The 128,660-nt window shown below is 40.8% G+C and overlaps 3 protein-coding genes across 3 annotated transcripts; 1 reads left to right on the top strand and 2 right to left on the bottom strand.

Annotated features, from left to right (window-relative positions):
* The first annotated feature begins 44,712 nt into the window (after positions 1–44,712).
* On the top strand, positions 44,713–92,961 carry LOC137083355 (doublecortin domain-containing protein 2-like). The gene is made up of 9 exons (XM_067449244.1): positions 44,713–45,275; positions 45,830–45,881; positions 61,564–61,640; positions 65,958–66,092; positions 66,629–66,778; positions 67,506–67,560; positions 67,640–67,814; positions 90,399–90,451; positions 92,169–92,961. Exons 1-9 carry the CDS (start codon positions 44,983–44,985, stop codon positions 92,535–92,537), a joined length of 1,359 nt encoding a protein of 452 aa, XP_067305345.1. The 5' UTR covers positions 44,713–44,982; the 3' UTR covers positions 92,538–92,961.
* LOC137083357 (uncharacterized) lies at positions 50,188–55,112 on the bottom strand. Its single transcript, XM_067449245.1, has 2 exons — positions 53,750–55,112; positions 50,188–50,438 (listed from the first exon to the last, which is right to left on the bottom strand). The coding sequence occupies exons 1-2, from the start codon at positions 54,863–54,865 to the stop codon at positions 50,436–50,438; spliced, it is 1,119 nt and encodes a 372-aa protein (XP_067305346.1). The 5' UTR covers positions 54,866–55,112; the 3' UTR covers positions 50,188–50,435.
* Positions 92,962–106,659: 13,698 nt separating the features above from the next.
* nrsn1 (neurensin 1) lies at positions 106,660–117,576 on the bottom strand. The gene is made up of 3 exons (XM_067449243.1): positions 117,435–117,576; positions 112,409–112,615; positions 106,660–108,669 (listed from the first exon to the last, which is right to left on the bottom strand). Exons 2-3 carry the CDS (start codon positions 112,604–112,606, stop codon positions 108,271–108,273), a joined length of 597 nt encoding a protein of 198 aa, XP_067305344.1. The 5' UTR covers positions 112,607–112,615; positions 117,435–117,576; the 3' UTR covers positions 106,660–108,270.
* Between the last annotated feature and the right edge of the window lie 11,084 nt (positions 117,577–128,660).

Genomic DNA, 128,660 nt, shown 5'->3' with positions numbered 1-128,660 from the left:
ATTTCTTTTATAAATATAATAAAACTAAAGACTTTTCGGAGATATGAAGAATGCAATACTACTCTATAGGTACTTAAGATTGACATGAGATTGACTAAAACTGAGTGTTTCACCCCCCCCCCCCCCCCCCTTTAACATTCACTATTCTGTCTTAAAACATCCCTTTATATAAAAACTGCTCTTCTTATTCAGAGTCATTTCTACAATGTGTTTCATCTTACTTGAATTCAGATCTTCTTGCTCTCACATGGTGACCCCTTCTGGTTAAAATTTCAACTCATCATTTTGGTCTATTTTCTAAAGGAACTGGCTGTTCCCCCATTTTGTTCTTTGGTCTTGGATATTTTTTTAATTTTCTTAAGCCCTATTAGAACGGGATTAAATTAACATGGGGACGTGGGGGTAAAGTAATTTTACCTCAGGACGTCTGTAATATTAATGGCCAATTCGCACGGGATAAGACATCTCAGTAAAACTAGCAGAAGTGGGAGGAGTTACTCGCTTTACGCACCACGCTAACCTCCTTGACGTCATGAGTATAACATTACTGTTATCACTTGAGCAAACACACAACATGAGCGCCAGTCTGAACTCTGTCTCCAAAATATATATATATATATATATATATATATATATATATATATATATATATATATATATATATATATATATATGTGTGTGTTTTAATAAACAGTTAGGTCCAGTCTAACGATTCTGATTGGATTGTGTTGGTAATAGACACTTTCCTAGAGCTAAAATAAGTGTTGTGCCTCTAAAGCACTATTCGCACGGGATTAGTATTATCTAGGGACCTCTGTGATTTAGAAATTACTCCCCCACATCTGAGTTTTGCGTGGCGCATTCGAACAGGATAAGCAAAGCCTGTGATTTTACTCAAATTTACTGACTTCTCCCGGATATGTCAAGACTTCGTTATATAGCTGTCTGAAATCATAAACAGGCGATATAATCGATATAATTTTGATTACTTTATAGTAATAAATAAACAATTTCGTTCAGTTAGCGAACAGATGCCATAAACTGAACTCAGACCAGCGGCAGGAATCAGATTTCATTTATCATGAGTAAGAAGCTGACAATATAGCCTACGGCGGAAGATTCAGTTTCAAAACTAAATGTAAAAGCACTTATTTAAACGATTTAAACAAGCTTGTCATTGTACTGTACTGTACTGTTCTGTTATGTTTTTCATTAAGAACAGTATTGATGTTAATATTAAACACACCATTTAATCAGTTTACTCCCAAATTGATACTCATTCTAAAGTAAAAGTATAATCCGTGCGGCTGCGATGGAATTCATAAAGGTGCACGTTATGAATGCAGACTTTATTCTTCGTGAAAGATAAAGATGCTCACAAGAAAAAAAACGTGCAAAAATGATAGACAATCTGCCTAATCCCTGCCAAATCACAGAGATGTCGATTCGCACGGGACTACTATTATCACAGGACCTCGGTGTGTGGCGAAATATGGTAGGTAATTTGCGGGGGAATTTTTATTTTACAAATTGCAGACATGGCCGATTCGCACGGGATTAAGATCACAGACATTCTCTGCAATAATTACAAATCACCAGAGGTCCCTAGATAATACTAGTCCCGTACGAATGGGGCTTAATAAGTGCTTTTGATCTTCTTTTTGCTTTAAATGATATGCAGAAAATACTAGACGTTTGCCACAGATTTGTCCCATCACCTACAACGCAACCGAATGCTTCAAGCACCACCAAGCTAGCAAAATGCGCTTTTTTTTAACTTTTAAACAGGAAATGGCGGAATTTTACCATACATTTTACAGCAGGTCTATTCGAAAGGGATTAGTATTACCCGAGGTCATTTTTCCGGACCTTTTTAAAGAAGGTAAAAGTCTTGGTAATCTTTACTTACATTGTCCGTAATGATTACAGAGTTGGCACATTTGGACGAGACTAAAATCACAGAGAACCTCTGGTAATAATTACTTTACCCCCACATCCCCATGGAAATCTAATCCAGTCCGAAGAAGGCTTTAGTGTGAATAACACACTGTAAACAAATGCTGTAAAGAAACGGCCACATTTTGACAGTAAAATGCTGTTTTCCATTAAAACAGTAATATACCGTAGAAAACAATGCATTCTGGGTAATATTTGTCATTTTCGAGAAAATAGCCAACAGTAATATACTGTGAATTAACAGCGCTTAAAGTCAACACTCAGAGGCTGTGTTCAAAATCACTCCCTATCCCCTTATCCTCCCTTCACTAGTTCACTGAAATAGACCACTCGACAGAGTGAGAGGAAAGAAGTGAGTGAATTCAGACACTGATGAACACCTGCTGTTATCACTGAAGGAAAGAGAAACATCAACAGAAGAAAGATGTTTTTCTGTCACTGCTTTGACAGTGTGTTTTCAATACATTTGTTATAGCAGCAAAGCTGAGAAAAAACATGAATAGGTTATGTTGACTAGTTAATAATGGTCTGATTCACTAATGAGTTATTAGGCTTATCCTTGAAAATATATTTCTGATGTGTTCTTTTTTTGTAAAAATTGAGCAACATCATTTTTTAACATTAGTGTTGCAACAACCAAATAATTTGAAGGGCATGAAAACAGCTTGTGGCCAAAATGTCTGAAACAATAAGACTCAAATAGATATCAAGAATCTGCATATGAATCTCAACCATGGTGACACTCAAAACTCCCAGCATGCATTGCGGCACAAATAAATTATGCTGCTGAATAGCCTGGTTATTTTCTTTAATTCTTACTATTTACCTTTATTTTTGGGATTGTTTTTGAGTTGAATTTAAGTAGTGTTTTGTGGTGTTTAGAGTTGATCTGTTCGGGTTATTTATTTTATTTATTGATTGTCACCTGTGTTGAGATTCATATGCTGATTCTTCATGTCTATGTGAGTCTAAATGACACTGGAGTACAAACTATTCTTGTAAATCATGAGTTTAAAAATCATTCATAACTGATTCCTAATCACTGCTTCAAGATATAATCTTAGTGAAAGTGGTAAACAGATTTGGCTTGCTGTCTGCTATAGAGGGGCATGGAGAGGAGCTCTGATTGCCCCCCTATAACAGGCAAAATTGAATGAATAAAATAATGAATGAATGAGTCATTTATATAGCGCTTTCATATGTACTACTGTACACACAAAGTGCTTTACAATCGTGTCAGGGATCTCTCCTCAACCACCACCAGTGTGGTGTACAAAATTGGACAAAAGGAGGAGCAGGGGAGGATGCTGCAGGAACTAAAAAGGGAAGAGGTAAGCTGCTGGTTTTACACCTTGGTATTAATTGAAAGATTCAATGGGTGTACTCCTCCCAATATTTCGTTTATTAACTTCACTTCACAAGCTTGTGTGCCCATATAATCTTGGGTAAACAGATTTAGCTTGCTGTCTGCTATAAAGGGGCTCGGAGAGGATATTCTACCCGAGTTCCGATTGCCCCCCAAAAACATAATGCAGAAATAGACAGCAAGCAAAAATTATGGCAATTTGAACAGCTCATGATTACGGGAGGAGTCTGCATAATTATTCCAGAAGGCCCCCCAAAACTGTAAAATAGACTGAATGGAAGATGGCACTGTAGCAGCATTGAGGTAGGTAACTGCCGTGGCGGTTTATGAAACAGGTGAGGTGTTGCAGCAGCAGTCTGGCATTGAGCGGGGCACTGCAGCAGCATTCGCAAATTGGTGGGGCACTGCAGCAGCATCAAGCAAAGCACTGCAGCATCATTCTCTAATTGCCGGGGCACTGCAGCAGCAGTCTCAAAATGGTGGGGCACTGCAGCAGCATCGAGCAAACACTGCAACAGCAGTCTCAAATTGGCGGGGCACTACAGCGGCAGTCTCAAATTGGCGGGGCACTGCAGCGGCAGTCTCAAAATGGCGTGGCACTGCAGCGGCAGTCTCAAAATGGCGGGGCACTGCAGTGGCAGCATCAAATTGGAGGAGCACTACAGTGGCAGTATCAAATTGCAGCGGCAGTCATGAATTAGCGAAGAACTGCAGTGGCAGCATCAAATATGAGAAGCACTGCAGCATTAAATTGCGGAGCACTGCAGTGGCAGTATCAAAAAGGAGGAGCATGCAGCATAAAATTGGAGGAGCACTGCAGCGGTAGAATCAAATTGTGGAGCACTGCAGCGGCAGCATCAAATTGCAGAACACTGCAGTGGCAGCATCAAATTGCAGAGCACTGCAGCATCAAATTGGTGTAGCACTGCAGCGGCAGAATTAAATTGTGGAGCACTGCAGCAGCACCATCAAATTACGGAGCACTGCAGCCGCAGCATCAAATTGCGGAGCACTGCAACGGCTGCATCAAAATGGTGGAGCACTGCAATGGCAGCATCAAAAAGGAGAAGCACTGCAGCGGCAGTGTCAAATTGGAGGAGCACTGCAGCGTTAGCATCGAAATAGGAGGAGCACTGCAGTGGAAGCATCAAATAGGAGCACTGCAGCGGCAGAAACAAATTGTGGAGCACTGCAGCAGCAGCATCAAATAGGAGAAGCACTAGAGAGGCAGCATCAAATACGAGAAGCACTGCAGTGACAACATTAAATAGGAGGACCAATGCAGTGGCAGCAGTAAATAGGAGGACCACTGCAGTGGAAGCATTAAATAGGAGGAGCACTGCAGAGGCAGCATTAAATAGGAGGAGCGGTGCAGTGGCAGCATTAAATAGGAGGAGCACTGCAGTGACAACATTAAATAGGAGGACCAATGCAGTGGCAGCAGTAAATAGGAGGACCACTGCAGTGGAAGCATTAAATAGGAGGAGCACTGTAGAGGCAGCATTAAATAGGAGGAGCACTGCATCGGCAGCATCAAATTGCGGAGCACTGCAGCGGCAGCATCAAATTGCGGAGCACTGCAGCTGCAGTGGCAATTTGGTGGACCACTGAAGGGGCAGTGTAAAATTGCGGAACACTGCAGTGGCAGCGTCAAATTGCGGAGCACTGCAGCGGCAGCATCAAATTGGTGGAGCACTGCAGTGGCAGCGGCAAATTGCGAAACACTGCAGCGGCAAATTGCGGAGCACTGCAGCAGCAGTGTCAAAATGGCGGAGCACTGCAGCGGCAGCATCAAATAGGAGGAGCACTGCAGCGGCAGCAACAAACAGGAGGAGTACTGCAGTGGCAACATCAAACAGGAGGAGTACTGCAGTGGCAGCATTAAATAGGAGGGGCACTGCAGTGGCAGCACCGTAGTGGCAGCATCAAACTGGAGGAGCACCGTAGTGGCAGCATTAAACTGGAGGAGCACCGTAGTGGCAAGCGAAGATGGCAAGCGAAGGTGGCAAGCGAAGATGGTGATGAGGCTGAGGTCCGAACGAAAGTAAAATCGAAAGGCCTCTGAGGACCACCAACCCAGTACTTTAATTGATGGTCTGGCAGTCCTTTTTGGCCTGCGGTGGTGTCTGCTCCATTGCGGAAGAAGTGAGATGAATACAAGTAAGCCTAAATACCAGAGTGAATGGGGATTTGCTGAAGCTTTTTAATGAACTTGTATGTTCTTTAAACTTTAATGTTCTCATTAGCAAACAGCGGTTCGGGATGTGAGGAGATCTGCACCTCCCTGGGACCGTTTGCGGAGGCAGCCTCACGTATAGGTCTGCACCTATAGCAGAGGAGAAATTAAAGAGAAGGGGGGTGGGGGACAGGACCATTTGCAGAGGCAGCCTCACGCTTTGGGCCTGCTCCAATAGCAGAGGAGAAATGTATTATATAGCTTTTCTGGATTTAACAGAGAATATAAGCCAGAAAGAACATAAATATTGGAAGCGTGGACAGAAGAAGCTATACTCACCTGTGGGAGGAGGAAAGGTAACAGTCACTGTCAAAGAGGCCGTGGAACTATTGCAAGGAGCCGCTGAACTAATGTCTGTGGCCGCGATAATGCCAGCCGAAATAAGCTGCGGACGTGAAAGCGTCGGCTCGGCAGCTGCGGCTGCCGGCTGAAACTGAAACAGACCGCATAGATCATGCAGTTGTTTGGGTTGATGTTTGCGTGTTGCTGCACTGTAAAAAAAATATTTTGAGAAAAAGTTACCTGGTTGCCTTAAAATTTTGAGTTAATACAATGAAATTTTTTTGAGATTCGACAACCTTTATAAAAATATTATTAAAAGATTTTGTAAGCATATTGTATAATTGTGTGTGTTTTATTTCTGATGACGCAGTGAAACATGCCAAATAGTGCTATTTTCATGATTTATCATTTTTTTTTTATGTGGTTCAAAGATACAATAATATTTTGAGTTTCTATTTATTAAACAAATTTCCTTAATTGTATCAACTCAAATTTTTAATTTCAATAAACTCCAAATTTTAAGGCAACCAGGTTACTTACTTTTTTTTAAGTTAAACCAACAAAAACCACAAAAAAAAAAAAAAAAGTACAGTGTGGGAGAACGCTGAATGCGGCATTAGAGGGAGAGTTTTGGTGAGGACACACGAGCAGATCGTGAAGTTGCGCTTTTGAATTCCTCTGGGAGAAATGGAAAACCCGCGCTGGATAACACTTGCCTGAGCGCGTTGACGGACCATTTCTCAGCAGGAGGTACGGGCTTAACGTTTCTGCTGAAGAGGATGATGTTGATGATGATGAAGGCCTCAATGCATCACGACGAGGATCGTCCCAGCCCCATTATGATTCTAGATGGAGGAAGAGCGAGGTCTTCTTGAGCGAGGTGTTTGTGCGGGCTGTGGAGGAGCAGAGAGACCGGCGATCTGCCGATCAACAGGTGAAATGTGCAGCGAAGTCAGTCAAGCAGATTTGGGTGTGCCAAATGCTGCAGGAACTAAAAAGGGGAAAAAGTAAGCTGCTGGTTTTATACCTTGGTATTAATTGAAAGATTAGATGGGCGTACTCCTCCCAAAATTACGTTTATTAACTTCACTTAAAGGAACACCACTTTTTTTGAAAATGTTTCATTTTCCAAGTCCCTTAGAGTTAAACAGTTGAGTTTTACTGTTTTTGAATCCATTCAGCTGATCTTTGTATCTGTCGGTACCACTTTTAGCTTAGCTTAGCATACATCATTGAATCGTATAGCTCCATTAGCATCGTTCTCAAAAATGACCAAAGACTTTATTTTTTCAAAGATAATATTTTTCCTAATTAAAACTTGACTAATCTGTAGTTACATTATGTACTAAGACCAACGGAAAATGAAAAGTTTCGATTTTTATACCGATATAGATTGGACTTATTTTCTCATTCCTGCGTAAGAATTATGGAACTTTGCGGTCGTACCATGGGTTCAGCAGCGCGATGATATTACGCAGTGCCTGAAAGTAGTCCTTAGATAGGTAACTTTCAATACGACCGGCACTTAGTTTGTGTCATTGCAGCCGGCAAATTATGTAGTGGATTTACTGTGTGATTAACCATATGATTCTGCGTGTCATAAAAAGCTGTGATAGTGAGTCGAAGGTGTATACTACTACCATCATGTTTCACAGAATACCAATGATAAACAAGGAACGAAAGAATCAGTGGTTGACTACTCTTAACCATAGATATTAAAACAAAGGTTGATTCAAACAAGAAACTGCGTGTTTGCTCAAAGCATTTAGAAACAGATGACTATTTGGAAAACATGGATAGTGTTACCACGGTACGGCGTCTAAAGGATATGGCCAGACAGAGCGAAGTGTATGACCCCCTTGGCTGTAAGTATAACAATATATATATATATATATATATATATATATATATATATATATATATATATATATATATATATATATATATATATATATATATATATATTGTTAGCTTGAACGACCAGATTTAATAGCACTGCTGTTGACTTTAGCTAACCTGTGAATGAAATCACTAAGCGTGGGTGTAGATCATTGTGATAAATGATCTGTTCACAAGTAAAGTGCAATTTGCTTATTATAATATGCTGTACTTTAGAAGTGTCGGGCACTTTAAGAACCACCTCCCTCCTTGGTGCGCATGCACTAAATTTGCACGCGAGTCATGTGTACATGTGATGTTTGGTGCCTGACCTGAACTCTGTTAATAAAATAGCATCGCGTTCACATGTGGTAGTTGCTGCGTCATTTAATGGGACATCCAACATGGTGTCAGAAGATGGAGCGGACTTTTCGCCCGTGAGTTAAACAAGTTTGTAGAAAACGAGACGGAACTGTTTGTGAAAGTTTTCTCAAGACCGCGTAGTGTGTAACAATGGCGGACTGTTTTCGAAGACCAGACCCGCTCACTTTTGATGGGAATATCGCCGAGAATTGGCGAATCTTCGAACAAGAGTATGACATTTTCATCGCCGCTGCGCACCATGATAAGCCAGACAAGACAAGGGCGTACATCCTCCTCAATCTCGCAGGGTCGGAAGCCATTGAACGTGAGTGTTCATTTGTCTATGCAGTTGAGGTGCGCGCACCGGGCGAGAACGGCGCGATCTTAACTCCAGCTGAATCCAAGGAAGATCTGGAGTTCCTGAAGAGGAAATTTGGGGAAATATGCAACCCACAGCAAAATAAAACAATGGAGAGACACAAGTTTCATTCTAGAAACCAAAAACAAGGTGAGACAATCGAAACATTCATCAGTGATCTCAGGATTAAAGCTAAAAGTTGTCATTTTGGAGAATTGACAGATGAGCTAATCTGTGATAGGATAGTATGTGGCATCAACAATGAAGGCCTAAGGAAATTACTGTTAAGAGACAGTGATTTAACTCTAACCAAAGCCATTTCAATTTGTCGCATACATGAAATAACAGAGGAGAATAACAAAACGTTGGCTATACCACAGACTGCAACTAATGTGGATGCAATACAGCCATTTCCCAGTAGGAGGCGCCAACACACAAGATATCAAAGAACAGAACAAAATGATTCACCAACCATAACCAACTGTAGAAATTGTGGAAATAATCATGCCGCAAAGAAAGAAAAATGCCCAGCTTTCGGACAACAGTGTCATAACTGCAAGAAAATGAATCATTACAAGAAATGTTGCAAAGCGCGTAGTCAATTCAGTCAGAAGAAATTCAGCTACAGAAAAGCGGTACACGAACTTGAAGTAGACACAACCTGACCATGACGACACATTTTACGTCGATGGCATTGAATTTGATAAGTGCGTTAACGCTGTTAACTCTCACATGACAGAGTTGGAAGAGGGATTTGTCACTTTACACATAAACAAAGCTCCAATTGAGGTGAAAGTAGACACCGGAGCAAAATGCAACGTAATGTCACAAAAGACTTTAGAACAAATTAACTACAATGAATGGCCAGTGAAGCAATCAAAGACACCCAACCTTGTAGCTTATGGTGGAAGTAAAATCAAAACGAAAGGTGTGGTCTCATTGCAGTGTGGCCTAAATGGGCAAAATCATTCGCTTTCATTCTTCTTGGTGGATCAAGATGTCCAAACGCTGTTAGGATTTCGTGCATGCCTCGACATGGGAATTGTTACAATCAGCCCAGACGTGCATCATGTCAGTATGGAGGGCAGCACTGAAGACGTTCTTAACGTGTACAAAGACTTGTTTACAGACAAGCTCGGATAACTTCCAATCACGTACTCCATGACAGTAGACCCCAGTGTACAGCCAGTAGTTCGTCCTGCACACCGTATTCCTCTGGCAATGCAAAGCCGCGTCAAAACAGAACTGGACCGCATGCAGAGCCTTGGCGTCATTGCGACAGTTTCAGAGCCAACGGATTGGGTCTCGTCCATGGTGGTAACACACAAAAAAGAAAGACAAGAAATCAGGCTGTGTATCAACCCAAAAGATCTTAACACTGCATTAAAAAGACCTCATCACCCTATGCGCAGCGTAGAGGAAGTAGCATCCCAGATGTCAGGAGCAACCGTATTTTCAGTGCTGGATGCAAAGAACTCTTTCTGCCAGATTCGCCTTGACCACAAGTCCTCCATGATGACCACATTCAGCACTCCATTTGGGTGCTACAGATTTCTTTGCATGCCCTTCGGCATAAACTCTGCAAGTGAAGTTTTCCAGCGCTCAATGGAGCAGTTGTTTTCAGGATACCCCTGTGCAATCATTGTCGATGACATCATCATCGGAGGTCGTAACGCTGTGGAACATGATGCTAATCTGAAAAGGGTGTTGAACAGAGCATGTGAGATCAAGCTCAAGCTAAATCCTGCCAAATGCAAATTTTGCATGGACTGAGCTGAGCTGCGTCATGAGCTGGCTGTGGAAAATGGAATAGTGATGAAAGGCCACAAAACAGTCATTCCTCGCTCATTGCAGAGAGAATATATCGGCATAGTCCACAGAGGCCACCCAGGGCTGGATGCTACCAAGCACAGAGCAAGAGGTATCGTTTTCTGGCCAACGATGACGGCTGATATCACAGCAGAACTCCTCTCATGCTCAGTCTGCAACAGCACAAAGCCACATCAACAGAAAGAACCACTAAAACCACACCCAGTTCCAGACCTGCCTTGGTCTACAGTAGCAACAAATATGTTTGAGTGGCATGGACAAAATTATCTAGTCCTTATGGACTCATACTCAGGTTGGTATGAGATTGACCTTCTCCGCGACATAACATACGCAGCTGTAATCACGAAACTGAAAATACATTTTGCTGTGCATGGCTCACCTCACACACTCATTACTGATAACGCTAGACAGTACACAAGTCAGCGATTTAAAGACTTCGCCAAACAGTGGGACTTCATCCATGTCACCAGTAGTCCGGACTTCCCACAGTCAAATGGACTGGCAGAAAGGGCAGTTCGCAGTGCAAAACAGCTGATGGAGAAATCGCACAGGGATGGCACGTATGTGTTTCTTAACCTCCTAAACCTGAGAAACATTTCCAGAGACCTGACTCTGGGCTCCCTGCGCAATGCCTGTTGTCACGACAGACATGGTCAGCCATTCCTGTTAACTCCAGACTGTTGGAGCCAGCCCCAAAACTTGCCCACCAAGTCACTGCACGTCTTTGTGATAAGAGGATGACCCAAAAGCGATACTACGACACATCAAGTCGCCCACTGCAGCCATTGGTAGAGGAACAAGTTGTCAGAATGCAAACCCCCAAAGGATACGAGCATCTCGGCACAGTAAAAGAAGTGAACAAGGAACCTCGCTCATACACCATCCAATTCAATGGGAGAGCATACAGGAGGAACCGACGCCACATCCTTCCTGTTGCAGAGCCCCCTCCATCACAGCTCACCCCCCAGAACATTGACTCTCAAAGAACCACTGCAAATACAGAGGACTTTGCTCCCCATACACCACACTCACCACAGACACACATTCCTCAACCAGAATCCACACCTACTGACCTTCCAAAGCACACAGTGCAGTCTCCCACTAAGATCAGTAATGCACCTTACAAAACACGTTCAGGCCGTGTTTGCAAGCCGAATCCAAGGTACGAACAGTGAGCTCCAGCAATGGGTGATCCAGTGACACTTTGGTTCATATTCTGAAGGCCTGCTAAATGTGTTTATTATGGTTATTTTCATATTGACAATATCATTCTCTGTTGACGTGTTTTCTTCATGAACACATAGATCATCTTGAGATTGGTATCTGTTATTGTTCAGTTATTTACTGTAATGTATACATGCTGATAATGCAAGCCATTCTTATTCTAGGTTGTTGATCTAGTTAATTTCATACCCCAGTCTTGATCAATAAGTATGTTTATTTTCATTGATAGGAAGCTTCAGCTAAAGGAAGGGGATGTAGATCATTGTGATAAATGATCTGTTCACAAGTAAAGTGCAATTTGCTTATTATAATATGCTGTACTTTAGAAGTGTCGGGCACTTTAAGAACCACCTCCCTCCTTGGTGCATGCACTAAATATGCACGCGAGTCATGTGTACATGTGATGTTTGGTGCCTGACCTGAACTCTGTTAATAAAGTAGCATTGCGTTCACATGTGGTAGTTGCTGCGTCATTTAAAGGGGGGGTGAAACACTCAGTTTCAGTCAGTGTCATGTCAATCTTGAGTACCTATAGAGTAGCATTGCATCCTGCATATCTCCGAAAAGTCTTTACTTTTTTTATAATTATATAAGAAAGATGCGCTGTTCCGAGTCTTTCCGAAAAAAGCCGAGCGGGTGGGGGCGTGTCGTGTGAGCGGAGCTAAATAATGACGTGTGCTCGCTGCTGCTATTGTGTTGAGTCGAGTGCGTCGTAAAGCTGTGTCATCCCTAACAGCGGGAAAAAAACTTTATTCAAAATAAAAATATGGCTTTTAATCAGATACAGCCATACATCTATGATCCGGAATCAGACCCAGAGGCTGCAGTTGAACAGGAGCAGCAGGAAAAAAGACTAGAGCAGGACGTCTCTATGTGGTACAAGTTATACACTAACTATATAATATGCTTAGTGGCTTCTGTTATTTACATATTTATACTTGAATTATATCGTCGTATTTTTGTCTTTGAAGGTGTACATGTGGGAAGTGCAGTTGTGCACGTGTGTTTGTGTGTTTACGCGTGGTTTGTGTAGACAGTAAGCGGACTGGTTTTGCACGGCAGGCTAAGTTAGTGTTTACATAGAAAGACACGGAATAGTAGCGCATTTGAATGAAGAAGCGTGCTTATTTAGTTCAACATATTTCCCCCCTCTTTGTGTATTGTTGTTTGGAGTGCTTTTACAATACACAAACATAAAGTTACACATATAGTGGCCAGCTAAACAAATGTACACGCACTACACATCGCATGCTCCATTGATCAATTAACTATACGTGATCATGTTTGGGCTACTTGATGAGCATAGGCAAAAACACAGACATTTGAAGCAGTCTTACTCACAGCCTGCGGTACTAACGTTGGGACCTTTATCGTTGGGACTGCTCCATCCTTCAGCATTAGGCGATCGGGAAAATCCGGCGTCGAGCTGGGCCTTGTTTATGAAACAGTCGGCACCGAAATGCAGCGAACAGATATAAACATTCGCGCAACTCAGTTGCTGATCCGGAAAAGCAAATTACATCCACAGTTGCCTTAACGCGGGGTTTTTGAGGAATCTGTGCAGGACTGTCTTGGTCTGGCAACCAAAAACGCACTTTTTTGGTGACATTGTTATGTGCACATCACCTGTGCAGCGCAGCCTACGAGCCAGCGCTTTGATGGGCATAGGCTGTTGCTTTCGCTCTCTCCCTCGCTCTCTCTCACGCGCTTCCGGTAGAATTGTCCGTAAGGCCCATACAAGGAAATTCCGCCCCCATTAACGTCAAAGGGGACGCATGATCTCAAAAAACTTGCCGAAACTTATGACTGACCTGAAGTAGTATTTTTGACAAAGAAATACTCCCATCAAACGTCCACCTTAACTTTTGAAACTTTGTCCATGTTTAGTATGGGATTCCAAGTCTTTAACAGTGTAAAAAGATCAGTATGCATGAAACAGCATTTCACCCCCCCTTTAATGGGACATCCAACAGTGGGAGTTTTGCATGGCCATTTGGTTTATACAGTATATAACGTTAGTAGTTTTATTTTTAGCATTCTGGTGAGGTAGTGCATAGTTTGATTAATAGAATGTTTAATTGCCGATATTGTTTATCTACAGTTTCTATGGTACAAAATACTTCGTTAGTGATGTTACGTTCTGTTCCAAGGCTTCGGAGCGTGTCTCATGCATAGAAAATTATTTGGCGGCCACCAAAAAAATGTTTGTCCCGTCAATGCCTTATTTGTTTTTTTGTGATTTATGAGTGAGATGACTGGGCGCATGTTAACGGAATGACATTGAAAAAAACAACGGAGGATGCGCACTCTCTTTGTCTTCATAATAAGTAGTCTTAGCATATTACATTCACATATTACGTTAGTCAAAATCAAAAGGTTGGCAGACCGAATCCATGTCAGCCCATTTTCCTTGAATTTTGACTCTTCTCTGACTCACCAGTTTGAATCTGCTCTCCTCGTCCCTTCTGCCCTCTTTCACATTTTAAAAGCTCGTCTTCAGTGTAACTGTTATTCTGGTTCAAATAGATATGGTTCGGGATCTGCGCCAAGTAAATATCTTCTGAATCGACTTTCACAAACGTCTCTAAAGGGCTCCAACGCACGCTCTCTGAGCAAGCAGATTGTCATGCTGGTTATGTTATTTTTTCTTAATAAACCCGTCTGTGGCGCGACGACTCCGGCCTTTCAAAATATACATATAGTGTAATCATCACGCCATCCTCAATAAACCCGTCTCTTGCGTAATACCCAGAATATTTGAATATTCCGATCTAATTATTTCTGACCTGTATGGTTGCCAGAATAATAATCATACACTGTTTGTTAATAGGCCAGAGGAGAACTGGAACCCCGACTGAGCCTGGTTTCTCCCAAGGTATATTTTTCTCCATCTTTCCCTGGTGGAGTTTTGGTTCCTTGTCACTGGCTTGCTCAGTTGGGGAGACTGAAATTATGATCAAGTTATTCAACTAAATATACAAATAAAATGTTTTTATTAGGTCTTATTTACTTTTATAATACTGATCTGCCAACATTGTCGCTATATGATAAATTAAAATAAGCTGATATCATCACAGTTATCTCCAGAACGACATCAGCCAAATCAAATTTTGTTGCAATATTGTCCTGTTTAACACTGTGATGCTGCTTTGAAACAATCATCATTGTAAAAGCGCTATATAAATAAAGTTGATTGATTGATTGATATGAGGCCGCTTCAGTGGCACACTTCGTGTGACCATACTGATCTGTCGTCAAACTTTCAGCCCTTGGTCAGACTTTGCCTTTATATGGGTGGGAGTGCCCTTATAACAAGTGTCCAGGCTCCAGAGTGGTCTGGGGTACTGTATATGCAATCAGCAGGCAGCCTCTGGAATATAGATATGCTAGCAGAGCTGCTCACCCTGAGCTGGTTTCGAGTTGCAGAGCCATTCACCTCCAAGGAGGGGATGTGAGCACCTTCTCTGCTCTCTATGAGATTCTCAGTTGATGAACCATGGATTGAATATCGTCCCGGCATCCTTTGGCAGTCAGATGCAGCAGAGGTGTCCAACAGGTCCATTACCGACTGGTCTAGCATAGCTAGTGTCCTTGCATACTGCCTCACAGTGTAGTACTCTGGCTGTTCAGTCACAAATAGGAAGGCTCTGCAAAGTTATCAAGACTGCTGGAGAGATCATTGGCTGTCCTTGCCTTGTCCTCTTTGGAGGACATCGCAAACAGCAGGTGTCTCCACTGAGCCCACAATATAATTACTGTTTAGACAAAAAGGAATTTATACCTGTATGATATTACGCTGTTAGACCAGTGGTTTGGAAAATGGATGGATTGATGATTCAGTTGCGGACGCCATCTTCTGGTGAGATGCGGGAATTCATTCTGCACAGCCGGCATAGTGTGTATTCTCTAGCCATTGAGCATGCATCTGTTGTAGACTCGTTATTGCTGTGCATTGTGGGATGGAATGAGTGCAGTCGATAATGTCCACGAAGATTTCAGACACCACTACAAATGGTTGCCCCCTCAAGCAGTACCCTATTTCAGGGTATAGCAGCGATTTTCAGACACAGCTATTGACAGAGAAAGATGTTGCTGCAAGAGGTTATTTTCATGAAAGATTAGAAGGCACATACTTTCAAAATAATAACATAATAATGATGATGTGCATGAATAAATCTTTTAGAATAAATACTGCAATATTGTCATATATTCTGCATAATGATTTTGTGGTGATTTTAAGTTCATAAGTTCATAAGAGTCTTTACTCTGTGATTGTTGATAAATACAGCCAGTTTCCAGGTTTTTTTTCTGCCTGACATATTTTCTGAGACATTTTAGCAGTCAATAAACCATCAGAAGGAAAGTTCAGAATATTACATAACAAATCATCTAGCACTTAATAAAAGTAAAAGCAGAAGCCCCGGTGACCCTATGGCTAAATAATTGTTTTGGCCTTTATCGAGATTACTTGCGTGTTCCTGAATCCTGCTTGTTGATTATGTGCGACAGCCTCAATCTGAGAAAGATTTCCCGGCTGAGGACGAGCTCTGGTGAGCCGACCGGAGACGAACGCAGACACACACCTGAGGACAGATGGGAAAATCTGATCGCCTCAGAGGTGTCAAGCAGGCAAAGCTTCATATTAGGCAAATAAATGAGCTGATTTAGACGTGCAAATGACACACTAACCGTCATTGATTGAAGCATATCAGCAGCTGCTGACACTTATGAGACAAATTGGCACAAATGTGACCATCTGGAGCACAGAGCTGGTTGTGATACACAGTACACCTGTTGAACTCTGGTACTTAAAAGTGAAAACAGTATGGCTGTGTTTCATTTAAAGAAGCATTTTATAAATGCTGCTCTACAACTATTAATTATACGTTTAATAACTTAGTTAAAACTTTAAAATGAACCGGATTTTGACTACACAGGAACAAATGAGTTACTTTATTAACACTCTAGTCATTAATATTAAAGGTTTAGGTCACCCACAAATGAAAATTCTGTCATTAATTACATTTGACACCCATGAAACCTCTGTTCATCTTCGTTCATGTTTTTGTTGAAATCTGAGGGCTCAGACAGGCCTCTATTAACACCAATGTCATTTCTCAAGAGCCAGAAAAGGCACTAAAGACGTACAAAACCCATCTCACTACAGTGGCTCTACAATAATTTTATGAAGCAATGAAAATAGTTTTTGTGCAAAAAAGCTTCTTTAAAAATCAGACATGAAATATGATTCTTTAGTGTCCAAGTGAAAACTTTGTAATATACTTGAATTAAAAATTCTCATTAGTATTGTAAAAAATACTAATTTTACCTGGTTAAAAACAGCTCTGTTTTCAGCAGGCCATTTCAGTGCATGTGTCTTTAATGCTAATGAGCTTTGCTCACCCCGCCCCTCTGTTCTCTGGGGCATTTTGACACACAGGTGAAATTGTTGCCCTTGACAAGAGGGGAAAAGAATGGCAATGGGAGTCCCTGAGGACAGATCGGTGCAACTGTATCAATTTGAAACGGAGTTGGACCTGGGACAAGATGACAGCCCCAACGAAACTCGACAATTAAGGCTCGAACAGGACGTTTCTGAATGGTTGGTTAATGCAATGCCACTTTGATCTATCTTTGCACAGGCAGGGTAATGTTAGCATAGTGAGATACAAATGCTATGTTTTTACTGATGTATACGGTAGTTAATTGACAGATTGATGTTAAACATAATGCCAATAAAACTTTTTTTTTTTTTCTGTAAATGTCGGCTTGTCAGTGATGCGTAAGTCAAGTCAAGTCAAGTAATTTTATTTGTATAGCACATTTAACCGAACAACAGTTGACCCAAAGTGCTTTCCAAGTTAAAACAGGGATGGCAGAAACATTATGCCTTGAAAATACATACAAATGAGTACAGGACTCCTTGAATCTGATTGTCCCAATAGTGTAATAATGTTACAACATGATTTTTTTTGTTGTTGTTGAAAGTAACATACATTGTTAGAAACCCTTTATAAAAGTAAGCTTAGTGTAGTGTTACCATGTCAACTTTATCACCAGTGTACACAGTTTGTAATGACACAATAACCATATTGTGTTGTTCATTATAAACGTGGGATTATAAATTATATTGAGAACGTCATACATAGAAAGCATGCCGTAATGTAACTTAGCTTACCCTGTAAACGTATGCCACATTCACCCTGAAGCGTGCAGGTGTTTCAAATTACACTCACTTCTTCTGGGAGTGCAGCAGGAACACAAATAGTTGATACCGATAATTTTTTCAGGAGCAGCTTCTCAGCCAAACCTGCTTTATACTGACCCTCGTTTATAAAGCAGTCTGGTGAGAAATGATTCTTGGTTCGTGCAAACATAAGAGCATTCACGTTGATCAGAGGGAATATTCCTTTCGAAAACTAAACTCTTTGGATTTAGGAACATCAAAATGACTGTGGTGTTCATTATTACACCCAAGAACAGAACGCCAAAATCGCTTAAATGCCATTCTGCTCCAGTGTATCAACAATGGCAGACTGTGATAACCGCTGCTCAAGGCGGATCTGTGTTGAAACGCCGCTGTCAATCAACAATCGCACGGTCGGACGGCTTGAATTAAAACAGGGGGAAATATATAAGGAGATTTAAAAAAAAAAAAAACTGGGTGGATTTTTAGCATTATATGATGGCTGTGTGAAGGCACTGCCAACACACATTTCCATTTGACCCCTTTAAGACATATATGACAGGAGGCCATAATTTAGCCTACCATTCTACTCAGAACTAAATTTACAGCAGACCTAGTTCATGTCTGCTTTCCTCATCTGTGTAGGCCACAATTATTTGTGCTTCATTTAAATCATTTGTCTTATTCACTGGTAAATCAGTTGACTGAATCATCCTAATGTCAAAAAAGGTATATTTACTCAACGTTTAGATTAAAGAGAAGAATCATAAGCCGTTTCTAAAGAGTAAATATGATTGTAGAGGTGTATTGTATGGAAAGCAGTGTGTGCTGACAGTGTCCGCTCAGATAGTGTCGTCTCAGCGCTCGTGTTGTCAAAGAGCTCCAATTATGAAGCACTTTGGGCTACACAAGGACACGGTGCAAACACAGCCATTACTACAGCAAATAAACAACAGCAATTACCTGCATTTCATGTCATGTTGCAGTGGTTGAATCTAAAAGCATATTTGCAAAGGACAAAAACAAGTGCAAAGCCCCCCACTTCAGTCTCTGTTTCTCTCAGTCATGAACACACATACTACTGTTTACATTAGCAGCACACACAACCTTTCATTGACAAACCGAGCATATACTGTATGTTTTTGTTTTTCTTTTGAAGTCTGATTTGATGTGTATTACTGTAGCATTTTCACTCGTGTTCTCTAATGGTTTCAGTAAAGACCAAGTCTAATGAAACACAAGCATGTGAAATAAATTTGCTGTAATTGAATCCCAATGTTAGAAATTAATCCCAATCTAAGATTTATTTTCAACAATATCCCTGATCATTTGAGGCCGATGTGGAGTTGCACATTTCAGAGCTAAGATCAAAACTAGATTGGAAGGAGGAGCAAAGCTGCAGCTTGTGATATTTAGCCTTTACATATACATGATTATTTATATCGAAGGGTTTAAAACATGTCATGGAAAATGCAGAACACAAAAGAAGAAATTTCAAAGGAGGTTGGTAAACCAAACAGTTTTGGTGACAACTAACTTCTATTTTACACTGACCAAAAATAAAATAAAAAATGGTGTAGGATTTACTGTGAAACAATTTTCGCTCTGAAATTGTACATTTCATAAATAATTACAATACAAACAGCAAGTGACATTAAATTATATTTGGGAATTTGATTTAGCCTGGACTAGTTTTTTTCTTGATAAAACATACTCCAATTGTCATAATTCACGAGTTGGAGTGCCCATTATCACAACCAGAGGGCACTCCAAACTGGAGTGTCACTCTATCATAGACTACATCACCTATAATCCTTTGCCAGGACTCATTAGCACCAAGGGGGTAACCTAGCCCTCGGAAAGCGTTCCACCCATAGGGGCGGCCATTGCTAACCAAGCCATCACCTGCTGTTAGCATCCCATTGACTCCCATTCATTTTTGAGTCACTTTGACAGTGAATAACTTTACATCAGAGGCGTTTAAAGACTCCATTTGTCCATTGTTTATTTAAAAAGAAACATGACAATGCATAAAAGGCTCCATTACCTTGTACCTTACACTATCGCCCCGTAGAAGCTGTTTTTGTAAAAATAGGCTAACGATTGCGTCATAACCAACGTGACTCCGTCGCACAGTTGAGAAGTTACCGTATAGACAGGAGGAGACGCTCAGAAACAATATTTTACTGTCAATGAGGCAGTCGGGGGGACGTGGAAACATAAAGTCCGATAAAGTCAAGGGAGAAGAATGGGAGAAGCTGATAGTGATCCAAAAGCAACAGGAGAAAATATTTAAACAACGTGATTCAGATTTCACTTTCCACAACTACTAGAAGACCTACAACTGTCAGACAGGTTGCTTACGTCACATCTACGTCGTCAAGCTCAGTCTGAGCCTGCGCAGTTTGCTCAGCCATCAGGAAGTGAGTGCCTCTGATTGGCCTCATTTTTCCGCGGTTGAAGTCAATGGGATAGCTCTGTCCATTTCTTTTACTGTCTATGATTAGCACTCACTGTTTACAACTGTGTATTATTCCATCTTTACCTCCTTAACTCTGCCTATATATACCATGTTCACTCTGTCATTTACTGCAAAGTCTTGTTTAGTGTCACAACTGCATTTCTGAGTTTCCCTTGTTCTGAGCGTTTCCCTTGTTCTGAGCGTTTCCCTTGGTTTCATGTTTCTTGTTCTTGGATTTTTTGCCTTCTTCGTGGATTACCCTTTTGCCTCTGTCCCTTGTTTTGTTTGCCTAATTGGACTGCCTACCTGTTATGACCTCTTGCCTGTTTATGGACTACGACTGTGGATTACCCGTCAATAAATACTGTGTTTGGATCTTCAAACTTACCTTCTGTCTCAGAGCAGTTTTGTTACAGAAGACTTCGACAGCATGGATCCAGCAGTATGTCTCATCCGTCTATGCCAGGGAAATCACTCACTCGAGGACCAAATCATAGACTTTCTGAACATTGCAAACTTCACCAACCTCCCGGCCTTTATGTTGATTTACTTTTTTTGCCATGGACTCAACAAACAGTTACAAAGCAAACTCGTCCATGATGGTCCTCGACGGTCCCTGAGTAAGTTCCTTGATTTTGCCCTTCAGGTAAGCGGCTCTGCTTTCACAGTGGGTGTCATGGAGGAGGATTTTGAAATTTCCACTGCATCTGCCAAGCCTGTGCCCTCGGGCAAGATGACCCCCGAGCCTGTGTCATCGGACAAGATGGCCGCCGAGCCAGTGTCCTATGACAAGATGGCCACTGAACCTGTGACTTTGGACAAGATGGCCGCCAGCCCAGGGCCTCGTGTCATCTTAGCAGACATTTCAGAGCTTTGTGCCATCTCAGCAGACCTTCCAGAGCCTTGTTGCATCTCAGCCGACCTTCCAGAGCCTCGTGTCGTCTAAGCAGACCTTCCAGAGCCTCGTGTTGTCTCAGCAGACCTTCCAGAGCCTTGTGCCGTCTCAGCAAACCTTCCAGAGCCTCGTACCGTCTCAGCAGACCTTCCAGAGCTTCATGCGGTCTCAGCAGACCTTCCAGAGACTCGTGTCATCTCAGCAGACCTTCCAGAGCCTCATGTCATCTCAGCAGACCTTCCAGAGCCTTGTATCGTCTCAGCAGACCTTCCAGAGCCTCGTGTCGTCTCAGGAGACCTTCCAGAGCCTCGTGTCGTCTTAGCAGACCTTCCAGATCCTCGTATCGTCCCGAGTCCAGAGAGGGCTCCGGCCTGTGTCCCGAGTCCAGAGAGGGCTCCCACCCGTCCGCCAAGTCCAGAGAGGGCTCCCACCCGTCCGTCGAGTCCAGAGAGGGCTCCTGCCCGTCAGCCGAGTCTAGAGAGGACTCTGGCTAGACCACCTACTCTGCCTGCTCCACCGTGGAGGTCTTTTAGCCCATCTAGCCAGCTGTGGGGTTCTTCAAGACAATCTGCGTTGCTGTGGTGGTCGTCTGTGCCGCCGTGGGGGTCTTCAAGACCATCTGTGTAGCTGTGGTGGTCGTCTGCGCCGCCGTAGGGGTCTTTAACCACGCCTGCGCTGCTGTGGTGGTCGTCTGCTCATGGTGGTCTTCAACAACGTCTGCGTTGCTGTGGTGGTCGTCTGCTCCGTCGTGTGGGTCTTCAACCATGCTTGTGCTTCTGAGGTGGTTTTCTACTACACCATAGGACTTCAGCGGTCTACTTCAACCGCGTCTGCAATGCCGTCACGGTTGTCTGGTGCGCTGTGGGGGTCTTCAACCACAACTGCACGGCTGTGGTGGTCGCCGGCTCCGCCCATTTCATCGGTCCGGCCGTTGCCACCCTGGTCATCTGCCCGGTCTGTGCCAGTCTGGTCATCTACCCGGCATTCTCTGCCCTGGCTACCTGCTCTGCCTGGGTCTCCAGGCCCTTTTCGGCTCCATGGGCCTGGCCCTCCATCCCGACCCCTGGTCTGCCTCCCTCCTAGACAATTTTAAGAGCGTTTGGAAGCCGCTCCTTTGAGGGGGGGGGGGGGGGGGGGGGGGGGGGCTATGCCCGGTTACAGAAGATTCCGCCGTAAATGACAGAGTGAACATGAAATAGGCAGAGTTAAGCAATTGAGATCAGTTAAGATGGAATAAGACACAGGTGTAAACAGTGAATGCTAATGAGTCCTAGCAAAGGATTATGGGTGATGTAGTCTATAAAAGAATGATAGTCCGGTATGGAGTGCCCTCTGGTGGTGATCACGGGCACTCCAACTGGTGATTGGTTTATTTACTTCAAACGTTTTTTTTTTTTTTTTTTTTTTTTTTTTTGTGGTGGAGACAACTTTCTTTTTTTTGGAGGCATCTCTCTAAATATCTTCATTATGTTCCACAGAGGAAAAAAAAGAGAAAAAAAAGTTATTCATACAGGTTTGGAACCATATAATAGAGAGTAAATTATGAGAACATTATGATTTCTGAGTGATGAACAATGCATGTATCATGTTAGGGTATGGCATTAGCATTTTAACTAGTGAAAATGTAATTGTTGATATCAAGAATTCATATCCTGAGAATAAATAAAAGTCAAAACAACTTGCCACAGTTAAGGCTTTAACTTACACTAAGCCATCATAATTGTGTGCAAATGATTTAAGCCATCTGATGTTGAGCTGATGGATAGTGCCTTTCTCAAAATGCATTGGTTGGATATGAATCAAATTAACATGTAACTTATTCAAAATTGCTAAACATGACCAAATTGACCAGTCTTTTTATTAGACTAAATTACTCCATCCTGCCATTCCATCTCTCTAGTTTGATATAGTGCACCATCTTGTGGTCAATGCTAATAATGTGGTCCTAACATTACAGGATGATCTAAATATTATATAGATGATATTATAAATATCATAAACATGTCATTAAAAATTGCTTGGCAAATACAGAAAATAAAACAATATGTGCAGACGTGGATATGAAACGTTATTGAACATTTAGAGAATCCAGTAGCAAAATCAAAGAAAGACAGCGTAGTAAGCACTAGATGGGTGTTACAGTTTGATGTTCCCCCCAAACCTGTTAGCAAGAACACTCTGAATGGTTTAGCTGTACAGATTATTAGGTCAATGATTCATTTCATGCTTATGTTATGACTTAAACATCATTTCTGAGTGTGGATTCAGATGCAAAAAGGTTCCTGACTAGAGGATGACTTCTAAGAAGCATGAACATGGTTCACATTGATTGATTGATTGATTGATAGATAGATAGATAGATTGATTGATTGATTGATTGATTGATTGATTGATTGATATTTTTACCTTTGTGCATTCTGTTTTTTTACAGTCCTTATGTTCTGCAAAAACATTAGGCTTTCAACATAATATTTTGCAAACATCCTAAAAATCCTACAATACAATGTGAGATTACAAATTATGTTTTAATGACATCAGTCTGTTGCCTGATATCAGAAAAATAAATAAAATATATAGAAATTATAAAACAACGATTTTTTAAAGAATACTTTAATACTTTAATATAAACACACACACACACACACACACACACACACACACACACACACACACACACACACACACACACACACACACACACACACACACACACACACACCGATCAGGCATAATATAATGACCACCTTCCTAATATGTTGGATCTCCTTTTGCTGCCAAACAGCTCTGAGCCGTTGACACATGGACTCCACTAGACCCCTGAAGATGTGCTGCAGGTTGTGAGGTGGGGCCTCTATTAATTTGACTTGTTTGTTCAGCAAACTGTTAGGGAACAACAGTTTAGGACCAAAGACCACTTGTGAAGAATGAAGACCAAGAAAATGTATTGAAGAATAGTTTGAAGTTTTATCAGCAGAAGCCAGCTTCAAGTCTCAAAAGGAGTTTGTAGGCCAGCACACTCCCCCTTTACCTTTTTCGTACATACAATTTCTCAACAGTTATACTCTTTTCACGGTCTAGCTACGTCATTACTGCAGGTTTATTGGTTCTGACTGGCTTAGAGAAAATAGATAGTCATAGTCAATTTCTAAACATTGTCAGTTAAAGGGATGGTTCACATAAAAAATGAAAATGAACCCATGATTTACTTACCCTCAAGTCATCCTAGGTGTATATAACATTCTTCTTTTAGACAAATTATATTTAAATGTCCTGGCTAATCCAAGCTTTATAATAGCATTTTTTGAAATCCATAAAAATTGCATCAGATCGTCAAATAACGTGCTCCACACAGCTCCAGGGCCTTCTGAATTAAGGCCTTCTGAAGCTAATCAATGTGTTTGTGTAAGGAAAATATCCATATTTAAAAAACTTTATAAAGTAAAGTTTCAGCTAATCGCTTTCCAAATTCAATTTATGGACAAAGTGTTGAAACTGCCTCTGCAGTTCAAAAGGCTTACGCTATTAAGCATCTTGAACTGCAAGAAAGCACTTTCAACACTTTTCCACGGAAGGCAATTGGCTAGTGCTTGATTGTGTTTAACCACAATTATTAAAACACTTTTTATAAGTCACTTTGGATAAGAACATCTGTTAAATGGCATAAATACAATATGAATTTTAGCATAGATTAATGGAATGGATAGGTGATATAAAAACATTGGATGAATAGTAATTTCCTGCAACTTAATTCTGATAAAACTGAATTTTTAATTATTGGACAGAAAAGCTCTGCAAGTAGTAACATAAAATTCTGTCTAACACTTGATGAATGCTCTGTCAAGCTCTCTTCGTCAGTGAGGAAGCTAGGTGTGCTCTTTGATACCAATCTTTCATTTGAAAGGGACGAGAGAAGAGGAAGAGTGAGGAAAGCTCCGTCTGTCCGCGGCGCATTTTCAGCACAGCATGGTGATGAGAGCTTTGGTTCGAGTTTGTTTATATACTTTAGTATTCTCTGTCCGCCACGTTTCTAGCATCTGTAAAACTGCCTTCTACCATCTTAAAAATATATCTAAATTAAGTCACATGCTTTCAATGCAAAATGCTGAACAGTTAATACATGTGTTCATGAGCTCAAGGCTAGATTATTGTAATGCGCTGCTGGGTGGTTGCCCTGCTCGCTTAATAAACAAACTCCAACTTGTCCAAAACGCAGCAACTCGAGTTTTTACTAGAACCAGAAAGTATGATCATATTAGCCCAGTTCTGTCAACACTACACTGGCTGGCTCCCTATTAAACATCACATACATTTTAATATCTTACTTATTACTTACAAAACACTAAATGGTTTAGCTCACCAGTACTTAAGCAAGCTCTTAACACATTATACTCCATCACGTCTATTGTGGTCTCAAAACTCTGGCCAGTTGATAATACTTAGAATATCTAAAATCAATTTAGCACCTAAACTCTGGAATAGTCTTCCTAGCATTGTTCGGGAAGCAGAGACACACTGTCAGTTTAAATCTAGACTAAAAAGGCATCTCTTTACTATGGCATATTATGAACCAGAACATTTTTTACTTACATTATTCAAATCAATTGATTGTTAGGCTGCATTAACTAGGCCAGCCGGAATTGGGAACATTTCCCATAACACCTGATGTACTCATTACATCATAAAAAGAGTGGCATCTATGCTAATGTTAGTCTCTCTGTTTATCCCAATGTTTACTGCAATCGGCCGGATCCAGGCCGTGTCTGGATTGGATGGTTGACCTGTGCCTGGACATGACCAGCGTATCTTGGAGTGTCTTCTGAGACCGTGTCAATAAGTGTCTCCTCTGAATTTGCCTCATCGGCACGTCATCCTCAATAAACCTGTGTTGGCGCGATGACTCAGATCTCTCAAATATTCATATTCTTGTGTAATCAACACACCATCCTAAATGAACCAGTCTCTTGCGTGATACCCAGACATTTTTAATATTCCAATCTAATATGATTTCTGACCTGTAAGGTTGCCAGAATAATAATCATACACTGTTTTTTAATAGGCCATAGGAGAACTGGCACCCCGACTGAGCTTGGTTTCTCCCAAGGTTTATTTTTATCCATCATGCCCTGACTTTTGGTTTGTGAATGTCACCTTTGGCTTGGCTTGCTCAGTTGGGACACTGAAATTATGATTAAGTTATTCAACTAAATATACAAATAAAATTAATTAATTAGGTATTATTCAATTCTATAATCTATAATACTAATCTGCCATTGTAGCTATATGATAAATTAAAATAAGCATAACATCACTGTTTTCTCCAAAACGGCTGTACAGCCAAATCTAATTTTGTTGCAATATTTTCCTGTTTAACAGTGAAGTTGCTTGAAACAATTGTCATTGTAAAAGAGCTATATAAATAAAGTGGATTGATTGATTGATATCTGTGTAACGGATATACACACTTGGTCTTCAAACGCTGTTCCCAAACCTGTGCAGAGAGATGCACTAATTAACCAAATTTCCAAAAGATTATTTCCCTTGGCACTAATCTTGCAAATGGTCAAGGTGTTTAAAACACAGTTGTTATGCAACACACCAAACAAACATGTTTTTTGTTCCAAGATATAACTAGGTTAGAGCAACAAAGGGGTTGTACTTGCACATGAAATCCTTGGTGTCCAATTATACTTACTGAGTGCACTATACATCCACATCCAAAAGGGGTCATACATTAACGTCTGGATGTAAAGTCTGTTTTAGTAGTAAAGGGTTAGTAAACAGGCCTACTGCAAATCCACATTTGCTTAAATTTTCAGTAAGCCACTTGTCTTAGAAAATGTGTATCATGATGATGTATTATTCTACTTGTTCAAATTGAATTATGTAGTAGGCTACATTTCAATATTTTTCTTTGCGTGAGACAGTGATATGTCAGGCCTGTAGAGAGAGCTTTATTCAGGCTATTCAAATTCTGATTTTGGCTGCCTCTGGAACCATAAATATTAGACTATCTAATAAGTTAAAGTAAATAGGATACACCACAAATCCACACTAATTTAAAACTGAAATGAAATTCACTTTAAAAAATACTTTCATTCAAAACAATTCTCAATGCCTGACCCCACTCCATGTCTCCAAACATATGCACATCTTATATATATCTTACTCGTGCTGCTTTAAAAAATAATAATCAACATATGAAATAAATAAATAAATAAAAATTATAGGCTAATATTTAAACATAGACTAATTAAATAAGACTACATTTTCTTTAGCCCATGTGTTACGTGCTCGGAGGAATATGGCTGTTTCTTTCCCCTTTCACTTTCTCCGCTATCACCTCTTAGGGCAATATTATTGGCCGGTGTGCTTGTCATTCATCATTACGACGCTGCATCAGAATGGGCGTCGTGGCGATAAAAGGGCAGACGCAAACCGGAAACGACGGGAGGAGGAGGGAGCGGGATTGATTGTTTGTTTGTCGGCCACGCTTTGTTTCTTTGCGTGTTTTGGTTTTGGTTCTTATTTTTTTTTCCTGTTTTTTTTTAGCTAGTAGGCCTATAATAATTTATTTCCCTATGAATCCTGCACACATTGGGTTTGGTCAGAATGGATAAGCATAAGAGTTTATTGCCCATATCTTCTGATGATTTTATAATAATAAATATATTACAACATGCAGTCAATAATACGACTGTAATGTTGTATATGTTGTGACTAGTGAAACACTGAACCGGGGCGGTCATGTGACAAAAGAACGAGACTCAGAATCAGACCCGAAGAATGACTTGAACGAGAAGACTCGAGAGATGAACTAATCCTGTTTCCGGTGACTGCATAGCCTTGCCTATATGGGGCTGGGACTTGATGAACGAATGACCCAAAGACTCGAGAGAACTAATCTTTTCTGTTTCCGGACGGATGTATAACATATGAGGCTGTCACGGCCCAGATCAGACATGATGACAAAACTAACGGCTCGACCCAGAAGTCACGAGTGGTGTAACGTTACTAATCTTTCTAGGGAACAGACGTGATTAAATGTGAAGTGACTAAATGAAGCAAGTGCAATTAATTGAAGGTCCCGTTCTTCGCGTGTTTTTGAAGCTTTGATTATGTGTACAGTGTGCAATATAACATGAGTTCATGTTTTGTGTGTAAAAAAACACAGTATTTTTCACACAATTTACTTATCTGTACGCCGCAGTTTCCTCTGTCCTAAAAACGGCCTGATGATTTCCTTGTTCTATGAAGTCCCTCCTTCAGAAATACGTAACGAGTTCTGATTGGGCCAGCGCTTCCTGTGTTGTGATTGGACAGCAGCTTAGCGCACTTTGCCCGGAAAGGTCCCACCTCTTACCATAATGGGGAGATGCAAGCGCTGAATGTGCGCTCTTCTCCACGTGGGAGAGCAACAACACCACGCCCCCTTTTTTTGTGTTCTTGTCGGGGGAGGGTTAGTCAACAAACGGTTCTAGTGACGTCATTACATCCCTGCACTTCCTGCTGTAGTCCAAACCGGCCGTTCGCTGTAGGCTTTGAAAGGGAACTTCTGTTAAATAAAATATCTCGCTTGGCATTGAACTTTGAGCTTTATAATTAAACGACACAGTTTCAGTCCATCTCATGTCAATCTTGAGTACCCAGTCCCTGACAAAAGTCTTGTTGCTTATCTATTTTGTAGAAATACCTGATATTAACCTGACTTTTAATTAATCATTTGGTGTTAGAAATAGCTCATATGAAAAGCTAAAACCCTCCCAAATGATGTTTAATGCACTGAAATAAATAATTTTCACAGAAGAAATATTTATCATTTAATCAAGACAGAAAGGTCAAATTTTGGCATGACAAAAGTTTTGTCGCCTATACAGAAATGTAACAAATTTACTGCAAATACAAAAATATGTTAGCAAATTAAGTTGTGGTGCTGTGAGATTCAAATTTAATATCTTGTATGACTTCCATGAGCTTGAAGGACTGCATCCATGCGGTTTGGCAAGGATTCATACAATTTATTGATGAAGTCATCAGGAATAGCTAAGAAAGCAGTCTTGCATGGCTCCCAGAGTTCATCAATATTCTTTGGTTTCGTCTTCCATGCGTCCTCTTTCATCCTACCCCACATATGCTCAATGATGTTCATGTCTGGTGACTGGGCTGGCCAATCCTGGAGCATCTTGATCTTATTCGCCTTGAGGAACTTTGATGTGGAGATGGAAGTATGCGATGGAGCACCGTCCTGCTGCAGAATTTGGCCTCTTTTATGGTTGGGAATATAAGAGGTAGCTAAGATTTCTAGGTATTTAAGAATATTGATGTTGCCTTCCACCCTGCAGATCTCTCGCACACCCCCATACTGGATGTAACCCCAGACCATGATTTTTCCGCCACCAAACTTCACTGTTTTCTGGGTAAATCTCGGATCCATTCGGGCACCAGTAGGTCTCCTGCAATATTTGCGGTGACTGTGGTGTAATTCAACAGAAGATTCATCTGAAAATCCACCTTCTGCCACTTTTCCAGCGTCCATCCTTTTAGCAGGCTGTGGGCCTTGGCAAATGCCACACGGTTTTTCAATTGTATTTTGTTTAGTGCTGGCTTCTGGGCACTGATTCGACCATGGAGGCCATTTCGAGACAGAATCCTACAAACTGTTCTGGTTGACACAGGGACTTCAGGTGACCAGGTCTCCTGGAGCTCTGCTGCAGTGGAAAATGGGCTGGGCTTGGATTTTCGAGCCAACAAACGGTCCTCTCGAGCAGTTGTCTTGCGGGGTCTGCCTGACCTGGGCTTGTCAAAAATGTCTCCAGTCTCTTCAAATCTTTTTTTTATCCACTGTACTTGACGCTGAGACACATTGAAGGTGTCTGCCACATCAGCAGTGGATCTGGTCTTCAGCCTCATGATAATCAAAACTTTAGTCTCTGGGTGAATCTTAGGCATGTTTGCAGAGGTCTAGTTGCAGTTGATGTGAAGGTCTAGCGTACTGGGGTTCTTTTTATACACACTTGAGACCTAATTGATCCATTATTAGTCACAGGGAAAGCTCATATGACAAGGTGACAACACTTATGTCTTTGCAAAAATTGACTCAATGGGCTTTACCAAGCTGTGAATATTAGAATACTTTTTGAAAGTTTAGTTTTTCATTGAAACATTATCACAAAAGCTGGTGGGATTAAAATGAGCCATTTCTTGTAAAAATATCTTGATTAGAAATATATTTCAGCGGCGCTTTAGGTCAATTTGTACACAAGCGACAAGACTTTTGTCAGGGACTATATTGTATCCTTCATATCTCCGAAAAGTCTTTAGTTTTATTATACTTTTAAAAGAAATATAGCGTCGCTGCCCGATGAAACTCACGTATGTCCAAAACGGTTACTTTTCAGGAAGTGAAAAAAACACTGTATTTCAAAAGCAGTTGAATGTAGTGTTGTCATACTTGGTACGGCATCTTTACATGTAACCATATTCTTGCCAGTGTAATGATATAATCTACATTTGACCAAAATTTAGTTTAAATGGACAGACGGGCATATTTTACCCTTACGAAACAAAAATATATTGCAATATATTTGAAAATATCATGCAATATATTCACATATATGGGATTTAATATTTATATTTTCCAATATATTGCAATATATTGAAAGCGGCAATCATTTGTATATTTTGCAATATATTGCATGAATATATAATATATTTTATAATACCATCAATATATTATTCCATATATTAAAATATATTTCAAGAAAATATATTGGTAAAGATATTTTCCTTTCGTAAGGGTACAGTATTTCATTTCATTTCATTTATTTATTTATAAAGCACAAATAAACACAACAAAAGTTGACCACTGTGCTGTACAAAGAACAGTAATAAAAATAAGAATAATAAATAATAATATAAACACAACAATAAAAGAGAAATTAAAAAAATAAAATAATAATAATTTAAAAAAATAATAATAATAATAACAATACATCACTAAATTTAAGCTTAAAAGGAAACCATGAGTTATAATGAATGGAATGCTTGATTTAAAAAGTAGGACTGTAACTTCGATTTAAATTCATATATCGACGATGCAGACCTCACAGATAATGGAAGACTGTTCCATAACCTAGGACCAGCCACTGAAAACGCACGGTCACCTCGCAACTTCAATCTTGTTCTAGGATATGCCAATGTAATACTGTCTGAGGATCGCAAACATCTAACTGACTTATTTACAATCAAAATATCTGACAGATATGCAGGTGCCAAACCATTTAACGACTTATAAACAAACAACAAAATTTTAAATTCAACTCTATAATGCACTGGCAACCAATTAAGAGACGCTAATACTGGAGTAATGTGTTCGCGTTTACGAACCTTAGTTAAAAACCTAGCCGCGGCATTTTGGACCATCTGAAGCCTTGCAATCGAAGATTGAGGTAATCCGATATACAAAGAGTTACAATAGTCCAAGCGAGATAAAACAAAGGCATGTATAACTCTTTCGAGGTCTTTTAAAGATAAAAAAGATCTGACTTTAGACAGTAGTTTAAGATGGAAAAAACATGATTTTACAACCGAATTTATATGTTTGTCAAATTTAAGGGACAGATCAAGAACAACTCCCAAATTTTTAACCGTTGGTTTGATATAAGAGTTTAGTTTACCACAGTTAAGATTTAGATTTCCTTTTTTAACTGAAGGCCCAAAGACAATTGCTTCAGTCTTGCACTCATTTAGATGCAAAAAATTCAACGACATCCAAGATTGTACATCCGCTAAGCATGCAAGCAATGTTTCTAAGCCATGCTTGTCATTATGATTTAGGGGTAAATAGATTTGGGTGTCGTCTGCATACAAATGAAAAGACACTCCATGCTTCCTAAAAATTGAACCTAGTGGAAGCATGTAAAGGGAAAATAAAATGGGAGCCAAAATAGACCCTTGAGGAACACCACAGGTAAGAGATGCTACAGATGAAGTAGCATGACCAATACCTACTGAAAAGGTTCGATTACTAAGATAAGATCTGAACCAGCTCAGGGCAGTTCCTTGGATTCCCACACACTTTTCAAGGCGTGATAAAAGAATGCTATGGTCCACTGTATCGAAAGCTGCACTCAAATCTAAGAGTACTAAAATTACTGAGTTCCCAGAATCAACTAGTAATAAAATATCATTCAGTACTCTTAGAAGTGCAGACTCAGTACTATGATTTTTCATAAAACCAGACTGGAATTTTTCTAGAATACTGTTAGTGGCCAAAAAACTATTTAATTGCAAAAACACAGCTTTCTCTAAAATTTTTGCAATAAACGGTAAGTTAGAAATTGGCCTAAAATGTGATAGGACAGTTGTGTCCAGGTTTGGCTTTTTCAACAGAGGTTTAACCAAAGCATGTTTACAAAAAGCAGGAACAGACCCAGAAAGAAGGCTCTTATTTATGATTTCTAGAATCCAGACCCCAACACTATCAAATACCTGTTTAAAAAATTGGGTAGGAACAATATCGAGAGCAGAGGTAGAAGGCTTCAGCTTAACAACTGAATCCATTAAACCCAGCATAGTAATCGGCTCAAATGAATTTATAAACTTAGTGGGAATCAAAACTTCTGCAGGGTCATCAGTACAGGGAGTAATGCACTGTCTAATTGAATCTATTTTATCCACAAAAAATCTCAAAAAGTATTCACACAAAGAAGAAGACTCCACTAAATAATTATTACTTGTTGGATTAAAAACAGAATTCAATACTTTAAATAAAGTCCTGGAATTATTTGTGTTATTTAAAATTATCTCCGAAAAATATGTAGATTTGGCAACTTTCACCGCTTTTTGATATATAATTAATGACTCCCGTAGGATTTCATAGGATATTTGGAGTTTATCCTTTTTCCACCTGCGTTCTGCTCTTCTGCAGGCTTGTCTTAAACTACGAGTTTCACTGTTTAGCCATGGTTCAACTTTGTTTTTAAGTTTTTTTAGTTTCAAAGGGGCAACACTATCTAACACACTGGTGCATACAGAATTAAACATGTTAAGAAGCTCATCCACATTTAACACAGTAGTAAGATAATCAACAGAAAGCAGATGACAAGCCTCATTGAATGCTGCGGAAAAACTTACAACAGTGGTTGGGCCAAATAAGCCAACACGTGACCATTTCGCAGGTCTAGTGATTTCAGTAGTATGACAGGAAATATCAGCAGAAAACATTATAGGCATATGATCCGAAAAACTTAAATCACCAATAAGAATGTCTGAAATAGAAAGGCCATGTGTAAGTATCAAGTCTAAAGTATGACCTTGTGCGTGTGTTGGTTCTTTCACCCATTGAGAGAAATCACAAGCATCAATAAGACTAATAAACTCTTTCGCTAATACTGTGGAGTCACAACAAACATGAATATTAAAATCACCAACGATTAGAATTTTCTCAAATTTAGGGGTAATGCCACCTAGGAATTCTGAGAACTCATTAATAAAGTTTTTGTTTGATTTTGGTGGACGATAAACCACTGCTACCACCAATGAGTTCTTGGAGTCCACTGAAAATAGTTGAACTTCAAAGCTTGTGAAAGTGTCCGTTTCTATTATTCGGCAACAAAAACTGTCTCTAAAAACAGATGCCAGGCCACCTCCCCGGCCAGACAAACGGGGAGAATTAAAAAAATTATAATTAAGAGGAGTAAGATCAGAGAAAGGACTATTATCTCCGACAGATAGCCAGGTCTCAGTCACAAATAAAAAATCTAAGTTGCCAGAGTTTATAAAGTCGTTGAGAATAAACGTCTTGTTTCCAAGCGACCTCGAATTTACTACAGCCATTTTGATTGAAGATGAGTCACCGACCTTTTGTGAGGCGATATGTGACGCCCGACACAGCGGACGAAGATGATGATAGTCCACCCCACCCCGCCGAAAACGAGGTGAGCGTCTGCGAAGAGGCTGCCGTAACGTATCCGCTGACAGAGGCACAATCCATTGATAAGGAATTTCGAGAGAACGCCGTGAGATGTAAAAGCCGCGATCCAGCTCTGGCCACGCAACATCCAGACAAGGATGACGTGTCATTTGAAAAGCCATGCAGGATCTCAGTCTAACAGCGATGCCCCCCCGCTTTCCTCTCCTCCTGCGCCGTTTCCTCCCGGAAAAAGCACACGGTACCCGGCGCAACCACCAAGTTATATCAGTCAGCAGAGGTGGAGGGGGTAAGCTGGAACTCGGGCCAGTCATATCCTTGTTGGCGTGAGGCGCAACAATAGATCTAATATTGAGCAGCATTTGGCGATCGTACTTTAACGATGTAGCCACATTTTGACTTATTATAGCCAACGAATTTGAACACTCAAACAGACCAAGAAACAAGTGGAAACAACAGAGGATCAGACGGCATGCCATTACTATCGGCGCCATCTTTTTCTCACACCAAGAGACTTGGTGTTAAGTAACGGTGGTCGAGACGCGATCATTAATTAGAATGGACAAGTCAAGTTTCATATTTCGCATTCATTTTCAGCGTTTATTGGCGCATATTCTCAGCTTTAAATGCATGACTGTTTCGCCAAACATTCTTACATATTTGGGTCGTTAGCGATCCGGATCTATATTTAACGTGGATAGACCTCTACCTGTCGCGTAAAACTCCTGATTTTAGAGTAACACTTACAGAAGAATAAAACAAAACCTATTTCGTTACCTTTTGGAGCTTGGAAGGGTTCAGTGTTAGCAGATGTTTAATACCATCATCATATGTCCTCGTCAGAGCTCGTTTACCAATGCATTCAGCATCTGACTCATATTTGCGATCTCAAGCATTTTGTCCAAACTCATTTTCAACGTCTTCAAAATCAATATTTTGATCACTGACAGCTTCTTGACCACATCCATCATCAAGAGACAGTGACACTAATATGTGATTGTGTTTACTAGCCTACTTCAAGTTTTGCAGATTATAATTATTATTGTTTCATTTTCTGTCAGAGGTATGAGTGAAACGTCACTTCATCATTGTGTTTCAGACATTGCCACCTTGTGGAATAAAGGTGAATTGCGCCCTATTTCGTCATCGTCACCATATTTTATCATTGTGCAAAAAAATATACGTAGCCTACAATCCTACACGTCATCTATACAATTTTGACAAAAACTAGTCAAAAAACAGGCATTCAATTAAAATGTTTTTCTTGTTATATTGTTTAAAATGGATTGATTGAGGAATATTAAGAAGGTTGATGTCTAACTTTAAAAAATGAATGAGGAGCAGGGTAGTGAATGACGTCTGCATTTAAGGCTCTATGTGAAATCACGCACCTGAGAGAATTTACCGCTGATTAGAGAACCAGCTTTACTGACGAGATGCGCAATAACGATCGTACGATCGTGATCGGAGCAGCCCTACATTTCAGTAATGTAGACTTAATTGTTTGGCTGACTCAATTCTATTTTCCTACAAACCTTCCTCACCATTGTTGACCCTCGCAATCGCCTCAATAACAGCCCTATCATAGTTAACATTCATCAATTCACACAGCTCCTTTACAGAGACAGACATCCTGAAGGAAGGGAGAAAAATATGTAGCGCCCCCTTAGCGTGTCTTAGCTTTTGCTTTATTAAAGTGCACTTCCCGAATTCCTACTTGGTGAAAGATCTCTCTTTGATGTTATTAATTAATGCACCAATGTAAAGTATTAATGTTTTCACTATATGTTGCCCTTTTTTTTACACCTAACTAAATGGCTATACTCTAATAAGTATATTAATTTGACTGGAAAATAATTAGGTTACTTTAACACAAATAAATATGTTCACTAAAACCAAATTATTATACGCTAAATTATCTTATTTACCTGATATATATCACCTGTATAGAGGTATTAAACCCAAAATATAAAGACAACCTTCACAGGAAATAGTTATGAACTATTTACTTAAAGAAAATATAAAATTTAGAAATATACAATTTTATTCAAATAAACAAATTCAGATAAATCACAACTCTCTTCCCATTAAATTCCCCAAATAAAACCAATACAAAGTCTAAAGCTAATGCCGGCAAATGATTACATGGCCATCAAAATGAATAAACAAAATGAATACCCTGATAGTCAAATGAATACTCGTGGGAGGCCTGTTGTGTAGCTTGAGATCGTTGAGACCTAAAACACAATGGTCGCTTCACGCCTCGGCGCAACACCAAAATAAACTCACGCAATAGAACTGATGAGTCGCCGCGTCATCCTTCACCGCTACCGAACCCGGTCTTCCCGATACTCAACGGCCTTGAAAATTCCCTCCGTTCCTTCACTGTCTCTTCCTCAACGATTAGGCTTTTCAGGCGATGCACATAACACAGCAACCGAGCAGGCTACTCGCTAGCAACGTCCCGTTTTTTTTTTCTTGTGCGTGGAAACAAGCCGTCCCCACTTTCTCCTATGGGCTCACTATAACTGCAAAGTCCACGATCTGAACGATCGCACTGTAACACAAAGTGTCTGTACCTCACTCTTCGTGCAGTATACAATATCACTTATGATAACAACTATTAAACTTGGTGTTTTACCGACTTTTTAACTGTATCTGTCACAGCACAATCTTCACGTGTCTCCATCTCATAGCACCCTTCGTTCTTTCTTTTTCTCCCCATTACCTCTCACCCCGCTTCTGATTGGACACTCTCACGGGTAAATGCATTTTCAAATAACTTTATATATTAACATATATAAAACATAATATAAACACATGTATCAACGTGAAATGTATATTACAATGAAAATAACCAAAATAAAATATTGGATTATTGCAATACTCTTTTTTTTTATAGGGCTACAAATAGATCAGAAAAAATATAGTGCTGTGCCCAATCAACATTGTTTCACTTCACTTCGAAAATCTGTGCGTTAACATCTTCACAATATGATGAAACTTCACAAGACCGGTGAGATGCTTCCACAGGGTGGGTGATACGCGCCGAGATTGAAAGCTTTGACACCAAATGAATATACGTGAAAATCAGATGACATGATTTCACAACTTTCCATTGCTCATTTAGATATGTGAAGCATACTGTATACGGAAATGAACCTGGACATTCAATCCGTCTAAAAATCTAAAAATCGGCTAAATGGACATATGTGGTTTTCATCGGACAGGGATGATAGGCTGTACCGAGTCTTTCAGAAAAAAAAAAAAAAAAAAACGAGTGGCTGGAGGCGTATCGCGTGGGCGGAGCTAGAGAATGACGCGCACGCACAAAGCGGTGACGTCCTCAAGCGTGGAGAAAAAATATGTTACTCTAATTAACCATGGCTATCAATCAGATTCAACTAATACATATATGATCCAGAATCAGATCCGGACGCTGAAATAAATTGAACAGGAGAAGCAACAACAGTAGGACGTCTTTCTCTGTGATATGTGCTGTATTTAGTGGCCTGTCAACATTTGTGTGGATTTACTCATGGTTTATGATGACACAATTTGGTTAATGGACTATTGTATGCGACTAAACATTAGCAGTAGCAAGCAAAACAGTTTTGCACGTCAGACTAGTGTAACGTTATACATAGAACAACAATGGAGCGCATTTGAATGAAGAAGCACGCGTTGTGAGAGCATCCTCTAGGTTTATGTTTGGGTGGTTTTACAATAAACAAACTGACACCTATAGTGGTCAGCTAAACTAATTTATTTAAACACACACCATATATTGCATGCTCCATTGATAAATTAACTGTAACGTTACACGATCGTGTTGTTTACTGATGTTTAATTACGCGATGATAGCCAACGACATTTGAAGCAGTTTTACTCACCGCCTGTTTCCAAAGCAGGACCGTGAACCTTAATCATTGGGGCCCCTCAGTCAAAAACACACTTCTTTGGTAACATTGTTGATTTCGTGAAGTCCCGTGACAGCACCCAGTCTGCAAATTTCCTTTGGCCGAGATCTGGCCCAGATAAACAGCTTAGATGTGGCCCACTTCCTCTTTACCACAGCTCAGTCAAAGCAGTGCCATAACTCCACCAAACGTGAGCCAAACAATACAATTGTATGTGGCCCTTATATGGAATTTTAGTATGGCTGAGTTTTATTAAAATCTAATGGCCCTCATGCAACTTTGAGCATTATTTGAGTCTTTGAGTCTTATTAACTCCAAGGTAAATACAACACTCAACAACAAAAATGTATTCAATAATTTACTTTTGACAAATATTTACAGTTAATCAGAAACCATTTATATTAATATAAATAACATTCAAAGTGTGACACCAAATTTCAAGTGTGTATTATGCTAAACCAGCAATGAGAGTTAAAGTAGAAGGGAAAGGGGAATCACAGTAACTTGCTAAAGATAACAAACAACAACTCCACAAGAGTAAAAAAAAGTCCCTAATTGTAAAGAACCGCTCTGAGACAGAATGTAGGAGATCCAAATGCACTATTTATTAAAAGGGTAATCCACAATCATAGTCAAAAGCAGGCAAAAGGTCATACACAAGCAAACAGTCCAAAAAGGCAAACAAGACAGGAGAGACAGGCAAACGGGTAATCCGGGAAACAGGCAAGAAATCCAACAAACTAAGAGACATGAAACCGAGGAAAATGCTCGGAAACGCAGTGTACACAAAACAAGACTTCACAGTGAATAACAGAGATAAGCAGGCGGAAAACAGAATAATAAGACACAGGTGTTCACAGTGAGTGCTAATGAGTCCGGGCAAAGGATAATGGGTAATGTAGTTTATGATAGAATGACAGTCTGGATTGGAGTGCCCCCTGGTGGTGAGCACAGGCACTCACACTGGTGAATTGCGACACTAATCAGTGTTGGAAGTGTGTTCCGACTGCACCTGCAATAAAAAGTTACATTTAAATAATGTTAACAGCACTACAACCTGGAAGCTAGGTCTGCATAATTATGATTAAAATAAATCTTAAACTAAAGGGATAGTTCAACCAAAAATATAATTGTCATAATTTTTGTCACTTTTTTTAATCATTCTAATTTATCATTAGCAAGGTTAAGATTTGAATTTATTTAAAAAAAATTGCGCCAAAAAAACAAAACCTAACTGACAAAACTTAACCCGGGTGCACACTTTTAGATATATTAAAGTCCTTTACGATTGTTCCATGCCAGGCTGTACAAACATAATAAGTGCTGTAAGCCATGTCACACTGTACGATCAAAACTGTCATAAATGTCAGACTGTACGATAGTTGAGGCGCGTTAAAAACGGACGCATGCAAGAAAACCAGTCCGGAGTTTCAAATCATCAATCATGACTCGTACGGTGACTGTGTGCTGCATTACACATGGGATTGAAATGGTAAATACACTCAACTGAGGATAATTCGACACCCTCCTCAAACAAATACATAATGCTGCAAAAAAAAAAAACTTAAAAAGACTTTGAAATGCCAAAACTTCACTTACCTGAAGATATGCGTGACCGAATGAGAGCAGATGACAAAATGGTGCCGTATCAGTCAGATTCATTCCACTAATGAGATGCAACTACCTGAGGTGTGAAACCTCGGATGTCAGCTGCGCTTGATTTCAGGTGTCCTGTGTTTTTCTATATATAATCCAAAGGTTTACCACAAGTCAGCCTTTCTCACTTTGTGCCATAGCTCAAACACATATGGCCCTTATGTGTACATTGTTATCTGGGCCATATACCTCAAAATGAGTTGTGAACCAAGAGAACATTTTCCGCTGATTTTAAAGTTATGGCAAAACAAATATGGTCACATTCTGGCCCATATCTGTTCAGCCATGCCATATCTGGGCCATATAAATATGCTTCATATGGTCATATGCTTTTAAATGTAAACCCCCTTTTTCTTTGACAATACTGCTTATTTATCGGCCCCCAAAAACAAATTCAGTTTTTATCTCTGAGATGCATGACTTTCTCACAACACTCTGCTCTACTTCTGCCAACATTTTAATATTAGGAGATTTTAATATTCATGTAGATACCCCCTCCTGCCACCTGGCAGCTGAGTTTCTGCAATTATTGGACTGCCTCAATCTCCAACAGCATGTGGATGGACCCACTCATTCTAGGGGGCACACTCTGGACTTGGTCATTTCCAACTCTCCTCATATTAGAAACCTCTTGGTGTATGTACACCCCTTGGGTGTGTCTGACCACCAGGCCATCTCACTGGAGCTGCCACGCCCCTCTTCCCTTACCAAAGATTCCCGTCAATTTGCTTCAGGAACCTGAAAAAGATTAACCAGGACTCTTTAACTACAGACCTTCAGCAATTCTCCTCTGTTGATCTCTCCTCAGTCTCTGAGTCGGTTGACTTCTACAACAAGTCTCTGAGCAGCCTTCTAGATCTTTACGCACCTGTCCTAACTAGAATGGTCACCTTCTCGCGCTCAGCACCCTGGTACACCAGCGAACTGCGGAAGATGAAGACGGTTAGGCGCGTACTTGAGAGGAGTCTCAAGCTCTCAGGACTCACTGTTCATAGGCAAGCCTATAGAGTTCATCAGAAGGCCTACGCAAGGTCTTTAAGAGATGCTCAGTCACAGTTCTACTCTAGCATCATCAACAATAACCCTGGAAACTCCAAGAAGCTTTTCTCCACTATAAATCACATCCTCAAACCGCAAACTCACTCTTTTTCAGAAGCCACAGAAGAGAGGTGCAATAAGTTCATGACCTTTTTTAGGAACAAAGTAGACAACATCCACTTGCTCCTATCTAGCACCTCCGCTCTGCCTGTCCCGTCTGTTGATCCACAGCCAGGGACCTTCCAACATCTCTGCTGCTTCTCCATCATCACACAGCTCGAGGTTGAGGACATCATCAGAAAAATGAAACCATCCACCTGTGCACTGGATCCTTTTCCTACAGCCTTGGTAAAATCTAACCTCAGTGTCTTAAGTCCATTCATTACCAAGATTATTAATAATTCCCTCCAGGCTGGCCATGTTCCTTCATCTATTAAAACTGCTATCATCAGACCACTTCTGAAAAAAACTACTTTAGACCCAGATGTTAATGACAACTACAGGCCCATCTCCAACCTCCCATACCTCTCTAAGGTGCTGGAAAAAGTTGTTGCTGCACAGCTTCAGGTCCATTTGGAGCATAACCATCTTTATGAGAAATTTCAGTCTGGTTTCCGCTCAGGACACAGCACAGAAACAGCTTTGATCAGGGTCACAAACGATCTTCTGATGGCGGCAGATGCTGGTTCCCCATCCCTTCTCATCCTCCTGGACTTAACTGCAGCTTTCGATACAGTTGACCATAACATCCTCCTTCACCATTTACATTCCACCATTGGTCTCTCTGACTCGGTCCACAACTGGTTTTCTTCTTATCTCACTGGGAGAACTGAATATGTTGCGTTAGGAGAAGCTACATCCCTGTCACACAATGTCACCTGCGGTGTCCCTCAAGGCTCTGTGCTCGGACCCACCCTGTTCATACTCTACATGCTCCCCCTTGGCCGTCTCATCAACCGGCATGGGATTTCTTTTCACTGCTATGCTGATGACACTCAACTTTACTTTAGGACAAGTTCATCTCCCTCTGCTGACCTCACACCATCCACTTTGATCACTTGCCTGGATGAGATAAAGGGGTGGATGAAGCAAAACTTTCTGCAGCTAAACAGCTCCAAAACTGAAGCTATCCTAGTCAGCACTCCACTTCAGGTCCAGAAGTCCGTTATCACCAGCATTGCTTTCTCTGATCAGGTCATTCCTCTTTCCACTTCAGTCACCAATCTGGGGGTCAGAATGGAATCACAGCTTACTTTTGAAGCGCACATCAAACACCTGTGTAAGACCTCCTTCTTCCACCTCAGAAACATTGCCAAACTTCGTCCCATTCTATCACTGGCTGATGGGGAGAAGCTTGTCCATGCCTTTATCTCCTCCAGGCTGGACTACTGCAATGCGCTCCTTATTGGCATCCCTAGCAAAAATCTCCAGAGGCTGCAGTGTATTCAGAACAGCGCTGCTAGGATCCTCATGAGGGTGCGCAAATACGACCATATCACCCCCATTCTAAAATCACTCCACTGGCTTCCTGTGTCGTTCAGGATCGAGTACAAGATTTCTCTCCTTACCCACCAGTGCATCCATGGTGATGCTCCCTCCTATCTCAAGGAACTCCTCACCACACTAACAGCCACTCGTATCCTCCGCTCTGTTTCGCTGTATCGCCTCAAAACTCCCACAGCCAATCTCCGTACTATGGGGGATCAGGCCTTCTGCTTTGCGGCCCCCAGTCTGTGGAATGCTCTCCCTGACCACCTGCGGACTCCACAGACTATAGATACTTTTAAGCGTGGTCTTAAAACCCACCTTTTTAGCAGAGCTTTTAATTGACTTGCTACTTGTTTAATTTATTTTATTTTATTTTTCGGTTTTATTTATTTATTGTTGTTGATTGTTTTGTTTTTTTAGATTCTGTAGCACTTTGAGATTTTGTTTAATATAAAGTGCATTATAAATAAAATTTATTATTATTATTATTATTATTATATGTGCCAGATAATACCCACATGTGGCCCAAACATGCTTGCTATCTGGGCAGTGACTGTCCACTTTTGCAACGCCAGTGAAGTGTGATGTTGTGACGCTTCCCGTCATTTCTGCTTTCAAATCGGTTCAAATGCAGCGCTGCCTTCCCTGAATGCTATGCGGGCGTGTTAAAGTCGCTTGACGTCACCCATAAGAATAAAGTGGAGCGCGGCGTGACAGAAGTGTTGCAGGGACGAGTGGATCTGCACCTTGAGAGCAGTGTTTATGGGCGTGCATTTTCTCTCTCGCTCTGGTCACTTGTGCGCGCATCCTTCCGGTAGAAGAGCCCGTACGGGCCTATACAAAGACATTCCACTCTGTCGACGTCAAGCGGACCCATACTCGAAAAAACCTCTCAGAAACTTGTGAGAAACCGGAAGGAGTATTTTTGACACAGAAATACTTCATCAAACGTCCAACTCAAAAAATTAGCATATCATGAAAAGGTTCTCTAAATGAGCTATTAACCTAGTCATCTAAATCAACTAATTAACTCTAAACACCTGGAAAAGATTCCTGAAGCTTTTAAAAACTCCCAGCCTGGTTCATTACTCAAAACCGCAATCATGTGTAAGACTGCCGACCCGACTGCTGTCCAGAAGGCCATCATTAACACCCTCAAGTGAGAGGGTAAGACACAGAAAGAAATTTCTGAACGAATAGGCTGTTCCCAGAGTGCTGTATCAAGGCACCTCAGTGGGAAGTCTGTGGGAAGGAAAAAGTGTGGCAAAAAACGCTGCACAACGAGAAGAGGTGACTGGACCCTGAGGAAGATTGTGGAGAAGGACCGATTCCAGACCTTGGGGGACCTGCGGAAGCAGTGGACTGAGTCTGGAGTAGAAACATTCAGAGCCACCGTGCACAGGCGTGTGCAGGAAATGGGCTACAGGTGCTGCATTCCCTAGGTCAAGCCACTTTGGGCTACAGAGAAGCAGCACTGGACTGTTGCTCAGTGGTCCAAAATATTTTTTTCCGATGAAAGCAAATTTTGCATGTCATTCAAAAATCAAGGTGCCAGAGTCTGGAGGAAGACTGGGGAGAAGGAAATGCCAAAATCCAGTCCAGTCCACTGAAGTCCAGTGTCAAGTACCCACAGTCAGTGATGGTCTGGGGTGCCATGTCAGCTGCTGGTGTTGATCCACTGTGTTTTATCAAGGTCAGGGTTAATTCAGCTAGCTACCAGGAGATTTTGGAGCAATTCATGCTTCCATTTGCTGAAAAGCTTTATGGAGATGAAGATTTCAGCACGACCAGGCATCTGTTCACAGTGCCAAAACCACTGGTAAATGGTTTACTGACCATGGTATTACTGTGCTCAATTGGCCTGCCAACTCTCCTGACCTGAACCCCATAGAGAATATGTGGGATACTGTGAAGAAGAAGTTGAGAGACACAAGACCCAACACTCTGGATGAGCTTAAGGCCACTATCGAAGAATCCTGGGCCTCCATAACACCTCAGCAGTGCCACAGGCTGATTGCCTCCATGTCACGCCGCATTGAAGCAGTCATTTCTGCAAAACGATTCCCGACCAAGTATTGAGTGCATAACTGAACATAATTATTTGAAGGTTGACTTTTTTTTTTGTATTAAAAACACTTTTCTTTTATTGGTCGGATGAAATATGCAATTTTTTTTAGATTTGGGAATTTTGGGTTTTCATGAGCTGTATGGCAAAATCCTCAGTATTAAAACAATAAAAGACCTGAAATTTTTAGTTGGTGTGCAATGAATCTAAAATATATGAAAGTTTAATTTGTATCATTACATTATGGAAAATAATGAACTTTTATCACATAATTTTATCACACATCATTTTTTGAGAAGGACCTGTGTGTGTGTGTGTGTGTGTGTGTGTGTGTGTGTGTGTGTGTATATATATATTTTTTTTAATTTTTTAATACTTACTATTAGCAGAATTTAGTGCAAGTAGGCTATACCGATATACAAATAGTTTTAAAATATAGCTAAATGTTAAAACGGCTTGCCATACACAATCTTGAGTCTCTTGAGTTAATGCAATGTATCAGCGGGCTTTAAGATTGTAATGTCACTATAGAAACCGCTGGAAAGAACACAAGAGTGACCATGACCATATCAGACAGGCGTTTAGTGCGCGAGAGCATCTTTCTGTTTTGTCTGCGCTTATATCTTTAACTCATCACGATATGAACATCCCGCGTGAAAGCTTTATTTGCGGAAATTCCACAATACTATTTTCCACTTTTGTTTGTTGATTAATTTGTCTGCGTAATAGAATGTTCATTTAGTAATCAAACATATGTCGCTTCGACCATGAGGATGATTGGCACTACAGCGCTGCACTGGATATAACCGTATTGCGCTAACTTTTTTCCTTCTAGCTGACTTTCATCTTTCATGGACATGAGTGCGGAGAAGCCAAACTTTCTGTCCCAACCTGAAGTAAAAAATATATATTTTTATCGGAATGGGGATCCGTATTACGAGCCCAGGCGTTTGGTGATCAATGCAAAGAGGGTTTCGACTTTCGACACGCTGCTGCGGGAGGTGACTGGTGGCGTCCGGGCTCCGTTTGGAGCTGTGAGGAACATTTACACGCCCAAAGCGGGACACCGGGTAGAGTCACTGGATCACCTGAGGAGCGGAGAACAGTATGTGGCGGCTGGGCGAGAGAAGTTCAAGAAGATAGAGTAAGCATCTATCTATCTATCTATCTATCTATCTATCTATCTATCTATCTATCTATCTATCTATCTATCTATCTATCTATCTATCTATCTATCTATCTATCTATCTATCTATCTATCTATCTATCTATCTATCTATCCATCCATCCATCCATCCATCCATCCATCCATCCATCCATCCATCCATCAAAAATATATACATTGATATGGAAGGTTTTATTTTATTTTATTTTCATGAAACCTGGACGTTCACCATTTTTTAAATGTTACTTTCAGAGAACATTCAGAAGAATATTCAAGTTTTCTTGTATGGTGGACACATGATAATAATGTTTTGCCTTCAAACTTATTTCACTGAAAAAAATTGGTGCTAGCTAATTTTACATTTAAACATGAACTTTTAGATCAAACACAAATGATTCAACGTTGGACCAGTAGTGCAGCGGGTTTTTTTTATGGCAACTAAGAACTTAGCACTTAACTGTAACACAAAATATACAAATAATTTTGTACTTTGCATTGTAAAAGGGTGTAATGTAATTCAGCTTACTTTCTAGTTATTTACAGATAGGCACCAGGAAGAAAAGAATGCTTCCGCTCAATGGATTGGTAAGGACAAATAATTGTATTTTGTACAACAGTAATCTGTGTATGTGTTTAAATAATGAAAACAATCTCAACTCCTATATAAAACACAGCTGATCATTACTTAAAGGGGTCAGTCAAATTTTCAGTCAATCTCATGTCAATCTTAAGTACCTATAGAGTAGTATTACATCCTTCATATCTCCGAAAAGCCTTTAGTTTTATTATATTTATAAAAGAAATATGGGCTGTACCGAGTCTTTCCGGAAAAAACCGAGCTCCTGGAGGCGTATCGTGTGGGCGGAGCTAAAGAATGACAAGCGCGCAAAGTGGTGACGTCCTCAAGCGTGGAGAAGCCCATGGCTATCGAGCTCAGCTAATAGATAAATGATCCAGAATCATTCTGAGGCTGAAATAAATTGAACAGAAGAAACAGCAACAGCAGGACGTCCGTCTCTGTGCTATGTACTGTATTTAGTGGCCTGTCAACATTTGTGTGTGTTTACTCGAAGTTTATGAGGACATGATTCGGTTTATGGACTATTGTATGCGACTAAACATTAGCAGTAGCAAGCAAAACGGTTTTGCACGTCAGACTAGTGTAACGTTATACATAGAACAACAATGGATTTGAATGACGAAGCACACGATCGTGTCGTTTACTGATGTTTACTCACGCGACGATAGCCAACAGCATAGACATTTGAAGCAGTTTTACTCACCGGCTGCTTCCAAAGCAGGACCGAACCTTTATCGCTGGGACCGCTCTGTCAAAAACACACTTCTTTGGTATGATTTGGTAAAGTCCTGACAGCAGTGAACGGTGGAGATCCACTTTGTGACGCGACTGAAGCGATGTTGTGAAGCTTCCCGTCATTTCTGCGTTCAAATCGGTTCAAATGCAGCGCTGCCTTCCCAGAATGCTGTGCTGAAGCGTTGAAGTCGCTTGATGTCACCCATAGGAATAAAGTGGAGCGCGGCGTGACCATAGGGCACGTCAGAAGTGTTCACGGAAGACTGGATCTGCACCTGAGAGAGTGTTTATGGGCATGCATTTCCTCTCTCGCTCTAGTCACACGCGCGCGCCCACCCTACCGGGAGAACAGCCCGTACGGCCCATACAAGGACCTTCCGCTCTATTAACGTCAAGCCGAGCCATACTCAAAAAAAACTCTCCGAAACTTGTGAGAAACCGGAAGGAGTATTTTTGACACAGAAATACTCCATCAAACGTCCAACATTAGTTTTTGAAACTTTGTCTATGTTTAGGATGGGAATCCAAGTCTTTAACAGTGTAAAAAGCTCAGTATACATGAAACAACATTTCACCTCCCCTTTAAGAACAGTGCACAAACATTCAACAAACATTCAGTTTGTAGTCAGTCACTACATGGTAATATAGTCAGCGGGGTATATTTTCATCTTTGTGTCCCAGAGGACTATGTACCTGAACTCTGAAGACCCCAGTAGATTTAGACATTGGCAAGGAAAGCTAATGATTTAAGAACGTGTTTTTCAAAACACAATCTCTTTTTCAAGTTGTATGTTTAAAGTAGCATGCAGATCCACTGACACGTATCTCGGACCATTTTCTAGTTCAGCATATTGCACCTGACTTAGCATTCAAGAAAAACTACCTAAGCGAGGTGTAATGTTTAGACACACACCGTCTGCGTTGTCGTCTGGGAAGAATCACTTTGTTGTCGGCTTATTTGGCAATTAATTATTAACCTGTGAATTATTATCCACCTCCTTGGATGCATATTTAAGTCAATGGCTCTGACCCAGTGTGCAAACAAAAAGCTCTCCGGAGACGTATCTGAAAAACACTTTATATAATCCCCATGTACCCAAGACTAGTTAAAGAAGAGGAGAATGAAAAGAAAGAAAGAAAACAAGCACAGGGACTTTACAACAGTCTTAAAATTTTATGAACTCTGTAAGGCAAAGAGAGAGAGTTTCGTCGTTACTCAGAGACCACTTTATTATTGCGGTGAATTAAATGGCTGTTGCCCTGGTAATTGTTGATAGAATGTCCTAATCATAATTAGGCAAGATTGAACAGGCCAATTTATTTATGATGAGGGCCACACTTTGTTCCTACTGGCTTCTGATTGTCTCAATTAGAGAGCCTGCTTTAGCCTGGCAGCGGCCCAAAGACTCACCGTCCCTCTGCTCTTTACACAAGCGCCTGCAGGGTTACCAGGGGATACGGCAGGGGCCTGAGAGACACTGAAACACTAGATGAGAGCAGTTGTCTGTCTCTGTTTGGGTTGAACTGAGCAAGGCACTCGCTTAAACACACTGGTTAATCGAATTCACATCTGACCCTGACAGCAAGTAAGCAGTTCTCACATTTCACAGGCAGTGTTTTCTACTCATGCAGTTTTCTATTTATTTTGTTGTATACATTTTTACATTTACAGTTTTTCTCATGTCACTATTTACATTTGCACAACAGTCAATGCAGTTCTTAAAACAATTAGTACAAACTACAAAACCTAATTGATAACCTGCAAAATTGTGGCACTTGCTCAAAATGGATAGCTCATTCCTCAAAAGCAAGTATTCATGTCAATGAAAGTGTCAGTGTCATCAAGATGAAAAGTCCTGACACCATTGTTTTTAAACAAGAAATGGCTTTTTCATCATGACAGTTTACTCTGTAAATGTTTTCCAATGCAAAAATATCAGATCTTGGTGACTCTGAAAATGCTCAGGACAGCACTATATACTATTTGCACAGCCATTTTTTAAGTACAGTTACACATTACTGTATTAAGTGAGGTAAGGTGAGGTGAAGTACAAGGCACTGAATATGTATGTTTCACATGTTTACGTGCATGAAGAGTTCAGATGGAAAAGCCTCTAAAAGCCACTTTGGTCAAAAATGAGATAATGATAGTGAATGCTGAGTAAATGCTCTCCAGAATACATTCATAAAACACTTTCACTTCAAACTCACTAAATCCCAGCCTCAGCCTATTCAGAAGTTCTGGTACTTAGGTAGAAACCTATAGACGGTTTCATTGAACGCACGCGCGTTGTTTTGGTTACGCGCCTGGCTCGAAGTTAACTTCCGGTCTGTGTCTGTTTATCGGTCTGGCTAGTGGATAGTATGGCGCACTACCCAGTAGAAATATATTTTTGACGTACTATTCTTGGTTAACATGATATAAATATTAAAAATCAAGCAGAGAGCACATGACACCAGCGCAAAAACAGTGCGTGAGACTCACCAGAAAGCCTTGTGCTTACTAAATGTCCAATATGCTGCATATGAGATTGGTGTCTAATGTAATTTAGACTGTATGTCTAATGTGGTTTACTTGTTATTTATTAGCTTGTTATCAGAACGAATCTACTGTAGAGGTAACTTATTCTGGCTGTGTTTTCACATTGCACATGTGATCGCCGTGATCCTATCATGCAGATCGGCTCTTCACGTCTATCAGGACACGTTTACATTTGTTCACGTCAAGTGGTCGCCATCTGGATAGCTGATTGAATTTATGTTTACCGTAAAATATTTAATTAGGTATGTAAAAGGCCTTTACGGAGTGTAAAACAACTTTCGCTTTATCCTCTATTAATTGCAGTGCCCAGTACGGGATTTTTGTGATGCATTCATATACAATCAATCTCAATAGGGTACTTAATCTACAAGTTTAAATTTCCCAACATTAATCTTATATTATAAAACAAAGAAACGTGTTATTCCGACGCTTTGCATAATTGAAAGGCGAGCGCGCACGCATTTATATAGGCTACTGTACAGAAAACGGCATTACATGGTCCTTAAAGGGTTAGTTCACACAAACATGTTAATTCTGTCATTGTTATTCACCCTTATGTTGTTCCAAACCCGTAAGACCTTCGTTCATTGTCGGGATGGGATCAGCGTGACGGTGAGTAATTAATGACAGGATTTTCAGTTTTGGGTGACCTACCCTTTAAGTGAGGCGTTTCCCCACTTTATATTGAAGACAGAAATGGGAGATTTTTTATAATAAACATGCTGAAACAACAAAAAAAAAAATATAAATTAAGATAATGGTTCACAATTAAAATTAAAGATGCTAACGCATAAGAAAGATAGCGCATCCTCTGGTGTCATTGATGTCTACCGGAAGTTAAGTTTGGGCCACAAAAGCGCGCATGCGCAGTAGCGTTTGTTTATGTTGCTGCCGTTGAAACCGTCTATACATAGCCTGACAAAAAATGCTTATTTTAAAGAAAAACGAAAATCAGAATATCAGATGGATTGGCTTTTGCATCTGAAATCTTCATATGCTCTTTGCAATTCTAATTTGTTAACAGCTGTAACAAGTTCGATAAGGTAAGGAAGGAAGAGGACACGGGGGTCGGCAGGACTGTTGATGCTTTTTATTCTTAACTCAAACACAAACGTGCACACTTCTTCGTGTGTCTGTTTTCTCATATATCGCTCAGTCTCTGTATCACTTCCGGGTCACGCACTTCCGGCTTCCGGTAAACTCAGTGTCTCGCACCAACAGTCCGACTCTCTCTCTTCTCGGTCTCCGGTTCCGCTGGTGTTTTATCCCGTCTCCGCGCTCATTACTAGAACAAGAGACAGGTGTTATTAATCTGCGTCCAACCCACTCACTTACCGCTCGTCCCGTGGCCCTCTCTCCCGCTGCAGACCTCGCTGAACCACGCCCCCCTTGCCACATACCCCCACCGCCCGACTCAGGCCGGGGAGCCGTCCGGCCTGCAGCCCCCCCCCCCCCATTTCTGGAGAGGAAATCGGCCACAGCCATCTGAGCACCCGGCCTGTGGACCACCTTGAACTTAAACGGCTGAAGAGCCAGATACCAACGGGTGATCCGCGCGTTGGTATCCTTCATGCGGTGGAGCCATTGGAGAGGAGCGTGGTCCGAACAGAGAGTGAACTCCCGCCCCAGGAGGTAATAGCGGAGGGTGAGAATGGCCCATCTGATGGCCAAACACTCCTTTTCTATGGTGCTGTACTTAGCTTCTCTCTTGGAGAGCTTACGGCTAATGTACAGCACCGGCCGCTCTCCCCCCTCCACCTCCTGGGCCAGGACTGCGCCCAGCCCCCTGTCCGACGCGTCAGTCTGCAACAAGAAAGGGAGAGAAAAGTCAGGGGAGTGTAACAGCGGCCCGCCACATAGGGCAGCCTTTACTTGGGTAAAAGCCTGTTGACACGGCTCCGTCCACTGGACCGTATCTGGTAGCCCCTTTCTAGTAAGATCAGTCAAAGGGCTGGTGAGGTCCGAATAATTTGGTATAAACCGTCTATAATATCCCGCCAGCCCCAAGAACTGTCTTACCTCCTTTTTGGTCTTGGGCCTCGGACAGGTTGCAATTGCGGCAGTCTTATCAATTTGGGGACGCACCTGTCCATGACCCAAGTGGAAGCCCAGATACCTTACTTCCACCCGCCCAATCGCACACTTCTTCGGATTGGCCGTGAGCCCCGCTCTCCTCAGCGACCTCAGGACCGCCCTCACATGCTGCATATGCCGCTGCCAGTCGTGACTATAAATCACTATGTCATCTAGGTACGCAGCAGCATATGCAGCATGGGGACGCAAAATCCTATCCATGAGTCGCTGGAAGGTTGCGGGCGCCCCGAACAAGCCGAAAGGAAGCGTGACAAATTGGTGTAATCCGAACGGCGTGGTGAAAGCTGTTTTTTCTTTGGACAATGGAGACAAGGGGATCTGCCAATAGCCCTTTGTTAAGTCCAGTGTCGAATAAAATCGAGCCGAGCCTAACCGATCAAGCAATTCGTCAACCCGTGGCATTGGATACGCGTCGAACTTCGACACAGCGTTCACCTTGCGGTAGTCCACACAGAACCTGACCGAGCCGTCCGTTTTGGGGACCAAAACTATCGGGCTCGCCCAGTCACTGTTGGACTCCTCGATTACTCCCATGTCGAGCATTGCGCCTAATTCGTCCTGAACCACTTTTTTCTTGTGTTCAGGCAAGCGATACGGCCGGCTGCGAACTACCACGCCCGGCTCGGTCTCGATATGGTGCTGAATCAAGTCGGTACGTCCCGGTAGGGGCGAGAACACGTCAGCGAACTCCGCTTGCAACTTCGATAAATCAGCGAGTTGTAACGGTGAGAGGTGATCTCCCCCAGGGGCCAGCGCGACTGATTGCGCTTTAATGCTCGCCTCTGGCCCGAGATCATCCTCTCCCCCGATCACCGTTGCCAACAACACCGATTCCACCTCATTCCATTTTTTCAGCAGATTGAGGTGGTATATTTGACTTGCCCCGTTCCTATCGGATCGTATCACTTCATAATCGAGCTCTCCTATCTGCCGTGCGACCTCAAACGGCCCCTGCCACTTCGACATTAATTTTGAGCTCGAGGTTGGGAGTAGAACGAGCACCTTCTCTCCCGGTGTGAATTTGCGCAGTTTAGTACCCCTGTTATATGACCGGCTCTGGCGGTCCTGGGCTTGCAACAAATTCTCCCTAGATAGCCGCCCCAATGTGTGGAGTTTTGTTCGCAAGTCCATGACGTACTGAATTTCGTTTTTGGCCAACGAAGGCCCCTCCTCCCAAGTTTCTCGTAGGACGTCCAGCACCCCCCGTGGCTGACGCCCGTAGAGAAGCTCGAAGGGGGAAAACCCCGTGGAGGCTTGCGGGACCTCGCGCACAGCAAATAAGAGGGGTTCTAACCACCGATCCCAATTTTTGGCGTCTTCTTGTACGAATTTACGGATCATGGATTTAAGAGTGCGATTAAATCGTTCGACCAAGCCGTCTGTTTGTGGGTGATAGACGCTGGTTCGAATGGATTTAATGCCCAATAATCCGTACAATTCGCTTAACGTGCGTGACATAAACGCCGTGCCTTGATCAGTGAGGATTTCTTTCGGAATCCCCACCCGGGAGATTAAACGAAACAGTGCGTCCGCAACACTCTTCGCCGAGATGTTGCGGAGAGCCACTGCTTCCGGGTATCGTGTTGCGTAGTCCACGATAACTAGCGCAAAACGATGCCCGCGTGCGGATCGTTCTAATGGCCCGATGAGGTCCATCGCAATTCTCTCGAAGGGGACCTGCATTAATGGTAGAGGGCGCAATGGTGCTTTTGGGGCGGCCAGTGGGTTCACCAACTGACATTCAGGACAAGACGCGCACCACCTGCGCACATTGTCATAAATGCCTGGCCAAAAGAATCGGGTCATTAAACGATTCAGCGTGGCCGCCTGTCCCAGGTGGCCCGCCATCGGGTTAGAATGAGCCGCCTGGAAAAGCATTTCCCGGCGGCTCTTTGGTACTAACAATTGGGTTGTATCCATTTTTGTCTGAGCGTCTTGGGTCACTCGATACAACCTATCCTTAATTATGGCAAAATAAGGATACGTGACGGGCAATGCGGGTTGGAGGGACTGACCGTCGATAGTGCGGACCTGTTGAAACGCATGTTTTAGCGTCTCGTCTTGAGACTGCTCCAGAGGGAAGTCATCGCGGTCCGAGAGAATCAGTCTCTCAACCCCGCTCGGTTCCTCTGAAGCTGTTCCCAAGGGCCCCGTGTCAGTCTCGCCAACCTGCACTCGCACCGCCCCGTTCCTAGCCTTGTTTCCCCAAGCGGCATCCGCGCACAACGACCCCAATAACGCCGAAAAGGCGGGCCAATTCGTCCCCAGAATTAGCGGATGCCGGAGGTGGGGACTAACCGCCACCTCAACACTATGCTTTTTCCCCCTAAACTGTATCGTGACTGGGACAACCGGATATTCCACCACATCCCCGTGCACACACCGCACCTTAACCACGCGGCTTGTATCCAACGCCCCAGGCTGAATCAGGCTTTGATGGATCGAGGTTTGGTTACATCCTGAATCCACCAAGGCCTGATATGTACCCCCCTTGATACTTACAGGAATTTGGTACTCTCCTGCTTGATCGGGGGTGGTCCGCTGGACGTCCGGGATCCGGATCATTGTTCCGATGTCCATCATCGGACATCGGTCCACAAAATGATCCGGATCACCGCACCGCCAGCAGGCCAGCCCAGGCCTACCCGCCGCCCCGGCGGCGGGGAGTGGGTTGGAGGCTGAGCGCGGAAAGGGGGCGGAACCGGATCCATAGTCACTACCCGTCCCCAGCGGCCCCGCCCCCCTGGGCGGGACCCGCGAACTCCCAGACGGTCCAAGGCCCATCCCACCCCGGCCTCTGGGGGGAACGCGAGGAGGGCCTGGAGGGCGGGACCTGGGGAGAGGGACAGGTCGAGAGAGAGAGAGAGAAGGGGGAGAGAGAGAGGGAGAAGTTAGTGGGGGTGCGCCGACCCCCGGGCACGCCACCAGGTGGTCCTCCGCCAAATTGATGGCCGTCTCCAGCGACGTGGGCCGGTGGCACTGGACCCACTCGGCGGTCTTCCTGGGGAGCCGAGTGATAAACTGCTCCAGCACCACCAGATCGACGACATGGTCCACGTCGCTGCCGCCGGCCAGCAGCCATCTGCGGCACTCGTCCCGGAGCTGTTGGGCCAATGCGAAGGGTCGACCGGACTCGCCCCACTCCAGGGAGCGGAAACGCTGGCGGTGTTGTTCTGGGGTCCGGCCGACCCGCTGAAGTATGGCCCGCTTCAGGTCGTCGTAGTCCAGGAGGTTCGCAACCGGTAGATGTTGCGCGGCCGCCTGGGCTTCGCCGGATAGAAGTGGGATGAGGCGCACCGGCCACTGTGCCCGGGGCCACCCGCAGGCCTCCGCGGCTTTTTGGAAGAGATCCACGAAGGCCTCGGGGTCGTCTTCCGGCCCCATCTTCTGTAGGGGCACGTGCACCGGTGCGCTGGCCCGCCCAGCGGCCTCGGCGCGAACCTCCCGGTCCATCCAGCTCCGGAACTGCTCGCGGTCCTCTTGCTGGCCTTGGACAATGGCCTCGAAGCGGCGCTCCTGTTCGGTCCGAAGGTCCAGCAATGCCTTATGATGTTCCTGGTGGAGGACCGCGAGGGAGGTGATGATCTCCGCAAATGGCGAGGCGGAGGGCGTTGTCATGGCGGCGGCTCTGTCCTGCTTCCTTCCCGGGTTTCGGCACCAGTGTAACAAGTTCGATAAGGTAAGGAAGGAAGAGGACACGGGGGTCGGCAGGACTGTTGATGCTTTTTATTCTTAACTCAAACACAAACGTGCACACTTCTTCGTGTGTCTGTTTTCTCATATATCGCTCAGTCTCTGTATCACTTCCGGGTCACGCACTTCCGGCTTCCGGTAAACTCAGTGTCTCGCACCAACAGTCCGACTCTCTCTCTTCTCGGTCTCCGGTTCCGCTGGTGTTTTATCCCATCTCCGCGCTCATTACTAGAACAAGAGACAGGTGTTATTAATCTGCGTCCAACCCACTCACTTACCGCTCGTCCCGTGGCCCTCTCTCCCGCTGCAGACCTCGCTGAACCACGCCCCCCTTGCCACAACAGCATTGTGCAAAATAAAACAATACACCCTTATTTACAACAAACATAAACTCCCTTTGGGTAGAGTTGTGCACAACTGTAAACAGTATTGCAATACATATTGCAACTGAACAACATACATAGTACTGTAATCCTCCATGCACATCCAGAAGTTCCTCTCTGTCTGGCCACATAATTTAATCTACATCACAGCGAATATCATCTCTTGCAATGAAGTGAGGAAAGTATCTAGTAAATGTGTTAAAATTAGCTTGACAGATTTTGACAACTAGTTTTTGTATGTAATGTCTCAAACTATGAAATTAGGACAATTACAGTTTTTCTCAATAGATTTGGTACATTTCTCCAAACTCGGGTAACTGCTCTCAAAACATGTAACACAGTGAACTGTACACTTTTTAATTGTCCTAAACAGAAAGTAAATTCTCCTTAATTTCATACAAATTACTAATCAATTTCACTAAATCATTTTCTCAAAATACTTTGCACAAAATTCCCTAATGTTATCACAGCAGTTCATACAGCATACCAAATCTTTAATAAATAACAAATCTTTAAATCTTCAACACTGAAAACCCTAATAAGATGATTTAACTCAATTCATTTGAGTAAACTCGTTCCCTCAATTCAATTGAGTAATGGAGTCTCCCAAAACTTGTATATTTAAGTTCACTTAACTTGGTGCTCACGTTCACTGTACATAAATTGTTAAAAGGGGGGTGAAATGCTGTTTCATGCATACTGAGCTTTTTACACTGTTAAAGACTTGGATTCCCATCCTAAACATAGACAAAGTTTCAAAAACTAATGTTGGATGTTTGATGGAGTATTTCTGTGTCAAAAATACTCATTCCGGTTTCTCACAAGTTTCGGAGAGTTTTTTTCAAATATGGGTCCGCTTGACGTCGATAGAGCGGAAGGTCCTTGTATGGGACGTACGGGCTCTTCTCCCGGAAGGGTGCGCACGCGTGACTAGAACGAGAGAGGAAATGCACGCCCATAAACACTGTTCTCAAGGTGCATATCCAGTCGTCCGTGAACACTTCTGACGCACCCTATGGTCGCGCCGCGCTCCACTTTATTCCTATGGGTGACGTCAAGCAACTTCAACGCTTCAGCACAGCATTCCGGGAAGGCAGCGCTGCATTTGAACCAATTTGAACGCAGAAATGACGGGAAGCTTCATAACATCACGCTTCAGTCGTGTCGCAAAAGTGGATCTCCACAGTCACTGCTGTCCCAGAACTTCACGAAATCAACAGTTACCAAAGTAGTGTGTTTTTGATGGAGCAGTCCCAGTGATAAAAGTTTACGGTCCTGCTTTGGAAACAGGTTGTGAGTAAAACTGCTTCAAATGTCTATGTTGTTGGCTATCATCGCGTAAGTAAACATCAGTAAGCAACACGATCGTGTATAACGTTAGTTAATTTATCAATGGAGCATGCGATCTATGGTGTGTGTTTAAATACATTTGTTTAGCTGAACAATATAGGTGTCAGTTTGTTTATTGTAAAACCACACAAAGATAAACCTAGCGTTCTAACAAAAGCTTCGTCATTCAAATGCGCTAACGGTTACTCCATTGTTGTTCTATGTACACTAGTCTGACGTGCAAAACCATTTTGCTTGCTACTGCTAAGGTTTAGTCGCATACAATAGTCCATAAACCGAATCATGTCCTCATAAACTGCGAGTAAACACACACAAATGTTGACAGGTTACTAAATACAGTACATACCATAGAGACGGACGTCCTGCTGTTGTTGCTTCTCTTGTTCAATTCATTTCAGCCTCCGGATCTGATTCTGGATCATATCTGTATTAGTTGAATCTGATTGAAAGCAATGGGTTATTTAGGGTAGCGTTTTCTTCTCCACGCTTGAGGATGTCACCTCTTTGTGTGCGCTGGTTAAATCTAGTTAATTATAAGTTAGTTCACATATTATTGCTAGGTTTAGTAACTTACAAATTTTTACTTATCGAATTTAAGATTGCATCACAATGAAAAAGTCTCCATCTTATTTTGAATCAGCAACAGACGAGGCGAAAAGGACCGCATTTTATAAATGTTCTCCAATCAGTAAATTAGTGCTCGTTGCCAGACAGAACTCCTTGCATGGCCAATCACATCAAAGCAAGACCAGAGTGAGCTTTTTTATGATTAATTATGATTTTGAGTTCATACAACTGAAATCTTAAGTTTATGCATTTTGTAGGTTAATAAGTTATACTAACTTATATTTTTGAATTTTTGGACTAAACTAATAATATTTAGTCAATATTACTTGATTTGTTTAAGTAAAGACAACATTAGGGTTTACAGTGAATAAGCTGGTGTGGGGTGAGCGTTCTGGCACAATATGGCTGCCGTCGCATCATCCAGGTGGATGCTGCACATTGGTGGTGGTTGTGGAGCTTCCCCCTTCCATTATGTTAAGCACTTTGAATGTCTAGAAAAGCACTATATAAATGTAACAAATTATAATTATTATTTATGTGCCGTAATTTAGATATATTTTTAAGATGATAGAATGCAGTTTTACAGATGCTAGAAACGTGGCTTTCAAATGAAAGATTGGTATCAAAGAACACACATTTTAAAGTAGTCAGTATGTCCTCAGTTAACCCCAGATTGATATCTGATGAGTTAGTAATACACCCAACACAGGAAATGCAAATATCCCAATTGTTATAACAGCTATCTCAATTACAAAAACTATTAACAACAACAACAACAACAAAACAATATTGGGAACAGAAATAGGTGTAAGTGTGAGAGGATTTGGAGAGGAAAAAGGAAGGGTTATAGAAGGAGAAGAACTGTGGGGGAGATAAAAAGAGATTAGGCGACAGGAATAGTTTAGGAAGAGGAGATGGAGCAAGAAGAGCTGAGGATGTAGGAAGAGGAGTAGAGAAAGAAGAGATGGTAGAGTGGAAGGCAATGGCATTAGTGGAAAGAGCAAGAGAATAAAATATGAGAAGACATGGACACAAGAGAAGGGGAGAGCAAAATGTAACAGGAGGGAGGAGAGGTAGAAGGATTGGGTACAGACAGGTTTCAACTGAAATCAGAGCCACCCTAACTGACCATGTCATATATTATGGTATTTACTTGAGAGAAGCTGGACAGAAAGTTCAGTCCAGTATAAACATCATGCCACAGTCAATGTCCCTGGACAATGTTTCATGCTTTACCTACGGTCGCATATTTTGTACTGTTCAAGAGTGCATTGGCGAGCATTGAGGATGATTGTGTGAAAAAATCAGGGCACTTGATGTCACCCATGTAAGACACTATCCAGCTCGTCGGGAGCAGCTGGTCTTAGATGTCTTGCTCATTGGACACCTCGAAACTTGGTCAGGTGGAACCGGGGATTGAACCACCAACCTTCTGGTTTGTGGACAATCTATATGAACCACTGCCACCCCTGATAGTGTTGGCCCCTTCCTGCCAATTTCCCCTGTGGAAGGACCTCCTTTTTTGAGGGACGGGGAACCATTTAAAGACGTGTAAGACTTCAGTGGGCAATCACCAGCAGTGATAGACACTATCACTCAGGCTGGAGCCTGCTCAATGAGTTGGGCCTATGCTTTCAAGCTGAGTCTGTTAGCTAACTGGTGTGCTTCCCGATGGGAAGACCTGCAGAGATGCAAAAACTCCACTGTTCGACTGCTGCCAGTTGCTGATTTTGTAGTAGTTCCTTCCTTTTCAGATAGGACCTACAACAGGGAATTTCCATGTGTGATACTTCCCGGGTGTTCCCAGCAGTCCATGTGACATATTATCCACATACTACCCTCCCTTCGGATAGGATGGGGTCTCTGTGGTGTAACTCCCATCTGGAAAGTAGAATGCTTCCTCAACACACTGATCTCCATCAGCTGTAGACAAAATCGATCAACAAAGTGCACTGTCAGGGCTGTAACCACCACATTGAGGGGGACAAGAGTGCTCCCCCTGAGTAATTAGAAATGGCCTGACCCTAAAACCTAACCTTTTTTAAATTTTCTTATATGTGTTATATTGCTGATTGAGCATTAAAAAGGTCTGCAAAGTTACAAAGCACAAACTGCAAATGGTTATTCTCTATATCATTAAGCACTGTTTCTGAACTCCCTGAAACGCTTGAACTGTAGTCTTGAATTGTTTTTCTGTGGATGTACGGGTCACAATATTTTTCATTTAAAAATTCCCACCCAAGGCACATGTGTGGCCTGGTTGAGTTTTGTTCGTACTATGTTGAAATTTGGTTATTGTAATACATAACATTTCCAAAACGGTTGAAGCGGTTGACCAATTACTACACACTGGTCCATCTGGCCAATCCAAGCACACATTGTGCTTTTCGGAAGGAGGGGCTTCACAGAGATCTGAATTAAACAGAGCGTTACAGACAGATTGAAAAGAAATGTGCTTCAATAATTTCAAATGTGAAAAAGTATTTATTTTTTATATTGTGTTTTTGAACATCCAAGCATGATAAAATTTAACATTTTAAGATACAAGTCGCCATCACTGGGGCTGTAGCCTTAAGGGTACATTTTTGTACCTCTAACGCCCATTTCACACACACTGCGTGTCGCGGTGTATGCCCTGTTGTGCTTTCACATATGCTGCTTTTGCAGTGCGCAACTGATCCGCTGTTGCATACCACAAACACAGCATTTATTCATTCTTTTTTATTTAAAATCCAAAAGTTGTTTCTGAACATGGTTCATCAGAATTGCAATTCTCTTTGTTTATTCTTTCATAGAAGTCAGGTTAATGTACTACATTTAAACAACATTTTATTAAATTCATTAATTAATACTTATATAGCCTCGTACTTTAGGTTTAGCTCACACAAGTGGCAACACATTTAAACATAGGTTATAGCCTAAAATCACAAACGTCTTTTCTTTAATTTTTAAACCCTTTTAAAATAAATCCTGCAGGTCATAAATAACTTTGTTTTCCACCTCCAAGAAAGAACAAGTGTTATCCATTGACATTTTTTTTATTTTATTTTTTTTATTTTTATTTATTTATCTAAATGCCAAGTAATGTGTCATTTTGTTGCTTTTTTCTTGGGTAAAGCAATGTGTTGACTTAGAAACAAGATTATATTTTAAATTATATGCATCTGTGGTGAAATTACTAGATTTTCGCGTCAGTACATCTATTTTAATGCAAACAAATTATTTTTAATGCAAACACTTTAATGCAGCAGTGCAGCACAGCAAAAAAATAGACTCGGTACAGATAGCCAGAACGATCGCTGCACTATTAAGTATCACCATTGTTGAGATTCATATGCTGATTCTTGATATCTATGATGCACATAAGTATCAAGAATCAGAACCTACATGTTTCCCCTTTAGAATGTTTTAAAAATAAATTAGAGAATGTCTGGTCTGTGGCAAGCACGTATTATTGGTGAACATTATTTATTAATATTTTTATTCAGTAGTGAGTTTAGTCAAACATTATTTTTCATGATGCAGTTTTTTATGGCTTCTTTTGTTTTGAACAATTATGTGTTTTATTTACAATTTAACAAAAACTCACATAGAAATCCAATTCAAATGCCAAACATTTCCAATAAACATCAAAATCTAAGCCTAATTTCATTCTCAATAAGAGCTTCTATAGATGTCTTTCAGGGTTGGAACCAAACTCTGCAGGATAGCGACTCACTAGGACCGAACCGAGGAAAACAATGGTATAATTGTACCCTAAGGACCAAATGTGTACCTTTAAAGGTACAGTTGTACGTTTTGTTCTCCAAGGAACAAAATTGTGCCTCCACTGTACCTTTTTTTGCCCAGAGTGGTATTTACTTGAGAGTGCCCAGAACATTTTTAAGTGTGAACTGTTAAGTGTGAAAATGGAAGTTTTGAATATGAAATGCAATTTAGAGTACGTTTTGAACCCACTTATGTAGGGCTTATGCTATTTCATGCTTGAAATATGCTTAATATGTACTGCCTAATATACTGACAAGCATTTATTACAAACAAAATTATATAAATATATTTTTATTGAAACTTGTATGTCATGTATTTAAATATATTTTTATTGCACATTTGTAATGATTAAGTTGCAATTTAGGTTGCCTTTTATTTCTCTGTAAGTAGCATTTTATTTTATTTTATATATAAGTATACTACAATACAGCTGTGCATTCAATACAATTGCACACTTCTTTTTCACAAAGGCTAACGAAACATGAGATTGGAGTACCTTGAGTATGAAACGGTTATTGTGTGTACCACACATTAAAGTCTTTTTCCTATGTGCAGTTGAAACCTGTTCCTCAGAGTCGTGTGATAGTGTCTGCCAGATTCCTCAAACCCATCAAAGAACCATGTGCAATATTGTAAGTACTGTTTATTTCTTTTTTCTAGTCCTGAACTTTGGAGAGACTTCTATCCGTATTTTTTAGCCGCCAACCTTTGGTGTCTAAAAGCAGCCTTTGTGGCTAATTGTGGTAATTCATTCCACATTTAATCAAATATCTCTGTGGTGTACTTAAAAGCCTAAGCAGTTAAAAAAAAAAAGACAATATTTACACTCTCTCCTGTTGTTTCAAACCCCTGTATATTTTTGAGGAATTTTGCTGCTTTTTGCACAAAAAAATAAATAAAAAATTTGAAGCTGCCATTGTTCGAATTTGGCGCTGACATCTTGTGCTGATTTGGGATCTCCGTCTGCGCAGTAGTGACTTCGGAATCTGAGCTTGCGCAGTAGAGGGCCTGTCCAAACTCCCGCTGTATCTGTCAGCACAGTTTACTGCAGAAAAACTAATTTTGTCTGTGTGAAATAATAAGTTATGGAAATGTTGCTGCATCAGTGACAACTTCGTTCAAAGAAAGCCAATCTCAGCTGTCAATTATGACGTCACACTTTTTCTTTTTTGATGTTTGGGTATAATTTTCATTTTGATAAACTATTCCTTTAAAGGGATAGTTCACCCAAAAATCTAAATTTTATGTTCATCTGCTTACCCCTAGAACATCCAAGATGTAGGTGTGTTTGTTTCTTCAGTAGAACACAAATGAAGAATTTTAAACTCTTAACTGTTGCTTGTATAATGCATGTAAATGGGGTCTTATTTGAATTAGACCCCATTGACATGCATTATTAGCCTAGAAGTCTAGACGCACCCTAGCGGCAGCAAATCTAATCTGCCGCGAGTGTTGTCTTGCACCTCTCAATACACTTCTGTGCTGTAAAAGCCTAACTCTGGTTGGGCCAATTACATCGTGTATAGAGTTGGTGGGCGGGGCTAAACATAATGACGGTCGAGTTGCGCTTGCATCAGCATGTGACTAGTAAACACAGAAGCTGGCGAACGGCGGTCTATCGAATCAGCTTTGACGGCGACTCTGGAAGGCTATTTTTTGTTTACACCTGCATTACAAATGTATATTTGTAATGCAGGTGTATACAAAGAAACAGAATAGATGAAAACAATACATTTGTTCATACATACATAAATACATACATTTGTTCGTACATACATTCGTTCATGCATACAAATAAATATAGTTACAAATATACATTTGTAATATGAATGTAAGTTAGTTCCCTTTCAGTAAGTCACGTTTGACGTACATCGGACTTAGACCGACGAATTGGGATCTGACCTCAGGGACCTATCCACTTCGAGTATGTAAAAACGAGCCAATCGGAGATTGGCATGTGATCCGCGCATTCCACGCTCCGCCCCGCAGCGCGGGTATAAATAGGAAGTGGAATGGCAGATCAATGCTTTCTACTTCGGAGCCGAACAGTACTACTGAGTACTACGAGTCTCGTGAGAGAAGAAAAACTGGCAGTGCGGGTGAAACAGTGCTTCAGCGAGTGATCGATCAGTTGCATTGTTGCATTCACAAAAAGAGCTTTGTTGGTTCGCTGAGCGTATTCCTTTTGAGTGCTACACACAGGCTTGCACTGTGGACTGTGTGCTAGCCGCGGTCATCTCCCCGAGGGCTTTAGCATGTCTAAAAGAGCAGTTTTTCCATTCTAAAAGAGCAACACGGTTTGACCCTGTGTCTTTTTCAAGATGTCATTCAAACCGTGTATTCCTGGAATGCAACTGTTTCCTGTCCTCGTTGACGACCACGATCGCATGTGAGATTGCTATCGTGGGTGAATCATGTTTTCACAGAAGAACATGGTCACGTCTGCATTGTTCGTCTCGCCCTTCTTATAAAAGGCTTGAGTGTTCAGCGTGCCGTGTGCCGTCGAGTGGCCGGCTGACAGCGGTGGTTGTCACAGCAACCAGCGCGCGTCAGTCGGCGCTCTAGATGCGCGGTCGAGACTATGAAACCTCAGATGGGGTCGAGTCCCTTCTAGTTCTAGTTCATTTCATCTAGTTCATTTTCTGGTGTTACTGGAAAAGGGCTACTTTGGCTGATAAGCGCTGGTGGCCTGAGTGGGAATTCCCCGCCGGGTAAATCCCTTCGGGCCCCCACTCCTCTATCGCATCAAAAGCATGCTGAGACTCTGTTCGTGGGTGGTACGGATTCTCTCATGAGAACATGACCACATCAGGGCATTGTTCGCCTTGCCTTCGTCATAGAGGCTTGAGCGTTCAGTGCGTTGTGTGCCGTTCTGACTGCCACGTTCACTGTCTCACATGCCTGCTGGTAGTTAAAAACGGAATTGCTGATCCTAAAAAAGAAAAAGGGTCTTAGCGTTTCATTTTGGGCTCTGGCTCTGGATAGATGTCAATTGCTGCATCGGAGAGAGGGAAATATGGAACGCCTAAAGGGCCATAAAAAAATAAAAATAAAAAACAACTCACTGCCCTCTGTCCTGCATGCACGAGGGTAGTCCCAACCCAGGGGTTGTGCAAGAACTGCATGCGGTGTTGGACCTCATCCTAAGGGCGACGAAAGTCACCGCACGCTCCCTGGGTCAGGCGATGTCCACACTAGTGGTCCAGGAACAGGGGGCTAACCTGGCAGATATGCATAAGAAAAAGCCTGTCTGTCGGGCTGGCCTCCTCGGCGACGGCATCGAGAACTTTGCCCAGCAGTTCTTGGTGGCCCAGAAGCAGACGGAGGCATTGCACAAAGGTGCCGACCAGCTGCTGCTTTCTCTCGGTTGTCGGTCGCAGCACCTCTGCCAGCTTGTCGCCGAGGGCATCCAATCCTGCGTCTGCCTCCACACTGCCGAGCAGCAGCCTCCACTGGAGGAGCAGGGTGCCAGACGAGAGGGAGGCGCCCAACCCGTCCAGGGTCCCGCTAACCGGCAGGCAAGCGCAAGGGGACGCGGCCCTGAGACGGGCAGGCTAGAGAGAACAGGAGCTGCTCGGGGGGAGGTGATGTTCGCATGGTGAGCATTGGCTAGAGCTCCCTCGACTGTCCTGTGGGCTCATCTGTACCATCAGACTCGGCTATGCGATTCAGTTTGCCCGCCGGCCACCCAAGTACAAAGGCGTCCTCTTCACCTCCGTGCGAAGCAGCGACGCCCAAGTCTTGCGGTCAGGGATCGAGGTCCTACTGGCGAGGGACGCGATCAAGCCGGTTCCTCCATCCGAGATGAAGACAGGGTTCTACAGCCCCTACTTCATCGTGCCTAAGAAAGGGGGTGGGCTACGACTAATCTTGGACCTGTGTGTCCTCAATCGGGCCCTGCACAAGCTCCCGTTCTGGATGTTGACGCAGAAACGCATTTTTCAATGCATCCGTCCCCAGGATTGGTTCGCAGCGATCGACCTGAAGGACGTGTACTTTCATGTCTCTATCCTTCCTCGACACAGACCGTCCCTACGCTTTGCGTTCGAGGGGAAGGCATACCAGTGCAAGATCCAGCCCTTCGGGCTGTCCCTGTCGCCTTGTGTCTTCACGAAGCTCGCGGAGGCAGCCATTGTTCCACTCCGAGAACGCTGTGTTCACATCCTCAACTATCTCGACGACTGGCTCATTCTCGCCAAGTCTCGGGAGCAGTTGTGCGAACACAGGGACATGGTGCTCAGTCACCTCAGCCTGTTGGGCCTTCGGGTCAACCGAGAGAAGAGCAAGCTCTGTCAGCAAGACGGTGCCTCACGGAGGGGCGAGTCTGGTCGGTGTTGAACTGCTTGAATTCATTCAAGAGCAGGACAGCAGTCCCACTGAAACTTTTTCAGAGGCTCCTGGGGCATATGGCATCTGCAGCCGCGGTGATGCCGCTCGGATTGCTTTATATGAGACCGCTCCAACACTGGCTTCATGGCTGAGTCCCGAGGTTGGCCATGGCAAAACGGCCAGTACCGGGTCCCAGTGACTCCGTACTGCTGCCAAACTTTCAGTCCTTGGTCAGACACGACGTTTGCGTTCAACCGGAGAGCCGACGAGCTCTCTCGGCAGCCACCACCTTCGGGAGAGTGGCGACTCCACCCCCAGGCGGTCCAGCTGATATGGGACCTGCAAGACGGGTTGGAGCGAAGGCTGTCTCCCTCCACCCTCAAAGTGTACATCGCCGCAATAGCGGCGTACCACAACGCAGTCCGTAGGGAAGCACGACCTAATCGTCAGGTTCCTCAGAAGGGATCAATCTCCGATTGGCTCGTTGTTACATACACGAAGTGGATAGGTCTCTGAGGTCAGATCCCAATTTATCGGTCTAAGTCCGATGTACGTCTCTGTTCCCTTCTTCAGGGAACGAGGGTTACATACGTAACCGAGACGTTTTTCTGTGTCTTCAGTATTGTGGCAAATGGAGATGTCCTGAATCGAGCGGTGAGGCTTCTGATTCCCAGCCGTGTGATTGGGCAGTTTGAGCGGATTCTGGAGATGGTCACAGAGAAAATGGGCCTGCGCATTTTTGGGGGTGTGCGGAGGTATATTATTGTGAATTTATTTTATATTACTCTATTACTCTATATTCTCTATATCAGGGCTATTCAAATCTTACCCTGGAGGGCCAATGCACTGCAGAGTTTAGCTCCAACCCTGATCAAACACACCCACCTGTGATTTTCTAATGATCCTGGAGACATTGATTAGCATGTTCAGGTGTGCTTGATTAAGGTTGGAGCTAAACTCTGCACTGCATTGGCCCTCCAGGGTAAGATTTGAATAGCCCTGCTCTATATATTATGAATAGGCTTCTAAAGGATTCAAAACAAGAAACATTTTAAAACTATTAAAAACCTGGATGTTTCGAATGTTCAGATAACATTTAGAAACTTGATGGAAACATTAGCAAAACCTTCTTAGAACATATTTTTGTTAGATAGACTGTACAAGCCTGAAACAGTTGTGCTAAAAAATCCTTTAGATGGTACGTGCCGTTTCCTCATTTGGGAAAGGAAAGCATTTATATATCATCTGAGCAATATTTACTTATTTTAACCTTTAACATCTTCTGTTGCAGCCTGTACACATTTGAAGGGACTCTCATCGTGGATGGAAAGGAGTTAGAAAATGGACAATTTTATGTTGCAGTTGGCAGAGACAAATTTAAAAAGCTTCCATACAGTGACCTCCTGTTCAGCAAACCCATAGGCATAAAACAAGTGAACGGGTGAGAGAAAGATGCAGCATTTCCCCTGCAGATGAAGTATTTTTAACACTTTACAGTTAGGTCTTATTTTTTAACATTAGTTCATTTTAATAATGTATTAGTAACATTAACTAAGATTAATACATGCTGTAGAAGTATTTTTCATTCTTAGTTTATGTTAAGTAAAGTAAATATATAGAGTTATGTTAAATATATAGTTCTATCATGAAACTCTAGATGGCGCAGACTGATGGTTCTAACGCAAGCCGATGATATTTACAGCCTTAACTACTTGGCACAAACTGATTGTCCATGTTACATCTTCAGGCAATATGCTTATTGCTCAACACATTTAAATGGCTGGTTACATTCACATTAGCAGTTTGCAACAAACTTTAGAGTACCTCTAAAACTCTCCACCTTCCCCCGCTCCACCTGTATAGATCTGCTATTGGTTATTGGTACTTGTGCAGCAGCACTATGTCATACTCGCAGCAGCATATCTGTATAGCAAGTTCCTGTACTTGTAGTACTTGCTCTGCAGCAGCAGCAATAATCAAAAGCAGCAGCAATTCAGCAGCAGCATAGCAGATATATTCCACCAACAACACCACATCCACTAACATTGTCATATCCATTACCATGCTTTCAATCTTCTGAGAGTTATCATGGTTGAACTAATGTTAACCCTAAACCTAAAAAAGTGTTATCATGTTTTCAAGCTGAATATAATTGAATGTGATTTTAGGTCAAAAGCAGCATCGCTACCACCTATATACAAATACAGACGACAAAATGGAGATGTGAGTACCAAAACAAAATGTATTATTATTATTATTTGCACTGGGCATATGTTAAATCATTGAATATTTCTGTCGTAAGGTGGGGAACAATCATGTCAATAAGTCTGAGTGTGGACAGGAGAAGAGCAGTCCTCCAGAACAGTGCTCCAAAGAACAGCTGTCGTCTATGGTCAGAGAGATCTCTCAGGCCAGACTCATGAACATACGCAAGAAGAGGAGCGAACTTATGGCATCTCATGAGGCAGAGGACAATGGTAAGAGACACACGTTTGACCAATCATCAGTAGAAAATGAAAATTAATGAAAGCACAAACAATGAAACATTTTTTTTTCTGTCCAAAAGAGGTACACACACACAGCATGCATAATTACACTAGAACTCTAAAGTGTGGGGTCGGTAAGAAATTTAAACGTGAAAGAAGCATCTTATGCTCACCAATGGTGAATTTTTTTAAACAATAGATACAGTAAAATCAGTAATTTTGTGAAATATTATAACTGGTTTTATGTGAATATATTTTTTTAAAATGTATTTATTCCTTATTCCAAAGCAGAATTTTCAGCATCATTTGCTCAGTCCCCAGTGTCACATGACCCTTCAGAAATCATTCTAATATGCCGATTTGCTGCTTCAGAAACATTTATTTTTATTAATGTTGGAAACCGTTGTTGAAACCATGACATTTTTCTCAATATCCTTCAATTAATAGAAAGTTTAAAGAACAGCATTTACTTGAAATAGAAATCTTAACATTATAAAGATTTTGTCATTTTTTATCAATTTAATGCATCTTTGCTAAATAAAAGTATTAAATTATATTAAACAAATCTTACTGATGCCAAACTTTTGAACAGTAGTTTATGTACACTGTAAGAACAAATGTATTTTTTAGCTTGTCACTGTTTCATGACAAGTGTGATGTACTAAATCAATATAAATAGGTTTAACACTGCAGAAGATTTGACTGATTTAACTTTAAATATGCATAATCTATCACTATCAACTTTTATCATGTCTTTCTTTGCGTTTGTGTCTGAACTCAAGTGTCTCAGTAGCCACTATTGTCTTGATACCGATGATGTAATTCAGTTATGCTTATATAAAGCGCTTCCCTGTGTGTCCAAGAGATGGCACTGACGCTCTGTGAGTGTGCTGCTCATGCTCTTGCTGTGGCATGAGAGGGATTACATCACCATCATCATCCTCATCATGTGTCCTCAGATTGCAGCCGGCGGTGTGCGATCAGCGCCATGCTTGACTGCACGTGTCTCTTTTCAGTACATCTCACCGAATGATGACATTTCAGTGCAAAGAGAGCCCTTGCAGAGATCGCCCGCAAATGCTATTAGTCACGCTCCAGATTATGAACGAAATTTGATTCATACTTAAATTGATGTGCTGAAAATAAAGCTCAAGAATAAGAGGTTTTGGTAGGAGGTGTCACATATTGAGCAGCGTCTGTAGCTAGTGTAGAAGTGTCTTTTCCTCATTAGCACTCAAGGTCCTGCTGGTACCCAGGTGTCTGAAACAAGCCTATTAAATCTCCATGGCGATGAAGTCAACAAAAGCAACTCTTCTCTTCTTCACGCTTTCAGGCGAAGCTTCCGTTTCTTGGGCCGAGCAGAATTAATTTCTGTGTGAAAATCATTCTTTCGTAATATGTTGCGATTTTACACAGACATTTGTTCATTTTATTTCATGAATGAAGGCTTTAGCCATGACTTAAATGATTTCTAGGAACATATTCACCAAGGTCATTTTAGGTGATGATTTAAGTGTGTATGACAGAATCCAGCAAAGCCACCATTAAACAAGTGGTAATAGTGAGTCAGTTTGACCCTATCAAATTGTAAATTAATGAAGTTTCCAATGTCGCTGGATAAATGTCTCAATTTGATTCCTTTATGCAGCATATAGGATTACACAATCATGGAGTTTAGTTGCCTGATGTAATCATCCTCTTTACTGACTAGTCCCATATTTCAATGGTTCAGATTTTATTAAGTCGTGTAGAGCAAGCATTCTGCTCATTTTGGCTGCTAAAAACTGAGATTCAGGATTTTTTTATAGTTTGTTATTTGTCATCATCAGGCTGTGAAAATACAGATCTGTGCTTAAATTTAATATTGAATCTAACATAATGGTAAAAGTATGGTGTTGAATTAACCAGCAAAAATCCATTGGTGTCAGAATGGTCTTGACATGGGTTATTTTAGAATAGGAAAATAATTTTACGCATAACGACAGCATTGTTATACATCTGAAGCAAAGTGCGAAGCGATGATTTGAATTAAAAGGCAAGAGATCAGAAACATCACATTCTGCTTTTGTCACAATGGGTGGCAGAATTAATTTAAAATAAACATGAAATCGAAATTGACCCTATTTAATATTTACTTTAATGCATTTTTCATACAAAAGGCCCTATCATACACCCGGTGCATGTAGTTTTTTTTGCCAGTTTCACCCACAGGCAGTTATCATTTTCTTAAACTTACACCGTATCCGGTCAGCAAAACTCTGAACACATCTTACCTTCTTAAGAATGATTTCAGTGCCATTCTTTGTTTTTTTCTCAAAGAAAAGCTTAACTCCAAGTCTTCCAGAGTTGCGGCCAAAACCCATTAGAAAGTCTGTCGTTCGCCAGCTTCTTTGTTTTACAAGTAGCATACACCTCTGCTGTCATTATGTTAAGCCCCGTCCACCGACTCTATACACGATGTGATTGGCCTAACCAGAGTTTGGTTTTTCCAACTCATTTCTGTAATTACACCTACAATTACACTGTTGACCCTTCCCTAACCCTTTAATCCACCCTTAAACCTATCCATACCATCAAACCCGTCCTTAACCTTATCTGTGTCCCACCTCAATAGCAGCACAAGTGTTATGCAAACAACATGGACACGTTAAAGGAAGTGTATGTAAGATTGTGGCCAAAACTGGTACTGCAATCACTTTCAATTGACTGTAGATCGGTGTATCCCCTATCCCCCTCCCTCTGAGGGGGAGAGGAATGTTTGTAGCTGCAGCTGTGGTAACTAGAGTAGATCTGGCAACCCCAATGCGGAAACACTACTGACTTTCTTATTGGTCGATACGTGGAGGGTGGAGCTTCAGGCCAAAACACAACATCTCAACATCAACATCACTTGTGGGCTGCAACAACAACTTTTAAATAACAATATCCTAGCCAGACTACTGTTGTCAGTGATAGAAGTATTTGAAATTAACATGATTTCCGAATGTCTAGTTACATATCAGGGCCATTTTATGATTAACTGAAATACATGTCTTACATACAGTTCCTTTAAATACATAACAGTGTTTTATTATTATTATTATTATTATTATTATTATTATTATTATTATTATTATTATTATTATTATTATTATTATTATTTTTATTTTTTAATGTAAGTCCATAATAGTTAAAGACACATACAAAAGTAAAAAAAAACAAAACATTTATTTAGGTTTAAACCTTATAAATGAGGAACAAATTAGAGAGTGCTTAATTAGCTAAAAATTAGTTTTGTTATTATTAAAATTACATCCATTTAAAATGCCAATGAATTGTTAATAGTTTTATTCAGATTAAAGTTCCGTCTTAAAGCACAGCTCTCAACCCAGCACCCAACATTTTGTATGTCTTGCACTGATGAATATCCCTCTTTGATAAATAAACCGTGCATTAGAAGGCAGGAAACTATGTGCTGGAATATAACGCTATGTGCATACATTTGAATATCAATGATTTGTCGAGGATCTGACACCATTAACAAGGGAGCCTAACAGATGGCACAAGTGTTAAGTGAATGTAGGGCAAATTCTCCAATCACATGGCGTAATGAAGGCAGAGAGGGTTCTGGAAGAGAGTGATGATGTGTGGTTGTGTTTGAGAGAGGGAAGAAGGAATCACGGGGAAATTGCTGCGGCTTCGTCCCACTCCAGTAATGACAGGGAGGGATCAGAGGAGTGTGGAGATGTACAAGAGCCGCTGATGGCTTTCACAGTTCAGTATCTCAGGGCTCCTGGTGACAATCCATCCACAATACTGTAATAATGCTGAAATAGGCCATTAAGGTGCCTCTCTCTGTGCCTCACTTCACTGATCAGAACGTGTGTGTGTGTGTGTGTGTGTGTGTGTGTGTGTGTGTGTGTGTGTGTGTGTGTGTGTGTGTGTGTGTGTGTGTGTGTGTGTGTGTGTGTGTGTGTCTGAGGTCTTTCAGCACCTCCGAACAGACTGAGATGTGACAAGTGCTAAAGTCTTGCTCGTTTCTAATTAGATCATGGCCTGCAGTGATGGCAGTAATGCAATATCTGAAACAGAGGTGAGAGACAAGAGAATAAAAGTGGGTTTGAAAGAGGGAGTCAGATGCTTCTTTAAATGTTGAAATGTAATTTTCTTGACACAATGTCTTTTCCTCCTGTGTCCTTACCAGCGTGATCTCGTTAGTATTAGATGTATCAGAACATAAACTGTAGTAGTGCAGTATCTATTTTTATGTGAATAATATAATATTACTCAATAATAATATCTTACATAGACTGCTTCTAAAACAGTATGAATGTGTAGCTACTGAGATGCACAATTAATGGTGAAGTCTGGGAATTCTTTTTTCTTAGTCCTATTCAGAAACATATATTAGCAAGAAATTAAAACTCTACTTGTTTGAGCATTTGATTTGATTGTTACTACATTCGTCTGGTCATTGTTGTCATGTGACCTATTGCACCACTGCATTCACAACTCCTCCCCTGTTGCCTCGGATAGTAAAGTGTCTATCGTATGCGCAGTTATTTTGCCTTCACATGCCATCTGAAAATGTAATAATTTCTACTTCAGAAGTTGTGATTACGATCTTGTTCCATTCAAGTGCTTTTATGTCAGAATGAATCATGGACACCAGGTTTATTCTGGCCTATTAATTGGGAAAATCTTATTAAAACCAAAATTATATGTAGTGGCACATGAATTTACAACAATATTAACATGTGCAATGCTATCCAGTCTGCTTTCTGCCGATTCTGTAATTTTTGATCAAATACAAGCTATTTTCGATGTATATAAAACATACAATATGCTTCAAATGATAACTCAAAAATGTAAATATGAACTACATTCATGATAGGTCAAGATAATCTAGCTGTTTTTGGGGAAAAAATAATAAATCATACCTGTCACAGCAGTAATCTTCCCTGCCACCATGTTTAAAGTTTATGGCAGGCCCACCTGGGAATTTGGATATCAAAATTATTTGCAAACTTCCCAATGGTTCTCACGTGGAATTTTTATCATTATAATTCAGATTCCCAGTCTGATTGACCGAAGACTTGGGAATAATTTTCAGAGATCTACTCAGAGTGTTCAAAAACGAGCCAGTGAGCATTGGCATGCAGCTCACGCATTCCACGCTCCACCCCGTAGCGCAGATATAAATAAGGAAGTGGAATACTGCATCCTTACTTTCTATTTCTTAGCCGAACACTGCTGTTGTCAATTCTGTGTTTCCTACAGAGAGCTTATTTAAATATGAGAAGGATCACTCAGTTTCCTGGTGCAGGTGTGATGGTGGTTGCTTCAAGAAAACAAACAGCTGTTTTCACAGTTTGCTGGACATTCTCTGAGTGCTCACTGCAGGCTTGCACGTTTGAACTGCTGTGAGCCGCGGTCATCTCCCCTGTGTGCTTCAGCACTATCAGAACAGCTCCCTGTACCTTTCTTCTCGGAAATGCATCAGGAGATCCCAAAATCATGAACAGCGCCTTATAACCCGTGAAACCGATCGACTGACTCCACTGTCCTCACTACCCTCGATGATGGCACAGAGAATTTTGGCGGGGTAATCCACGTCTCCCCTCCCAGGTGTGTATGTTCTCGTCCGCTCTCATAAGCAAGGCTTACACATTCTGTGTCGTCTCTGCATGCCATGGCGCTCCTGCAGGTCTTCCTGACCAAATCAGTAAAGGAATTGCACGAGGGAAGTTCCGACCCAGGAGTTATGCTGGCACTGCGTACGGTGACGGATCTCGCTCTTGGGGTGACGTAAGTAACTGCACATTTCCTGGGTCAGGAACCACTGTGGCTAAACCTGGCCAATATGACAGATATGCACAAGCACGACAAGGTCAGTTCCTCAATGCCCGTCTGTCACGGTGGCCTCTTCGGCGACGCCATCGAGAACTTTGTTCCTTAACAGTTCTCGGTGGCCCAGAAGCAAACGGAGGCAATCAAGAACATTCTGCCACAACGACCAGCTGCTGCCCCCACCCAGTTGTCGGCCACAGGGCGTCCCCTTGCATCCGCCTCTGCCCCTGCTAAGCGCAAGGTGCAGCTTCTATCTGGGCAGCAGGTGGCCAGAGGTAAGTGTGGCGTCCAACCCACTCAGGGTCCTGTGAAGTCCACCGGCAAGCCTAAGGGCACGTAGCCCTGATACGGGCAGACCAGGGATAAGAAGAGCTGCTCTCTGGGAGATGTTGTCCGCACCCCGGCAGTGTGTGACGCTTCGATGCCTTGACACTTCCTTCCTCCCCTCCTTTCATCAGGGGGCTCGAGGATGCCACCAGGCCTTCTCACCCACACTCTGCCCCACCCTGGAATACTCAGTTAACATTCCGGGCCGCCTCCTGGCATCCCGAATCGGGTCTGTGTGTTCAACCTCGCTGCCTCACCCCAGGTACGTCTGAGGTCCAGTTGGTCCTGCTTGCTCGGTTCCTGGGGGCCAGGCTAGAGCTCCCCAGTCCATCTTGCTGGTTCATCCTTACAATCAGACTCGGCAATGCGATTCAGTTCGCCTGCCGGCCTCCCAAAGAACTGTTCCTATGCTTCGCGTTCGAAAGGGAGGACAGATCTCTTATCTCGGTATGGAGTTGGATTCGGTCAACCATGCGCACCTTACAGAGGAGCGAGTCTGTTCAGTTTTGAACTGCTTGAATATGTTCAATGGGAGGACAGTGGTCCCACTGACATTTTTTCAGAGGCTTCTGGGGCATATGGCATCTGCAGCCACAGTAACTCTGCTCAGATTCCTTCATATTAGACTGCTTCAGGGCTTCAGGTCGCTTTTAGTTCCCATTGAAACTGGAAAAGGATGCTGCTAGTTTTAATCTGGATTTGCGTGAAGAAGAACATAACATTACTAATGGCGTGATGTAATTGAAAAGACAAATGAGCATATTCTTATTGATATTAGGAGTTCTAATGCATGACAAAACAAATCACATTTAAAAATAATTATTGTAGAATTGTTAAATGTTAGAAAATTGTATTGTTAAAAAAATATATATATAAATACCTGGATCCACCCATAGATCTGCCCCATGTGTAGGATTACCAATTAGAAATAGCTGAAATTAAAGTGAAATTGTGTTTTCTTATAAAACTTCCACTAATAAGCTCTTTTTTATTTATTTATCTACAGTGTATATACATAATTCAGACTTACAGTTTTCACATACTGTTTTCACCTACAATATAGTAGGGAATTATGCATATTTTGGATGCTGCTTCAGTCTTGAATGAATTAGTTAAATGAATAATTCAGTGACTCATTCATTAAGTAATTTGGTGCCACCCACTACTGTAACTGTATCTGCAGAAATGTCACTATAAAATCACCACCATTGACACAGAGACTGACAGTCCGTCTGGAAAGACAAGCAAGTGATGATGAAATCACAGACAAGAAGTAAAAATCAATTTTAGAGTGGTTGGAATGCTGCTCAACCAATCAGATTCCAGGACGGGAGCAAACAATGTCTGTAGGGTCATTAGAGTTTTTTTTATAAGTTTATCCATCTTTACTTCCAGTACTTACAGCAGTGGGTGACGGACTCACTCCTCACTGTCTGCTGACTAAATAAAACATACTTTCCTTTAATAATGTATTACATATTCATGTTTACGATAAGACCTTGGGCTGAGTTAGTGTGGGATTTTGAATCAGGCCCCTGGATGTTTGATGTTTTGGAGGAGCTTTTTGAGAACTGTATGTTGAAATTCTTCTGAAAGAGGCTGCCTTGCATGATTGGCCCGAGAATGAGGCCCGTGTAACAGTTGCTGGGCGGAGCTTGGACAATTGCCTCCGTGGGTTTGCTGCTCGCTGGTAACAGCACTCTTATAGGGGTCTCCTGTCTTCCTCTGACAAATCAACAGGAATGCAAGAAAGCACTCCAGCGAATGAAAGTCGGTACTGATTAACCCGCCCACGTTTTTTGTATGCACTTAGACAAGGAGGAGGTGGTAATCAGTGCAATTTTACACAGTCCTCCCACCTAAAGCATGGTGCTTTATTTTTGTCAGACATGGCAATTTGCTTTCCTCCAAAACTGTGCCTTAAAATATTCCCAATTAAGCCCCATTGGGTTATGATTTGTACAGATTATGCAGTGGTAAAGCCATTACAGACTCATCAGCAGTGACTTTTATTGTGAGTTATACCAGCTTCACGTCACTAGTATAGGTGAATAAACTGATGTGATGTATGTTAAGACTATGACTATAACACATGCTGCTGTTTGAGGTTAGGGGTCTTTTCTAAAGATTGTGTATTTGTTCTCTATAAATGTTGAGACCACAATATAATAGAAAAAATAGCACTATCACTTTGGTACTACGCATCTATTACTCACATTTTCTTCAGAAAATTGCAATTAATCACAGTATAGGCTAGTACAAATCTGGAAATGTTTGGACAATTAAGAGTCACAGACCATCAGTGTGTTTTTTGCCCTTGTGCTTTACTGAGGCATAAAAAAACACCTCATATTCAATAGGTCTCTTTCATCGTGCACATACCCAATCTGTAATGGCTGCCAACAGACTGAAGGTTACATGTGTCTTTTTAATGGAACCATAGAAGCTTAGTGTTAGTATATTGGTTGGCGGACATAATCAATGTGTCAGGCTTGCTTAAAATGCTTTTTAATGATTGGACATGATCAGATGGGAATGATAAAACTGTCATTGTTGCATTTCAAGGCTTTCACCTATTATGAAATCATGTTTTCTCAGTCTTCTTTATTCCTCCTGTTTGCGCAATATTGTTTAACCTTGTGAAAGCAATTTTGTGGCATCACCATTATGCAATGAAATGAAAAGCCCCTTTAGCTGGTAAATTTCATCCCCGCAAGGTCAGTTGCAGCTGAAGGTGGCCGTTTGGTTGGTTCCTCATCTTCATTTGTTGTAGAGGACAGCGTTACAGCCATGTATGTTTATGATGGTGCCGCTGCCTGTAATTACAAGAACACTCATTAATCTGGCTATCAGCGTGTTAAAAGCTGCTTTAATAAGCAAACAACAAGATTTAACCCCCCGGCTCTGATAGAAAAAGGTGACGCTGCCAAAGCGAATTAGCCAAATACTACATCTTCCTAATGCTTTCCAGCAGTCTTCACTTATGAGGAAAAACAAATGCTGGAACTGCACGTCTGAGCAGACAGGTCTATCTGTAAGCGAGCGTGTCTGAGCGCTGTGCCGTTTTTGTGTCACTTCCTCATGAATTGCCATAAAAAAACATTACATCCCTATCCTGCATGCCAACAGTCCTGTTTTATGATCCTTTGAAGCAGGCTTATTGGATTAGGAGAAAGAAATAATATTTTGTCGGTTTACTCGGTAGACTATATGTGGAACATGTTGAGAAAAACATTTCTGCACATTTATAGAGTTATACTTGACGTTTTTCCTGCATTATAAAATACATTAATGCCATTAGAACAAAAAGTAGATTATACTAGATTTTAATGTTTTTTATGAAGACAATGCTAGTTTGTTTATGGATGGTTTCCAGGGCGATGCTGTGCTGTTGCTAAGGTGCTCAGGGTGGTTCAGGGTGAGGCTAGGTGTTTTCTTCCTGTCTGGTGTAAAAAAAAGAGTCTCTGTGATTGTTTGTTATGTAGATATTGCTCAGATGAAGGAACACACACTTTACAAATCAATATCACAGAAATGCATCTAACTGTAATGTCACAATGCTCATGTTGCTAATATACTGATATTTGTTCAGCTCAGTGTAGCTCAAAAAAGAAAAAAAAAGAAAAAAATAGGGGAATAGTGGGCAACTTCACTAAGAGAGACCTGTGAATATGTATCACACATACACATGTAACAACACAGCATTAAGAATTAAGAGTGTGTACATTTTTGAACAGCTTTTCATTAATACATTCAGCTAATGTTTTGTCATTAAAAATCTGTGTGTGAAACGGCTCTTTCAGTTTGATTCACATTTATTTGTATTGCGCTTTTCACGATACATATAGTTCCAACCAGCTAGACATAAAATGCTTTACAATTTAGAGAGATCGGTTGACTCTAATGATCAGAGACTGTGTCCAAGGAATGCATTTCAGAAATGTATACAAATCAGTTAGATAACAATATATTGTTTTAAGGCAGAAACAATGAGCTCATTTAAGTCATTATTATGAACATAATGATTAGAATATATGTTGTATTGATTGGTGCATGTTGATTCAGAATCATCTGAAGTCCTTGCAAGAGTTTTTCAGGGCAAGACTAAATCAAAAAACAACATGCAATTTTTACCATACCATTTATTTTGCTAAAATTATTAACATTTTGCAGATTCTGCATGGTGTATGTAAACATATGAGCTGTACATTTTTAATACAATAAATAGTTGAAATACATGTTTAATATTTTATACAGACCCAAAGATTCCAAGTGCACAGAAACCCCAAACTGTAAAAGTGAAATTTTATCATCTGTGATTAAACAGTTTATGTCATACATATTTCATACACTATCAGTTTTGATGAGGTTATGAATGTGATTGGTTGCCTCTGGAGCAGCACTTGCTTTTTTTGTCCTTGTTTGCATAAGAGCAAAATCATCCAACGCTTTTGATGCCAGGTGCATGCATACCAATTGCATTTGCACATTTTATTACCATATTCTCATGTTTGGCTCAATCGCTTCTACTGTAATGGATTTGCATCAGATATGCATCATGTGGTCTAAGAATATGGAGCTAGAAATATGACTAAATGATCTGAATTTGAATTGTATAAATCTGAATTATTGACAAGTGTAATCTAACAAAATTGAATATTATGTTGCATTTTACATAGTTCTGAATTTGAATTTTTTAAAATGTTGAATATAGAACCTTTGAAATTGAACACATCTGAAATGTTTTTGTGTCTAAATTGTTTAGACATGTATTTTCAAACAGCAGATATTTTGTTCTGAATTAATCGACTGGAAATATTCAGTTTTTGAAAATACAGATTCAAGATTTCAGATGAAAAAGAAATTCAGATCATCAAATTCAATATTCTAAAATACAGATCATCAAATTCAATATTCTAAAATTCAGATCATCAAATTCAATATTCTAAAATTCAGATCATCAAATTCAATATTCTAAAATTCAGATCATCAAATTCAATATTCTAAAATTCAGATCATCAAATTCAATGTTCTAAAATTCAGATCATCAAATTCAATGTTCTAAAATTCAGATCATCAAATTCAATATTCTAAAATTCAGATCGCAGAAATTCAGATCTTACAGAAAGTAGGCCAGAGGTCATCAGGGAAGAGTAAAGGATGTCAGAAAAATCCAACGGAGCACCATATCTGATCATTTCATTTCCTATTTGTAATGGAACAAAGAGAAAAGATCAAACAACCCCTTTATACTTTTTTTGTTTATTTTAAATTAATGCACAGAAAAAGAGATTTCGGCTAGATTTCTCATTTTTCATGTGGTTTACCGCACAATTAAATAAGGTTGGGTACTGATTAATATTTTATATATCAGATAAACATTTTTTTCTGTGAAACGGGTTAAGTTGCACAGAAAAGTTGCCTGATCTAGGACCTGCCCAGTACAGTTTAAGAAGCGGTAGTCTTCTACTGCTATAAGACTACTATTTTGTTGAACAGACCTGGGCTGAATCTGAAATCGCCCCCTATACCCTCAATACCTGCAAACAAGTTTCAAAATCCGGCCTATCAGGTAGAGTACACAGTACAGAGTAAATTGTATGTACTGTACAGTGTATTGGGGGGATTTTTGGTGGTATAAATATATTGATTTTGTAGTAATATTCTCATCAGTGTTCTATCAGCTTTTACATAGGCCTAATTAAATCTGCATATTTGTGATATTTACCCCAGGGTGTTATGTCATTTTATAAAGGCCATTTTTTTAAAATCTTATTAAATGTATGCATTTCATGTTCAATTCTTACATTTGATTAATAAATGCAGTTATATTAGTAAGACACTAGGGCTTTTACCAATCAAATTAATTAATTTAAACTGCAAAAATAAAACAGCAATGAATAATGTTATGAGATTGATGTTCTAAATGTTTGAATATACAAATAAAAAAATGCAATGATACTTTTAAACATGAAACTAAACCGCCAATAGGTGGCAGCAAGTGATCGTCTTAATGAGTGAGTCATTGAGTCGTTCATTCAAATGATTCATTCAAAACGCTGATTCATTCAGTTCAAAACACCGCGCTGAGTGTTGTTCCTTTGGAACTATATTCGTTGGTGAAATCATAGTTGAAATAGAAAAAAAAAGGTTTTTGAGTCTAAAATGTAAGTACCTAATAATGAATTATGCTACACAATTCACGATTGCAATGTAGCTATTTGAAATCGTTTAGATTGCTGCTCACTTGTTTTGATTTCTCCACGAATGTCTCACAAAGAGATAGGCAGCGCCAGCCTCAACGCGACTTTGTTACCAGAGATCCACTCCATTATCAGTCGTTGTTTACATTGAATATAATAATAAATAAATTATCTGGTTATTTTAATGTTTTATTTGTCCTGTCGGGAAAGTGAAACCCTCTTTGATTTGTCCCAGACAAAGATAATGTGGAGCCCTTACAGTCAGCCCTGTGTGTTCATTCATGGTTTCTCTCGTGCTGTAAAGCGGAGGTGATTGGTTCATGTCATGAGCGCTGCCGTTTGTTTGAACCGAGGGCTACAGTGATCTGTGACTGTCACGCCATAGACTGTTAACAACTTCACCCCCCACCCCCAAAAGAAAACTCATTCATCTACATTCATTCACTTTTTCGAGTTAACTGTATTAGTGGACTAAAGTAGGGAATAGTGAGGGTTTATGGGGGCGATTTTGGATTCAACCCTGGAGAACGACAGATGACGTCAAACGCTTAGATTTTCTTCACTAATCAGCGATTTGTAAATCACGCACGAAAAATGAGAAATCTAGCCGAAATCTCATTTTCTGTGCATTAATCTAAAATAAACAAAAAAGTATAAAGGGGTTGTTTGATCTTTTCTCTTTCTTCCATTACAAATAGTAAATGAAATGATCAGATATGGTGCTCCATTGGATTTTTCTGACATCCTTTACTCTTCCCTGATGACCTCTGGCCTACTTTCTGTAAGATCTGAATTTCTGCGATCTGAATTTTAGAATATTGAATTTGATGATCTGAATTTTAGAATATTGAATTTGATGATCTGAATTTTAGAATATTGAATTTGATGATCTGTATTTTAGAATATTGAATTTGATGATCTGTATTTTAGAATATTGAATTTGATTTAATTCAGAACAAAATATCTGCTGTTTGAAAATACATGTCTAAACAATTTCGACATAAAAACATATCAGATGTGTTCAATTTCAAAGGTTCTATATTCAACATTTTAAAAAATTCAAATTCAGAACTATGTAAAATGCAACATAATATTCAGTTTTGTTAGATTACACTTGTCAATAATTCAGATTTATACAATTCAAATTCAGATCATTTTGTCATATTTCTAGCTCCATATAAGAACGAAAGTAAAGCTTGTCACTAACAGTGATCTAAAGCAGAATTCATGACGGCAGAACAGCTCTGAGGCTCCTTCTCATAGGTTGTGTAGTTTGCTTGGTAACGTGTAAATGAGAGAAAGCTATAGTGAGCCTTGGGAGGTCTTTATTAAAATAATCCATAAATACCTCATCTATAGCGTGTAAACAGCAGGACTCGTTCTTCTCTGGCCCACGGGAGTTAGAAAGATTGGCCGAGTGCCTAGCAACCAATGACTGCTTTAACAGCTTCACATGTGTGAGTTCTTCACATCACCGCTGGAGCTCTCGGTCCTTTGTGTGAAATTGGCCGGAAAGTGCGGAACACCTGACACGGGTCTTTCAAACACGCATCTCACTTCATAAGTGCAGTGCTGCTTTGTTTACTTTTCACCATTTGAGTCTTTTGTGAAAGTCTTCATTTCTAGCTATAAATGGAGTAGATGATGTTCTTCTAAGTCTCCTCTAACTCTAAGTGTAAAAACGTATGTGTCTTATTCTGCCTGAACTGCTGAGACACTTTGCATTGTAGATCATTTCAGTTATGGTTATGTATGGTTTAGTTTACAGATTTTGTTGTAAACCTTGTTCCTTTTAGTAAATGTAAGGCAAGACACTCGAGGGCAATTTATGTTAAATTTCCATGCACTAGTCAATAGAGAGATATTGACCTATTTGGCTTTTCTTGAGGTTTTGTTTTTGTTGTAGTTGTTGTTGTTTTTTGACTAGTGGAAAGGAAACATCTAAAATACACCTTTAAAGGGTTAGTTCAACCAAAAATGAAAATTACCCCATGATTTACTCACCCTCAAGTCATCCTAGGTGTATTTGACATTCCTCTTTCAGACAAATACAATCAGAGTTATATTTAAAAAAAATAGACTGGCTCTTCCAAGCTTTATAATGGCAGTGATTCTAGTTTAGTTTTTGAAGTCCATAAAAGTACATTATAAATATGGATATTGTTCTTACACAAATGCATCACTGTGTGATGTGTGGAGCACTTTAATGATAGATAGATAGATAGATAGATAGATAGATAGATAGATAGATAGATAGATAGATAGATAGATAGATAGATAGATAGATAGATAGATAGATAGATAGATAGATAGATAGATGCACTTTTATGTACTTTTATGGAAATTAACCAACAAGTCACTGTCAGGGTCTCAGCGAGAGGACTCAAATGCAGAACGTCCCCGGTTACGTATGTAACCTTAGTTCCCTGAGAACAGGGAACGAGACGCTGCGTCAGCTGACGCTACGGGGAACGCCCCCAGCGTGACAGGTGTCTGAAATCGCTATCAAATCACAATCCTACTGACCGTCGGCAGCTGGTGATGTCATCACCGTGCGACCAGGAAGTATAAAAAGGCACCGTGCCAACATGACAACATCCGCTTCGTCTGAAGGGACTGTGGGCAGGCACACCTTGAAGCATGGCCATGTGACGCAGCGTCTCGTTCCCTGTTCTCAGGGAACTAAGGTTACATACGTAACCGGGGACGTTCCCTTTCGAAAGGGAACTCGCGCTGCGTCAGCTGACGCTACGGGGAACGATATACCCACGCCGCCATGCTGAGGGGAGTGCACGCCCCTTACTGGCAGTGAGAACTGCCTGGACGAGTGTTCGCGGAAAGTCTGAACCACTCCCCCTCTAGCCACACAGGCTGCCAGTGACATCATTCCCTACGGTCATAGCCCAAGCTATATGCCTAAGAGAGAACCTAAACAAGTTTTAACTGAGGTTTCCTACTCTCGGCTTGCTCGAGGGCCTGGGACCTACTACTTTCGAAGGAAGGAGTCCCTTAAGGGAATGTGGCTAGGGGACCCGAGGGCGCCACCAGCCGTCACTAATTCGGGAAAACCCTTCACCGAATGCCACCAGGGAGGCCTCACCTGGCATCACTTCTGTGGGACACCCCAGCTTGGCCAACCCTGTCTGTCAAAACAGAGCCTCCGGACATCGCTCTACTTATGAGCATCCAGACTGTGGGACTGCAAAAGTGGCAGTGTCCTCCTCAGACCGGAACTCGGAGACGGGAATCCTGGAGAGCAGTACTCAGCTTAGTGCTTCTTACCCTTGCCATCGAGGGGAGTCTCTTCTACTCGATCCTAGGATCTACTGAGCACATTTATTACAGGGGTGCTCAGGAGGCCTAAAAAAGGCCTATGGACTGATCTACCCGGGAGGCCCCGAGGGGGGCCTGCCCGTCTGATCAGACTCAAGCGGCCGTAAGCTCGCAGACGACCCTCAATGAGGGGAGCTCTTAAGCCAGCTTGGTAGGTAACCCATGCTGTAGGCTAGCCAGTCCCTGTCCTGAAGGGACTGCGCAGCAGAAACGGAGTCTCGTTGTGCTAGGGCATAAGCCCGCCCTTGAGTTATACCGGCGCAGGCCGGGACCCACCGGCGGGCAGCCGCTAGCTGTCAGCCCAAAGCCAGTTATACGTTCCTGTTCCAAGGAACCGTTTCCCCTCCAGGGAGGCCATGAGGCGCCTCCACCCAGCACCGTTAGTGTTAGCTGTTTGCTGTTAAAAGCCGCAGGAAGGTGGCTTTACTGGTTCCTCAGGGGGCTCATGAGGCTATAATGCCAGAAGCCACCCACGCTAATGGCTAGCGCGTCACCGAGACCTTGGTCCGGGAATCCTCTCCCAAAAAGGCCCAAAGAGGCCTGACAGCATGATACACTGGCCTAACGAGCGTCCCAGCTCGGGGCTCACCCTCAGGCGGCCTGCAGGCAGGTGGCTTTACTGGTTCCTCAGGGGGCTCATGAGGCTATAGCGCCAGAAGCCACCCATGCTAATAGCTAGCTTGTCACCGAGACCTGGTCCGGGAATCCCTCCCAAAAAGGCCAAAAGAGGCCTGACAGCATAATACACTGGCCTACCGAGCGTCCCAGCTCGGGGGCTCACCCTCAGGCGGCCTAGAGCGGCCTACTTCCTGTCAGCCAACGTGCAAACTGTTGGGAGCTGTTGTGTTCCCGGGGCTCGCCTCCAGGGAGGCCTGTTTGATGCCTACGTACAGTCCGGTCTTTTTAGGGCGGCCCGGAGAGGCCTATTGCCGAATGGCAGTTCCCTATTAGATTGGTGACATACGGTGCTTATCCGATGGCAAATCCCACCGGAAACCCCGCAGGGCCGGGAAACGATCATAGGACGGCCTGAAGCGGCCCGTCCCTGATAGCAGACTATGCTAGCCGCCTGGCTAGCACCCGCGCACACTGTTGCAAGACCTGGGAACCGGGGCTCACCCTACCGGCGGCCTCAAGCGGCCTAGATCCTGTCAACCAATGGTCGGAACCCTAGGTCACCCCCTCAGGGGACGCCATGTGAGGCGTGCTGAAACTCAGCGAGCCCTTAAAGTCGGGCTGACAGTGGCTGTCTGCTGGCTGATGAGGACTGGGTATCCAGTCACTACCTGGGGACTCATCCCCAGGGAGGCCGTTAGGGGCCTACTTATGACGAGGTTTCTGCTGCAGCCGACATCGTTGGGGAGAACCCTCCCTGCTCACATGGGCCACGATGTCGGAACTCACCCGCAGGGAGGCCTACTGAGGCCTACCACCTGACCCAGAGTTAACTGCCTGGACTGCCTCGGCTGGCGTCTCCCGCCAGCCAGCCTTCTATAGTCGGTCCGCCCCAGCGGCCCATAGCAGCCTTCTGCGACGGCGCAGTCTCTCAGGCAGCGCCTACCAGCGTGGACCTAAAACACAATGCCCACAGCAGTGCACTCAGCATAAAACGCCTTGAACCCTCTAAAGCGAGGGGAGTACAACTTACGCCACCTGCCTCCAGGGCGGCCGTCTGGTCGTCCAGCGGTCCGCCGTCCGCGCAAGGGCGTCAGCCGTGACAGTGTTTCGACTCCAGGGGAGCATCCTACCAACCGATGCTTTCAGATGGTTGCGAAGTACAGCTCGACCCGAGCCTAAAAGGTGAAGCAGAAGACACAGAGCAGAAAGTGAAAGATATTGAACACACACAACCGGCCATTTCCTGAACCAAGCCGGGGGGCCGCCCAGAAGTGGCGGCCGCACTGGCTCTGGGGGGCGGGGCTAGCAAAACCAGTCTAACTGCGCACCGCGAAGAGACGCCTACCCCGTCCCCACGACCACTGGCTGAGTCGCGATTCATTCTGCTATACACCTTTTTGCATTAATAACAACCCCCAAATGCAGAAGGGGGGTGGGCATTGGCCGGACGACCCTACTACGGGGAGGCCGGGTAGGGATACAAAGCTCCTGCGGGGATACCGACAGGAGCCCGGGGCAACTGCCAGGGCGCTATGCCACCGCGAGACGCCACCGTCATCCCATCAACGGCCTAGGCCAACTTGATGCACTAGCATCGGTCTGATAATCCCACAACAACGGCCCTAAAAAGGACTGGGACAGACCTTACTGTAGTTCATGCGCTAGCCTAACCTCACAAATTCATCTAGATATTTCACTAGCAGAGGTGCCAACGCTACCCAGAGGTGGCTACAGCTAAAAACGTTCGCCAGGAGAACATATGTCAGTTTATATCGCCGCTACATGCCCGCGGCATGTGCGGTGGCCTCAACTGCTCATATTACACATATCCAGAAGAGAAAACAGCCTTATAAACTACTGTTGCTACACTAGCAAACATACAGCCTACATAAACACACTGTGTTTATACAAACATCGTTCTAGCCACCTTTACCGGGGAACTACCGGCCCACTTCTCCAACTGTTACACTTTTCTTCATCTTTTGTAGACAAAATATCCCTCAGGGAAGCATAGAGTCCAAACATACGGCATTGAAAAGAAGAATGTTTGCCCTAAAAGGGGACTCACCCGCTATCTTCAGTGCCTCATCGCTTCATGTAACATGCATGCTTCGGCGCACTAACCTGAGGGCGGGGCGCTTTATTCTCACATGTAAGGCCGAGGAGTCGGCCGCGAAATCCCGCTTTTCCCAGAGACGATGCACTGTGTGCGGGCAGAGCACACACCGGCCTGGCAGGCCTTCGTCAGAGTCTCACCTCCGCTCATCATCAGCCCGCGCGGCCTGGTGTAAAGCGCGCCCTGGGAGAAAACAGAAAACACAGAAAAACAAAGGAGGGGACACAACATCACTTCCGCGCCCTCGGGGGCGGAGACTCACCACCTCGCTTCCGGCGCTGGAAGCGGTTCTTCTCCCCGATGTCCCTCCTCCTGTTGCGGTTGTCCCGCCTCTTCCACGTCCTACTCCTCCACGGAGGGGGCGCACGAGAGGCCACGCTACTGCGTTGGCCCATTTTCTTTTTTTTTTTTTTTTGATGGGCCAGGGACACCCTCCTGCCTGGGCGCCACCCCAGACCTCAGCGGAATACACGTTCTACACACCGCTGAGCGCGCCCTCGCCTCTCTGAACCTTCCCACCACCGCCTCGACGGAGGTGCCGAAAAGCTCAGAGGGCGAGACCGGGGCATCGAGGAGAAAAGCCTTTTCTTTCACCCCGATGTCCACCAAGTTTTAGCCACCGAAGCCTCTCCGTGGCGACCATAGCCGCCATCGACCGCCCGATGGCGACTGCTATGTGTTTGGCCGCCCGGAGAGAGAGATCCGTGGTGCGCCACTCAGCCATCGCATCAGGGGGTAGGCCCTCCCCCTGATCGAGGTCCCTCAGCAGGCCAGCTTGATAAGCCTGCAACACAGCCATTATGTGCAAGGCCGCCGCCGCCTGACCCGCCGATGTGTATGCCCTGCCATTAAGACGTGAAGTCGTCTTTAATGGTTTCGATGGCAGGGCTGGAGCTCTTAGTGTCGACGGCCGCCCGGACGCGAGACAGTTCGCGAACGTATCGTCGATGGGCGGCATCGACACATACCCTGCCTCGGCCAATCCCCCGACATCAGCAAAATTAAAGCGCTGATGTCGATGGACTCGCGCCGAGCAGGGTTTCTTCCATGCCCCCACGACCTGCTCGTGAAGGTCGGGGAGGAATGGAAGGCTCCCGGGAGCTGGGCGGCTATGTATCACATCCAGCAGCTCCCCATACACGGGGCAGGATGGCTGGGAGGATTTGGCCTCAGCCTCATTTTCCTCCTCATCCACAGCCATCCTCTGATCGACTGGAAAAGCACGGGCTGACGAAGAGGAGGAGTCTCCATCCGACTCCTCCTCCGTCCGCCTGCTCTCGCGACCTGGCTGATCGTCCGCGAGCACTGTGTTCTCCAGACGATGAGCCAGATCCATCTGGGAGCCCCAGGACAAACGGCGCCGTTCAGCCTCGGCATGAGCGGGACCGCTCCCAGATGCTGGCTCTTCTTCCCTCGAGAAGAAGACCAAGCGAGAGCGGAGCGTCCTCAGTCAGAAAACGCTCGCAGTTTGCGCAGGAAGCCCCCTCGAGAACCTCCCGCGCGTGCTCTTCCCCCAGGCAGAGCACACAAAGGGTGTGCGTGTCCCCAGGCTTGAGAAACCTGGGACACGGATCAGCGCACTTCCTGTACGCTCCCTTAGATTTACGTGTGCACTTCATTTCACTTTAGACTGACTTTCTAGCGAACCAGACAAAACAGTCCCTGAAGACGAAAGGTTGTTGTCATGTTGGCACGGTGCCTTTTTATACTTCCTGGTCGCACGGTGATGACATCACCAGCTGCCGACGGTCAGTAGGATTGTGATTTGATAGCGATTTCAGACACCTGTCACGCTGGGGGCGTTCCCCGTAGCGTCAGCTGACGCAGCGCGAGTTCCCTTTCGAAAGGGAAAGTGTGTTAATGGGTTTATTGACAAAACAGCATACATGACAAGAATTTGAGGGAGAGGGGGGTGATAAGTCCAAAAGGAAGGCAGGGACAAGGCACGATGACAGGCAAAAGAGGGAATGACTGCTGAGACCAGGCTAGGGTGAGATCCGGCTGGTGTGCTTTGGTTGAAGTGCAGCGAGAGTCATGATCAGACAGAACATGTGGATAGACTCACAGGACATGATCAGGCACAGCACAAGACTTGCTGCTTGGCAGAGATCAGCCAGAGATGATAAGGCAGGACTCGAACAAACAGGAGACCCAACAAACACAAGACAAGGTAGCTTTGCAGTAACTAGAGTCTGAGAAACTACTACTAGCCAACAAACTTGTAACTTGGCTAGGCCTACATTCATCCGGATAGATCTGAAAACAAAGTTTTCGTTTCAAACCGTCCACACTTACATTTTCCAAAAGTTTCTCATCCACACTGAAACGTCAGTAAATGCCAAATTCAACTTACTGCGCATCCATACAACTCCATAAAAGCTCACTGAGATGTTACAGACATCATACAAATCACACTTTTCTGGCGTGCCCATTTTATTAAAGGAAGTGTATGTAAGATTGTGGCTAAAACTGGTACTGCAATCACTTTCAAATTACTGTAGATCGGTGTATCCCCTTTCCCCCTCCCCCTGACTCGAGGTTGCCAGATAGGCTGCAGGATCCAGCAGGAATGTTCGTAGCTGCAGCTGTGGTAACTAGAGCAGATCTGGCAACCCCGGATGTCGAAACACTACTGATTCATGATTGGTAGATACGTGGAGGGTGGAGCTTCAGGCCAAAACACAACATGTCAATGTCAACATCAGTTGAGGGCTGCAACAACAACTTTTATCCTGGCCGGACTACTAACATATCAGGGCCATTTTATAATAAATTGAAATACATTTCTAATATACAGTTACTTTAATTAAAAATATGGTTGAACTATCTAAGTATAATGTACCAATCAACTGAGGAAGAATGATACCCTATGGAGTATGTTTCTCCATAATTAAACATTTAACATTTAAGTTTGACTGTCACCCTCATGTCAGTGTAATGTTTGCTTTATAATTTTGTCTTAACCTTTTCATTTATTTAACAATGCATAGCTGTCTTACACTACACAGTGACTTACAGTAATTATTATGCACAGATGGCAGAAAGCAAGACTGAAGAGAAAGACTCAATTTGCAGAAAAATCTAACCTAATAAAAACTAACAGCAGTTGTATTAAAAATTAAGGCTTAAAAACAGGCGGCAAAACTTGCATCACTGGAGTCAGGCTTTATACCCATCCCCCTTCCAATGGTCTTTAATGGAGGCTGGTTTTAAAATGTTATTTAATTTGATTTAGCATTTTTATGAGACGAGCCCTTCTCTCAATCACATTTAACTGTTTATTGTTACATTAGCGGTCCTGCTTACAGTCTGGGTTTTGGACTACAGTTAATAAATGTGAGCGATTTCCATAAAATATTCAAAGAAGCCCATTATTGCTACGCTGGCTCATCTCCGCTGCTAAACTTCAATCAGTTTTGCATTTGAAACGCATTAAATGCCTGGGTGAAATGCTATCATCTGCACAGCAATATTTTTATAGCTGCTATTGGGGAAAGCGTGAACTTATATGAGGTGCATTAATTCTGCTGTTTAATTATTTAGAGTATATTGATTTCACACACAATGTTTGGATTTATTGCTCATTAAGTATTTAAAACACTCATGTAATTTTCTTGTTTACTAGAGAGTACAATGGTATGACTGTAAATCTTGCAAAAATAATTACACAAAACTGTCGAAAGCTAATGGTCATTTTAAAATCTGCTCTGTAATTAATAAATGAGAGGTTTTAATAAGGGTGTGACATAGGCCTATTTCTGTACATGCTTGTGAGAGTTTTGAATTTAAATCTACCAGATCTGGAGTCATTTTAACCACATCTGTAATGTTGATCATATTGATCACCATTGATTTCATATAACACTGTATAATTTCATAAATGAGTATTATATTATTTTATATAAATAGGCCTGTTTATGGATTTCTTTATTACATTTTTTGGCCTTTTCTAATTTTATTGATACAGTTGAAAATACAAAGCATGAAGGCATGAAAGCCATTTTACTTTTTCATAGAAGAATCAAATTCAGATGATCAGATGCAATGTAGTAATGTAGTAACTATTGACCTGAATCAATTAATTTGTAGTTTTAATCCTGACCATTGGATGGCGCTGGTGTTTTATCTTTTATGTCTGGGTTTGTGCAGATGACGGAGAAAACAGAGGTGCAGAGAATGACAAGTCTTCACCAGTCGAGCAGGTGATGCACTAACCTTATCATGATCTCTAATACTTTTACTAGACTGGCATAAACCAAACCTGCACACACATGATTCATTTCATAATAGAGTTACTTAGAAATCATTCACCTTTGTGGGTAGTGTAAATTAATTTGTGTTTGAGAGAGAGAGAGAGAGAGAGAGAGAGAGAGGGAGAGAGAGAGAGAGAGAGAGAGAGAGAGAGAGAGAGAGAGAGAGATTGTTTGTGTGACCAAAACATGGTAAAAAATAAAATAAAAAAAATATTGAATCCTCCAATTGTGCAAGTTCTCCCACTTAAAAAGATGAGAAAGGCCGGTAATTTTCATCATAGCTACATTTCATCTATCATTTCACAGAGATCGGCATGCTCAGGGTGGTATGGCCATTAGCGAAAGCAACTGCCAAATTTGGGCCATTCAAGGCATTTACACACTCTTATTTATTTATTTTTTTAAAAATTCTTTCTTCGACAGAATGAGAAAAAAATCCAGAAAATCCCATTGTCTGATTGATATTTAAAGATTTTATTTGCAAATTAAGTCTCCACAAGGTTTTTTACACATTGTTGGTGGTAGTTTGGTCCATTCCTCCATGCAGATCTCATCTAGAGCAGTGATGTTTTTGGGCTGTCGCTGGGCAACACAGATTTTCATTATAAAGATTTTCTGTGCTCTTGAGATCTGGAGACTCCAGGACCTTGAAAGGCTTCTTACAAAGCCACTCCTTCATTGTCCGGGTGGTGTGTTTGGGATCATTGTCATGCTGAAAGACCCCACCAAGTTTCATCTTCAATGCCCTTGCCCTTGTTTTTACTCAAAATCTCACGATGCATGGCCCCATTCATTCTTTCCTTTACACGGATCAATCATTCTGGTCCCTTTGCAGAAAAACAAAAGCATGATGTTCCTACCCCCATGCGTCACAGTAGGTATGGTGCAACTCAGCATTCTTTCTCCTCCAAACATAACAAGTTGAGTTTTTACCAAAACTTTCTATTTTGGTTTCATCTGACCATATGATATTCTCCCAATCCTCTTCTGGATCATCCAAATGCTCTATAGCAAACTTAGAGAAGAAGTTACAGGTCTGTGAGAGCCAGAAATCTTTCTTGTTTGTAGGTGACCAAATACTTATTTTCCACCGTAATTTGCTAATAAAATCTTTAAAAATCAGACAATGTGATTTTCTGGATTTTTTTCTCATTCTGTCTCTTATAGTTGAAGTGTACCTATGATGAAAATTACAGGCCTCTCTCATCTTTTTAAGTGGGGGAACTTGTACAATTGGTGGCTGACTAAATACTTTTTTGCCCCACTGTACATATACATACACACACATACACATAGGTTTCCATGTTTTATAGGGACATCCCATAGATTTGATGATTTTTGTACAAACTGTATAATCTATCTCCTAACCCTAATCATCACAGAAAACATAATTGGTAACACTTTACAAAACGGATGCACTAATATGCATTAATTCATGCTTAATTAATGCACAGACAATCGTGAGTTAATTTATTACCAATGGTGAAATAACCCATTTATTAATGATTTCTGCATCAGCAACTAATGAAGATTCTACAATATTAATAGATTAAGTAATCATTAAATTGTTATTAGTTAAATGTGTCATCAAATTGTTATGAAGGGTGCATATTAGTGCACCCTTATTGTAAAGTGGTACCACAATTTGTGATGTTGTTTTATTAAGGAGGCAACAGCGGCCAGCCCAGATATAGATGACTTGTCCAAAACAGAAAGTGAACCAGCCCAAAACACAGGAGAATCACCATGTGGTGGAGAAGAAGAGAAACAAGAGGATGAAAAAAAAGAAGAGGAAGAGGAAGAGGAAGAAGATAAAGAAAAGTTTGGCGAGATAAAGGATGAGGGACAGACATCAGAACCAAATGAACCCAGTGAAGAGAAGGACGGACAAGCTGAGGGAGAGGATGAAGAAGAGAAACAAGTGGAAGGAGTAGAAGAAGAAAACCAGGAGAAAACAGAGAATGAGGAAGAACCAGAAGAGAAGACCGAAGAGAATCCAGATCCCAATGAGGAAGGATCTGCAAACACTGAATGAGAGGACAAAAAAAACGTATAGTAACTCACAGAGAAATGATCATTCTGTAATCAATTACTTACACTCAGGCCGTTACAAACCTGAATTGTATTTTTTTGTAAATTATCCTGGCTGTTGTTTTAAAAAATAATGCAAGTAATATTATTTAAATTATAATATCATCATTCACTATTTGGAAAAGAGAGATCAGCATATACTTAAAAAAATATTATATTTTTTGTTGTTTAAAGAAAACTCGTACATGTGTGTCTTGGCTGGTGGGTAAATGATGACATAAGGATAATTTCTCTGTGAACTATTAATTATTAATAGTTATAGAGTAATGATTAATGCTTTGATGAATACTAATTAATTCATATTAAATTATTTATATTGTATTGTGATTATAATAATGTGAACTGATTTAATTACATAGCTAACTTAGCTTGTCATGATTTAGGAAAATAATCTATTCTCCATATAACATCATTACTATGTGTAGGCCTAATGTTTGCTAAATATATTTATTTTAGACACTTCTTTTAGGGTTTTTTTTCTTTTTTTTTTCTTATTCTTTTTGTCAGACAAAACTAAATATATAGATTTCTATTTCATGCCTCATGTTTTCAGTATCACCTTCTTTATGACGTGATCTCATCATTATTATGCCATCATTCAACCTGGTTTAACTAAATAACATCAGTCCTGAACGATAAGCTACATGCATACTAAAATACATATCTAAATACAGTTGACTACTTTTACAGATCTGTCTGGATATCTCATTTATTAAAAGGATGATGAACTGAAAAATCATCTTTCCCTTGAGATTTTGATATATAAAAGGTCATGATAATATAAGAATATCCTGTAAGTTTCAGAGCTGAAATCTTCCTTGTTAGTCAAAGAAAAGCTTTTATAGACCCCAGGCTCAGTCAAAGGTCCTGTGCTTCATACTTACGTCAGTTTGCGACGAACCATCGCCTCTACAGAATCTACAGTGCATCTAATCCAGTAGCCTCATCCGCCGACTCATGGAGGGCTCGCGCTAGCTGGTCAACAACAATAAAAATGCTGAGGAAGATTTAGATATTGCGCTGTTCCTGATTGTGGAAGAACACAGTCGCTGCATATGCTTTCTTCTGACTCTAATATTAGGAATCGATGGTTGAATTTTATTTTTAATGAAGTTCCAGCTCACGTGGGGAAGACATGTTCACTTCATCATCAGAGAGTTTGTTCTGTGTTGGTGTGCAGTGCAGGTAAGTTTCTGAAAGCAGCTCACTCGATTTTGTCGATGGGGAATTTATTGGATGGTTGTGGTTTGCAATTAGTCAGTCTCATGTGAGTGACAGGCTGCCCTGCCTTAAAGGCACATGAACTAAAATAAATAAATAAAAACAATGTCTATGGATATATATATATATATATATATATATATATATATATATATATATATATATATATATATATATATATATATATATATATATATATATATATATATATATAAAATCCAGTAATCCACTAAAAACTAGAATTGTTCATTTCGATTTCATGGCATGGTGACATTAAAAGGACATTTCAACAACAACAAAATCTAGCATTTACACACCCTCATGTGTTCCAAAATTCCAAACCCACATTATTATGTTATATTTTATTGTTTTGCTGTTTTACATAAACAGAACGGGGGACACTAAGTAGAACGTAAAGTGATTCTCAATTTTTGTACCATAATCTTGCATGTTCCAAGTCTTCTGAACTGAAGTAATTTGATAGCCTAGAAATCTAGACACACCCTAGCGGCAGCAAATTTAATCTGCCCACAAGTGTCTAGGAACTCTCAATACCCTTCTGAGCTGTATTCCCCTCACTCTGGACGAGCCAATCACATCGTGTATAGAGTTGGCGGGCGGGGCCATAATGACGACGGCCGAGTTGCGTTTGCGTGCTTCTAGTAAACACAGAAACTGCCGAACAGCGGTGGTCTTTCGAATCAGCTTTGACTGCGATTCTGGAAGACTTGGAGTTAAGCTTTTCTCTGAGAAAAGAACAAAGAGCGGCACTGAAGTCATTCTTAAAAAGGGAAGATGTGTTCAGAGTTTAGCCGACCGGATACGGCGAATGTTTAATCTATCAACAAGCTCTGTTTCACCTTCGTTGCTCTGGTTGGTGTAGCGCTATGCAACTATATATATGATTTCAGAAGTCACATCGACTGACAGCATGAACATTCTCCAAAATGTTTGTTTCACTACAGAAAAAAAAAATCCTATTAGGTGAACTATTCCTTTAATTTGACCAAAATAGACCCTATATCTTTATGCTATATTTAGTGCTTGAGCACCCTGTGTGTAGCCTGACAAGCCAGACCCACATCATGTTGGGTCTGGGAACTCACCATTGACAGGGCTCAATCCGAGGGGCGGGATAAGCGGTTATCTTTCAAATTCCCTCTGCGCACAATTGGATAGCGCTACAACTGACCAGAGCAACGTGAAGCAGGCGTGATATTTGGTTTGCAAAACTGCAAACACATCTTCCCTTCTTGACTCTTTCCCCGCCAAACACGGAAATTTCCATTATTTGTGACAACACTTCTAGGCCAATAACGGAATTTTCCAGGTTTCCGTGTTTTCACTGTTGGATGCTAGGGGGCGCTGTTGCGCATCTTCTGAATGAGAGTACTGAATCTCCTGATCAAAACACACGCGAGTAAGACCCAGTGAAATGAGTGATCGCATGTAATCATATGCATATGAAAAATAACCTGATCATCATCAATAAACAGCATATGAATCAAAACTGCCTAATGTTACTGAATGAAATGTGGACCCAGGATAAGCTACATGACTGTGCAAGCATTGGGAGTGTTGATGGACTCGATCTCCTCCATCTGTGTTTGATCGTCGCTCTGAATCTGATCTGGAAACAGTCTTTCACAAAAATGTGATTTTCTCAGCGTTTTTTTTTAAATTTTGCTTTTTTTATGAAACCTACCCATATTCAAGTGTTGATAAAAAGGAATGCATGAAGCTAGAATAAAACATTTTTTTTTTATTTATTTTTTTTTTAAAGAAGAGGGTCAGCTCTTTATTTTGATATATTGCATGCTCAGATATTCATTAAACAAAATATTCTATGGGCTATTCAATTTTTGTGAAAATTGTCAAAAACCCTGGCGGTGGCTGGCAACTTTTTTTTTAAATGCTGGTGGGGAAAGAGTTAAGAATGATTTAAGTGCTGTGCTTTGTTCTTTTCTCAAAGAAAAGCTTAACACCAAGTCTTCCAGAGTCACAGCCAAAGCCAATTCGAAAGACCACTGTTTGCCAGAAGTTGTTTTCAAGTAGCACACAAAACTCTGCCGTCATTATGTTAAGCCCGCCCACCAACTCTATACACGATGTGATTGGCCTGACCAGAGTTTGTTTTTTCAGCTGAGAAGTCTATTGAGAGTTGATAGACTACACTCACAGCAAATTAGATTTGCTGTCGTTAGGGTGCGTCTACATTTCTAGGCTACCCTGTTTGAAGACCCTATTGGAATTGATAAATGTATTATTCTTCTTCTCCCAAATTAATAGTATTTTTTTTTAAGGGCCTAAACATGCTTGGAAAACTCATTAACCTTTGCACACACATCAGAAGTGGCGAAAATGTAGGTTTTATATGGGTTTCAGAATTAGGCGTAGGAAAATGGCTCAATAGCGCCACCTACAAAATTTAAACAAAGTGCTCCTACAACTACATTTCACATGCAGGTATGAAAATTGGTAGACACATGTAACAGTCCAATACCTACAAAAAATTCTACAGGTATGCAATATTCAGTTATAGCTAAAGTGCCACCTTCTGGCAGCAGGAAATGTGGCACATTGAGGTGAGTTTGTCATATGTCTCCTATATTTACCCACTTAAATGCATTTCGCCCACTATTCAATGTTTTCCTGAGGCAACCGGGTGGCGATGCTCCCAGGTGTGAGGGCCCTTTCATCGCTGTTTGCAGCTTTAATTTGTATTATTATTCTTTTTTAATTGGGTTATAGTCCAGAGTAATAATAAAATAAAAAAAGAGGAATGACAGGTCTCCCTATTATAGTAATTTCCATTAGTTAGTCCATTAACTGATTTGGTGGATTATATTGACTTTTTGTTGACCAAGGCTGAATCGTAACAATCATATTTCAACATACAGTATGTGATAACTTTCACAGACACACACATAGACCTGACAAGAAATCTAGTAGATGGTGCTGCATTTATGCCTCCTAGGTGAACAGTGTGAGTGAGTCATCTCATCTGAGAGACAGCTGCACATCTTTAGCATGACTCATTGAAATCAACATCTATTTCTAGCCCACTGACTCACTCCCCACACACTGGAAAACAGCGAGACATCACTCACTGTAACACATTTCATACTATTACTGTGGTTTCTCCGAAGGTTTATTTTTCTCCATCATGCCCTGATGGAGTTTTGGTTCCTTGTCACTGTCGCTTTTGCCTTGCCTTGCTCATTTGGGGACACAAAAATTTTGTTAAAAAAAAAACGAAAAAAAAAAAAAAATTTCAAATAAATATCCAAAGAAAATTAATTAATTAGGTCTTATTTAACTCTATAAACTATAATACTGATCTGCCAACATTGTCGCTATATGATCAATTAAAATAAGCTGATAACATCACCGATTTCTCCAAAACGACTGTACAGCCAAATCTAATTTTGTAGCAATATTGTCCTGTTTAACACTGTGAAGTTGCTTTGAAACAATCGTCATTGTAAAAGCGCTATATAAATAAAAGTTGATTGATTGATTGATTGATTGATTGATTGATTGATTGGTTGGTTGGTTGGTTGGTTGGTTGGTTGATTGATTGATCGATCGACTGGTACTGACACATACAGCAAACGATTGGTGGGAGGCCGAAAATACATGTTAAAACATGTAACCGGTTAAAAACTACCTTTTTTGTGGTTCTTTCTACATGCTAATAATGAGGTTGAAGTGGAAAGAAGGATAAGAGATAGAAAGCAAATGATTGATGAAGACTTTTGATGACATGGTGCATACTGGAACCTTGTTAGAAGGGATTTTTCTGAGGAAAGGTGAAACCGAAAAGGTCCTATGGCCAGGCAGGGTATTCTCACAAAAATGCGTATAAATAGTACGAGTGTGCAATGTCGTGGAATGTATACGCCAAAACTCATTTTGGCGTGTCTATGGCACGCGGTTTTTCGCGTGCATATGAGACGCATTTTATGGCGTATTATACATACGAACCCCCCACCACCCTAAACCTACCCAAGCGCGTGTCATATATACGCCCCACCACCCTAAACCTACCCAAGCGCGTGTCATATATACGCCCCACCACCCTAAACCTACCCAAGCGCGTGTCATATATACGCCATAAAGTGCGTATCATATGCACGCGAAAAACAGCGTATCATATGCACGCCAAAATGAGTTTTGGCGTATACATTCCACGACATTGCACACTCGTACTATTTATACGCATTTATGTGTGATCGGGTTGGGCCAGGCCAGGCCTTCTTCTTCCAATTGAACAAAGCCATCTTGAAGGTCATCTCAATTCTCTAATTGCATCTCAAGGAGGCAAGGAACAAGGAGTGAGGAAGCATCCTGAGAACTCATTTACAAACGTACATGGTGGAGCTAAGACGCGAGGAACAGAAATAAGGATGCACAAATAAGAAATGAGAAACACATATGTGGTGCATTTTAGTCCAATTGTTATTCCCTTCCTTCACTAACTTCCCTCCGTCTCATTCACTCCGATGTATGTCATTGCTTACGTTGCATGAGTGCCCACTACTGGCAGAACTCTTGGAATGTGTTTAAATGAAACACCCTAAGCCCTTTCATAAATTGTTCATAAATAGATCATAAAAAATGAATTCTTATGAATTGAGTGGTTTAATCCAAATTTTATGGACACGATCACTTTATACGGTGAACAGATTTAATAGGCTTTTATTCACATATAAACATAGGCTTGTAAATGTGAGCATCGCGATCATTTGGCGTTTGAAAAAAATAAAACCCATCAAACTTTTTAATATGACATGCTGAAACATATGCCACTGTACCTGGGATGAAGAAATTTCACACACGACGCAAGCAGAACAACTGCATGCGATCTCCTCCTGCAGTGTTCAGGGTAACTGTTAGTAATGCGGGGGTCTGCTTTTTTTTCAACTCGCGGGTCCTGCTTTTATGAAATTATTTGGCCCGCCCCGCACCACTGTATATATTTTTACAACCCGCCATGGACCTCCGACCAATAAATAGACATACGGGGTCCGCGGGTTATGAGAAGACCCGCTCATCACTAGTTCAGGGCTATCATGGTTGTCATGTTAACAAATGCACTCGTGCATCCCCTGATGTAGGATGACAGTTTACGACAGTAGTAGAGGACAATATTTTTTTCCCTCCTATAGGGGGACCCCAAGAGCAAAAGTTACCTCATGCTGCTTTAAAGGGTTAGTTCATCCAAAAATGAAAATGATCTCATTAATTACTCACCCTCATGTCGTTAGACACCCGAAAGACCTCTCTTCATCTTCGAAACACAAAAGAAGATATTTTAGTTGAAAGCTGATGGCTGAGAGAGGGCTCAGATAGGCCTCCATTGACATTCAGATAATATTTTTTGTGCGCAAAAAAAAAAATCGAAATAACTACTTTATCCACCAAGTTATTGTCTTCCGCGTATGCCTCGGACGTGAACTCACGAAGCACCACAACGCATGCGCGAGAATATGACACAGTCTGCCGTTCGTACACGTGATCCAGAAACGAAGAAGTTTGTTTACAAGCAGAGGAGGGGAAGACTTGCCGTACCTAAGCTGTTGAATTATACACTGATCGTGCTTTAGTTCTTGGCTTAGTGGTCAAAATGGGGCAGCAAAAGTGTGCTTTATCAAATCCGCGAAATGAAAGGCTAATATTACACTATTTCCCATGGAATGATACTGAACGCATGAAGCTATGGCTGCTGGCTGTCCATTTACCGCTTGGAAATGTCAAGCAGTTGAAATTGTGCGGTGCACATTTTTCACCAGACGATTTCAAATGTGGTCACCGTCGAAGACATCTGAAATCAACAGCTGTGCCCAGCCTGTTTTTACAAAACAAAGAGGTATGAGTTTCCACTCGTAACGGGGAGATCGTTAAGGGATAAAGCAACGGTACAGCAATGTAGTATATGATTTCATTTTTTTAAATGTTATAATGCTTTGGATGAATTTGTAAAGTACATTTATTACTATATTACTGAGTTACTAAACCCCCGTTTCCACCAAAATTACCAGGAACAATTTGTACCAGGAACTTTTTTACAGGAACTTTTCTCCCCCCCAGACCTGCAACTGTCTGCGTTTCCACCGCGATCTAAAGTTCCGTGAAGATTAGGCAAAGTAGTCCGGTGATGTAGGACTGTGCGCAACTGCTCCTCCAAGTCAGTGACAACGGACAGTAATTATGACATTTTATGATTGAAAGATTTAGTGGAATGTTTACATCTAAACCGATCTGGTGTTTACATGTGATGACTTTCAATCGCAATCATTTTGTCACATGCAGTTTGTCTGCCGCATCAAAAATGTCAACGCTGTTTTCTCCACCAGCTGGACTGTGTTAACTGTAGCCAGAGCAACTCTTAATGGCCACCAGGACTAATACAGTATTATATAAGCTATTTATCTGTTGTAAAGTGTAATAATTATCTCAGAAAAAATAATTATTTTGTCAGGCGCAGTTAAAGTAAAAACTGCCTGGGGCAATATACGCTGTGTCATTATTCCAACATTATCTTCATAACTTACGAAATAAAAAGTTTACCCCTCAGAAAAATGAGCTTTCCTCTCTTGTCAACATCGGGTCAACATGGGCGCGGCACGCGCTCTCACGTCATGTAAGGATGCACACTTAAAAATATAATCGGTCAGGTCATTTACATGGTGAAAAATAGACTGTAAAAAAATGAATAACGAGTATGGAAGAGATTCAAGCTGTGCTGCTTTTGCTGGTTATGTATAGGTTTACTAAAGAGGTAATTAACAACTACAGAAAAGAGCTGCATATTCAGAAAGCTTGTAAAGCTAGATTTAAAATGACAATGTATATTATTATCAGCTATTACGGACATTGAACGTGAGATGGCTGAGAAGAACGCGCGCCACAGAGAGCAAGACTGATATTTACTGAACGTAGACCGAACCTCACAAAAGCCTTTTAAAAATGCTGGTTGAAATAAAATGCTGCGTGAGCTCAACCTATCAGCATGTTCAGCACCCAAGTACCGCCCTTGAAATTTTCTGAACTTTGAAAAAGTATTACCTCGCGAGCAGGGCCGTTTGGAGGGGGAAATATTTACCCGGAACTTCATTTAGACCCTGGTTCCTGCGGTCTAAACACACCGAGTACCACCCCGAAGTTCCTGGTTCCTGGGTAAAGTTCCTGCGGTGGAAACGTGGCTTAATATAAACATGAGACTATGAATGATTCATCACACCCAGTCAGGGCCATTACTCTCTGTTTTACAGAAACGTTAGGCCGGGGACACACTGCAAGCATGCCGTGAGCGTCTCTGCTGCGTGGCGTGCCCGTTTTTATTTCAGCTCCCATGTTAACCGGTTAGAGCTTACACTACCTGCGTGATCCGCGCGGAAAAAGCGGGCATGCTTCAAATAGAAGAGAAGCCTATAGAAATAGAAAAATAGAATAGGAAAGATGATTATATGTCATTTTGACACGAATACATATAAATAAAAGAAATTTTCATGTTTGAAAGTCTGTAGGTTTTACTTAATGCAGATATAGGCCTAATTGTAATAATAAAAAACAGCATAGGTTATCTATTTTGAAATATTAAACCTGTCAATAAAGAACGAAATATTTTGTAGCATATTTTGCCTACAATACCATAGATCTGTATGGTCAATAGGCTACTGCCGACATTGTCTCTGCTGTATCAATAGGCAATATATTTATATTTAACTTGAAGTATAGGGTTTCCTGTACATTAACAGCAGCAGCAGCGCCGCTTCAGACACGCTTCTGGTGTGCAAAGAAAGACAAAGAAATTGCCAGGCAGCCGTCCCGCGGCTGACACGCAGCAGAAATGCCACACTCACACCATGCTTGCAGTGTGTCTCCGTCCTTATTAGCTTGTGGCTGTTTGTGTTGCAGCCGCTTCCATCTCTTCTAGTTCATTATCTGTATACTCTGGTTCGAAAAAGTACGGAACAAAAAAATGTAAATCCTCCTCTTCGTAGAAATCATCTGACATATTTACGAATGATGTAAAGCACGATTAGTGTATAATTCAACAGCTTAGATACGGCCCGTCTTCCCCTCCTCTGCTTGTAAACAAACATACACGTGCCCAAACGGCGGACTGTGTCATATTCTCGCGCATGCGTCATGGTGGTGCTTCCTGAGTTCACGTCCGAGGCATATCCGGAAGACAATAACTTGGTGGATAAAGTAGTTATTTCGATTTTTTTTTTTGAGCACAAAAACTATTCTCGTCGCTTAGTAACATAACTGCACAGCCACTGCAGTGAGATGGACTTTGTAACAACGTTTTAGTGCCTCTATGGGTCGAGTGAGTAAAAAATTTACTGAATGTCAATGAAGGCCTATCTCAAGCCTTTCTCAGCCATCAGCTATCAACTAAAATTTCTTATTTTGTGTTCCGAAGATGAATGGAGGTCTTGCGGTTGTCTAACGACATGAGGGTGAGTAGTTAATAAGATCATTTTCATTTTTGAGTGAACTAACCCATAATACTGTAAATGTAATCTGAGGTTTGAAAACCAAAATGTATAAAAAATATAATTTCATAGAGAAAAAAAATCACAATGATTCTGCTTCCTGGTCTTGAAAATACATTTAGCCGATTACTTATCTCTTGTAAAGATAAGGCCTGATTTTGTATTATATTTTTCAGTTTTTCCTGAATCATCAGTGCGCTAAAAATCTGGAATCAGTCTATAGTTATTCCTGTGGCCACACATAATCGTCTTCAAGCACTAAATGATTATAGGCCAGTTGTCTTGACCTTTTAGCCATTAAGGGTTTCAAAAGACTTATGAACAAAGAGCTTGTCATAAAAAAAGGAAATCTTCTCAACCCCTTAGAGAGTGTGCATACAGGGCTGAATGGGGGAACGTGCTACTACTACTGTGCTAAACCTGATATTTAAATATTTGGAAGGTTAAAGACATTTAAACACGTCAGGATTTAATTTGTGGATTTTTCATCTGATATGAAAAATACAATTTTAATACAATTCAACCTCCCTATTTCAGCTTATAAGCTCTTAACGTCTAGAGTTTACTGGATTCTTGTCTTGGCGTTTGTCTGAGTAGAAGTCATCATCCAGAGGGTCTCCTCAGGGATGTGTTCTTTCACCACTTCTTTATACTGATGATTGAAAGTAGTCAGAAATTGGCAGATGATTCTGCTATTGTCAGTCTTCTCCACTTTGATAAAAAATGATCACAGTCATATCATTGATGACTTTGTAAATTGGTGTGACCGAGCATTTCTGCAACTAAATGTGGCAAAGAAAAACAAATGCTTCTTGATTTTAGAGACAATACTAATATTAAGGGGCAGGTGGTTGAAGTTGTGGATAAGTATGTTGATATGGCAATCTTAGTACTAAGGCTAAAAATGCTCTGGCCAATAGTGAAGGTCAGTAGTAAAATCATAGGTTGAGTAATGTAATCTTACTGAACTGTACAATAGACAGATGGTGCGGAAAGCTAAACCCATTTTATCACCCCTAGTTTGAGATTTTACTCTATGGCTTGGAGTTTAGATTTCCTTCAGTTAAAGGGATAGTTCACTTTAAAATGAAAATTCTGTCAATCTTTACTCACTCATTTAACATTATAGTGCTGTATAACCCACCATCACATGATGTTTCATTTTATGAGAATTTAGACAAAATTTTTAAATATGTAAACACTTGCACTGAATCTGTTTTTCTTGGTGATTTTAATATTAATTGGCTAGAGAAAAGCCGTAGTAAAAAATTAAATAGACTGTTGTCAAAACACAATTTTCATCAGATAATTAAAGGTCCAACAAGGATCACACGAGCGAGTAAAACTATGATAGATCTGGTAGTCACTAATAAACCACAGAGAATCATTAGAACTTATAATTTACTAACAGGCCTCTCTGATCACAATATGACCATGATTGTACGGAAACTTACTAAACAGCGTTTACCCAAATTTATGAACGAAAGTAACCCAGGGAACATGGGTATCCCCAAAAATAAGGTGACACAAGTTAAAAATGAGTTAGATAATCTAGATTGGAATAATGTTGTTCAATCAAATGATTTAGAAAATTGTTGTAACTCCTTGATGAAAACCCTTACAAATCTGATTGGAAAATATAGTAAGATATTCAAAGGCACGCAACGAAAAGCCTCCTTACCATGGCTGAACAAATACTGACTTTCTCATCTTTAAAGGATTGAGAAATGCAGTAGTCAGAGAACTGCGTAAGGCAAAGACAGCTTATTTTATGCAATTGATTGAGGAATCGGAAGGAAATAGTGCATCCCTTTGGAAGCATCTTAATAGCCTTACTAGACTTAAGCCTAGTCAACAAAAAAGAATAGCTGAGTTGGAAGTGAATGGAGTTATCAGCACTAAAAATTCAGATATTACAAATGCATTTAATAATTTCTTTATTCAGTCTGTGGAGGAGCTTGCTGAGACTTTTGAACCAGTAACACTATCACAGACCATAAAGTCTGACCAATCAGATTTTTTTCAAATTAAAGAGGTTAGTCAGGATAAAGTTCTTAAAATTATTAATAAATTAAATAAATCTAAGGCAAAGGATATATTTGGGTTGGATACTGATTTTATTAAAACTTACTGTTCTGCCTTGATTAAACCAGTAACCCATCTTGTAAACCTTTCCATCAGAGAAGGCAAATTCCCACAAAGTTGGAAACAAGCCATTATTACACCGATTTTCAAAGCTGGCGTAAGGAATCAAGCAAGCAATTATAGGCCAATCTCAATACTGCCGGCTTTATCCAAAATTTTAGAGAAAATTATAATAGAACAGTTAATAGAACATCTTGAAGGTAATAAACTTATCAATTCTAATCAGTTTGGATTTAGAGTAGGGTATTCTACAGAAATGGCTAATTGCTACCTTACCGAGAACATTAAGAGTAAGCTGGACAAGGGTAATGTTGTGGGAGCTGTGTTTATTGACCTAAAAAAGGCCTTTGACACTGTGAACCACAACATACTCTTGAATAAACTTGCCAGCTTCAACTTCTCTGAACATGCTATCATTTGGTTTGCATCATATCTGGACCATAGGGAACAACGGGTTAAAATAAACAACGAACTCTCAACATCATTACAATGCACAATGGGTATTCCACAGGGCTCCATTCTGGGGCCTCTGCTCTTTAGTCTATATATAAATGATTTACCTACGTGCTGTCGGTCAGCCAACTGTCAAATGTATGCTGACGATACAGTCATTTATGCATCAGCTAGGACACCGACTAAAGTAGCAGAAATCCTGACTAAGGAAATGGAGGGTATATCCCAATGGCTTAAAAACAATCATCTGACGCTTAACGTCAAAAAGACCGTATCTATGTGCTTCTCAATTAGAGGAAAAGCTAAATGTACTATTAAAATAGATCAAGCAGCCATAGAGGAAGTTGAGGAATTTAAATTTTTAGGTATTACTTTGGACTCCCAACTCAAATTCATTGCACATATTAATAAACTATGTAAGACTGTCCGGACAAATCTAAACTGTTTTAGAATGATTAGGACTCATATAACTGTCAAAGCAGCTTTACTGTTTTTTCATGCTATGATACTCTCTCATTTATCGTATGGTGCTACTGTATGGGGCCAAGCTTCCCAGACAACAGTCAAACCCATTATAACATTGCATAAACAAGCACTGAAAGTAATGGATCAGAAACCAATTAAGTGGCATCACTGCGTGATTGTACAGAAGTATAAGCTTTTAAATTTTGATAGTTTTATCAAGTTTTCTTTTCTTAAATTGATTTTTAAATGTATAAATAATCTAGCTCCGACCGTACTCTGTCCTTTTGTGACAAAAATAAACATAAGGAAAGTTGCCACTAGGAGAGCAGTGGGTGGCAACTGTATAGCAGAGGGGCGTAAAACCACTTTTGGCCAGTCAAGTTTCTCAGTGATAGGGACCCGTTTTTGGAATGATTTACCAACAGAAATAAAAACAGAAACGGACCTGAAAACATTTAATAGAAAGGTGAAATTCTGGCTGAAAGAAAATCAAATATGTGGACATTGAGCTATTTTAGTTCTAATGGATTGTCTGTGTGGGATATGATGTGTTGTCTTGTGTAATGTGGTTATAAATTGGGTATATGTTTTTAGAAAGGCCTGACCAGGGACTGGGGTTGCAAATTAGCCTATTGGCTAGAAACCTTTTATGCAACACATCTACACATTTTTTGTTGTGGCTTGTCTATGATAATTATGTATGTAATAATGTGCACTGCATTGTCCCTGACAAATAAACAAATAAATAAATAAAATAAAAACCCTCAAGTTGTTTCAAACCTGTATGAATAAAGGATGACATAATTTTTATTTTAAAGTGAACTATCCCTTTAAGAGTAATATAAATAGAGATTGCAATATCAGTACCATTTATATTTTCACTATTTTATATTAAATTATTACATTCTCACACTTGCGTAAGTGTGGATATTATTATACTTGAAATGGGCTCATCTTTATTGTTGTTTGGCAAATTTCTGCAGAAAAAATTTCACACAATCTTGGAATCCACACAATCTGGAATTTCTCCTGTGGGCATGTATGAGGCCAGACAAAATAACCGGATGAATCTTTTTGCCCATAAAATTACAACAGAACGTTCCTATGACCAAACTTTTATACTGTTATGACAATGAGCTATAGTCAATATTATGCACTTAATTAATGGATTAAATTAATAATGGAAACTTTTTAATATACTGTGATTAATTTATATCTCTTAAATTATTATTTCAATATGCAAATTTAAAGCAAACAAGAAGAAACAGACAATGACGGTAACAGTTATTTTTATTCTGTTTGCTGAAAAACAGACATGTTCCAAGAGTAAGAACAGCTCCGATACCTTCTCCTTCCCAATAGCAGATTGCTCAAACCAAACCAGAAGCTGTAATAGTTTGAGAAGATAACCAGCACTGTAATCTACACACCTCTTCAAAGTCACAATGTCACATACAGTTTGTCATTTTAAACAAGAAGTATCGATTCTTGAAGCAGCTTATATTATAAATGTTATATTTCATTTTCATTTAGGCCTGTCTGAGAGATTAGATTATTAAATATCATGTGATTAGTTGGAGTTTATTAGCAATTGTTTGTCATTTTCAAATATCTCAATGCAATATGTTTAACAATAATTCATAATCAATAAATAACACAAAAGATTACACTCACAGAAGCAGCTATGCTTTTTCATTCTTATCAACCTTCTTGAAATAAGTTTACCATGTTTAATCAAAGTGAATAATATGACAATAAAAAAATTATAGATGCACAAAATAGTCATGTTTTTAGGAATGAGTGTCAGAAACTTGAAATTAAACTTTACAACAGCAGTGATGCTACCATGAAGCCAAACAGCAACACACAAAAGAAAACCAGACAGAAAGAAAAACTGGTGTTATCTCCAGAACATTAGCGGATGCACTTGGAAAGTCCTAATGGGCTCCGCTCCAATGAGTGTAATTACCTACAGAGAGTGACTGCGCTTAATGTACTCTTGAGAAAACAGAGGCTGAATCAAGAATGATGTGCTACACAATGAGAGGATATTACATAATCCCACAGGCGTATCTTGATGTTAATCTATTTTCGCCCCTTGATATAGCAAGCAATAATGTATTTGAGTAGAACGGATGCGTGGTATTGTGATGCTGCCGCATGATGTGAAATTGTGGCTTTAGCTGTCTGGAACGCATTGCCTTCTATCAACTAACTATTGATTGACTGTAGCAATACAGCATGAAGCAATCGCTTGGAGAAATTTGAAGAAAAATTGCACCTTAGGTGACGGCAATGAACCAATGTGAAGGTTTTTGAATGAGCCATAACAAATCACTGTAGTTTCCGTTGACAATGTTAGTAAGGCAGCAATGATAAATTAGCCAGTAACACGCACAGCCTTCTTTCTGCTTGTTTATGAGCGACTCTGACTAGCTACATCTCATAAATCACAACGGAAATTGCGATTAAAGCGAGCGGCTGCAAAGATTTTTCGGGTTCATTGCAAGATTTGAGTGTAATGGAGAAACTATTCGGTATTAATATGCACATGCCTTGACGCCGCTGAATAATAAGTTGCTCTTTGGAACAGCTGCCTTAAGGTATTCTGATTCCTAGCCGTTGTTATCAGTATAGCACGCAAGTATATTTGTGCTGTTTGTCTATTCAGGAGCACCAGTGTTGTGGCATGATGATCTACAGAGTACGCTTACGTTAATCACCATAAATACTCTCTGTAATCTTAGTCAATATAGACGAATGATATGCGCCAGAGAAAGTGCAGTGTTATCTATCTCTACTGTTCCTGGAACTGTTATTTTGTTTTGCACGAAACCATTGGAATCTTGATTCGCTGACATTTAACTGTGGGGAGGGCTGAGGTCAGGTTTCTGCCCCGGGTTGGACGTTCTGCACCTTGGAGAGTGTCACGGGCACCTTGCCCTCTCCCGGGGTGGGTGCACGTGTGACGGGCTGAACGGAGGCCTGGATCTCAGCAAGCCGCTCTTTGAAACGCTGCTGCAGATGGAGCTCTTCCTTCGAGCTGCCCTGAGAGCAGGCAGCTAGCAGCAGCCCCACCGCCATCCCGCTGCCACCCACACAGAACAGCACGGCTCCAGCAAGCTTACAGGCATCCAGTGCCCGGTTAAAACGCACAGCGCGTCCATCCACGAAGAGCAGCTCATCTTCTCCAAATGCCTCGAGACGAGGTGGTGTGGCATAACCCACCAGCAGCACAGATAACCCAGCTACCAGAATCAGAGCTCCCAGCGCGAGACAGACCTGACAAAGTGTAACAGAAAAGGCATATTACTATATTCAACAGCAGTGGCTTTAGCAGGATTTAGTACTAGTATCTGCTGCATAGGTTTATTTATGAGTCAACCTTAAACTGACCTGATGACTATACACATAAAAAGAATGAACTAGCAGAAAACTTTGGGTCACACTTTACATTGGGTGGTCTTAAAGCAGCTGTCCGTACTTTATTTTGGTTAAAATAATTGTAAAAAAATTTCTTTTTTTACAATTGAAAAAATTCTTAACCAGCCAGTATTCAAAACTATCTCCTTACCTTAGACTGATTGAAGTTTGAATTTGACAATTTGAGCATCACTTTGCGTCATTACGCCACATCTGTATACATACGTGTACGCAAATGTATGTTTATGCTTAATTTAGACTTGGGCACATTGGCAGGAGAAACTAAGTTTATTTTAAACTTTTTAATTTAAAAGTACAGTAGAATTAAGAAAGTACAGTAGAATTAAGAGCTCTGCCCCAAACAGTACCAACATGTCACAAAAAAGTGTGTGTGTGTGTCCTTGTTTATATTATGTTGTGGGGACAAAATGTCCCCATAATGATAGTAAAACCTGAGATCATCTACATTGTCCCCACTTTTCAAAAGGCTTATAAATCATAGAGGGTGATTTTTCTCAGTCAAATGAGTTTCAATCGAACTCAGAGGATCGATTTAATAATAGGCCTACATTTTCCGCGTGAATTTTAATTTGCCGCATCATTCACGCATGCGCGCGAGGTGGAAGGAAGGACATTAAAACAACGAACATGGCAGCTTTGAAAACTCCAGAACCGCCGCGGACAGATAATACTAGAGTAGGTAAACAAACTCAAGCCGAAGCTCTCGTCACTATACCGCCACCGCTGCCGTGTTAAAGAAGCTGAAATTTCTTCTGAAATTTGAATCGAAACCCAGCCCTATTTGTATGGTACAAAACCATTACATCTATGGAGAGTCCCCACAGATGTGCGTGTGTGTGTGTGTGTGTGTGTGTGTGAGCCTGTTTATGTGGTTTATGAGGACACAAATTTGTATAACTACATGGGTATTACACTGGTATTACACTATAAATGTGGTTTATGAGGACTTATTAAATGTCCTCATAATTCAAATGGCCTTAAAAACATACTAAATTATGTTTTTTTGAGAAAATAAAAATGCAGAATGTTTCCTGTGATGGGTAGGTTTAGGAGCAGGGGCAGGGGCAGTGTAAGGGGATAGAAAATACGGTTTGTACAGTATAAAAACCATTACGCCTATGGAGAGTCCCTGTAAACCACATAGACCAACATGTGTGTGTGTGTGTGTGTGTGTGTGTGTGTGTGTGTGTGTGTGTGTGTGTGTGTGTGTGTGTGTGTGTGTGTGTGTGTGTGTGTGTGTGTGTGCGTTTTTTTTTTTTTCCCAATATGAGCATGATCTACAGAAATGCTTAGGAATATGTAGCTTTTGTGGAAACTACCACACTACTTGATCAACAAAAGAGCTCTGCTACTGAAAAGCTATTTGATTCTGAAAACATTGATGCTACTTGCTATTATGAAATGTAGTTAAACTAGTAAAGTCACTACTTGTAGAGACGCTACTGCCCAACACTGTAAACAGTATCCACACCGGTGCGGTTCTTCTCAAAACATTAGACTCTTCCGCACTGAGGAGTCGCGCCGATGCACAACCCACATCCTCTGCGCTTAAAGTAAGGATGCACCGATACTATTTTCTCAGAACCAATATGATACCAAAAATTCTGAGTATCGGCCGATACCAGTGTGATACTATTAGGGAGACAATTATAACTATACAGCCATCTGCTACAGTATCACATCAGACAGTGCATTGTCACTGTGGAAAAATTCCTCTCATTCACTGCTATAGGAAAATAATTGGCTAAACTTGTTAGATCATCTAAATCAACAAATCTATGCTCAACCCTATACCGACTAAGCTATTAAAAGAGATGCTTCCAGAGGTCATAGATCCTCTTCTTAATATCATTCATTCATATTTCTCAAAATTTTAAGCTGGCTATTATATATTGAAGAGATGTCACACCTATCTTAAGTGCAGTATGGAGTACCGCAAGGCTCAGTGCTAGGACCGTTGCTTTTCACCCTGTACATGCTACCCTTGGGATATATCATTAGGAAGAATCGCTTTAGATTTTACTGTTAGGCTGATGATACTCAGCTCCATATTTCTTGGTTCCTAGCTGAAATGTACCAATTCACAAGATTAACTGAATGCATAGCTGATATAAAAAATAATGGATGAATAGTAATTTCCTGCAACTTAATTCTGAAAAAAAAAACAGAGATTCTAATTACTGGACCAAAAACCTATCCAAATAGTAACCTAGAATACTGTCTAACACTTGATGGCTGCTCTTTCAAGTCTTCGCCATCGGTTAGGAACCTGGGTGTGCTCTTTGATACCAATCTGTCAATGAAAGTCTGTCTGTAAAACTGCACTCTTCTATCTTAAAAATATATCTAAACAATGACATTTGCTCTCAATGCAAAACACTGAACAGTTAGTCCATGCGTTCATGAGCTCAAGGTTAGATTATTGTTATGCTCTACTTTGTGGTTCCCTTGTTTGCTTAATAAATAAACTGCAACTGGTGCAAAATGCAGAAGCTCGAGTTCTTACTAGAACCAGGAAGTATGACCATATTAGCCCGGTTTTGTCAACACTGCATTGGCTCCCTATTAAACATTGTATACATTTTAAATCTTTCTTATTACTTATAAAGCTTTACAATTGATTGATTAATATCTAGAATATAAAAATCAACTGTAGGCAGTCAAACTTTTTAAAACAAGTATGTAAAAAAAAAAAAAGGTTTCAACCAAAAAACGCAGATTTTCAAATTCACTACCCTAGTACACAAAGCAGCGCTGCAATTATAAGCACTACATTATTAGCCATCATATGGCGGTTAGATGAAAAGAAAATCCCACCTAAACATTTCTAAATAAAGTCAGTTCCCTTTAGACATACATTAAGAGTTTGCAGGAATGATAATCATGATTATTTTGGTCAATATTGAGCTTACGATTACTCACAAACTCTGCAAACATCATCATGCATTAATTAAACTTGAATGATATACAAATATTAAATAATTGGTCATTGGTTGATTAGCTGAACTAAACATATCACAGCTTGGCAGAGAGTGTGTTTGGGCTTTTATTAAGGGGTGAAAGCGCACTGCTGTAAAAAAAGTGGGTGTGCTCACTCTCTGCTGGATTTAGAACACAACACAAAACGAGAGCATCACTGCAAAACTGAATGCAGCATTATAATTGTTTAAACTCAGTCATCTTGTTTTCATAATAGTTGAAAGATACAAAAGTAATTCAAATAATTTTTGATTTTGACCAGCCTTATCTGATCATCTGTCTTCACATGGGTGCACTGGGTTAATACAGCAAGAGCTTTGGAGGAAGAGCCAGGTTTGTGATTCTGCTAATGTCTTCATTTGTTTCATGAAATAAAATTGCTGTCTAATTATTTTAATGTTTTTTGGTTGTTGTTTTTTCTGCAACAAATTGTCTGGTTGCTTTACATAAGTCAGATAGACTCAAAGTGTCAGTTCAAGGTCAGAATAAGTTGCAAAGTAAACCATATAAACCATATTTTATACTGACAGTCAGGAGTCTGGTTACAATCATGCAAACAGTATAAAAAAATTCATAGCCACCCTTCCCAAAAGCTCACCTTCCAGAGCACAGAGCTCCAGCGACTAGGCGATCTCTGTGTCTGAAAATCTTCATCGCGCTCCCAGATGGAAGCGGTGCACTCCTCGTAAAACTGGTGCAGGTAGGAACGCACCCCGTAACCTTGGTAACCGCTGCTGAGTGCACCATGGCTCTGCTCAGCGTAATCCGACCCACAGATCTCTGAGCAAGAAGTCATCCTTCACATCTGCATGCGCACAAACAAAACACTCTCATTTAGTTATGCAACACAGACATTTACAAAATGCATTTTATGCTCAAATGAATGCTCAAACTAAATCAACAAACAGCATTCAAATGACAAGACCAAGTAGTTTTAATAAATAGACTAATAATGATTGTTGTGTTATTGCAGAACCAACATTTTTAAACCGATTTCCTGAATCCTCCCTGTCTACCATTGGTCAGGCAAACATAATGTCCTCTAAATCACCCATGACCATGAGAGATGACTCTGCATAATTTTTGTGTAGAAGACCATATTTTAACATGATGTCATGCTTTAGCTTCAAAGTCACCTTAAAATCAAAATGTACCATTCTTAATTTTTAAATAGAACATTGCAGTATTTATTATAAATAGGAGTGTAACGATACCCTTGTGTCACAATTTGGTACATATCACAATACTGACCTCACAATGCAATATTATTGTGATATTTTTCATGTTTGTGAAGCTGCTTTAAAACGATCGTCATTGTAAAAGAGTTAAAGTAGACTTGACTTGACCACAACAAGGCATTTCGTAAAGGGTTAACAAAAAAAAATGCTGTTGATTTAATGCTAAATTTGTTATTTCATTAGGGGTTGAAATGAATAGGCTTGGACCTGGTGTTGGTAACCTAAAGCACAAGACAATGATGACACCAGAATACGCATATTCGTTAGCCTATCTCTCAATACATTTCTGAGCTGTAAAAACCAAACACTGGTCAGGCCAATTACATTGTGGATAGAGTCGGTGGGCGAGGCTCAGCATAATGACGGCAGAGTTGCGCTTGCGTGGCACTTGTAAAACCAAAAAGCTGGCAAACAGCGGTCTTTTGAATCGGCTTTGACCACGACTCTGGAAGACTTGGAGTTAAGCTTTTCTCTGAGAAAAAAGCAAAGAACGGCACCGAAGTCATTCTTAAAAAGGGAAGATGTGTTCGGAGTTTTGCTGACCGGATACGGCGAAAGTTTAATCTATCAACTAGCACCACTTCACGTTGCTCTGGTTGGTTGTAGTGCTATCCTATCGCGTGCAGAGGGAGTTTGAAAGACAACCGTTTATCCCGCCCCTCGGATTGAGCCCTGTCAATGGTGAGTTCCCAGACCAAACATCTTGATGTGGGTCTGGGTTGTCAGGCTACATATTCATGATTCTGAAGCTAAAAATCTAGAATTATTTTAGACAAATATGCTTGCACTCGACTGACTAGATATATTTAAAAAGATGTAGGCCACTTTTTACTGGTAACAAAATACATTTGGCATTATCAGGAGCCACACATATTACCCTATTGCATTATAGCCTACTCAACATTACATAGTTTAATGTAGTACTGACACTAAATATCATTTTCCAACACTATCATTTTATTTTGGGTGAATTGTATGAACACGATACAGATTGTAACTATCCACAATACATATTTTTGCATTTTTGTATTGCGATATATTTAGTGACTTGACATATTGTTACACCCCTAATTATCATTGATTTATCTGTGGAAATCTTTGTCATCATCCTGCAGGGACATCTCTTCTCTGATGACGTGTTTGCTGGTGCAAGGGCGGGACAACCTGTCACTGATGCACCAATAGCAAACCCCATCCATTCAATCAGTTCCCTATGGACAAAATTAAGGCCCGCCCTACTTTAGTTGTTCCAGAAACCATTTCACTTGGATAAATGTTACAATAGGGAAGAAAACTATCTCAACCTCGGTTTCACGCCGACAGCCGAAAAACAGATCTGACCACTGTGATGCTGGATGTGTTCAACTACCACATGGTTTTCAGTGTGAGTTATTGCTGTTGAGGTTTAGACATTAGCATTTCTAAAAGATGGTTTGCGTTGAGAGCACAAGGGGAAATAAGGTTGTTAGCTTCCAGCAGAGCGCTGTAATTAAATCACAACTCAGCATGTACCTGCCGAAACCCATGAGGAAATGACTCAGCTGCCCTTCAGCATAGCTCTCTTCTGACAATAACAGTTGGTTTCATTTGAATGTTTTGGCTCATTTTGTAATTAAAGTCATGTCATGCAGAGATGAGAAAATACCCATCATCAGTAAAACAATTTTAATACTTTATAACAACATATAGAGAATCAGTGCCTGCCCACTTTTCCATTAATGTTGGTTCCTAAAATATTTTTTTTTCTATTTATATATATATATATATATATATATATATATATATATATATATATATATATATATATATATATATATATATATAGGTTTAAGCATTATAAACCATGAACCAAACAAATTAGCTAGAGATGAATCACAACATTACAAACTTTGATTTGCTGGAACAACAAAAAACAGTACATTTTAGAAAGAACTACAATCACATGAAGCACTAAACAACAATTCAAATTACAACTGTAGAGACAAATGTAGAGCTATTGATTAAAAAAAAAAAAAAAAAATATATATATATATATATATAAACTAAAATATTTTATGTTTATCATAAAAATTCATATATTCAAATATTTAAGAACATAGAGAGAACGGCTATGGCCCTGTCCCAAATGACACCCTAAACTCTTGCAGTCTTTCTATGAGTCTGCACTTTCGTGATGTAACACCGCTTTGACTGTCAGGAGGAAGAATGCTGATGAGCTCACTTCAGTGTGCGCTAGGCAAAAGTACACATCAAGGACATATATCAACTACAAAGGGGGCACTCACGAGCACCCTTCTAAAACCTAAAATGAAAAGTTGGACACAACATCAGACACACACGTAGAAGCTTTTGTCAGTCCACAAGTTTGTAAATGCATATGAATAGCAGCGGCTCGTCCAAAGAGGCCGCTGGGGCGCCGACCTTCCGCCTGTTTTTATTTAAAAAAAATATTATTTATTTTTTAATAATCTCTCATTTTGAAACATAATGTGTATTAATTATATGCTAATAATGGTCTTACTTTAGAATGTGTTTAGAACTTACTCTGATATTCGCATTTACTTTCAACGCTGTTACGTTTATCATTTTGCTGCAGTAGCCAATCGGCTGTCTTCCGGGGCTCCAGTTCGCTCAGCCCCGCAGTGCTGTCATTTAAGCCAATGGTTCTCCGGTTGCTACGCAAAAAAAGTTTATATTTCACCAATCATTGTCGTCGAATTTTATGGTTTTGGGGCACTGAAAATATCGCCCGTAGCTCTGAGATTAGAGCAGTGCACTGCTGAACCTCGGGTCATTCAGCCTGGCAGGCGGGGCGGGCGAAGTCGAGGAGAACTAATGTAGTCGTGGGAGTTGAACTTGCCACAAATTAAGTTAAATTGCTACGAAAGAAGAACATTAGCAGAAAATCTTCTTGTAAAAGAACTCGGACCAGACAAGCCAAAAGGGAATAGGCATGAGAAAAGGAGAAAACCTACAAGAGAAGCTTTTTCAGAGGTTGATTCGATCGAAAGGCTTGGCTAACTAGCTGGCAATCTTTTGCTTCCCTTGCTTACCGTTTAAAACAAGTGTTATAGCTCGTCGTGGACACAGACCTGAAACATATATCTAATATAATTTATCGTTATGCGTTTGTACTTTTTCTATCTGGACATGGAGCATAATAAACATGCAACTTGTTCATTATTATTACCTGTGAAACTGTTGATTTCTATGGCAGTTAAATTAATATTGTCTTTTTTATTAGACTATTGGTATTGACTGGTTTAAGTTCTTTTATTGGTATAGGCAAGGGACATTGCCTCAAACGCACCATAATGCAGAAAATCACATCTACGAAATAAAAATAAAAATTCTGGGGGAGAGCCCTCAGACCCCACCCCAAAAAATAGCCCGACCTATAATATTTTTCACCAGCCGCCACTGCATATAAAGTGTGCCATTTGGGGTAGGGCCTATGACATTCGCAGGATTTCCTTGTCCTGATATCTGACTGGTGAAGATGGATTCTGTGCAGAATCATGAGTAATGTAGTTTCCCACAAGGAATTCCACAGTTAAACATATATATATATATATATATATATATATATATATATATATATATATATATATACACACACACACACACACACACAATCAATCAGTGCTTAAAAAACAGGCTTAAAATAAAAAGCAAATACCATCGATTAACAGTCTCATAGTTCACAGATCTGCCTTCAGTGGTAATTTTTTTGTTTTGTTTAAAAGCTATTCCTCTATGGTGAAAATAAACAGGATTTGTACTTCTGGAACCAGACATTTTCCATCTATTTGGGCTCCATAAATGTCTCTCCACTTGGAGGAAATTCACATGATCATGTTTTCTTGATAAGACACCTTGTCTGTAACCACCTTCTATGAATGAAATAGCCAAACATCCTGATTTATTATATTATCAGTAACAAATGATAACAATTGACAAGAATTGGTGAATCTCTTTGCGGTTGGTTTGAGAGCACCTGTGTAACGCTGAAGGTTTCCCACTGAAGATAAAGCAGTAAACGTCACATATGACGTCATCACAAGCGCTACATGTCATCTGATGTCCCTGAGCAACTGAGACACTCTGTCCCCGACAGTCCCCTCATTAGAGATCTGCAAATGAATACCTGCTGGCATGTACGATGCCCGAACGAATGTTTTTTTTTCTTTTCTTTTTCACGTGTCGTTATTATCCAACAATACAGCACAAAGAGCATTTTAAAACATTTGATTAGCACTATAGAAGATTCATCCACCAGTCACAGTCCTATCAAATGTGTCCTTCGTGACAGATATAACAACGATGGTATCTGCGAAGAGGCTTTGACAGATCAGTGTTTGCATTAAAGAATAAAAGTATATATACCTGTCATTACCGGGCTGGAGCGCGATCGCAGCTCTTCTTCACCCTGCACAGCCGACGATGCGTTCGACTCACAGCGACGCACTGCGCATGCGTCACATCAAGGGGTGGGAGTCTATCCTGATCAGATGCTTCTCTGAGTCACCTGCAAAAACAGTGCGATGAATTTTAATGAGATTTTAATATCGTTTCAAATGAAAGAAGCTACTCTGTCCTTACTCATATGCCATTACTCGTCTCAATACTAAATCATATCATCAATATTTGTCTATTTGTTTATATTATTTTTTTATCCATAATTAAATATCTAGAAGAACTTGGAAGGCTATGTTGCATTTTGATTAAACCCATTTAAGCTTTTAAAATGTGTAATTACACCATCTTAATTAATAAGTGAGAACCACCAATATATATATATATATATATATATATATATATATATATATATATATATATATATATATATATATATATATATATATATATATATATATATATATATATATAGTTTGGACACATTACTATTTGTAATGTTTTTGAAATAAGTTTCTTCTGCTCATCAAGCCTGCATGTATTTGATCAAAATAAAAAATAATAATATTGTGCTATATTATTTCATTTTAAAATAATTGCTTTTCAATTTATTATACTTTAAATTATCATTTATTTCTGTGATGCAAAGCTGAATTTTCAGGATCATTCCTCTAGTCTTCAGTGTCACATTCAGAAATCATTCTAATATGATGATTCATTTACAGAGTTGGAAACAGTTCTGCTGCTTAATGTTTTTAACATGCAATACTTTTTTTTTATAATACTTTGATGAATAAAAAGAAAGAAAAAATAATTAAAAAAAGAAGCAAATGTTTTAAAAAATAGAAATCTTTTGTAACAATATACACTACAGGTCAGTAATTTGGGGTCAGTCATATTTTTTTTTCTTTTTTGAAACAAATAAATAAGGTTGTGTTAAATTTATAAACAATTGATAGTAAAGGAGATTTATATTATTTGAAAATATGTTTTTATTTTGAATAAATGCAGTTATTTTTAACCTTTTATTGATCAAATATATTAGGCAGCACAACTGTTTCCAACACTCATAATAAATCAGAATATTAGAATGATTTCTGAAGGATCATGTGATAGACTGGATGTCACATGTGACACTGAAGACTGGAGTAACAATCCTGAAAATTCAGCTTTGCATCACAGAAATAAATGATAATTTAAACTATAACAAATTGACAACCAAATATTTTAAATTGTAACAATATATCTCATTAAAAAAACTGTATTTTTGATCAAATAAATGCAGGCTTGATGAGCAGAAGAAACTTCTTTCAAAAACATTACACTATACATATATATATATATATATATATATATATATATATATATATATATATATATATATATATATATATATATATATATATATATATATATATATATTACACTATACAGGGTTTACAAAGATTGGTGTGAAAAGGGTATGCGGTATGCAGCAGTCCAGTGGGCAAAAAAGCCTTGTTGATGCTAGAGGTCAGAAGAGAATGGGACGACTGATCCAAGCTGATAGAAGAGCAACTTTGACTGAAATAACCACTCGTTACAACCGAGGTATGCAGCAAAGCATTTGTTAAGCCACAACACGCACAACCTTGAGTTTTCTTGAAAAATGTTTTCTTGACACACTTTAGGCCCCTTCATGAAAATTGGTTTATTGAACATGACAATGAGTTCACTGTATTAAAATGGCCCCCAGATCTCAACCCAATAGAGCATCCAAATCATGAACCAATATGCTGATTCATAACCGTTCGAATCTTTGTTTGCAGATTGAAAACAAACACGGAAGAGAAGAGGAAGAATTTTCACAGTCACTGATGGTTTGGGGTGCTATGTCATCTTCTGGTGTTGGTCCACTGTGTTTTCTGAGGTCCAAGGTTAATGCAACCATATACCAGAAAGTTTTAGAGCACTTCATGCTTCCTGCTGCTGACCAACTTTATGGAGATGCAGATTTAATTTTCCATCATAATTTTCCATTAATTCTCCATTAATGGGCCAGCAAACTCGCCTGTCCTTAACCCCATAGAAAATCTATGGGGTATTGTGAAGATGCGATATGCCAGACCCAACAATGCAGAAGAGCTGAAGGCCACTATCAGAGCAACCTGGGCTCTCATAACACCTGAGCAGTGCCACAGACAGATCAACGCCATGCCACGCCGCATTGCTGCAGTAATTCAAGCAAAAGGAGCCCCAACTAAGTATTGAGTGTTGTACATGCTCATACTTTTCATGTTTATACTTTTCAGTTGGCCAAGATTTCTTTGCAGTGGTCTTAAGTAATATTTTAGTTTTCTGAGATACTGAATTTGGGAAACTTTGTTGTCAATTATAATCATCAAAATAAAAAATAAAAACAACAACAACAACAAAAACATTTGGAATACATCAGTCTATGTGTAATAAATTAATATAATATACAAGTTTCACATTTTGAATGAAATTAGTGAAATAAATCAACTTTTTGATGATATTATAATTATATGACCAGAACCTCTGTGTGTGTGTGTGTGTGTGTGTGTGTGTGTGTGTGTGTGTGTGTGTGTGTGTGTGTGTGTGTGTGTGTGTGTCATGTGTGCATGGGTGCGTGTATGAATTTTATTTAACTATATTTCATGTTAGATAACTCTATATATACTATATTTGTGACAGTATCTTGTAATTTATCATGCTTATCAAATACTCTCAGTTCTAGAACTCTTGTGTAAGTGACCTATACTAACTAACCATTTGTCAGTACAACATAGGGCCTACTTTTCCTATTTCAATTAACTTTTTTTAAAGGCCCAGTGAAGTGCCTTGAAACGCGCCTCATTATTCAATGTGTTGACGTAATTTCCCCTGAAACGGCTTCAGCTGTTAGCAGCTCCTCCCCTTTTTTGAAACAGCCAATAGCGCTTCTTTAATATACAGTTTGACTAGAGCGCAAGAGCGGACCTTTCTCTGTTTAGTAAAGCCAGTTTCCTCTAACACTGTTTACCATCATAATCTCCTCCATATCGCTTTGAAATGCAGCATTCTGTGCAGAATTCAAATGGGTCGATATGTTTGTTGTCTGCGCCGACTCGTGCATATGATCCGCGCTGAGCTCTTGAGTCTGTAGTCTAAATTTAGACCTGAGCCGTTGGGGTGTGTGCGCGGCTGCGGTGCGTGAAACTAACTTGAAAACAGACTTAATTCGCCTCAAATTAAAGCATATTTACACTGAATGGTTTCTTATCACATATATAGTGTGCTATGTGCCTTTCACCATGTAGAAATAAGTAAATGTGTGTTAAAAACTGACAGATTTCAGCCGCAGCCAGGGCGGGCTTTAGATTCTAGAGAGCATTTTGATTGGACAGAAGATTTGACGAGAAAGTGAAGTCTGCGATGACGTCATCAAAATCTGAGATTCGTTTTAACGGAAGTGGTACACTATAAATTTTGAATGCTTATATCGCCTAAATGCAAATTTTGTCATAGTTTTGGAACATACTAGCTCATAACTTAAAGCTAACACAGTCATACTAAAAGCTAAAAAACTTACATTTTGATTTCAGTGGACCTTTAAAGGCAATCAGTTGTCATTAAAAAAAGCATGTTTTTTTAAGTCTAACTTTATTTTAAGTCTAATTATAGATTTTACAGTGCATGATTAAATAAATATTCAGTGATATCTTCCAACGATATTTATTGATTTATTTAAAATTTTTGCTGACATTTTTTTTCTATAGCCTATATAGCGTTGATATTGTTACTAGTAAATACACCAAGTTTACTCATCCTTGCATGTGTGGAATGTTTTAAACTATGTGTGTTGCAATTAACCCTGCATTATGTTGTGCCCTGCTCAACCCTGACATCATATGTATATCAAATGTTAGCATATAGAAAATGTCACATATTTGTGGTTAATTGCTGGAATGTGTTTAAAGGTTGGTTACTTAATAAAACACTTGTTTTATAAAAATGCAAATTGTTATTTTTTATTTTTATTTTTTTATAACATTTTCCAGCCTTATATTTAAAAAGCTCTACATATTATGTGTAATGACCTGCTCCGAGACTCTGAGGTTGAGGATAAAGTGCAGTATTTATGCAGAGGGCAATCCACAATCACAGTCAAAACAGACAAAAGGTCATACACAGGGAAGCAGTTCAAACAGGCAAACAAGGCAGGAGAGACAGGCAAAAGGGTAATCCACGGAACAGGCAAGTATTCCAAGACCAAGAGACAAGAGACCAGAAATAATGCTCAGAAATGCAGTATTTTACTCAACAAAACTTTACTGTGAATGACAAGGTCAACCTATGGCGCGTTCCAGTTTGTTTTTATTATTCCCTTCACTCGCTGAATTCACTCCGTCTTGATTAGTCGGATGTGCATCATTGCTTATGTTTACATGAGTGCCCACCATAGACTGTAAAAAAATATGGACGTAGTGTCCGTGACGTCACCCATAGGATTCCGACAAGCCGTTCTGAAGCTTAAAGTAGGGGCGAGCTGGGCGTTGCCATCTTGCGAGCAAGTCATCACATGTCACCCCTGGATGAGGGCAAAATGGGCAAAAAGGCGGGATGTGGGTGGAACTTAGGTGATGCAATGACTATAGACGGTGGATAAATCCACCTATCCACCTGTCACTCAAAGTAACCACGCCCTTAATTATGCAGAACTTTAAGGCTTTATATAATGTAAACGAATGAGTTATAAAAAAATTCACCCACCTCACAGTTGTCATGAAGGTCAAAATTAGCCCGTATAGGCCAAAACCACAATTTGTACCAGGTCGTAAACATGTTTTTTTCTGCTGTAAAGTTGGGAATTTTAATATGGGGCTCAATGAGATTCTGCTCCCTTCTGGAGCCTGTCTCTAGTGGCCAGTCGAGAAATTGCAGTTTACATTACTTCCATATTGGCTTCAAGATCTCGGGAGGTTGCCGCTTGGTGCCCACTCATGGGCGTAGATTACGCGGGGGACGTGTCCACTCTGAACCGACGATACCTGTGCGGGAGGCGGGCACATTAACAAGGATCAAAAGACAACTTTCTCTAACCTCGGTTGATAGCTCGCCTCTTGAGGTCACGGTCATGGGCAAGTGTATTTACATAGAAACCAATGTTAATACATGTAGATTTAAATTCAGAGACAAAAAAAAAAAGTTCTATGCTAACCTGTCATTTTATTTGTATCTAAACATGAGGCGATCTGAACACTATTGCGCTAACACTATCGTGCAACACTAATTCATACTCGAAGCGGATTCATAGAAGTAATCTAATACCCTAATACCAAGCTGAAGAAAAACAATCATTATGATTGATGAAAAGTGACGAAAATCATTAGATTGCAACAATATGCGCTTTATGTGTGTTTTTCAAGTCTCTCAATAAAGCCTTTATCTCAATAAAGTAATGTTAGGCTATTTATTGACAATAAAGTATATCACCAAGGCATCATTTATTTAATCAAAAATACAGTTAAAACAGTATTATTGTGAAACCAACCCCATTTCCAATCCGTTGAAATCGCGGCACCAATCAGAAACTTTCGGGCTTTATATGATGATGACATCGATGACATACGATGTCGACGGTGAAGCAGTATGCTGCTGTGGAATATCGCACGTTCGAATCAGCTATTTATGCATATCTTCTGAGCAAACTCCTAGTTCATGTAACCTTATACAGGTCCTTCTCAAAAAATTAGCATATTGTGATAAAGTTTATTATTTTCCATAATGTAATGATACAAATTTAACTTTCATATATTTTAGATTCATTCATCTCAAAAAAATAGCATATTTCATCCGACCAATAAAAGAAAAGTGTTTTTAATACAAAAAAGTCAACTTTCAAATAATTATGTTCAGTTATGCACTCAATAATTGGGCGGGAATCCTTTTGCAGAAATGACTGCTTCAATGTGGCGTGGCATGGAGGCAATCAGCCTGTGGCACTGCTGAGGTGTTATGGAGGCCCAGGATGCTTCAATAGCAGCCTTAAGCTCATCCAGAGTGTTGGGTCTTGCGTCTCTCAACTTTCTCTTCACAATATCCCACAGATTCTCTGAGGTTCAGGTCAGGAGAGTTGGCAGGTCAATTGAGCCTGAGCAACCACTGAGCAACAGTCCAGTGCTGCTTCTCTGTAGCCCAAAAGTGGCTTGACATGGGGAATGCAGCACCTGTAGCCCATTTCCCGCACACGCCTGTGCACGGTGGCTCTGGATGTTTCTACTCCAGACTCAGTCCACTGCTTCCGCAGGTCCCCCAAGGTCTGGAATCGGTCCTTTTCCACAATCTTCCTCAGAGTCCGGTCACCTCTTCTCGTTGTGCAGCGTCTTTTGCCACACCTTTTCCTTCAGACTTCCCACTGAGGTGCCTTGATACAGCACTCTGGGAACAGCCTATTCCTTCAGAAATTTCTTTCTGTGTCTTACCCTCTCGCTTGAGGGTGTCAATGATGGCCTTCTAGACAGGGTCGGGTTGGCAGTCTTACCCATGATCGCGGTTTTGAGTAATGAACCAGGCTGGGAGTTTTTAAAAGCCTCAGGAATCTTTTGCAGGTGTTTAGAGTTAATTAGTTGATTCAGATGATTAGGTTAATAGCTAGTTTAGAGAACCTTTTCATGATATGATAATTTTTTGAGATAGGAATTTTGGGTTTCATGAGCTGTATGCCAAAATCATCAGTATTAAAACAATAAAAGACCTGAATTATTTCAGTTGGTGTGCAATGAATCTAAAATATATGAAAGTTAAATTTTTATCATTACATTATAGAAAATAATGAACTTTAATCACAATATGCAATTTTTTGAGAATGACCTGTATATGTCGTGTCTCCTATCAAATCAATGCTCATTTAACAACTTACACTTTTGTGTATGCAACTTCCTCAGATGAGGCAGTGTGTTTGTTGTATTAAATACTAGTATGTAACTAGAGTATAAATGGGCACAGACCCAGTTTAATCATGCTTGAAACAAAGAGCAATAAAATCTCCAAAAGACGAATTTCCCACTGGGAAATCCCAACAATCCTATTGGTCAAGTCAATCCTATGGGGGTGTGAATTGTTGCATACCTTAAAGAGAGATGCACAGATCCGCCTCTCCTCTCTATTCTTTGTTCTACTGCTGCTCCTTCTGGGTGATGGGTGTGGGGGGACCTGTAACATGCAGGAGAAAGCAGGTGAAGGCAAGGCACTAAATGCAGGGTTTTTAATAAAATAACACATTGAACAAAGAACTCCAGGAATAAAGACACAAAAGAACAAAGATCACTAGGATACAAGAAGGATGCTTTCCTGTAGCTCAACTAGTAGAGCGTGGTGCTAGCAATGCCAAGTTCATGGGTTTGATTCCCAGGGAAAGCAAGAAATTACAGTAATGTAAAAATGTGTGCCTTGAATGCAATGTAAGTCGCTTTGGATAAAAGCATCTGCCAAATGCATAAAAATGTAAAAATGTAAAGAACTAGAAGCAACGGTAGCAACCTTTACATGTACAATAACCCACAAACACCAGTAAGACACAAGCACTGGGCTGTGGAGAAGTTTAGCGAACCATGGTGGCTCGGGCAGTTCAGGGTACCATGTAGGCACAGGCAGATCAGGAGACCACAGAGGCGTAAGCAGACCATTCAGGAGGCCAGAGCAGAACCAACCATTCAGGAGGCCAGGCTGGTACAGAGAGTTCAGGGATGGCTTCTGTGGATGGATAGCCCCCTCACAAATTTATTTTGGGAGGACTCTGAAGTGAGCTCATAGACTGGAGCCCTTTCTGAGTTCAGGACAGGAGACAGAGCACTCTCTGGACTCTGGACAGAAGATGTCCTCTCGGGACTCTGGACAGAAGACAATGTACTCTTGGGATTCGGGACAGGGACTAGACACAAAGTACTCTCGGGATGCTGTTTAGTGGCTGGAGCCATCTCTAGATGCTAGTCAGTTGTTGGGGTCATTTCTGGATGCTGGTCAGTGACTGGAGCCATCTCTGGATGCTGGTCAGTGGCGAGAGCCATCTCTGGATGCTGTGCAGTGGCTGGAGCCATCTCTGGACACTGAATGTGGACATGACAGTTGGAGGCCACAGTGGTCACAGTTAGATCCTCCTCCACTTCCCTACCATTAATAGAGATCCACGCAGCCACAGAGTGAGGAAATATTCCATCATCTTAATGTCATCCAATGGACCAAGATGGTAATAGGCAAGAAAGTCCTCCGCATATTCCTAAATGTAACGGCCATTTTGATACATTCAATTAAAATGCAATTAACATACAATACACAAATTGCTGTGTAGTTAGTAAAAGCTGTGCCCTATTGTTCAGACAAAGGAGCTTGTAGTTACTGATAGTATTCCCAGGTGTTTTCAAATATCCTATTCTTAATAATCAAACAGAGCGTTCACATAATTTGATTGTAATGTTGATGTAGCTACATCAACCTAATTGCATTAATGGGTTCAAATATTCATAATGAATCATAATTAATAATAATAATGAGTTATGAATAATTATTAATTTTCAATCTGAGCTAATTCGCTACAAGTACATGCTTAAAATATTGAACACACAACTATAATAATAATATTAATAACAATAAATCATAGAACACAACAATGACATTTTTATGAACAGACAAAAAGTGGTGATGTAAGCAAATAATAAGTGATGTAATAGGTGATGTAAGTATTCGCTGACAACTCTGTTGTGTTGCTTAAACTACATTTCACAACAAAACTCACATGAGAAGTGACTAGTAAACAATGCTATATATATATATATAGATATACAATCTGGCAGTGTGAAATCAGCATTAGTCTGCTGAGCTATGAAAGAGAACTCTTTGAGCAATACAGCTTTGCTCTGTAAATCTAGAGATGTGTTACTTAGTGCAAAATATTTAAAAATCTACTTTTGTCATTAAATTTCACATTGAAAGTTAGACACATCAACATAATCACAGCTTTCCGTGGAGTTATACTAGATAAATGACATAATTTAGATCAGAATTTTGCTATCTACACTGATAGTGGCAAAGGGTGTTAATCAATATTCTGTAATTAACAATGCAAATGAGAACTGGCTGAGAACTTTTCTTTTAGGCTACTTACTGCTGCAGTATCCCCGTAGGCTGGTCTCTTTTCCAACTGTAACTAGTGAATTATTTACATTCTGAGCACTGGTTGTTTATTGCGAGCTTTAGGCCAAACACAATCTAATGACTAATCAATAGTCCTCCTTTCAATCACATTGTACAAGTCCATGTTTCACACTGTTCTAATTCTTAGATTGAGCCCGGCTGTAATTAATGTGTCAAGTTGCTTGTCTGTGCACTATTCTCTTTTGAGTCTTCTTTTCAGTTTTCTTAGTTCAATATTTGCCCAGAACACTGTAATCGACCCTAATGCTCAAAATACTTCATTGTTGAGCTTTCTTTTTCTTTTGAGTTCACATCACTGACATATTTGAAGTAACTTGAGTTAAGTTTAACTGGAACTGGGCTTAGATTTTTTTTTAGTTTCCCAGCATTAATGGTAAGGGATATTGAGTAGTGATTAATGTTTTGTTATGCACATTTAGAAGAGTTTGAGAGCAGGTTAGTTACATGTTTTAAGTTTCTGTACTCATTCAGTATGTGCTATTGTTTACATAATAGCAAATTAGCAAGTTGGCATTTTATGAATTAGTTTATTATATCTAGCAAAACAAACAAATAAAAACTTTTTTGAGTTCTGACAACTTATAAGGGTTTACAGTTAAGTAAAGAACTCTTATTCCTAATTTTCTTTACAAGAACTCAAAACAAAAAAGTTAATTTACTAAAAATATTATGTTAATTGCTATCAAAATGTATGAGTTAGCTAACTCAGTACTTCAAGTTAGAAGCAATTAATATGCATAAGTACTAAACACTTAAAACTAGATTTTTTTGAGTTAGCCTACTCTAGAATACTCTACACTAAAAAAAAATGACTCTTTGAATGCACATAAAGAAATCATGGAAAGTATTTCCACATAATTAACTTGCTTTATTTCAGCATAATGCAATTCTGTTATTCACGTTGGGTCAACTTAATTTATTAAGGTTGATTCAACTTATTTACTATGGTTGGGCACAGCTTCATTTAATAGTGTCAGCTCAACTACACAAATTTGTTGTAATCTTGTTGTATTTACTTAATTTTTTTTAGTAGTTTTGACTAAATTATTTTATGTCAATCCATTTAGATAAAGTAGGATAGAGAGGGATAGAACTGATGCCCATATGTATTCTATGGGAACTGCGTCACATGAATTAATTTTCTTTATTTCTATAAAAACTATTAGTCAACAACACTTGCTCAATTGCTAATTGTAACATAATCAAGTAAAGCAGCTCTCATCACTGGCATTAGCACAGTTTCAGAACAGCATAGCTTAACCACAAGATCTACACTTCACGATACTGGTAACCTCAAAAAAATTAACACAACATAACAACTTTTAAATGTCAAATATAACTGTCAAATATAACATGAAAACATTAACAGGTCTTTCCCTTCACTAAAAAACACATTAAACAGCACCTCATTTCAACATTTACTCTCCTGAGACATCCCTATGCAAAGCATGCTGGGAAATAGAAATACACTGCCCAGTTCCCTATATCGAGGGAACTCAACACTGCGTCGTCGAGTGACGACACTCTTGGAACGCCCCCAGCGTGACGGCTCTGAAGTATGAATGAAATCAGCCACCAATCCGATTGGTGCAACGTCGTGACGTAACCGGCGACGGCGTACACGGAAGCTATAAGAAGGCGCCGCCCCAAACAACAGACAGTCTTTGCTCTTCAGCGAGGGGCTCTGTGTGAATATTGTTTGTCTATTTACTGTTGTCTGTCTGAATATCAGTCCCTTTTTCGAACAAGCATGGCAAGCGAGCAATTTAGAAGATGGCAGCGCGGCGGCGTAGATCCTGGGGCTCACAACTGGATCTCGCGACGGGAGGCGGGCATGCTGAGGCATCTTCCCAATCCTCGTCCGATGATTCAGACGCTCTTCCGCCTCGTGAGGAAGCCCACGCTGCGGCTTCTTCCCACGAGGTTGATAACCCAGTGCTGATGCTGTCTGATTCCGAGGGATCAGATCAGTTCAGCCTGGAGGCGGGCGGAGTGCAGGTGAAT

Source organism: Pseudorasbora parva, chromosome 7 (assembly GCF_024679245.1).
Source record: "Pseudorasbora parva isolate DD20220531a chromosome 7, ASM2467924v1, whole genome shotgun sequence".
Classification (NCBI taxonomy): Eukaryota; Metazoa; Chordata; class Actinopteri; order Cypriniformes; family Gobionidae; genus Pseudorasbora; species Pseudorasbora parva.
This window is presented reverse-complemented; position numbering and strand designations above follow the sequence as displayed.

What these genes read in the sequence shown, in the direction of transcription:
- LOC137083355 (XM_067449244.1), top strand. Translation starts at nt 44,983, where the DNA reads ATGGACATGAGTGCGGAGAAGCCAAACTTTCTGTCCCAACCTGAAGTA. An exon ending in TGCTTCCGCTCAATGGATTG is followed by an intron (nt 45,882 to 61,563) that starts GTAAGGACAAAT and finishes TCCTATGTGCAG; the next exon opens with TTGAAACCTGTTCCTCAGAG. An exon ending in AAAGAACCATGTGCAATATT is followed by an intron (nt 61,641 to 65,957) that starts GTAAGTACTGTT and finishes CTGTGTCTTCAG; the next exon opens with TATTGTGGCAAATGGAGATG.
- LOC137083357 (XM_067449245.1), bottom strand. Translation starts at nt 54,865, where the DNA reads ATGACAACGCCCTCCGCCTCGCCATTTGCGGAGATCATCACCTCCCTC.
- nrsn1 (XM_067449243.1), bottom strand. Translation starts at nt 112,606, where the DNA reads ATGACTTCTTGCTCAGAGATCTGTGGGTCGGATTACGCTGAGCAGAGC. An exon ending in GGAGCTCTGTGCTCTGGAAG is followed by an intron (nt 108,670 to 112,408) that starts GTGAGCTTTTGG and finishes ACACTTTGTCAG; the next exon opens with GTCTGTCTCGCGCTGGGAGC.